This window comes from Lissotriton vulgaris, chromosome 3_1 (assembly GCF_964263255.1).
Source record: "Lissotriton vulgaris chromosome 3_1, aLisVul1.2, whole genome shotgun sequence".
In the NCBI taxonomy this organism is placed as follows: domain Eukaryota; kingdom Metazoa; phylum Chordata; class Amphibia; order Caudata; family Salamandridae; genus Lissotriton; species Lissotriton vulgaris.
This window is the reverse complement of record NC_141689.1, coordinates 62,300,058-62,444,236: the sequence shown is the minus strand read 5'-3', so window position 1 is coordinate 62,444,236 and position 144,179 is coordinate 62,300,058. Positions and strand designations below refer to the sequence as shown.

The 144,179-nt window shown below is 44.4% G+C and overlaps 1 protein-coding gene across 1 annotated transcript; it reads left to right on the top strand.

The window, feature by feature from the left end:
* Positions 1 to 25,998: 25,998 nt before the first annotated feature.
* Positions 25,999 to 134,581, top strand: LOC147725956 (uncharacterized). Its single transcript, XM_086963403.1, has 4 exons — positions 25,999 to 26,194; positions 71,478 to 72,327; positions 74,585 to 74,765; positions 134,236 to 134,581. The coding sequence occupies exons 1-4, from the start codon at positions 25,999 to 26,001 to the stop codon at positions 134,431 to 134,433; spliced, it is 1,425 nt and encodes a 474-aa protein (XP_086819529.1). The 3' UTR covers positions 134,434 to 134,581.
* Positions 134,582 to 144,179: the final 9,598 nt, after the last annotated feature.

Genomic DNA, 144,179 nt, shown 5'->3' with positions numbered 1-144,179 from the left:
ACTGAACATATTCTAGCAGCCATGGGACTCAATGTTGTACTACTTGATGTAAAAACTGTGTGTAAGGAACTAGACAGTTGGTCATCTCTTAAGACCATCCACCATTTAGTCGAACATAAGAATTGTTTATATATATTTAAGGTGCAACTAAAATCATAAGTTTAAACAAGGTAACTGTATAGACCAGTATAAGCAAGACAAAATGATCCTCACTAGAGTATTTTTTTTATTCATGTTTCAGTTCAACATCACCACCTAATTATTCAGATAGCCGATCTTCTCTAAAATGAAGGTCACCATAAGGAAAAATAAGCAAAAAGTATGATTATTCCTAGCTCCATGCCAAGAACCAGAGAAAGGAAGAACTTTCAATCTAAAATAGTCTCTGGTCTGTATGGTACGCATTTTGGTTGCTGTTTGTGAATATGTATTTGTTGTGCAGTAATATTTTAATAATGCCGTCTGGAAGACTTTAATGTTTTTATTCTCTCCTTTAAAAAAATTATGTGGGTTGTTTTGGAATGGTGTTATGTTTAAATCCAAGTGACTATTTCTATGTATTTATATATGAATTTATGGCCTCTTTACAACCCTGAAGAAGGCGTGTACTGGGAAAACACGTTAGCTGCGTATTTTTCAACTTACGTGTGGAAACAAAGCATGAATAAAAAAAACACACTCTAGCAGAGGATAATTTTGTCTTGCTTAAATATTTAAAGCCTGCTCTGTGAATGTTGTAAAATGCTAATTCCTCAAATTGTACTGAATGGAGTTACACCAAAAGAAGTAACAATCTATTTTTGTTCCAATTTTGAAAATCAATGATTTGGCCTCTAGGCATGAGCAAATGTTCTTTGAAGATAAATGGGAAAACAAATTTTGTTTCTCTCCCTTTAACATTTTTTCTCTTGGACCTTTCTGCACAAAACTTTATATCCCAACCTTAGCTGAATTTGCCAAGATTTTGCAAACTTGAGTACAGATCTATCGTAGGTGTCAAAAGTTATGAAAGAAAATATTAATCAACCAAACAGTTAACAATGAATTTATGTTTCTGATCAATTATACAAAACCACTGAAATTCACCAGTTATGGTTAGCAACCCACACAAAACACACAATTCTCTCTATCTGTCATGTACTAAACAATAATTTGTGAACTGCACAGAAACGAAAAAGAGCTAACAAGACAGCAACATTAAAGAAGCATGGGTTATGATACCTGTTGTGGCGCTTTCAAAACAAAGTGAAAAGACAACCTGCACCTACGCGCTCCTCTCCTTCGGTCCCTGTTCAGGTGGCGAATACTGCGGACTGATTGGGAGAGTGGGAGCGGTTGGTGGCTGGTCGATTTGTTTCACCGACTTCGCTGCTGAGGGGCTGGATACAGTGTGCGGTCTCTGCCCCCGCTTCTGTTTCGGCGGATTGCTGTTCCAGCGGACAGCCACTCAGCTGGATTTCAGCAGTTTTTTTTGGTCTGCACGGATTCCTGCGGCCATTGTGGGTGTTTGGATTGTCGCGGCTGATCACGGCAAATCAAATTATAGCGGAGACTCTGGCCCACAGAGGTACAATGGTAGCCCAGTTGGTGGGCCAGGTCCTTATCTTACAACTCCAGACCATTTCTTCGACAACCATGAGACAATACACCCGAGGAATCAGTTCGACCCCCAATCAGCGTTAGGTGAACTAGACTGACTAGAGACCAACCAACCTTCTTGCGTAAGGCCCCAACATGAGGAAGCCTGTCCTATTAAAGATCTCTGGCCCACGCCTTTTCCCTCGGACCCAGCCCCCAGTGTGCATATCGGTATCGAAGAAGATTCCATAGGGAACAGTGGGCTGTGTAGGGGTGAGGATTCTCTGGCTTGTTCAAGCTTAAATGAAGGGGTTCCAACTAGGGAACCCACCTCCATGCACTCGCCCACTCATGGGGAGGGTGGGTTATCTCCACCGCCCTCAGCCCTCCCAAATCAGCATATTTTCACTATGGCCTCCTGGAATATAGCAGGCCTCTCTTCAAGACTTGGCTCTGCCCATTGGGCAGAGTTTATTGAGACCTGTGACACCTGGCTCTTTCAGGAGACCTGGACATTAGCGCCTATCTTATTACCAGGGTTTCTCAATTACTCTAAGCAATCAATCCCTGGAATTAGGGGCAGACCATCAGGGGGTTTGTCTGTTTGGGTCAGACAGGACATGGGCTGGACAGTACAGGAAGCTACCCTTGAGAGCCAAGACATTTTGGTCCTAAAGCTGAGAAGAAAGGGAATGTTAGATCTCTTCCTGATCAATGTTTATGCTAGAGGGGTTCAAGGCGGCAAAATCTCACCAGCAATGCTAGACCTAGAAATTTTATTAGGAACACTGGGTACCTTAAGCAATATCATCATAGCGGAAGACTTCAACTGCACTTTTGAGCCTCTAGACAGTGATGACGCCGACTTAGGCTGGGAGGAAAACTCTAAGTGAGATATCCCCCAGCTTTCAATTCCGCCAATTAAGACATGGACGGACGCAGTCTTACATCATAAGGGCCTTTGCTTATACAAAAGCCTCAGGGCCGTAAATGGGAAGACTTCTTCAGACAGGATGGAAAGAAATACTTTTAGTTCGGGTCCTAGAAGCAGTCGTATCGATTACATCATCTTAAGTATGCCTCTTTGGCCTACTCTGATAGACATGGAGGTTCTGACAAGATGCGAAAGTGACCATGACCCCTTAGTCCTGAAGCTCAAACACCGGTCCATGACCACAGCCTCTCACTGCCCCACTAAAACTAGTACAGGGGAACTTGTTCTCTCCAACAACATGCAAAGAGTTCGATGGCAGAACATAAACAATAACGTAGAGACCAGGAACTTATTGAAATCATTGGTTGGTGACGCTCTGCTCTTTCTCCATGCCTGTGATTCCCAGGACCACATTAATAGTGTGATCACAGGGCTACATGAATCTTTATTTGGGGACTTAAAATCACATTTCACAAAATCTCAAACACAGACCAAGGGATCCCAACCCCGAAGTACCTCTTGGTATAACAGCAACTGTAGGAAGGCTTATAAGATCCTGGCTAGAGCCTTAAGACATGCGACGGGCCAGCCATCAGACTGGCCCGGCGCCTATACAGAGAGCACCAACAGCTAGCTCGAACTGCCTGGGAGGACCAATACTGGTTGGACCTTCATGAAGCAAGTAAAGCAAGGGATAAGTCGAAATTCTGGCATACTCTAAAATGGGGCACGGGTAATATCCCTGCTGCCCCTGAAAATAATGTTCCCCCAGAGGTGTGGGTCTCCTACTTCGAAAGCCAATTTAGAGGCCCCCCTAGTGATTCTACTGTTCCAACAGAACTAACCATAGAGCCCAGTGTTTCATTCACAAAAACTGAAGTTTTAAACGTTTTGAAACGCATCCCCCGTGGGAAAGCGCCGGGTCCTGACTGTGTACCGGCAGACCTTTTCACCTCGGATCCTGACACTTCGGCCTCTTACATATTGTTCTTGGCCAATGCTGTGTCTAGCGGAGCACCCCCTCCAAAAGCATGGGCAGGAGCGGAGATAATCCCAATATTTAAAAAAGGGGATCGCTCCCTCCCCAACAACTATAGGCCCATCAACCTGATCAACAGTATCCAGAAATTGGTGGCAAGGCTGGTCCTGAGCAGACTCCAATCTTGGATTGAGGCCAACACCATCCTGACACCCCTGCAGGCCGGCTTTCGCTCCCACACTAGTACAGTCGACCAGGCTATCAGGTTTGTGGCTATCCATTGGAAGGTTGCTTGTTACCTTGGGAGGAGGGTCGCTCTATGCTGCCTTCATCGACCTAAAACCAGCCTTTGACCTAGTCCCTCGTTTTAAACTGTGACAGGCTATTCGGCTGCTGGGTCTTTCACCAGCATGATTGAACATCATTGTTAGGCTCCACCATGCCAATTACGCCCAGGTACGATGGGGGAACCTGGGCAATGTTACAAGCAAGTTCAATGTTGGAACAGGAGTCAGGCAGGCGTGTGTCCTTGCCCCCACACTATTCTCTTTGTTTATCAACATAGTAACCCAGTATTTTGACAAGCAACCCACAGATGCGCCAAGAATTGCAGGGCTGCATATCCCCCTCTTGATGTTTTCAGATGACACTCTGTTGTTGTCAAGAACTCAAAGGGGACTGCAAGATGCCCTAAATTGCTTTGAGGGTTTCTGTTGTGACCAGGATTTGGTTATTAACGTATCTGAAACCAAATTCATGGTCCTTAACAAATGTAAAGCCGTCTGGGGGAGGGTTAGTCTAGCTCAGCCCCCCCCTAGAGCAAATTGATACCTTCTCTTACCTTGGCCTAACAATAGGGAAGAACCTTTCTTGGAAACCCAATATCGACGTAATGAATTTGAAGCATTCACAATTGGCGGGTGTTCTGCTTAGAGAGCACAAGCAATCTAAATCCAAGCCCCTTGCACCCGCACTTCAAATATACAACAATAGGGTGGGTGCTTCAATTCTCTATGGGGCAGAATTATGGGGCTTCAGTGATTTATCACCCTTAGCTGTGGCGCACAATAACTTTCTCAAAACACTCCTGGGGCTCCCCAAATCTACACCCCTGACCCCCTTGTACCTCGACACAGGCAGCAGGAATATCAGGGACCAGGCTCAATTTCGCCCAATAGCCTACTGGCATCGACTGTGGACAACTCCCGAGTTGACACACTGTGCACAGGCCCTGAGTGAAGTTAGGTCCATGACCACTTCTCATCAGATCCTGTTGTTTAAAGAGCTTAAATCATCCCTAGTAGCCATGGGCATGAGGTCCCTATGGGAATCCCCTTCTTCTGCGGTCTTTCAGTCGAAGAAGTCTTTAAAAGAAGCCTATTGGAACCACATAGAACAGCGGTGCCTGTCACAGAGTAATAACATCTTACCATCACGATTCCTAGAGCTTAAAATGACCCCGACTCTCGAGCCGTACTGGGACTTAATCACAAAAACCCTGGAAAGAAAATTATGCCATCAGTTCAGGGTGGGTTCCCTACCACTGGGGTCTTTTATGACCAGTTAAGAACGGGGATACGGAGCGGACTGCCTGTTTTGCCCTGAAGTGTTGGAAACAACTGCTCACTTCTTTTTTGTGTGCCTGTCCTATAGAAACCCTAGACTAAGGTGGCTGAGCCCCATCTGTAAAAACCTGGGGTTCAGGGTAGCCATGGCAGCCTTGAAGGTTCTTAGGACAGACACGGAACAAGCAATAGTGGTAGCTGTGGCAAAGTATTTGGGATGGGCCTGGGTAATCAGAGGCATTACAATGAAACCCTCCCAACAGCCCATGCAATCGAAAGCCCGCTCTATCCCCCCTCTAGGAAAGTAGCTGTTATGTACATGAACTTCCCTTCCATTCTAAACCATGTATTCTGTTTTAACGGTTTTAACTGTTTTTATCTTGTTTTTAACATTGATACTTAATTTCAAATATTGTTGCTTTTAACATTGTGATGCATTCTTTATGGCGATGTCTTTTATGATTTGTACAAAATCGAAATAAAGACTGGAAATTGAAATTGAATTGATACATGTTGTGTTCATTTTTCAGTTAATTCCTTGGTATTTTGTTATGATCCAACTAGGTCTGTTCTCAACTCGCTGCATTTGGTTATTCCACGCTTCACTGAGGCATTTGGCAGTTCTCCGCTTTACACTGAACATGGGGTTTTGGTGCATGGTCCGCCCACAATCCAACACTAGCAGGCGAGACCAGCTTTGTGTACTCTTTGGCAAGATGTATGGGGGCCAGTCACAGGATTGTGCTCAAGATGCGCTTTTGACTACCTTCATTTATCCAAATAATTATCTAGGCTAGGTTGACAGTGTTATTTCAGCCCCTGCTGAGGGGAAATCGTAATTCATCTGGTCCCAAGACTCATCTGTTGCTGTTTTTGGCAGGCACCTAGTGCTTTGGGTTTGCGTCTCATGTCTTCTAAAGTACATTCTGCCTTGAGTACAGGGCTGCAGTGTCATGTGAATCTGCCACAGGCTGAGGTACTTTCAGGACATTTACTTTTGCAAATACATTTGGGTCAACAAGACAATCGTTAAAAGTTTTTATGTCAGTTTTCGCAATAAAAATGCTTTTACACTAGTGGAAAGTCTATTCTGAGCATACAAGATGGCATGGGACTTTCAAATATTACAAAAAAATTGCCAATGAGAATGTGAGATTACACATGTAGCATGGCTGGGCAAATCCTCTTGCATCAGGTTCTGTCATCGATACAAAATAATGGTCCAATGAAGGTCCTGCTGGGATACACTCAGAGAAACCATTTACAATTAGGAAATGTGCATCTATGGCATTACTTCTGGCCAGGTGTGGAGTAGCAATATATAGGAGTAAACCTCCGCGACACAAACAAATGATCTAATCCACTTCAATGAAATGGTAGAGCAGTGATCCTCAACCTTTAAACTTCTGTAGGCCCCCAATGAATCACTATTAGAAGCCATCCCCCACCATAAGCAATTTCTGTGATTTGAACCTCAAAACAATCCACAAAATACATGAACAAGTATATACACAAATTGTGAAGTATTGTATTTAAATGTGATCAACAAAAATAAGCAATACAATCTAGATTTAATGTAATATTCACATGCAGACTCCATTGACAAAATAAGAAGAAAAAAGCACCTGACGGATGGATTACAGCCCCAGCTCCACCATCCTAATCACGATGTTGGTTTCCGTCAGTGTTAAAATAGCAGCTAAACCAAAATACCTCAGCTGGTTTTGTAAAGCATATACAATGTTGGTAAGCTAAATTTAACAACCTGTTGGGCGTGACTACTCACAATGATCCTGATGTTGCAATGTGCTGCATACCTGCTCTTGGATACACATGATGACCCATCATATCAGCACCGTAATAAATAAAATATGCACTTAAATGTTTTTCATCATATTAAAATCTCTGTTATCACACATATATAACATACGCTGTTGAATGTCTGACAAATGTTAACATTTACATTTTCATATTACATTTTCATTGTCATGCCTGAAAAAGTGGTAAAATATGTTATGTTGAACTTTAACGTGAAGTGCACATATGGTCCCCACTTTTTGGAAATATTAACATTTATCCCAATATTATATGTGCTGTCATTGTCCGTCATCATACCAGAAGTGCATACAAAATATCAAATGGAAAGGACAATGCTTATTTGCTAGTAAATCATTAGTTTAAAGAACAGTTGCTCCAACATCTGTTAGACACCTACCCTTTTATGTCTGTGTCAAATAGACCTAATCTTAAATTTCAATAATCCACTATCAAATCAGAAACTTAAGGACAGGTTTGATTATAATCTTGGTAGGAAACTCTTCCGACCAACACAGTCTCTGTATCATTTCCGACCGACTTTCTGTTCTCTAGAGAAGCTTGTGAGTGGAACACATGCTCACATAGAGAAAAGGGACCTTTGGGGAATTTCTGCCAACTGTGGTACCTGCCACAGAGTGAAGGGATTGACATGGGGTACCCTAGAGTTACATGTCCACAAAACTGTAAATTAATGTAGGGCGGGGTTGCATCTGATGTTGCTAGTTTCTTTACAGCAGTGGTTATAGGAACTACAGTAGTAGAGGTAAATAAAATATTTTTTGCATGCTATTACAGGCTATGTGCAATCAAATTTTGAAAATATCTAATGCATATAATTCCTATTATTTCAAAAATAAACCAGTTATATAATATGTATATTTTAGACTGATAAGTATATTGTTTTTTGTTACAGTAGTTTAACAATGCCCTCAACTACTAAGCATGTTTAATATACACAAATATGACCCTAAAGGGAAGGAAGATTACAGGTGTCATGAAATAATGTAGTGTAAAGAATGTAGAAATATAGTAGTAAGTGTTAAAGACCAAAGGACAATATGTACTTCCTAATATATAAAGTGTGGAATAAAAATGTAAATGATCGAAAATCAAATGCATCATGAACAATGTGTCTTTCTATAACAGAAAAATAAACAGAAAAAAGGAAAGTAAGAAAGATATTATATTTTGAGATACTTCCCTCAAAATAATATACATAAATAATAATTATTGAATGAAAATGATTAAAAAAAAAACAACACAGATTTTATCCTGTTGTCCAATGTTCCACATTGAAAGACAATCTAAAATATTTTGTGGAGGTCAATTCATCGTTGAGTTGTTGGAGGCAATCTGTAGTGAACTTGACAAGTGGGTCCTTTCTTATCCTTTCCTGGTCAGAGCAGGGTCCACGGTTCTCTCTTTCAATCGCTAGTAGTATTCAAATGTCTAAATCACTTAGAAGCTTCACCATTTTGCTTTGTTCACCTTAGTATTATGCAAACGTCTTCCTGCCTTTTGTCCGGGTGACAGACAGCTTAACAAACGGCCTCCCCCAATGCTTTTAGCGCCAATTTGGGTGAGGAGTTCTTGATGCAGAGTAATATGAGGACTTCTTCACCAAACAAAGAAGCACTTTTTTCATATAGATCACTGCAGACACCGCTGGCTTATGATCAAATAATATAGTGCCATCCGAATACTGGGGCCAATGTATGTGGTCCCTGTAGGCTTCAGGGGTACTGCATTTGTAGGTCACAATGCTTTGTTATTGTCAGCCAGATAAAGATGAAACAGCAGTAGCGCAAGAATGTAATCTTGCTTTTCTCATGTGGGGGGTCTCAATTCTATGGGTAGTGACTCTATTAGATGTCACTTTCACGTTTACCCATGTGTCTGAGTATAAACGTCTATTGGCGCACAGGAGACCTTCCATGATGCCCCATTTTGACAACTTCTTCCACAATCTCCTTCAGTACACTCTGTTGAAAGCAGTTTCAAAATCTATCAAGGCAACATATAACGGTGGAGACTTGTTGGTATTCGCAGTTTGAATCAGCGAGGAGAGTATGATCAAGTTGTCTTTAACCCTGGGTGTAAAATGCATTCAGTTTGCAGAGTTTGCAGATTTTTGGCAACTCTGTGTTCCGTGTAGAACGCAGAGTTACCAAAAACTCCATGCTAGACAACGGTGCAGAGGTTTTTTTGTGTTTGCGTGCTCAAAATGCCTTTTCGCGCACGTGGGTGTGACTTACTGGGATGCCTGCATGCGCAGATGAGATTTCCATCTGTTTGCAAATGCCATGTGATTTGGTAGCCGGCCGCACGGTCCCCCTGAGAGTGTGTGAAGATTGCAATCCTGAACACGCAGAATTTGCAATCTGGAAAAGAATCTCTCTCGAGCAGCATCTAAACTTTCTCAAAATGATGATTTGGATTTAGAAAAAACTCCTCAGATTGACATTTGGCTCTACTTATTTGTGCAAAGCATCCTTTTTTGTTTTTTTGAAGAGATAGTAAGTGCCCCAGAGTCTCCAACTTCATGTTCCTGTCCTGCAGGGTCCTCCCAGTGCTTTGTCCATCTCCTGTTCACTTTTCATTTGGATTTTAAGCTGGAAGGATCACTCTTTGTATCTGCTGCATCATATATCATTGGATTTGAGGACATTTCAATTTGAGATTTCACAAGTAATTTGGAAAATTGGTATTTTTATTTTTTAATACTTTTCATCATTTGTAAAAAATATATTGCGGTGGGTGGTCTGTAGTTTCAGTAGGGGCCTAGTTGTTTCTTTGCATGTCATTTTTATTCTAGTTTTCAAAGTTGACAAAATTTTCTCCAACTTTAGAAATAAATGTGCAATATTTATTTAATTCACTAGCCCTGTAGTCTGCCAATAGGCCAATAGGCCTTTCAGCCAATAGGCCCTTTGCTACTCATGGCTGCATAAACAACTACTTCTGTGATGTCTTTTGAATTAAATCATCATTTAGGGCATGGATGGCATTGGATTGAAATAGTATTTCACTTTTTATTTGTGTTAAATAAATGCCTCTGTTGGATGTGTGTGGTTATCACTTGCAAACCTTTGATGGTCATTTGGATTTTAGTTTTTCGGCATTGGTGCATTAAAGCTGTGTTGTTTAGCATGCCTCCTTTATCTGGCCAGTGTGTGCGTGTGTTGTAATAGTGGGTCGGCATTTGCCTTGGCTGAGCCTCCCAGTGTGGCCAGGGGCCATTTTGTAAAGTCTGTGTCCATATAGACCTGCTTGATTTCAATGTTTTTCAGGCCTTCTGCTTGTAGTTGTTGTGAGTGAACATGTGGCTGGTGGCCATTTTGTGGTGGTGGTAGTGCTTTTGCCATAGATCTGCATGTCTTCTTACCTTTGTTACTCTTGGCTTATTGTTATTTGTTGTGGCCTGCCTTGCCATGTGGCTGACGGCCATTTTGTGAAGGCAGCTAGTGTGGTTTTACCACAGGACTGCATTGTCTGTCTCGCCTTTCTTGTTGTTGGTGGCTGCCAACCGCCACAATTGTCATGCACAAGGTGACAGGCACCACGTGGTGCCTGCTAACAAATCCATGACAATGTAGGGGGGTACCATAGGTACCCTGCATGTGAAACCCCTACCCCCTCAACATCCTGTCTAACAGACACCGCCATCATATTCAAACCTTTTCTGCCCGGTCGAATCATCGACCGGGAGGAAAAGCGGTGGATGGTCTTCCCATCCGCCGCTGTACCCCACGCCAACATAATCAGGCAGGGGGTTAAATTGCATGCTTGCAGAGTATAATGGCGGGCACATCGCCACCGTCATACGGGTGGTGGCGATCTGCCTGCCATTATAATAGACCCCCTAATTTCGAAAATTAAATGTTGCTCTAGATGTGTGCACTGCTCAGTGCTGTTTGGTTCAAAATCTAAGCTAAGTGGAGGTTGGGTGGGTGCTGCTGGCCTGTTGTTATAGGTTATTGCTGGAAACAGAATAGTCATGATTTAACCATGCCACCTCTGAAAGTGTTCTTGTTGCACTCCTCCTTAATTTATGCATTTTAACTTTACTTTTCTCCTTGATTTTTCAATATCCCTTTTGTTTTTTCATCTACACTTACAGGCCAGCCTTTACCCTGTGCTATACTGGGAAAGACAACTCACATTAACCGTACCAATCCGCATCCGCCAGGCAGGCAGTGGCACCCAAGATTGACAGACAGATTGTCCATGGAAGGAAGGAATACCGAGATGCAACTCCCAATTTGACCATAACATAGTAACTTATAGTGTTGTCTTCTTTTATTTAATTTGATTCATTTTTTCTCTTCAATCATTTAACAAGTGTGTGTGTGTTGTTGTTTATTATGTTTGCTTATATATTTGACCCTTACAGCTATTTTTAAATTTTCTTTGCTAGCTTTAAAAGGAAGCCCGGTACAACAGAACATAAAATGTATGTAATTTAGGTCACTCTGGGGCAGACAGGCATGGCAATTGCATAATAATATTATTAATTAATATTATACTGCTGCCCTGAACTACTAGTCTACTGGCTGCCAAAAGGATAAACATTACAGCCCCAACACTCTGCTTTCTGGAGCGAGTTAGACCTAGGAGGCACAGTATTTATGGCCCCTCGCTTTTCCAAATAAAAGACGACAATAGCGTCTATGTGAAGTAAACATTCTAATTTACGACAGAGGTTAACATATCCACAAAAGTGACCACAGATTAGGAGGGAGCAGTGACGTATTGTAGCAGGGTTTCCGTTCTCCCACAGAACTGTGCACAGAGATCTAGAACCTGGGTGAGTTAGGGTGACCCAAAACTCACCTTAGTATCAGAAATCCTCTTACCAAGCTAGCTACAGTGTCTCATCGGTAGTAATACCTTACCAATGACTTAGACAATCCAGAACATGAACTTAGGGTACCTCAGGTATCGTGGAACACATGAACACTCTTTCGTTATATAATCATTACAAACCAAAACTCGGAGGCAAAGAACACACGTGCAAGTTTGAAATGTTTATTTTTCAATGCAAAGTTCTCAAACGCAGTATCTTGTATAATACCAACATACATATTATAAAAATCAGAGTTAGCAGCATAGTCACTAATCCATAGTAAGCGAATGGTGATAGCATATTATAATGCAAAATCTATATAAAGTTTGTATCACCTATATTTCGCGCACCCTATTTAGCATATTATATTATATCTAAGAAGGTCTCATTTGGGTTCTAGCAGGGCGGGCCCATACCTCTAATTCTTAGTAGGAGGAGGTCACATCAACAGCTACCAGCTCTCTGCATGCGAAGCATCAAGTGTGTTGATTCATTCCCTGTAACTCTATCTTAAACCCGCGTAGAGCTCAATGTTGGCAGCAACATTATTTGTGTTATGTCTAATGTGGTGCGAGGATCAGGCCTTCAGCAACCTTGTGTTAGGTTATTCTTAGAGGGTGCAGTTCTCAGTGTGCAGAAATTTGTACCAAGTGTACCGAGCACGACTGATATCAGAGCAATAACATATTATTCTCAAATAAATCACATCTTTCGTCTAGGTTGAAAGCTACAATAACAATTAGGTGTCGTGTGCAAACTGAAGCCGAAGGAAAATCTGGTGTTTAAACATTTAATAAACTCATGCTAACTTAACACAATATATAGAAACGCAGTAACCATATGACAGTATCAGTCATTAAGTCCCTGGGGCAGACTATACTGATCATACTAAGCAGAACATCCAAATACATTGTATGCATAAACAGAAGTCTATATTAAGAGAACTTCTAGGCGGTGGAGCTATTATATGTACACAGAAGTTTTCTTTCTAAAAAAGAAGGATTTATAGCAGGGGCTATACTACAAGGTTTTACAGAGAGGCTGGAAATTACTGTCTTGAAAAAGATGGAATATTAATAAAACCGCATTGCTAACATAATCCATGCAAGTAATTGGATCTGTAGACACCAAAAGACACAATGTATCCAGGCCTAGTTATTAAATTGTTCCATTGGATATGTTTTATGAATGACAAAGTATATTGTCTAATTGTTCTCTCTATTTATGCTATGTAATGTTTTGCTAATTTATTGGACCATATGTGTTGTGTCTTTTTTAAACAATTTTCATATAAACTGGTGACATAGAATGTGTGACGATCTTTTGATGAAATACTGTAATATGTAAAAAAGTTTTTTTTAAATAAAAAGAGTATTTGTGATAACTTTTGGGTGTTATGATATAAACTGAAAAAAAAAATTGGAGGAGTCTATTGCATGGGCTGTATTATCATATTTAATTATAGGTATGACTTGAATGTGAGTTGAGCTTTTTCCAGGGATCATTTGTTTTCAATTGTCAAGAGTACCCTTTTCCCTTGGTAGTTACAATGGGTCTCTGTAATGAATGTGACTTCTCACCAATACGCCACACCCAAACCCTGCACTCCCACTTTGGAGGCAAATATACCACTTCACCTTTAAATAATAAATGTTTGAGTAACACTCCCAAATGACGAGGCAAAGACCCAGCACTCCCTTAAGGCGAGGTAATAAAACAAATCCAGGTGCATGTAAAATAACACAAACGTTTATTAAGGCAATATTTTAGAAAGGCAGCCTGAATATTTTGTCATTTTGGGGGCAGGGGGGTCTGCCAATAAATCGTTTCTAATATCTCAAGCTTGGAGTGCCGTCTACTTTCTTTTAAAGAAAAACAAGTGTTCGTCGATATATATATATATATATATTTTTTTTTTTCAGCAAAACAAAACAAAACGCCGCACTCAGGAATTGTAATTAAGTTGGCTTTATTCAGCAAACTCCACCATCATCAGTCTGTCACACTGACGCGTTTCGGGCACACGCCCTTTCTCACGGTAGGTGGCACTACTTTTTTACTGGTTTATAAAGGCTATGCATCATTACCCGTCCCATTGCATTCTGGGATTGGTAGTTTAAATACGTTTTTAACACAAAGTCACCACTTTATGACAGATATGAATGTGTAAATAATTATGAGACACTTTCCTTGTACTGCAACTGCGCTGGTAAAATCACAATTAGCTGTTAGTCATTGTAGGTATAGTACCTTTTACCATTTAAGCATTATGTATATAGCAACAGTTGCATTAACACCGGTTAGCCACAGTTCTTGATTACAGAAACTTATAACTAAACATTTTGGTATAGCACCTATGACTCCAACCAATTATACATGGCTGTTCACATATCTGTTTTAATCCAGTCTCTTGGTTCTGTTCCTTTGGTCAGATATTGACTATCACGTACAGGGCGCTAATGTTCCTCATTATAATGTAGAAAGAGATCCAGTTTTTATTGCAAATGTACAAAAAGTTCCTCATCCATGTTCATCCCCCTCGGGATCTTGGTTTTCATGCGGATTATATATTTTGATTCTAGATGACGCAACTTCAATTTGTGATCACCCAGCCTCTCATGTACTTCTACATTGTCTATTCCAAAAAAGCACATTTTCTTGAAATCTCCACCTTGGCACTTGAGTCATGTCTCTGTTCTTCACAGCTCTTATGTGCTCAAGCATTCTCTTCTTTAAGGCACAGATAGTACTGCCTATGTACATTTGTGAACAATCACATTGAATTATATATACTACGTATTGAGTAGTGCAAGTTATTTTTCCTTTTATTCCAATTAATCGTCCTTCTGGATCTCTGAATGTTTTGACATTTTTGCCAATTTTGCACGCTTTGCAGTATCCACATTTGTTGAACCCTTTTTGTTGTTGATCAAGCAATTGGTAGTTTTTTGCTTGGGGCTTCAAAATAGCTCTTCACGAGCATGTCTTTTAAGGATGGTACTTTTCTGAAGGATAATTTTGGCTCATTGTCTAAGATTTTATTTAGATCAGCATCTTGTAATATTGGCCAATATTTTTGAACACATCCTCGTATTTTCTGAGCCTCTTTGCTGTAATTTAAGATCAGTCTTGGTGTGTCATCTTTATTTTTCTTAGAAATAACTCGTTGAAATGTTATAGTGTGCACCCTACGCCTTGGATGATTGTTTGGACATTGCTTATATTATGCCACTTGGGCAAAAAATGAACACTGTGCAATGCCCATTTCAAACGAAACAACCATGGTGCATGCTGGGGCCTGTAGTTGAGTTGCAAGGCCTAGTGACCACATGGAGGGAAATGTAAGGTGTGGTGACGCCGAAACCGGTCAGGACTACGAGTTATTTAAATGCTGCCTCAGGTGAATAAAGTCTTCTGTTTTGTACGGAAGTCGGAGTGGGGCTCTGTTTCTCTGGAATTTCATGCATGCAGGATTCTCCGCTTCTGTAATTGAGAGCCCGCCCTGCAGAGTCGGTGGCCCCCAGTAAAACGGAGGATGTGTTTCTGAATCTTATGGAGGGGGCATGACACGCTCTGGTGCGCACCACATGAAGGACTGCCGCAGGTATTGGTAGCGCTACCAAGAGAAAGGGAATAGGGGAGATGCTTCTCCTCTTGTAAGCTCTGCAGTACAAACGCTTATCATGGATGGGGGCAGCATAACTGTGCACTTGCGATGAAATGTTATAGTGTGCACCCTACGCCTTGGATGATTGTTTGGACATTGCTTATATTACGCCACTTGGGCAAAAAATGAACACTGTGCAATTCCCATTTCAAACGAAACCACCATGGTGCATGCTGGGGCCTGTAGTTGAGTTGCAAGGCCTTGTGACCACATGGAGGGAAATGTAACTCACCTGTGAGCAAGGCGTGGTGACGCCGAAACCGGTCAGGACTACGAGTTATTTAAATGCTGCCTCAGACGAATAAAGTCTTTTGTTTTGTACGGAAGTCGGAGTGGGGCTCTGTTTCTCTGGAATATATATATATATATATATATATATATATATATATATATACACACACACTTTGAGATGAAACATAACAAGGACATTAACTGTCTCACATACTTTGTTGTAGGGGCAGTGCCTAAATTGAGAAGAGGCGGTAACAGAGAGTTGAGGCTCAGACAACTTGAATCCAACATGATCCTGGAGTTCGATAGCAAGTGGCCGCACGGCCTCAACAACACGGAAGACTTACATACCTTTTTATAGGCTGGCCTTTGTCTATTGTTGTCTGACTTCGGTGGGGCTTCTCCTGTTCATTATTTTGAATTACGTTACCCTTGGTAGTCAGGTTCCCTGTTACCAAAAGATTTGTAGAACCAGTCTTTAGAGTTATCAGTTATGAATTTACACTTGTTTTGATGGCCCTGGCTAGTCAGGATCCCTGTTAGCCAGGGTTCCAATCCCCTTGTAATATCAACCCTCTTGTATATAGTCATTTAACTTAATATTTGATAACATTTGTATATTTTAGCACTGTTTTACACACAGGGTGTTGTCAGTACCACATTTTATCACTTTTTATGATGAACCCTGTCTATAAATGAAATGTTTTTTATCAAGCTTTTATCTTACAGAATGTGACTTCTGGTCCATCTGTATAGTTAGCATGAATTATTCATTTCTTAATGCAGGTAATCTTTATCATGGATCATGCACTTTACTTCCTCTCTTGTAAATATAATAGCAATTTGATGTGTTTTGCACTTTAGGACATGCACTGTTTGCACACTTTTCTAGCACTTTAGTCTCTATTCTCTGCACTACGCCCACCACTAAATATGCTAGTGGCATATGTTGAAGAAGGGTTCGCCCAACCCGTGATATACATGGGTACTTGCTGGTGATATACTCTATAGGAACCAGAGTTACTAATGGATTTATCCGGAAATAATGTGTATTTATTTACTTGTGTTAACAGAAAATCTTTTACTGTGTAAATACTGGCATTTAAATTATGTATCCAGTCTGTTTTCCATATGTCACAACACATAGTGTGTTTATCATGTTTATGACCACGTGATGTGTGGGAGGGGCATGCACTAACTTTTTCACCAGGCATTATAAAAAGCAAAAGTGTGACAGACTATTTTATGCATGTGAACAAGGGCTTGTAGCCCGAAACGCGTTATGCATTTCCTGCTTGAAACTTCTTAATCTGGATTAAAATACCTGTCATCCATTTTGTGGTCCGTCTCCTCTTTGTGCGCTTCGCTGATCTGAAGGTTGGAAGTAGTGCGTTGGGAGTTCTGTTTGGATATATATATATATATATATATATATATATATATATATATATATATATATATATATATCAAGCTCCTGGTTGACACACGCAGTTTGGAAGGCACACGAGCAGCTGCGTAAGGCTCAACCTGTTCCTTGAATCACTGGAACGGGCAGCATCCGCCTGCAAGCAGAAAATAAATGCAAATCACTTTTTTGCCTGACGCGTTTCGTTTATTCACTTCTTCAGAGGCAATACCATGATGATATTGTCTCAGTCATGTCACTGACCATGTCATGAATGATCTAATATGTGACATCATCAGCAGTGGATTGCGGGTGCGCGAAATATAGTTAGTACAACTAACTATATAGGAGCAATTTCAATGGTTTTGTATGAGTGAAATGTCCAGCTAACTATAACACCCCTAAAACTTATAGTTTTTTGAGTTAATTTCAAAGGGTTTTTAAATGCTAATTCCTAACTATATAAGGCCTGAAACCTATGGTATTTTCAGTGAATATATCAATGTGCAATACATAAATATGTATTTTAGTGTATTTTTTCTATCATAAGTTTAGTTGCCATTTTGCATTTTAACTTTTGTATGCTTTTATCCAGGTTTTATATATTGACGGTCTCTAATTTAATATATATTTATTATTATTACATGTGTATATTTCTGAATGAAATTTAGTTATTTATTTCTCTTCAGGTAAACATATACCCTTAGGATTGTACATAAAACCCCTACTGTTGGATATAACTGTCTATACCCTAATTTTGCACATGTAGAGCTATTTAAACGGGGATTATCCCGTAATTCTTTCAACAGCCGCATTGTATGTCATTGATGTCTATGAATTCTTTTTAACATCATCTGATTATTGCAACCAATCATGGTTCAAGTCATCCTGCACTTGCACTTGCACTTTAAATTCTGCCTTTCCTCCCCATGCGTCATGTGACCAAGGCCTCTGTGTAGGCCAAAATGTTATGCCGAGGTGGGCCTTCCACGCCATTAAATAAAACCACTGCACTTTGGGTCTTCCTCTCTTCTTCTGAGCCGCAGGTATCCAGATATTGGGCTCCTGGTGAGAGAATGCTGAGAATGTGCTTATATATTATATTATATATATATATATATATATATATATATATATATGTATAAAGAAAAGAAGTTGAGCCGAACTCGCTGCACAATTGATACCATCAATTTATTTTGAGCAGTTGAAAGGGCAATCCTGATGCGTTTCGTTTGTCATCAAACTTTTTCAAAGGTCAGCCCCGGCAATGGAAGGCTGTGCATGAGTCACAAGGATTGTTTTATATGCAGTGCGGCCCTCTAGTGGACACCCGCTGTCTGGAGTTTGGCGCAGCATGCTGGTCTTTGTGGTCTCCCAGCCCTCCAGTAGGTTAATTCCGATATTTTAACTGTCTCACTGGGACAAAAGTTCCCAGTTGTGTAGCTCCTCTGTGCAGCCCGTATTTTTAAAAGGTTGCTGAGGAAACATCCCAAACTCCAGTGTTTGGTGGCAGCCCATTTCTCCCATGCTCGTTTTACCGAGTCTTCTGGGTTGGTCCGGGGTGGGGAAGCATGGCGCTCTGGCTGTCGGTTCGTTGCTCTGAATCTGGACCATGGCGCTATATATTGTTGCATTTACTCTCCCAATCTGGAAAGAAGTTGAGCCGAACTCGCTGCACAAATGATACCATTACTTTATTTTGAGCAGTTGAAAGGGCAATCCTGACGCGTTTCGTTTGTCATCAAACTTTTTCAAAGGTCAGCCTCGGCAATGGAAGGCTGTGCATGAGTCACAAGGATTGTTTTATATGCAGTGCTGGCCCTCTAGTGGTACAGGTAAGAGAAGATGTTTGGGAGGCATAATTAATAATATGGAAATTAATTCATTAATTCACACACCCACACATTTCCAAGTCCAGTTGCGGACTGCATAGACTAGGAGGAGAGACTGAGAGTACTAGTAGGACAAGTCACTCACAACTGAGGGTACTGCATCTATCTGTTTGTGTTTAACACTATCGGCAGGTTATTTCAATCAAAAACTGGCTGCGGCCCTGCAGCAGCAAGGGAAACTGTGTGAAGTAAAAGAGTCACCCCTCCACAAAACATTTACATCATATGTAAACTTTAAGTCTAAATAATGTATTCCCCTAACAAAATAAACTAATGTAAAAATCCCATAACACCAGACCCACCCATCTCCCTAACCCCAACCAATGTCCAAAGATAAATAGAGTCTAATCTCCACTTCATTGCCCATAATAAATATAAACCCCAACTTTTCCCCAATGCCAAATTCCCACCCAGCAAAAAAAAAGATTTTAAAAACTCTTGTTACCCTCCAGGACCTTTATCCGCTCCTCTAGGCTTGCAATCCGGAGGAGCATGCAGCGCTTGAATGCTTTACAGTTTCATCCAAGGGGAGCAGCAGTGTTCAATGAAATGCGGCAGGTGGCTGCCAGATTGTGGTACCGTACCACTGTGGGGCCTGGCTGGGGCCTGGGGCATTGGACCGCCTCCTCCTCCTTGGCCGGTACCACCAGCCGCCGATATTCTTTGCTGATGGCCTCCAGCTTCCTTCGCCGGGCCATGGCTGCCAACTCCTTCCTGTTTGGTTGCGCTTTTGGTTGGGAAGGAGTAGCTATATCAATAAAGAAAAAAGAAAATTGTAACCAATACTCGAAACAGTAATACAACATTAATTTGACACATAGAGGCACAGTAGCACTAGCAAGCACAGTACATACCATTTGTGGCATGAAATGAAATGAAATACCAGCATTTGTGAAGCACATAGGTACTTCCGGAGAGGTGTCCTGGCGCTGGGGGCCGTCAGCAAGATTAAGCAAGCTATTGCCCATGTCACATGGTCCTGGGCTAACCTGCCACCAGCACCAGGAATCGAACCATGAACCCCGTGGTCCAGAGTCAGGCACCCTGGCCTCTAACATTTGAGGGAGTTTCAGGCATTACTACTACAAGTCTTCTTCTTCTCTCTCTCTTGTTTAGCTAAACAAACCTTGTTGTAGGCATGCCAGCTCAGCCAGCTTGCGCCCTAGACAAACATACTTGTGTCGCAGACTCACGTTATTTTTATTTACTACTGTCTGCAGGTGGGGAAGCTTTTATATTTCTATTATGGGTGGTCATCCTCTGTTACATCAATGGCACCTGCTCAATTTCACTTTCACTCTGACTAATACAGCAAGGCAGATGATATCTGAACCAAATGGTCATTGATTATATATGGGACAACATGAGGTTCTTTTGATTGATTGTTTAACCATTCAGCCGATAGGCCACCCATGACAGGCTGACACAGTTGAAAATAAACGACATAGGTAATGAGTGGACCTCAGAGTCGGAGGGAGGAGCTTGATAACAGACCTACACAATATATATGCTGTGCTTTTAACCTACTGTGAGTCAAGGGAGTATTCTGAAAATACAGCTTTGTTTTAAAAACCTTACCAAAAAAACATTCCTGTTGTTTCTCTTCACAGCAATTTGTCAATTTATCAATCATGGCATTGCTCTTCTAGCATTATATATTTTTTATTTCTAATCTTCTATTCTCCATGGCTTTGCTACTCTGGCGTAGATTATATTTTCTTTTACATTCTCTTCATCCATTGACAATGTACACCTATGCTATGATGATTGATTACCAACCAGGCATCCATCCATTCAAAGTAAACCTTTCTATCATTCTTCTTAATCTCTCAACAAACCTTAGTTTCACCAACGGCATACATTTTTTTCAAACCAACACCCATGCATCCTTCCTTGCTTGCTTTCAAGTTTGACCCATGAAACTCCCCGTATGATTCTTCCTATCACCCATACAGTTTCACCCACCCAGGTAGGCATATTTTCTTTCATGAACCACCCATGCGTCCAATTCCTATCAGCCACCTATGCATCCCACGCATCCTTCTCTGCCAGTCATATATTACATCTCGCTCGGCCTTCCTCCTTCCATCCTTCTTTCCCTTTGTATTCAACCCATCCATCAAGGTCGTCTGACTCTTAGTCTTCTCCATAAAACTTTCCCAGCTGAGTTGAAGTCAGATAGAAGAGGCCATCAGTTACTCAACTCCCGCCGCTAATGCTATTGCTAGTGCTAAGGGTGTTTTCTTCTTCAACCGTTGTTCACAACAACTTAGTCTCTCTCAACAGTACAGTGTACACCCTTGCATTTCAGAATCCTAAACCTAAGTACCACCTGACCCAGCCCATCTATTCCAAAGACATTGGAAATGAATTGTGAAAAATATATATGCTTCTTCTAAGTTTCAATCTCATTTGAAATCAATGAATCAACACCCTTTGATGAGCCAATTGTTCACTGAGTCTGCATTTCCATTTATTTGAGTCCATAAAAATGCATAGATGGATGCATGCATACATTTGCATACACCAAATTGTTGGTTGGTTGCCTCTGATGTGCTGATGACTTAGTTTCTATGTTACTCACTCACTACCAAACTACAAAAGGTTCTACTAAGGACTGGAGTCAGCACTCAGTAGACCATGACGTGATTGAGGACGCGTCACGCGGACCGCAAAAAAATTGCTAACTACTACTAAGTATTTAAACCACCCATCAATCCACCACTATCTTAGTGACAGGAAGACAAAGGAAAGGACTGGAGTCTCTCTAGCATTATCTAACTTAAGTTATCTAAACTGTCATACATAATCCACCCAAGAGAGCGCAAAGTTGCAAACAAGATTAGTAGCGCCGAGCACCTGTCTAGTGTCTAGAAGAATAACAATCACATAATATTTTTAAATGTAACTTACCTGCATGTAAGCAGCAGCTTTCTTGCTATTTGGGAAAAAATATTATTCACAATAACACAGAACAGAACACACAATACTGCTATAATTAGCTACTCACCAAGCCCCACAACCTCAACACCTAGTAGGTCAAGCAGGTCCTGCTCCCAGTCCAAGATGTCTGACCACCAGTGAGTCAGTTGGTTCTGGGTGCGCCGGACCCCAGAGCAGTGAAACACTGCTTGGCACACCCTCACCCACCGGCGGTGATGCTCCTGGTGGCGTACCTGGAGCCGGGCCTGTCGCCTAGGTTAAGGGGAGGTGGTGCTGTTCAAAAAAAATTGGCCCGCCACCTCCACCTCGGTGAAAAGAGACCAGGACTGCACCCCTTCTGGGCACCGCCTGCCGCAAAGAAGCCGGCGCTTGGGTGCAGGTGCCTTGCCCTTCCCATTACTACTAGAGATAGCCTTAGCCATGGTTCTGGGTTGACGGGGGCCGGAAAAGAAAATGTAGGAATAAAAAATAAAGTCAGGAGAAAAGGACGGAAATTAAAAAAGCAAGTGATATAAAACAGTAGAAAAACTTCATAAACGCAGAAAAGTAGAAATAGAATGCAAAATATACACTTAGGGAGAGAGAGGGATAGATAATAATTAAAAAAGATCAGAAAAACAATGTAATTAAAAAAGGATTGAAAAGATTAGAGAGGGATGAAAAACAGGCCCCAGAACCATGCAAAGACTAGGAAAACAAGATGGCCGCGCCCACTGGCGACTGCGTGGTGAAGTTTGCGCAATATTTCCGCCTGAACATGCGATCCACATTGCCGAACGTCAAAAAAATCTCACGAGCATGTGGGAATATGGGCCTCAGTGTGGGAACACTCTCATAGAGCCTTGATTAAAATTTTTGCAAAGCACTTGCCTTCCACATCCAGTAAGGCAATAAGTGGGAAGTTGGTGGGGTTATCACAAGGTCCCTTTTTATGGATTGGGGTAAGTATAGCGAATCTCTAACTGTCTGGCAATGTGTGTTCCATTGAGTAGTTTATAAAAAGAGGATTGAGAAGGTCAGCCCAGGCTTCTTCACTATTTCTAAAAATCCTTGTAGGGATGTCGTTTGGGTTGGTGGCTTCCACAGCTCAAAAAGAAGCTAAGGTGTACTTAATTGATGCTTTGAAGCAGGGGTCTCCAACCAGTAGCTCATGAGCTTCATTACTTCTCCTGCTACTTCTGAGTAGCTTTCGTTTGTGCAACACAGCTTTTTAAATTAGAACTATTTTGCTTGATTGAATATAAAAAAAAATATTTTACAACATTAATAATATTTTTAGCACTCAAAGCGTTTCATGCAACATAAGTAGCTCTCAATACAGAAAAGATTGGAGACTCTTGTTTAGGGAATGTGATATTGGCCCAAATTGAGGTAGTTTGAATTGAACTGGAGCAGTCAGAACATTCTTCGAGCAGTGCCTACTGGTAGCCTTTTGTGTTACAAAGGCTCTACAGGTTCTGGATATATTGCATCCACTGCTGGGCTGTGACCGCTGGATAATTTTTCCTGATAATTTGATTCAATTTTTTGCTTACAAGGTTCGAAAATTTCATTGGATCTTTTGTGTTTAAGCCCTCATATAATTCTAACCATGACTATTCTTCATTGCATGGGCAATTTTGAAGGCCTTTTGCCTATATACCTGTTAGGGGAATCCATGTTGCTCATGCTGCTCTTGGTTAGACTGGTTATTCCTTGGCTTAACCAGTTTGGCTGAACCATATTCCATGTACATAGACTTTAGTGATTGCTGTTAACAATGCTTGTTTGCTCCTTCAGTGGTTACAGTTAGCTATGCTTGTTGCTGACTATGTGCATGGCTTCCTGCTCAAACGTGTTTCTTCACGTGTATTCTTGTTTTGTGGTTTTCTCGTGCTGCGCATGTAAATGAGGCTCGCGCAGCGCATGCAAATGAGGAACCGTCATGCACTAAATAGAATAAATAGGAGCGCTCGACAATGTGCCGATGCTTCGCTTCTTTGCATCATACCACAACCAGCGCTCCAGAGCCGATCCTGCCGCAAGTGTTCTTTGACCCCACCCTGCACCTACCTTCGTTCCTTCCCTCTTCGCTGCCCTCCTTACCTGATCCGGTTCTCCTCAGCTTTCCCGATTCCTCCACAAGCTCCGAGGCTCAGGACTTCACCGGAACCAGCCCCCGTCTTCAGCAGCACTTCCTGGAAACCGAAAAAAGGATAGTAAGATTTTTGTTACATAGCAACAGGCTTGTAGAGAACATTGATTGCAAAAGATTCGGCCATAGTTTGTTTATTTAATTCCGGTAAAAGAAACAAGCCTTGTACAATGTAAAAGGAGGTTCACAGAATGCGTGGACATTTCTCAAACGAGTCAACAAGTACATTGCAAACTAAAAGGACTTGGTTGAGTTGCAGTTGATAAGGATACAATCATCTGCTAAAAGTATAACAAGCATTGGCCACTGCAATGTGTAATAGTTATTAAGATTGCTTATACAACGTAGTTATAGGTGTCATTCTATTGTTGTATGTTTTGATACATGCTGCGACAGTACTCTAGGCCCCTTATCGAGTTTTTAGGTGTCTTGCTCTGCATTGTGTGTTTTCTCTATTGTTGAAAAGAATCCCAAAGAAGACCTGCTTCGGAGTCTACCAAAGGAATCAAAACTCAGTCAAGAGTCATTCCTACAAGACTCAAGAAGTACAGAAGTGTGGGCATGGGTCAATAGATTACTGGTGTGTACTGTCAAGATCTAAATTTATCTCAGAACACGGTGAGCACTTATAAAGAATATTGATGTATGGTTGTTGTTTATGTTATAACAGAACACATAGACTTGCTGATAACCAGAGTGATCAAGACCCAGAACACTTCAACAGAGAAACAGAACCTGGCTTCCCAGAGACGAGGACCAGTGCTTGTCTTGTCTTGTTTCTCACTCCACTTACCCTTTCCCTTGGGGACAAGTTGGCTCATCAAGAGTTGATATCCTTGTTGAGGTAACTGGTTCTCTAGGGGGTTGGGACTAAGCGTCATCAAGAAGGAAACATCGGAGTGTCTCGTGTGTGATTCCGCAACAGAAAGCGAAGCCACACTTGTTTCCTCTTTATTTCGTTTACTCCACCTCCCTGCACAATGGATATACCTCAATTAACCCAACGTGTTGTTAAATTAAATACTGAAATTGAGGAATTGCGTTTAGAAAACCAGTCCTTGCGACAGGAGTTAGATAACACCAGAACAGGGTTTACTACATGGAGAGACTCCACAGAGGAGAGAGAGCCCATATTAGCTCCTCCTAAATTTGGGACTACTCAGTTTCAGTCATGGTCAAATGATAGTCAAGCTGTTGAACAGCTTGTACTAGTTACGGTAGTTACTCCTAGTTCAGTCCCTTTAGCTAACCCTGAAAGGTTTACAGGAGATAGCAATAAGTTCAATACGTTTATGAGTCAGTGCCAATTGCACTTTATGTGTAAACCACAGATATTTGACTCAGACACTGCTAAGGTGGATTTTATATTTTCTTATTTAGGAGGCATGGCTGCAAGCTGAGCTATGCCTTTAGTCGATACAAACGATCCTATCCTTCATAATCTACGACATTTCAAAGAGGCTATGTCAAACCTGTTTGCTAAGCATGTGTTTATTCAAGCTTCTGACAATGAACTCCTTGGTCTCCGTCAAGGATCAAAAGATCTTATCACTTACATCACTTCCTTTAACAGGCTTTTGGCTGAAACTCATTTGCCTGAAGAGAAAAGAGTATTTCTCTTTTATCTGGGTCTTAAAGACGACCTGAAAGATTCATTAGCACATATAGTTAATTTACCTGATGATTTTGCTGTATTCCAAGATTTGGTAGTAAAATTGGATCATAGACTAGGGGAACAAAAGAATGAAAGGCCCAGAGGGGACATACAAAATCTTTAAAACAGACAGGAAGGAGTCTGAGGATAAAACGTCAGTGTCAGAACCTATGCAGATAGGTGGGTTAAAGGGCCCTTTAACCCCAGAAGAAAAAGAGAGGAGACGAAAAGGTAATTTATATCTTTACTGCGGAAAGGCAGGTCACTTTGCAAGAGAGTGCTCAGCAAAACCAGTGAAGAAAAAAGCCTTAGTAATTGAGAAGAGCTTGTTAGCGTTGTCGGAAAACTAAGTATGTCGGAGAAAGAAGAGATCGTTTCTTCGAGAAACATGTCCAAGATCTCTCAGTATGCTCCTAATGTGATTAATCAAATCCCCAAGCATTTTATCATTCAAGTGATTTTTATCCTTTCTACACAACAAAGACATAGCATACCAGTACTCATTGACTCGGGAGCCACTGGTAACTTTTTTGATCTAGAACTTGCCAGTAAGTTACAACGTATTCAAGTACCAAAGAAGGAACCAGAACCAGTAAGGGCTGTGGATGGTTCGGCTCTATCCTCTGGTCTAATACGGTTTCATACTGAACCTTTAACCATAGTAGCTGACAATGGACATACCGAGAACACTGTCTTTGATCTTATTGATACTCCTACCTTTGGAGTAATACTTGCCATTCCTTGGCTTGAATTACACAACCCCAAAATTGATTGGTTAAAACGTACAGTTTAATTAGAATCCTCCTACTGTAAACTACACTGTTATCAGGAGGCAAAAGACCCAATAATGCCCTTAGTTTGTGCTGCTTTGGAATCTGGAACTACACCGCTCCCTACAAAGTATCTAGATTTCTCTGATGTGTTTGACCCAGTGAAAGCCACAGCACGACCACCTCACAGAGTCTACGATTGTAGAATTGATTTAATTCCTGGAGCTGTGTTACCATGTAGCAGAAAATATGCGTTAATGGAACCTGAGAATCAATATTTAAGATCATACCTGGATGAGTTGAGTTATTGGAAATAAGATTTATTCGCCACTCTACATCACCAGTCTCATCGCCCCTCTTCTTAAAGGTACAATAAAAAATAGATACCCTTTACCATTAACTCCAGTATTGCTAAACCAGGTCAAAGGATCCAGCATTTATACAAAACTAGACTTAAGAGGGTCTTACCACCTCATTCGCATTAAGGAAGGCGATGAGTGGAAAACCGCTTTTAGAACAAAGTTTGGCCTCTTCAAATACACGGTTATGCCGTTTGGTCTTTGTAACGCCCCGGCCGCATTTCAATATTTCATAAACGACGTACTACACGATTTGCTGGATGTCTGTTGTATTGTATACATTGATGACATCCTAATCTATTCCAAAAACACTGAGGATCATGTGCAACAGGTCAGAAAAGTTCTGCAGCGCTTATGAGATAATTCCTTATTCGTGAAACTAGAAAAATGTGTTTTTAACACATCAAAAGTTGAGTTCCTGGGATACTGGCTGTCACCAGAAGGGATCATCATGGACCCTAAAATAGTGGAAGCAATTCTTCATTGGCCAGGACCAACCTCTATAAAAGACACACAAAGAATACTGGGGTTTGCAAATTTTTATGGAAGGTTCATCTCCAACTTTTCTGAAATAGTGACACCTATTACACAGTTACTTAAAAAAGGAAAAAAGTTTCAATGGACAGAAGAGGCTGACCAAGCCTTTGGTAGTTTAAAGAAGGCATTTACTTCTGCCCCTATCTTAGTACATCCTTATAGGCCAATTTTTGTTGAGGCGGGTGCCTCACAAACTGCTCTCGGTGGTGTATTAATGCAAAAAGATCCTGAGACAAGGTATTTACATCCTATAGCCTTCTATTCGCGTAAACTTCTGATTGCCGGACAGAATTACACCATTGCAGAGCGTGAGCTGTTAGCAATCAAGGGAGTGTTTCAAGAATGGAGACACCATCTTCTTGGAGCTAAACATACAATTACTATTTATTCTGAACACAAGAATTTACAATTTTATTCCACTATGAAGGCCTTCACACTAAGACAAATGAGATGGTTGCAATTCTTTAGTGAATTTGATTTTTTTATTACGTATCGCCCCGGAAACAAACAACTTTTGTCAGAAACATTGTCACGTTTGGTCTGTAATAAACATCAGGACCAGACGAAGGAATCATAAAGCATTATTCCCCAAGAACGAATTGTAGCTGAAATCCATTCTGACTCTTTCAAAATGGCTTACAACCAATTGGCAAATTTATTTTACTTGTAAGTCCCTAGTACAGTGGTACTACCTTTACCCTGGGCCTGTAATTTAAATGCTATTAGTGGACATGTAGTACTTACCATGCCACCCATTTATGTAACCCTTTAAACATATCTTAGGCCTGCCATTGCAGCTAGCGTGAGAAATTTTAACCTGCCATTTCAGCCTCACAAAATAAACCTTTTGCCAGAACTAAACCTTCCTTTGGGGTAATTAGTCACCCCTAGGGTAGGCCCTACACAGACCCTAGGACAGGGTACAGTATATTTAAAAAGTTGGACCTTTAAGTTTTATATTTCCTGATACTTTTTCCAATTCATTGTTCAATACTGTGAGGCCTGCCGCTTTCATTTGATAACATTGGGTTACCTTATTACATTTAATAAGTGATCACTTTTAATTGGAAGCAGGTAGGACTATCAAGTTCATTGTCTAAAGAACTGTCATTTAAAACCCTGTTTAATGGTGAAGTTGGATTTTAAGTCACAATTCTGAAAATGCCACTTTTAGGAAGTTGCCATTTTGTAGTTCCAACCATTTTGTGCCTACAGTCTGTATCCTTGGTCATATAACTAGCTGTAGCTGGCAGTTGCTCTTTGTGGATTGCTCCCAGACAGTGAGACAAAGGGGGAATAGTTGTTGGCAAGATAAGCCCTCTCTGGCTTTATAGTGGTGTGGTGGTGAGCCTCAGCAAGGCCTACCAGTGCAAGGGGTTCGCCCTTCTCTGCACAAGTGCTCAGACCAATAGGATAGAAGTTGGCACAGAAACTGGAATAGAAAATACAAAGTTTATTAAGCTCATGAGGTGAAACTACGTTCACACAACACCCTTCGGCAATGTATGAAGTAGCACACTGAATGGAAGGAGCTTGATCCCTTTTGTACCCACACAGGGGCTCAAAAGAAGGCGGTACAAGTACAAGGAATAGGTTTTAGGCACATATAAGGTCATACAGAAAATGTACAGTCAACAAGTGAGAGGAGCTAACAGTTGCTAATTCTGGTGAACACATCCTGACATATACAGACTAACAGCAGCTGCATGGACAGCTGCAAGCTCAACTGAGCATGTGCAAAGTGGAAGAGGCTAAATATAACCTGTCTCTAGGCAGATTTCATGAGCAGACAACAGCAAGGTAGGACAGAGCACATAGCACGCACATGGTAGCACATGACAAACAAAATGGCTGCCAGAAATACAAAATGGATTCCACAAAACGGACGAGATCGCCTCTAAATGCAGGATGGCTTCTGCTAATGCTAACTCAATCGCTGCCAAATTACAACAGAGAGACGGAGCTGTCACCTACCACACTGGCACATCACAAAGGCACTGCCTCACCATTCTTACAAAGGGTTTCACAATGACTTTTGTGCCCCCAGACTAGCTTGGATCAGGGTTAGGATGCAGGAACTTCCAAACAGCTCTGGGGGTGGGAATCTCCAGAAGGTTCTTCAAAACTTGCGCCGAGGATAAAAAGTGAACACTCAGAGCCAGCTTTTCAATACACCACTTGACCTGTGGAAGACTCAGAAGGACTGCTGTGTTGCTCTGCTGCAAGAATGGCTGCTACTCTTCTGCCCTACTACTCTACTGCCTGAGTGGAAATGATTGGACCTGTATCTTGGACCCAGGACGATTAGAGGAACTCCAACAGCTACTCCTGATCAGAACATCAGGGACGGAAAAGGCTCTAACCCCCTTGAACCCAGCACCAGGCCTCTGTATGCTGTGAGTCTTATAGAAAGAAGGTTGATATTTCTCTGGGACCCTTTAGAAGGTGGGTGTTATAGGCTATTGCCCACTTTGCCCATGCCTTAAAACATCTATTGTGTGAAATATTAAGCAAGCATAATCCTCGTTCGTTAGACCTTCCTCCTTAGGGTGGTCTTCCCTGAAATTTTTTGCCTGTTTACCTCCTCTTTTTGCTGTATTTTTTTGTTGGCCTTAGGACTCTGAGCATATTACCAATGCTGACCAGTGGTAAATTTCATGCGCTCCGCCCCTAAACATAGTGACACTGGTGTATACCTAATTGCCATATTTAGTTTACTTATAAGTCACTTGTAAAGAGGTATACCATATACCTAATACCTATGGCCTGTGATCTAAAGGCTACTAGTGGGCCTGCAGCACTGGTAGTCCCACCCACATAAGTAGCCTTTCAAACCTGCCGCAGGTCTGCCATCACTAGGGCTGTGTGTTTACTGCCACTTCGACTTGGCATTTAAAATCACTTGCCAAGCCTTACACTCCCCTTTTATTACACATAAGCCCCCCTAAGGTAGGCCCCAGGTAGCCCAAAGGACAGCATGCTGTGGCAGTAAAAGGTATGATATGTACGTTTTGTATGTCCTAGTAGTGATAAACAATGACATTTGTTTTCCCTACTGTGTGGCCTACTCCTCTCATAGGCTCTCAATGGGAATTTCTTAATAGATTTTTAAGCTCAAATTCTTGATTAGAAAGAAGTAGCATGTTTCATATCTTTGAAACGGTAAGGATAAATGCTCTTTAATGATAAAGTTGGGCTTAACATTACTATTTCATAAATGTCTATATTAGAAAGTGGATATTTCTCTGCTTTTACTGCCCTGCGTACCTTGCAGCCTGTCTCTAATACACGTCTGGGGTGGGTGACAGCTACACTTTGTGCATTCCCTCTAGACAGCCACAAACACAGGAAGGGTGGGTGTGGCAGAAAACTAATTTGCATTCTGATAGCTCTTTCAGGCCAGGAAGAGGGAGGGGGGGCTGACACTTATACTTGAATAGGTAGTGTACTGTTTCCCACACAAAGGGCTGATTACTCCCTACTTATAGTCTGGAGCCAGGGCTGAGGTGAAAGGAGGAAAGCAGCACTCCAAGGGACTGCTTTGAAGTCACCCCCACTTCAAAGCTACAACTGGGTATAAGCACTGGAGCTCTAACCCTACCAAGATAATATACTACAGGACCTGTAAAGAGCTCTGCCAGGAATAATGAATACTGTGCTACAAGGATTGCTACTCTGCTTGACTGATGTTCTGGAAGAACTGCTGTTCTGCTTTGCTGTGCTGCCCTACAGCTCTCTGTCCTGCTGAGGTCAATTACTACAACCATCTGAAACATATGACCCCAGAGTGACTCAAAGGACTATTCTGCTGGCCTCCTGATCTGTGCCTCAGGGATATGACAGATTCCCCCCCACTCCTGGACCTGTTTCTAAGAGTTCTGACTTTCATGAGGTGCCGCTCAGGTCCCTGGACCCTTGAAAAGACCTGCAGCTCTTTAAACAAAACTTTTGGACTTTTCATGACTGCAAACAGGGCCGTTTGCTCCTGGACCTTGTCGCTCACATGAAGGATCAGCATGAGCGGACCCCTATTTGTCTCTTTACAAAGCAGAATTGCCACTCATGATTGTTAGGCCCCAGCCAGTCTGTCTGCGATACCTGGTGGCTCATTGCACCAAAGGACAACTGCCAGTGATGCTCACCTTGCTCCTGACAAACTTCTTTCCGGCAAACAGGACTCTTAGCACCAACTTGAGAAGGTAAAACTTCAGCAGAACTTGAATGGAACTGTATCCGACCCGCGCTCCATTGCGGTCGGCCTGAACTCGATGTCCCCAGCTCGCACTTTATGACTCTAAGCACTACACTTGGATTTAATATTTACGAATGTATAACTCCAATTATACTAATTGGTTTTTTGTTGTTTTTGTTTCGTTGTACTCACAAAAATATAAGCTATTCCTCTAACCCTGTATATTTGTGGTATTTTCATTGTGTTACTGTGTATGTGTGTTTTAAAAATACTTTACACATTGCCTCTTTAGATAAGCCTGACTTGTCTGTGCCAAGCTGGCAGGGAGTGAGCACAGGTTATCTTTTGTTGTGTATCTAGCCTACCCTGGTGGCTCCTGCTTGTACAGGGTGCATACTTTGACAATCAGAAAGCTCATATCTAACACTACACTATTAGAAAGTAGCCCAAAATCAGCAAAAGGTCTTCCGCAAAAAGCCAAAATTTAGCCCAGCCCTCAAACATCATTAAAAGCAATGAGACTCAAAGTATGGCCTGGGTTTAGCATGCGGCCCTCCTGACCTTTACGTGCAGCCCCCAGGTCAACAGCAGCCCTGGGTCGCGACTCAGAAAGAACATTAAGGCGCTAAATAAACGGGCATTCATTTATTTATTTCAAGGTTAAATTAAGCTTAAGAAATAAAGTCGTTAAATTGCCCTCCACAGCCTAAATTTAGAAATACCTTTTAAAATAAGTATGATAAAGTCTGTTCAAAAGTGTATATAATTAACATACAGAACTGTTTCACCGTAGTCCATCAGATATTATATTGAGAAATATATTTATATATTTTAAAAGCGCTAGTTTTCATAATGATTTTAGCAACTTTTATCCTCCACTCCCACACCAACAATGCCAACAGTGAACTAAAAGGCAAGTCAGGTGTTACATGCATTCTTTGGGTGGGCTGGATTTCTAAGATATATATGAACAACATGATGGTTTATTTAGTCAAACACAGGAGTAGGCTTTTTACAGCACAAATCCTGAAGTTATGTATTTCGAGATCCTCATATGTGATAGTGAAAAAGGAAGGGAAGTATATGCTTTGCTTCTCCTACACCCAATTTATTGCCAATGGCCAGAACTCCTGAATGCCACCCTATTGGCATCAATGTGGCCCTACGTCACATCGGAGACCAAGCTTGGTGGACCCTGGGAAAATGTTTGTGAGTATCCATAATCAAAAGGATGATCATTGACATTAAAAAACAATGTAGTTACATGAGCAAAGAAAACATTCATGTAACATGCATTAAAAACAAACTAATTATACTATACCGCCAAATATTCCTAGGCTGCACCACAACATATCTCTGTGTCACATCATGAAGCTCCTAAAAAGTTTGATTTCTGCAAATCTTATTATATTATTTTACTCAAGGATTGAACTGACTATAAAGGATTTGGTAGGGCTGGTCTGATAGGTCAGTGTTCTGGTCTTTTTTTGGACATTTGTGCGCCTGTTTATGATCTGTTGGGCCGGTTTTTACTGTTGATTTCCCTATTAAAACAAATATTGCCTACATCAAGTTTAAATCCATGTACTCTTCCATACATTGCAAAATAATTACACAGTCTGTCTTTACATGTTCAAAATTCCCCTAATTTACAAACATGGGCCCTTTCTTTCAGCTATCTAATTCATTTAAGTGGCACCACTTTTAGTTTTGGTGCTTGGGCCTACTTTCTGTCCCAATCTGACACTGATTATATTAACAGAAATGGATTTATGCAAAATTAATTTTACTGTATATTTGACTGCAAACAACTTAGCTTAATTAATGCACTTATGATTGTACATATTTCTGTGCATGTGTATATGCACTCACTTTACAATTACAAGCATTACTATTTACTAGATGGCCACGCCTTGCCATTGTCTGGAGTTATTTTCTTCTTCATGTCCAGCTAAATATAGACCTCTTACACAATGAATAGCTCTGTAATAGCTCTTACATGTATCTCTCTGGAAAGAAAGTAATAATTAATAGGCAACAGACTTATGGTTCAATCCAATCGCCAGGTAACAGCGGTATAAAATAATAGTCCATAACATCACCACCTCACTTGTGTCCTACATGAAGCCGACTTGGCAATCATCTTGAAAAGATAGCCTGTTGTGCAAATATTAAAGCATTTGCTGTTTACTGTATTTTCGGTATTGATAGATTTTACTGCCTCTACATTTGCATCACATGATCTATTTTGATGGAACCAATGATGACAACGGTGTGGTAAACATAATTTTCTTTATTTTTAACCTTATTTCAAGTAAACTCCACACTTTGATCTTTTTCGATCTTATTTTACTCAATATTTTGTTTTAAATTTGCTCCATTTCGCATTTGTTATCCCAGACTCTTATATTTTTGCACACTTTATCTCAAATTCGTCATATTTGAAAGTTGATTTGCAGAGGTAGGCGTGACTTCAATGTATACATGAGAGGCCCATTAGACAGTCATACTTAAAGTGAAAGGTTAAACAGATGTTGTGGTGTCAGCAATAGGTGATGAGGAAGGCAGTCAGACAAAGGTGGATCCAACAGTCAAACAAGAAGAGTCTGAGGTGACGTAAAGCCCCTAAGGCCCAACTCTATCTTGAGTAGGCCGAGACTCCCATTTCTCGATTTTTGCATAATCATTGACATGTCCGACTTTTAGAATGGCATCTATACGACACCTGATATGCAAGCAATGACTCCCATAAGACACCTGATGCAACATCAGTCTGTAAAAAGTGCCTTGTTATCTCTATTTCAAGGTCAGATAATAATAATATAAAGAGAGCAGTCTAAATTCATGTATTTTCAGCTTGTTTATGAGAATGAGTCTAAGACTAGCATATTGATTCTCACAGGTTATTTCAGACATTCCTAAGGTTATCCCAGAAGTTCCAATCTCAGGTAGTATAAAAGGCTCACCAATTGACCACTTGTGAGGGGAGGTATATCGCCCTAGATTATTGTGCAAGTTACTGCCAGAATCTTAGATTGCTGTGATGCTACTGCATCCTGTATTGCATGAAAGCTGATACCTAGCCAAGTCCAGGAGGAAAGAAACTGATGCCGATGTGTGCTTACCTTTTGAGGGTATTTTGAGGCTATGCTAGCTCCCAACTACTGATAATTACAGCGTTTGCTGTAAATAGGTTAGTGTGGTGGATCTCCCAAGAAGCTCTAGATGCAAATTAGGCTACTCCATGCTCTCTGAGTATAGCAAATAGAAATTGGTTTTAGGATGGAAAGTTGCTAGAAGATTTTTAAACAATGGGAGACATTTTTATATTATTTTCGTTGTTTGCAAAGTGCATTTCTGCTGTTTCAATAACATTCTTTGTGGTCAGTTTTGATGTGCTAAGCAACAGCATGAGACTGTTGAAATAAACACTTTTTTAGTTAAAGGATCCTTTGGTAGTGCAGTTCTTGTGTCGGCTATTGTAAAGAATGAAATTGGGCTTCTGGATTACCACTCTAACTGCAGACAACTGTTTTTGTGCTATTAGTAACCTAAGGACACGGACACCATTTGAACTATGCATTGAGTGAGGTTTTGTGGGGCTAAAACAGCCTGCTTCTTCACATTCAAACGCTGGTGCATCAAACTAAGTTCACTCATGACACCTGTGGGTGTGAGAACAAACCTTGTATTGGAAAAACAGAGTCTTAGTTTACACAACAGTGACATCTAGAGTTCAAACATATATCTCAGAATGTCTTGGAGTTAATGCATACATTTTAGACAGAAGAAGTCGGAAACAGAGAGAGGATAGCTAACCTCCATAGAGCTGATTACCACCTGACCTACTAGTGAGGTTACATCCGACATACATACATTTTAAACAGAATGTAATTTTCTGAGCTGTTTAAGTCTGTGTGAAATTTGCTTCTGCTGGCATATTGTTGTGTAATTTCCTGAATTTTATTACACTTGCTGTGTATAATTCCTGAAATTACACCATTATGCCACATCGCCTTCTCTCAGTTTAAATTATGTAAAAATCCCATTGAGGGACCACAGGAACAACGTAAATGAACATCGAGTAAGCAGCTATTATCCCCATATGTATGAGCGCAAAGCTGTGCCAAATTTGAAAGCGCCATGCTATGCCATTTTCAAAACACAGGGATGTGCCACATTTACCAAAAAATACGGCTCACTCCTGTCTTTTTCCTAGAGTTGGTGCTAAGATTAGCTGCCTAGCGCCAGCACCGGCACCCTGCACCATAGTGCAAGGGTGCCTGTTCTTCAGGGAATGATTGTTGAGTTACAGGAAAGTGTACCTCCCTGCACATAATCAATAAAGCCAATTTGTTACTTCTATGTGTGCTACATTCTGCAGCACACAGTGAAGTAGCATATTGTGATTATTTAATGATTGTTTGCATGCAGGAAGGTGCACCTTCGAGCATGGACTGATTGTTACCAAATGACAGTGACGAGTGATGATCATTGAGTGATACACAAATCAGAACATGTTATAGGATTTTGCAGTTAGGAGTAAGTGATGATGAAAATCTGAACATGCCTTCGGAATTACTGAGTGAAGGGACAAGTTGAACAAGTGAACATGCATAATGGTGATAAGTCATAACATAACCTGTGTATTCCCATTTCGGTCAGTGCTCTCATCCCATTTGAGGCTCAGCCTCTGTCCCATTGGAGCCTCATCCTCCATCCCAATTCACCATCAGCGTCCATCCCATTTCATCCTCTGCGTTCGTCCCACTTCAGCCTCAGCCTCCATCTCAGCCTCCGTCCTAGTTCAGCCTCTGCCTCCTCATTTTTCCCAGTGCTTTCATACGATTTAAGCCTCGGCCTCTGTCCCATTTAAGCCTCTGCCTCGGTCCAACTTCAGCCTCTGCCTCTGTCCCATTTTAGCCTCAGCCACCATGCCATTTCAGCCTCTACCTCCATTCTATTTCAGCCTCAGGCTCCATCCCATTTCGGCCTCCACCTCCACCCCATTTCATCCTCGGCCTCCATCCCATTTCAGCCGCTGCCTTCGCCCCACTTCAGACAGCCTCCATCTAATTTCAGTCTCTGTATCCATCCCATTTAAGTCTTTGACTCCGTCCACTTTAGCCTCAGGCTCCTTCCCATTTCAGTCAGTGCATTCATTCAGTCAGTCAAAACGCTTTATTCGATTAATTAAAATCATAAAAGACAATATAAGACATTTGTAAAACAGTTTAAAACACTCTATATCACGTTAAAAAAACAGATATACATAAAATCCCTACAAATACAAAAATTAAAATCCATGTGCGATCTTATCGGTTATAGAAAAAGGCATTAATATCTATTTAATATATAGAATCACAGTTAGCTTACATGTACACCCCTTCTGTTTTTGAGCCTGGCAGCGGTCACTAGAAAGCTGGCCACGCTATAAATATCTCGTGTACTCCTAAGCATTTGTAAATACATCAGGGCCGGCCTAACTTGAACAAAGCCTTTTTCTCTCAGCATGGGGGTTAGGAATTTCCTGCGTGGCTCAGAATAGAAGTCACAGAACATTACATAATGCATGGAGTCTTGTTGCGAAAAGTTATCGCAGGCACATGTTTTACCAATTCTGGTTTTCCCCAAGGGGGATAATCCCCCAGAGTTAAATGTATCAAATTAAGCCGGAACTTGACCAGCAAGTAGCGATGGAATGGCTTTGTCACAATTTTTGAATATGGTTCCATATTCGGTAAAGTTGTTAACAAATAATTGGCTTTGACACATGGCTTCTCTAACTCCAGATTTTCCGGCTCCCCTTCTAACATGTTCCGATAGCTATGCTTGATCCAGCTTATGTCTTTTTTAGTTATACAGTCGGGAGATGAGAACAGTTCAGGACGCCCGGGTTTGATGCACGCCGCTCTAACGTACATCAGCCAGGGAATCCTGCTTACCATATCCAATTTAAGACAATCCCCCAATATTTGGTGATTTAGAGTAAGTTCATTAAGCCATATATTTGCCCAAGCAATCAACGGTGCCAATTTTAAAGAATCTGAAATATACCCCAAACCAAGTTCAGTATGTAGGGAATAGGTAGGGGTCGAATGGGAAACTGACAGTAGAGAACTGAGAAACCTATTTTCCACCACTTGGATGTTGGCGTGTAGCCCCATAGAGAAGCACCATAGGACGCAATGGCCAAACATTTGGATTTATATATTTTTAATATTGCTTCCATTGGTCTCCCTCCAAGCCGATTACAAAACCCCAAAAGAGCCGCTGTTGATCTGGCTACCGTATTGCTTCTCAACTTGTGTTAAGGTCCCCAGGTGCCTTTTTCGTCAAAAAGGACCCCAAGATAAGTAAAAACTGGGACTCTTGATAATACAGAACCGTTACAGGTAAAGGATTTTGTCTTGACCTTCCTTCTGCTGGACCGTGCCACCATGACATGCAATTTTTTAGCATTTACTTTTAAATCTAAAGTATCCATAAAGCCACCGAAATTATCCAGCAGCCTCTGGAGACCTATGCCAGTACATGAGAGTAAAACCGCATCGTCCGCGTATAGGAGGACCGGGATAACCGAATCCCCTATATGCGGCACATCCGGTGTAACCACCCCCAGTGATTTCTCCAGGGCATTAATGTATATCGTAAACAGAAGAGGGGCCAGGATACACCCCTGTCTTAACTCCCCTTCTGAAATTAAAATGATTGGTACATCGACCTTCTCTAGTCACCCTGACTGCGGATAAGAGTTCCCTATGCAAACCGCTTAAGAAAATAACAAGTGGGGAGTCCAACCCTATATTAAGTAGAATAGACCACAGTTTCGATCGGTTGACTAGGTCGAATGGGGACGAGAGGGCCATAAAACCCATATAAAAATGTCCCTCCTTCGCTCAAGTGTACTTGTTAATAAGGAGGTGTAAATTTAAGCATGGGTCAAGGGTGCCCCTACGTTCTCTAAAACCATATTGTAGATTGGAGGGGACCCCCCTGCCCTCAAGCCAATCCCTCTACCTTTGTAGGATCACTCTGCCAAGGATTTTCACTGCAGAGTCCAGGAGCGAAATTGGCCTGTAGCAAGCCGGGTCACCTCTGTCCCCCTTTTTAAAAATTGGGACTATGATAGATCTAGACCAAGATGTCGGAAATCCCACTGTACTGGAGGCATTAAAAACATTGGTTAGGATCTTTGCCCAGAAACCCGGATGGGAACAATGTAGGTCTGCTGGTACCCCGTCAGGACCCGGTGCCTTTTTTTTTTTACATTTCTTTTATAGCTTTCTCTACCTCACTAGCCATAAATGTTAATGGTCCTACACCTGGGCCATCGGGTACCATATTATGGTTAGCCAGTGCATCCATGTGTCCTCCGCCATAAATTTCGCTAAAAATGACAGACCCACCCTTCATTAGGGATGACGCAGTCCATATCAGCGTTATCTTGGCTAGAGAGGAACGGTTGGTTTATGGTGGACCAAAATTTCTTGCTGTCACGCAGCACCTCGGTAGCGAGGAGGTTATCCCACGCTTCCTCCTATAGTTGATTTTTCCTCGCAATTATGGCTAGTTTGTAGGACTTACGGGCATTTGCAACCAAGAACCTATCCATAGGTTTAGACTTTAAGGCTTGTATCAGGGCCCCATGTGCCTTTGTGCAGCTGCTATAGAACCATCTATACTCCTTTTTAGGGTTGCTTCTGGACTCTAACTCTAACTTCTTAGCAATCTGTCCACAGATATCTTCATATGCCCCAATGATCTCTGAGCTGGGAGCCGTGCTATCTAGGCAAGTTTCCAAGTTCATATTAGCCTCTATAGCCAGTTCCTCCAAAAAAAACGCTGGTACCACTCTGTCCCATTTGATCCTTCTTCCTTGATCTGATGTAACCAACATTTCCACCCCCCCCCCCCCCATTACCAACCCATTTGAGCTACTCCAGTCCCCCACATCCATCTCCAATAGAATCGGGTTGCGGTCACTAAATGTTAAGAGGACTGTCCTGTACACTCGGACATTGCCTAATATCCCAGACGAAATGAAAATATAGTCAATAATTGTAGAGGACCCTCTTCCTACAAACGTGGAAACTCTTTCCAGCCCTTCCTGGCCACTGGGTTCAAATAAATTCATATTTGCTAAAAATTCTTCGAGGGCCTCACCCTGGGGACTGTGCTCAAAGTGGGGAACCACTGCCCTAGGTGGGTCACAGGGCTCACCCATATTGCACTCCCAGTTACATGGATGTATATTAAAATCTCCCATTAGGATCAACTCGAAAGCAGTGTTTTGATTAAGTCTATATACTGATAAAAATGTATCCAAAATGCCTATATGTTCATTACGATATGAACCGGCTATGGAATTATAAAAATTTATTAAAAGATACTTTTGTGTGTTTACACAACTCCACCCAAGTATCAAAATATTGGGGGTCTCTAATTCCAGCCTTCTAAACACACCTTTTATATTCAGTGAGATTAGGAAAAGTAAACCTCCCTTCGGTCTGCCCGGTAGCCCTCCCACCCCTGGGACGGCAAAACTTGAGTTCCCATCCATATTAAAGCTAGTACTAACGTCCCACGTTTCCTGAAGGGCTATAATACTGTGTAGTTTTACAAACTTCACCCAGAGCTCATCTTGTTTCTTAGATCTGACCCCCACCACGTTCCAGCTAAGGAATTTACAGGGTACCATGGATTGAACACTCTCCTCTATATCCCCCTGGCATTGCGTCAACACTTCATGTCAATCATTTTGATCCTGATGTGACAGCGGGGAAAAACGATTTGAGATCCCTATATCCAGATCTACCTGTGGTGTGGGAGATCTAGCAACAATTAGGGTTGGGGGAACTATATCCGGCCTTTGTATCATCCCTCTTACTTCCCTAGACCAGATATAAGAGTCGCTTCCAGTGGGTCTGTATGGGGGTTACCAAATTGAGAATCCACTAGGGGGTTACTTTGGGGGGCATATAGGGGGGGCCTTAATGGTGGGTAAAAATAACCTATAGGGACCGGTCTTATGCCTGTATTGTCTAAATCTGAGGCGTCCCAAAATAATCTATCCGCTACTGAGCGTGAATTAAAATTGACCACCACGCAATCCCCAGTAATATGTTTGGGCGACGCCCAATCCATGCAACTCTTCTTGCCGTAATGGCTTTAGAGACATCTAAGCCCCCACTACTGTGCTCTTCCCACCAGCGCCCAGCTGTCCTCATAAGGTCATGTGTTGATTCGAAAGCGCCTTCCCCCACTGGGGAGACCCCCGTGAAGACAGCTACAAATGGTGCCGCTGCTGGTGGTAAATCCAAGATAGAATCATATGTATTCCCTTGTCGTGGGTGGGGCGGGACTATGGTTTTAATGTTATTTGCTCCAAGATGTATGTTCCAATTCTTTAACATTATTTACCGAGCCAGATTGGCTGCATACAGTATGATTTAGATTAACTCCCTTGGCTACCCTTAGCTCATGTGAGGTCTTCTGTGGGTTTGCCGTCCTCAGATTATCTCCTTGGGAAACATTTGTCTGAGTTGGGTTACAATTATTGGCTCTCTGTTGAGTAATGAATTGATCAATATTTTCAAAATTTTTTAGCAAACCCACCACGCACTCATTTAGTGTATCTACGATGTCTTTGGCAATAGCAATTAAGGCTCGCTCCAACCTTGCAGTAAACAATTCCTCCACCACTTGAGCCACAAGATGCCTGCTAATAGTGTCAGAACGTGCAGGTGCAATACATTTAATTAGTCTTTTGTGGGGTTTCTTAATCCGCCTACGCTTATGCGCTTGAGTTTGCAACGACAGAGGGAATAAGATTAGAGGCAGGAACTGACTGTGGTTTTACGATAACAATGTTTGGCTCCAACGGTAATCCAGGAGTCTGCACTAAGTCATTTTTGTCTAGATCACTATCTGCGGAACCCAGTCCAAGTTCGATTTCCGCATTAGCTATTTCTTTACTGAGAATCCCAACAGCAGAAGTCAAGTAGGATATTATGGAAATCGGTTCTCCTAGGGACCTTAGCATTTTTGCCCTCCTGTGTCCCGGACATCTGTTGCTTTCTCTTACCCATCAGAGATGAAAGAGGATAGGCCCAGCCCGGCCTCTCCTGGCCCCGGATGGCCACAGATGGCCCCGCCCTTGTCCCGGGCATCTCCCGGCGCTGCCCGCACGCGTCTCGCGAGGCGTTCCCTGCTTTTAATCCGCCTCTGGGCGCGGGCACGTCGGGAGCGTCCTAGCAGCTGAGCCGGACCCCGGGACAGCTGGGAATTGTAGTTTTTCCCGATGCTACCAGGACCGGCGTGGTGACCCTGCAGCCGTTTCCCTCATGGCGGGAAGAAGGGTGAAGATGCCGTTGTCCTCACGGCAGGAAGCAGGTATGATGAGCCGTTGCCCTCACGGCTTGGAAAGAATCTCTTTCTGTGTCCCATTCATTCAATTTCAGCCTCGGCCTCCATCCCATTTCAACATCAGGCTTCGTCTCATATCAGCCTCTCTGCCTGTGTCTCATTTCAGCCTCAACCTCCCTCCCATTTCAGCCTAAGGCTCCATCTCATTTCAGCCTCAGGCAACATCTTATTTCAGCCTCTACCTCCCTCCCATTTCAGGTTCAGGCTGCATCTCATTTCAGCCTCAGACACCATCTCATTTCAGCCTCAGGCACCATCTCATTTCAGCCTCAGGCTCCATCTCATTTCAGCCTCTTCCTCCGTCCCACTTCAGCTTCCATCCACTTTCGGTCAGTGAATCGATCCCACTTGTGGGTCTGTCTTAATTCTGCCACAGCCTCCATTCCATTTCAGCTTCTGCCTCCTTCCCATTTCAGCCTCTGGCTCCCTCCTATTTCAGCCTGAAGCTCGCTTTCCTTTCAGCCTCAGGCTCCCTTTCATTTCAGCCTCAGGCTCCCTCCCATTTCAGCCTCAGGTTCCCTCTTTCAGCCTCAGGTTCCCTCTTTCAGCCTCAGGTTCCCTCCCATTTCAGCCTCAGGTTCCATCTCATTTCACCCTCTACCCCTTCCCAATTCAGCCTCAAGTGCCATCTCATTTCAGCCTCTGCCTCCCTCACAGTTCAGCCTCGGGTTCCATCTCGTTTCACCCTCTACCCCTTCCCAATTCAGCCTCAGGCTCCATCTCATTTCAGCCTCTGCCTCCCCCACAGTTCAGCATTAAGCTCCATTTCATCTCAGCCCCAAGCTCCATCTAATTTCACCCTTTGCCTCCCTCCCATGTCAGCCTCATGCTCCATCTCATTTCAACCTCATGCTCCATCTCATTTAAGCCTTTGCCTTCCTCCCATTTCAGCCTCAGGCTACATCTCATTTAGGCCTCTGCCTCCCTCTCATTTCAGCCTCAGGGTCCTTCTCAATGCATCCTCATTCTCCTTTCTCCATCTCATTTCAGTCCCAGTCTCCGACCCATTTCAGTCTCTTCCTCCCTCCCAATTCCGCCCAGAGCACCGCCTCGGGAGTTGTGGATCGAGTCTCGGCATCGGCTTAGCATCCAGTGATTCTGGGCCAATAACTTAATCTCTGCGTGCCCATGGAGAGCTCGAATAAAAGAGAGAGGGACCCCGTAACCAAAGAGATGGAGTACCACCATAGACTTTCGTCAAGCATAAAATTCCCTTTGGGACAACTTACTATTAGAACGTACGTTCTCACACAAACATGAATCAGGACAACAATATCAATGTGATACTAAGTTAGCGAGGCGAGATGTACACACAAACAAAGTTATGAGAAAATACTAAACAGTTTATTCATCCTTGCAATACATCATAAAATAATTCAAAATAGTTTAAAAACAGGGACAGACAGTTAAAATAAGGAAACAGATAGGGTTCCTATTCGTAAAAAAGGAGGCCAGAAACAAACAATTAATTCAGCAGAGCGTCAGATTTATCTTCAGTAAATGTAGGACACAATCCTCCTTTGTTATTGCATCGACGCGTTTCGGCGGACCTTCTAATAATGCCACCTTCATTGGGAATATATATAATGTCTTCCCAGTTAATTCTTACACACTAAATCTAACACATGTGCCACTTCGGGGTGAGTACCTCCGATCTCCTTTTGAAATCTCTCAACCTGCGAGAGGCAATTATTCCAGACCGGCAATCTTATGCGGTACTTATTTCTAGTCAAGTATTTAAAATCCCAAATCCAAATATCTGATACCGGAAAGAATAATTTGTATAATAAAAGTTCACTTTAATCGATAATTTAAGAATTAGGTAATACCTTAACACACGGTAGACACTTTAGAGTTTCAGTTGAATTTTTTTGGTCACACTAACAGATTATCTCATATCAGTGTGTTGGCGGTTTCTTTTCTTGTTTGAAGTGGACGAATGTCACACTAAAACACAGTGTCAAATGGTTGGGTAAAGCTACCAGAAGTGAGACACAAGACGCAAACCGTGGCACAGTCTTCAATTGGGTTTTACTTTCCAGCGCAAATGTGTTGTGCTGGAAAATAAATTGTCTGAAATGAGAGGGATACCGAGGCTGAAAATTAATGGAGGCTGAAGATGAAATGGTGACGTTTCATGGATCACATGGGCATTGCTCTGCTTACCTTCCTTTGGGGCACATTTACAAGCCCAGTGTGCTGCCGAATGTCAATTTGTGGGATGTTCCAGGGGCGCACCAGGCTTGGCCATATCTACAAGGCCACATAACGCCTGCATGGTGTTTCATGGCATTGTAGATATGGAGTAAAGTGATGCAGTGTAAGTTGCTGCCTTGCCTTACTCTGCATGAAAGAGACATTCCAAGGGTGTTGCTGTGGGTGTTGCCACCCATGTACTTTTAACACCGGCCCAAATTTATAACATCTGGTAAAGCTGAGGCAGCTCCAAAACCTTGCGCCTCCCTTGAGGAGACCTTGTTTTTTTTCTCTTTCCATGTGTGATACATCCAAGTATTCTGCATCACACATAAAGAGGAAAATGTTCTACTGATTGTTTGTGTGCAGGAAGGTGCCCCTTCCTGCACAAAAACAATTGTGTCAACAACACAGACACCCTTGCATCATGGTGCAAGCGTACCTGCATTGGCGCACTGCTGGAAAATGTGCGCTAGCTGGTAGGGCAGGAATGCACTGTATCTTGTAAACACAGTGCATTCCTGTGCTTTCGAATTGGCGTAGGGTAGTGAAGCAAAATGATTTGCGACCCTGCTCTACACCAATTCCTTAAAAGTATGCCCTGTAGTTTCTGTCACAACTTATTATTAACTTTTATAGCTATAAATTAGCACAACAAAATTACACCATCTTAAGGCACACCGAGAGTTGGACAAATAGTTTTATTTATTCAAACTTTTCAAAATGTCCATGTGTGCTGCAATGTACAGCACACATACAATGGTTGCAAAGTTTTAAAATATGTTTAAACTGAGGCCCAGATTTACTAAGGGCTTGCATCACCCTGGCGTCATTCAAGGCAACACAAGCCTTATGCCAGACTTACTAAGCCACGCAAACCAAAGGTTGCTTTTTGTTGGTTTCATAAATCTAGAATAATACAACGCAGCACAAGTCTCTGCCTTGTGTTACTCATACGTTGCCAATGCAATCCATGAGTGGAGTATGGGTGTCCCACGCATCGACCCATGGATTTTGGCACATTCGCAGATTTACTAAAATAGCAGACCTGAGAATGCGTCAAAGTGGTATGCCATCTTAACAGAGGCGTAACGAGAATTTGGTTTTCTCCATTATTTAATCGTGCTTTGAGTACCACATTCTGCAGGAAAAAGGAAAATGCCAATGAGAACTGTTTTGGTGCTGGAAGGTGCCCCTTCCTGCACATAAACAAACCAACCTGTAATTCAGACATCCTTGCACCATGGCACGAGAATGCCAGTATTGGCACTAGGCAGCAAAGAGAGCAGGAAAGCACCATATCCTAGTAAATATGGTGCATTCCTGCTCTCTCCCATTGATGCGGCGCAGCAATTATTCTTGCTGCGTTGCACCAAATGTTAGTAAAGTTGGTAAAGCTTTCGTTTTTTGTACTGGAAGTATATTAAAAACGTACGCTAGCCATGAAGGAACGTTCATTGCTGTGCTGCATTGCATTAGTATTTAGTAAATGTGCCCTTCTGTTTGAATGTGGGATACAAACGCTTAGTATATCTGGCTTATGCCTCTGTGTTCTGCAGGACGTGTGTGAGAAATCTAAGGTAGAAAGTCTCTAATATCATCATAAAAGATCATACAGATTCTAACACTGCAGAGACCAAAAAATGTAATTACAGGTGTAAGATTTATATATGTCTCAATAACTTTTTTATACTGCGAACTGTGACTGAGGAATTGCCCCATATACTCTGAATCAGAGAGCATCTTTTAAGAACCCCTTAAATCACCATTCTAATATTTTACTTAAAACCAAAAGGGCAGTTCCTGAGGCTATGTTCAAGCCTTACTGCTGGACAATGTTGCTGTGTCTGTGGTTGTTCAAAAATGTCTGTGCTACACGTTTAATGTCCTCAACTATAAGGTAATAATCCATTGATTGAATGTCAGCAGGTGTGGAAGGGTGGGGCTTCAAGATGCCCAGTCAGAGGAGAGGCTAAGGGATGTGATGCCAATTTTGTCAGTGTATATAAAAAAGTAAACTCCAGGAGCATTTGCTAGAGTTTGAAAACCATGCAGCAATTTTGGCACCATATATCTTACAGCTAGGTGCTCATTCCCAAGTTGTATGTCGACCAGGAGCAAAGAAGTACGAATTGTACAGAAAAGATGCTCAGTTCATAAGTTCCTAACTTTATGCTTAGTTAGTCAAAGTAATTCCTTACATACACTTTTACAGGGTCGCAAAACTCACTGGAAGTTTTCTTTCTACGTGAATGGTAAAATGTTAAGTTGTGATGTATGTATGCGTAAGTTACGCTTGTGTAGACTCGGTGTTAATGTAGTGTATGTAAATTAGTAAAAAAAAAAAAGTCATAGATCGCTCTCTTGTTTACCAAAAACCATACTAATCATGGGACTGAATTTCTAAACTAGTTTGTAGTTGCAAATGCTGCAATTCGCAAAGTAAGTGCATTTATGTGTGCACAATAAGTTTTAACTTCATACTAATTCCATTTTAGGAGTCAGTTACCTTTAGGCATCACCTAAAATGGAAGTGAGAATTAGTATGCAATATATAAAAGTTTTGCAGCTGTAGTCCATTAGCAAAATACTGAAAAATGACAGACTCCTGCGTGTGGTGGTGAACCATTTGCAAAAGGGAAAGAGTCGTTGGTTTCCCTTCCATTTTGTGAATGTTAAAAAAAAAGTGCGGGAAGCAGGCAGGGGCTCAGGGGACCACTGCAAACTCTAAAACAAATTTTGAAGAAAAATTAGACTTTTTTTTAACGCAGGCCTGTTTCCGTATAGGAAAATGGACCTTATATAAAAAATTCTGATATATTTAAAGGTAATTACAGACATTGTGGTCAGCTTACTCTATCAGGCCATCATCCATGTGTTTGTGACCAATAAGAATGAGTCACAGATTTCAACCTCCATACAGATTCATTAGGCTGGGTGGTCTGTGACACCCTACAAATTCTTTATTTTGTGAACTGACCTATAAGTCAGTAAGTTGGCTTGCAAAATGTGATTCCATTCTCAAGACGCTGGTGTACAATTTGCAAGCACTTTTTTGCTAATGTATGTTGCATGTATTTGTAAGAACATTGATCTTGTATGTCCGAAGAGTACGGTGCCGCGGCACTGCTTTCAACATGCACTGCTGTGATCTTTCTATCTTGCACAGCTCGCTCTGATCTACACAGCTGCGTGTCATTGCTCGTGTGGTGTCTGGGGGACCATTGAGGTGGACATTCGAACCATCTAGATGCTAGAGTGCGAGGGCTTGAATAGCAGTCCTGGCATGGTATTTGAAATGTACAGATACAACTTTCTTTCGCCACAGCACCCTCTTTCATCACTTTTTTCCTGAAATGTCTTTCATTGATGCACCTTTTAACATAAAATAGCATAACGTGTATTCGTAAAGAACACGTTCACTCAGAAGGGTATCTTGCTGCTGAATAACATATTTTTATTGTACCCACCTCAAGGCTACTCATTATATGGACCTCAGAAGGATGAAAGGCTGAGCAGACCCACCAGGTTTTGAACCTATGACCATATGGTCAAACACAGGCTCCTACACTGGTAGCATTAATCCACTAATCCACCAGTGCTGGCTTTTACCCGAACAGTACTTTGTGAGTTTATTTATCAACACAGCTGCATTGTACCCAGGTGGAGTGTTATCAGTCTACATTTCGCTTGCACTGTTGCAGCTCAGCACAGTCCACTAACGCTGTTGCCACTCACACAATCTCACCATTGAGTGACAAAATGTCTTTCTGTACTTGTATTTGCTTTATGCCAAAAAGAGATCAAGTTGCAGATGCCCCATTCACAAAGAGTATTTGTGCATGTGTGACCTATGCTACCCACAGCCATTTGCTGTTTCTTCAGGTTTTGAGAGGGATTGCAAGAACCTTTCTTCTGGAGTTCTAGGGCAATCAGTATTTGCTTGGCTTAAATTGTTACAAGCACAGCCTTTTGCCACTGGTGTCTTGGGACTTAACCCTACTTCATGACCTAAAATGAGCACAATATGCACACCTTTAGCAGTTGTCCCTGAGCGTAACAAAGTTCAAGACTAACAGACTCAGAACCCACTACAGGCTACACCATCCATCGTAATTTATAACTCACTAGCACCCCTTCCCGACATTGTCCGGGTATGAATTGCTTCCGGCCAGTAGTATATTGTTTTGTAGGATTTCATTTTGATAGCATTTCTTAACTGTGACAGGCCTGTGAAAAGCTCCGATTCACAGTGCACTGCTGATGCACTTAAGAGTGCGCGTTCAGTAGTGTGTGAACTCGAGTTTCCCTACTTTATTTTTCCTTGCAATATTACATAGCGCGAACTCGACAACATGGCATGAGCACAATTTACATTACAGAAGAACACATTCATTTGTTGTAGGCACGGGGAGACAAAGCAATTTGCCTGGAATCACAGGATGTTGAGCTGATGCCGAGATTCGAACGTAGCTCCCCGGCCAGCTCTAAAGTTCGCAATTCTTAAACTTGTTGAAGGAGGTGTGTCTAAAAGTGTATGTCAGTGCTGGCCATCAATGAGAGAGACCTGTGCATTTTTGAAATGGGTGGTGAAAAAATATGAGTATGTTGCTGGAGATGTGGGCCGCCGTGCCACCAATGTACTTACCGGGGGAGGGTAAACATCCATTATTACTCAACTTTCTTTCCGCATACCATCACTCCGCATACTTTCATTATGAAAGTACCATGACTCCGCAATGCCATTATAACGCATGGCATTACATTTATATGCTTTTTCCACGCATACATTTACAAGGAAATTCGTTGTAAATGCATGAATGGTAAAAGCATGTTTTTTTAATGTTTGGATAAGGTAAGTATTGGTATAGGGGTATATGTTTTGGGGTACTGAGGTATATGTTTTGTGGGTGTTTGGGTATTTTAAGCGTTCAGATATAGTTTTGGGTTATGGAGTACAGGGGTAGTTTTAGGGGTTAGGGATAGGTATTGGTTTTGGGGTATAGTGGTATTTTTAGGGTTCAGGGCTAGGTTTTGGTTTTGGGGTATAGGGGTATTTTTATGGTTCAGGGGTATGTTTGGGTTTTGGGGTAAAGGGGTACACGGGTGTTTTAAGGGTTCAGGGCTAGGTTTGGGTTTTGGGGTACAGGGGTATTTTTAGGGTTCAGTGCTAGGTTTGTGTTTTGGGGTAAAGGGTATTTTTAGGGTTCAGGGGTAGGTTTGGGTTTTGGGGTACAGGGTTATTTTTAGGGTTCAGGAATAGGTATGGGTTTTGGGGTACAGGGGTATTTTTAGGGTTCAGAGGTAGGTTAGGGTTTGGGGGTACAGGGGTATTTTAAGGGTTCAGGGCTAGGTTTGGGTTTTGGGGTACAGGGGTATTTTAGAGTTCAGGGGTAGGTTTGGGGTTTGGGGTACAGGGGTATTTTTAGGGTTAGGGCTAGGTTTGGGTTTTGGGGTACAGGGGTATTTTAGGGTTCAGGGGTAGGTTTGGGTTTTGGGGTACAGGGATATTTATAGGGTTCAGGGCTAGGTTTGGGTTTTGGGGTACAGGGGTATTTTTAGGGTATAGGGATAGGTTTGAGTTTTGGGGACAGGGTATATTTATAGGGTTTAGATGGGTTAGTGTTTAAGGGTGTTGGGGTATTTTAAGGAGTAAGGGTGGGTTATGATTATGGGTTGCAGGGGTATTTAAAGGGAGGAGGGTGGGATCAGCACACGATATGAGACATGGCATGAAGGGCGGAACGTACCACACGCCCCCATATTTATCATGCCCCCAGCACACGCCCACAGCACAACGCAGACACGCCCACAAGGGACTACTTTGCTGGCACAGTTCTTTTACCTTTTAAATGTATATGGTGGGCGTCTGCATAGCCTATGTCCTTCTGCTGCAACTGCCCTTTCCAACGCTGTATTGGGTGTTGTGATTGGTACTGTGGTTCCTGAGATTACCCGCCTCAAAGGTTTGGGCTCTCTCTTTATTATATTTGTATAGATTGTTCAGACAGCGCTTAGCCTAAAAAAGTATTTTACTATTCATACACAACATAAAACTGTGTATGTATATATACATATATCCATCCTTTTGCACTTTCCTTGACTGGAAACCGGGACACTCTACGCGTCGGTGCAGTAAATCAGGGCTCAAGGTAACCCTGTTGAATCCACACCACCTCGTACTTCCAAAGTACAATCATGCACTCCAACAATGATCTCCGCCACACAGGTGAGTGGTTTAGGAAGTCTTTATTCCATATTCAGCCAAACTTAGGACAAAAACCCAACACGTTTCGGCGACACACTCGCCTTGGTCACGGGTTAAATATGGAATAAAGACTTCCTAAACCACTCACCTGTGTGGCGGAGATCATTGTTGGAGTGCATGATTGTACTTTGGAAGTACGAGGTGGTGTGGATACATATATCCATACTAATAATATAAAGAGAGGGACCAAACCTTTGAGACGGGTAAGCTCCGGAACCACTGCGCCAACCGGAACATTGCATACCACATTGGAAAGGTGAGGCAAAGCAGATGGACATAGGCTATACACTAGCGCCACATATGCTTTGGAAGGGACAAAGCACGTTGTGGGGCAAAGTAGTCCGTTGGATATATTCACTATTCACTGAGAAAACCATAGGTTTCACACATGTTATAGTTAGCTGGACATTTCACTCATACAAAACCATTGAAAATCCCCCGTTATAGTTAGTTCAGCTAACTATAACTTGCGCGCTGGCAATGCACTTCTGATGACGTTACATATTACATTACTTATGACATGGTCAGTGACATCACTCATGACATCACAGATGACATCTCAAATGACATCACTGATGACATCACTGATGACATCATCCAGTGAATGTGTGTCTTTCTGAAAAATGCATATTTTTTATATATGTATATCTAAAGGTTGATGGAAGAATAAATGGGTAAATACGTGTCTAAATGTTTTTTTGTTGTAAAATTGATTGTATAACTGACTTATTAAGTATATCTTAGTGAATACATAGATTAGCGAGTAATGTTTAAATATGTAAATGTCTGTATCAGTGTATCACTTTGTGTATACGTGGCTGCATGGGTTAGTGAGTAGCTACATAAGTGTCTATATGGGTTATTAGTTGTTTTTTGAGTGTCAGAATTAGTGACTGTATGGTTTGGTGGTGTATTACTTAGCGCACAGATGCATGATTGACTGACTCACTGTTTGTATGTGTTTTAAAGACAGCATGTGTGCAGGACTGTATGGGTGGATGAGTGTGTGTATGGGTGTGTTAGTGAGTGAATGACTGACTCAATAGTGTCTTTATGAGTAAGTATATATGTTTTAAACTAGTATATGTGAGTATTGATGTATATAAGTAAGGATATATGACAGTGACAGATTGGAAGAGTTCCTGTATAAATAGGTATGTGTTTCTGTAACTGATTGTTTAAGAGAGTAAGCATGTGTACGGTTCTGTAGAAATAAGTGTAGTGGTGTCCCTAGAGCTGTATATGCAAGTAAATGGATGTTTGATAGTTTATTTGCATGTGTGAGTATATGTGTGAATAACTCTATGTTTAAGTGTAGGTGTGTAACAGGATGTATAGGTGTATGAGTACATGTATGAGTGACTATATAGCACTATTGGTGAATGAGTGGATGTGTATGTAGATTTTGGAATTACTGAATAAGTTGTTCTAACTGGTATTGGTATCTCCATTTTTTGGTGAAAATTTTAGGTTCTATTTTTGAATGTGTGTATCAAAGGTTATATTAGGGTGAGAGGAGGTCTGCCACTCTTTCACAAGGATGATGTCATCAGTGATGTCATCAGTGATATCATGAGTGATGTCACTGTCCATGTCATGAGTGATGTAATATGTGACGTCATCAGCAGTGCATTGCGGGTGCGCGAGTTATAGTTAGCGGAACTAACGATAACAGGAATTTCAATGGTTTTATATGAGTGAAATGTCCAGCTAACTATAACATGTGTGAAACCTATGTTTTTTTTCAGTGAATTTGAAAGGTTTTTGAAATGCTAATTCCTAACTAAAACGTGGCTGAAACCTATGGTTTTTTCAGTGAATTTCAAAGGTTTTTTAAATGCTAATTCCTAACTATAAGGTGGCTGAAACCTATGGTTTTTTCAATGAATTTCAAAGGTTATGTAAATGATAATTTTTAAATGTATTAATTGCTATATTTTTATACTAATTTACTACATTGTTTTAAAGTATTTATTTTTAGATATTTTATTTTTAAAATTACATTACATATTTTAAAGATACATTTTTTTTTAATATTGAAATTGTAATATTTATTTTTTAAATAAATTTTTTTTTAATGTATATATATTTTATATAGCAGGCAATGATATCCTATTGAAGGAAATTCAAGTTACTGGTAAGTACAGTTAAATTTACTTTTCAGGAATAGTAGTGAGCTGAAAGATGCAGCACTGAGGTATCTCTTGATAACAGGTGAGTAAATTGGAATTCGTAGTTCAACTGATTTTTTAGGAATTTTTTTAAGTTCCAAAACTCCACACTTAGAAAAATTTCCAAGTGAAGCCAGTCAATATTAGCCTATGGAAGGAAATTCAAGTTACTGTAACTACGATTAGAATTACTTTTTAGGGTCAGTAGTGAGCTGAAAGATGCATCACTGAGATCTCTCCTGATAACAGGTGAGTAAATCGGAATTCGTAGTTCGGCTGATTTTAGAGGAATTTTTTAAAGTTCCAAAACTCCACACTTAGAAAAATTTCCAAGTGAAACCATTCAATCTTAGCCTATGGAAGGAAGTTCAAGTTACTGTAAGTTTGGTTAGAATTTCTTTTCAGGATCAGTAGTGTGCTCAAAGATGCAGCACTGACGTTTCTTGCGATAACAAGTGAGCAAATCCGAATTCGTAGTTCGGCTGATTTTACAGGAATATTTTGCTCAATAGTGAAGGAAGGGGGCGTGGCCTGAGGTAACATGTGTGCAAACACGCCCTGTGGCACGTTTTAGATTGGGTAATTAATTCCTCTTCAATCCTAAGGTCCCCTGTGAGCCAACTAGCCCACCAGGTACCTCCAGTATGCGCCAGGCAGCTGTGTTGCAGAGAGGTGTTCAGAGGGCACCCCCCTTTTTACAACACTCTGCAACACAACTCTGTGGAGCTTACTGGAGATACCTGTTGGATCAGTTGCCCCCTAGGGGACCTCTGGATTGTAGAGGAATTAATTCCCCAACTTAAAACCCGCCACAGGGCATGTTTGCACTCACATCACTTCAAGCCCCGCCCCCTACCTTCACCACTGTGCAAATGCGCCCTGTAGCATGGTCTAATTTAGGGATTAAGTCCCCTTGCATACTGGGGGTCCCTGGGGGCCAACTAGCCCACGAGGCACCTCTAGTATGAGCCAGGGGGCTGCGTTGCAGAGAGATGTAATGAGGCCACGCCCCTTTTTACAACTCTCTGCAACGCAGCCCAATGGTGCGTTTGCAGAGGGGGAACTAATTCCCTTTGCTTACTGGAGGTCCCTGGGGGGCAACTAGCCCTCCAGGAACCTCCAGTATGCTCCAGGGGGCTGCCTTGCAGAGAGGTGTAATGAGGCCACGCCCCTTTTTACACCTCTCTGCAACGCAGCCCCCTGGCGTGTTTGCACAGGGGGAACTAATTCCCCTTGAATACTGGGGGTCCCCGGGGTCCAACTAGCCCACCAGGAACCTCCAGTATGCACCAGAGGGCTGCATTGCAGAGAGGTGTAATGAGGCCACGCCCCTTTGTACACCTCTCTGCAACGCAGCCCCCTGGCACATTTGCAGAGGGGGAACTAATTCCCTTGCATACTGGGGGTGCCTGGGGGGCAACTAGCCCACCAGGAACCTCCAGTATGCACCAGGGGGTTGCATTGCAGAGAGGTGTAATGATGCCAAGCCCCTTTTTACACCTCTCTGCAACGCAGACCCCTGGCATGTTTGCAGAGGGGGAACTAATTCCCCTTGCATACTGGAGGTCCCTAGGGGCCAACTAGCCTACCAGGAACCTCCAGTATGCGCTCAGGAAGGTACAGAGTACAGTACAGAGTACAGTACAGAGTACGGTACTTCATACCCCGTGATTTAAATAAAATAAAAAATTTGGGGGCCTTGTTGGACCTCCTGAGCAGGCCTAAGGGGTCAGGGTGTTTCTACCCTGCCCCCTTTGCGTGTTTTGCACATTTGTTTCACTGCTTTCCTGTGCCTTGGTTCTACCGAGGCACAAGCTGGCTGCCAACACTTCCTGGTTTGGAGTGTTGACAGTTGACAGCCAATGACCATGCAGCTCGTGCTCGGGAAGGTACAGAGTACAGTACAGAGTACGGTACTTCGTCTCTAATTATCACTATGATTTTACATTTGATTTTCTCAGGAAATACTGAACGGATTTACACCATTTAACAAAAAACACAATCTGCAAACCGAACTCTACCTTTTTGCCAAATTTGGTGTAATTCCGTTCAACCGTTTGGGCTGTAGCCCTGGCTAAAGGTCCTATGGAAAATTGCATGGGAAAAACAAGTTTTGGGACCCCCCTTTTTTCTCGGCCCCCACTTGACGAATCCCGGCCAAACTTTCAGGGAAGGAGCGGAGCTGGCCATTTTCTTGGAGAATTTCGCGAAGATTCGTCCACCAGCGCCAATGTTATTCCAAATAGAATGTGGTGGATTTCCTATGGAAACTAGGTTCTAACTAAATCTACTTACTGGCGACCGGCAGTAGGTAATGTATATATATATATATATATATATATATATATATATATATATATATATATATATATATATACACACACACACACATTACTTACTGGCGGTCGCCAGTAGGTAGGTATAGTTAGGAACTCATTTCTATTCAAAAAGCATTTTTTCTTTTGTCAATATCTTTGGCACCGTTTGATGAATCTTCGGGAAATTTTCCAAAAAATAAAAAGTTTTACTCAGGTCATCTCCTGTCTTGAAAGTTTCGGGGTGATTGATTCATTAAGCGGGGGCTGAGAAAAAAAGGGGTCCCAAAACGCGTTTTCCCCATATTAATTTCTGGAGGAAATTTTATGACAGGCTGCAGCCAGAACTGCTGATCGGAATTACCCCAAATTTGGCAAGAGGTAGGTCTTGGCCCAGAAAGCGATGTTTTTTTAAATTGGTGTAAATCCGTTCAGTATTTCCTGAGAAATTAAAAAAAAAATATATCAATAGCTGAGCACCGAAGAGGGTTTACGACCCCTCCCAAGCACAAGCTAAATTCTGATTGGCTAAGGTCATCTCCTGTCTTGAAAGTTTCGGGGTGATTGATTCATTAAGCGGGGGCTGAGAAAAAAAGGGGTCCCAAAACGCGTTTTCCCCATATTAATTTCTGGAGGAAATTTTATGACAGGCTGCAGCCAGAACTGCTGATCGGAATTACCCCAAATTTGGCAAGAGGTAGGTCTTGGCCCAGAAAGCGATGTTTTTTTAAATTGGTGTAAATCCGTTCAGTATTTCCTGATAAATTTAAAAAAATATATATCAATAGCTGAGCACCGAAGAGGGTTTACGACCCCTCCCAAGCACAAGCTCAATTATGATTGGCTACTAACATTACAAACTAAAATGTGTTGGCAGCCATCTTGTGACTCGGTAATCGAGGCATAAGAAAACAGCACAAAAAAGGTGAAAACAAGAAAAGGGGGCAGGGTAGAAACACCCTGACCCCCTAGGCTTGCTAAACAGTCCAAAAAAACATATAAAAAAAAATGCTGAATTCGCGCTGGATTCAGAAAGCTGGACAAAAAAAAAACCGAAGCACGGGCTTCCGCGCTTTGTTTTCTATAAGCACGCTGGTGGGCGAGGTCCCGGGGGCAATGCCTAATTAATTAGCGGGAGCCAATGGGGGCCCCAAAAACACCAGGCACCACCACCTCCATGGGGCTTAGTTAATTAAATGCGGGGGGCACGGGCCCCTCTGCAGCACCGGGGACCGCCACTTCCCCGGGGCTAAGTTAATTGAATGTGGGGGGCACGTGGCCCCCCTGCAGCCCCGGGAACCGCCACCTCCCCGGGGCTTTGATTATTTATAGGCGTGGACCTCGTAGGCCCCCCAACCCCCTGGGACCACCACCTCCCGGGGGCGTTTTACTTGAAGGGAGTGGGCCACGGAGCTCCCGTCATGGAGCCCTCAATGGCCCTGCGGACAACCACCCCCAGGGCCGGCTCCTGCAATGTCCCGGGGTACCCAAACCCAGGTCATTGCCATTTGCTACGACAGGGCAGGAGCACATCTCTCGCCCTGCCATAGCAAACCCTGCTTTGCTTCATTGAAGCGAGAGCAGGAAACCTGCTCTCTCTTCAATGAAAGAAAGCAAAATTGATTTTGCCCAAGGGGAGCAGCATGTCAGCAGCTCCCCTTGTGCAAAAGCAATGCCGGCTCCCACAGGAGGTGGGGTGCCGGTGGGACCATGGGGGCAATGGGGCTCTCACACGGGTCCCAAACCTTGAGGTAAGGCCCCGGGGGATGGGGTCCCCGAGGCCAGAAGTGGCCTGGGAGGGGGGTCACGTGCCCCCTCTCCTGCAAAAAAAAAAAAAATTAAAAAAAACGGAATGGCCGGCCCCGGGAGATGGGGTTCCCTTGGCCAAAATTGGCCTGAGGACGGGGGCCATGCGGACCCCTCCAAAGAAAAAAACATAAAAAGTGGAAAAAACAATGGCCATGCCCCGGGGGATGGGGTCCCCGGGGCTGAAATTGGCCTTGGGAGGAGGCCATGCGGCCCCCTTCCCATTTAGAATAAAATATTTTTAATAAATAGGGGTCAGGCCCTGGGGGATGGGGTCCCCTGGGCCCAAAAATGGTAAAAGAAGAGGGGCAGATAGCCCCCTTCTAAAAAATAAAATAAACAAAAAAAGCTGGTGTCTCGTGGGAGGTCCCGCCCCCTTCCTGCACCACTCTGAAACGGGCCCCATGGTGCGTGGTAGGTTGGGAATTAATTCCCCTTAAATACTGAGGGTCCCTGGGGGCAACTATCCCACCAGGTACCTCCAGTAAGTGCCACAGAGCTGTGTTGCAGAGAGGCGTTCTGAGGACCTAAGGGCACAAGTGGACTTCAATCTCTGAGCAGCAGCATGCCAGGAGCTACGTTTGCAGTGTGGTGTAAAAATGGGCATGGCCGCAGTACACCTCCCTGCAACGCAGAAACACACAGTCACTGGATGATGTCATCGGTGGTATCATTTGAGATGTCATCAGTGATGTCATCAGTGATATCATTGACCATGTCATGAATGATGTAATATGTGATGTCATCAGCAGTGCATTGGGGGGCGCGAGTTATAGTTAGCTCACCTGACTATAACTGCTGAATTTCTCTGATTTTATGAGTCCCTTAGAATATGCCCCTGCTTTTGCTAAAAAAATGCATAGTAATACAAATCAAAAGCCAGAAAAAAAATGGTGTCCTCTTCCTCTGAGAAAGGACCTGATGCACTCCGAGGCTGTTTATATACGTTGCATCTGAATAACCTTCTAATTCTATTTGAAGCTAAATTGCACATGGGAAATCATCATTTTTGCAACTAATACATACACACAAACAACGAATTGCTATTAAGAAAGCCTGTTAACAATTCCTTATGGGATTAAAAAATTAACGTTTCTGTATTTTGTTGGTTCGCTGAAATTAACAACCGTATGCACAAAGGCTATTTTGGTTGGTAACCAGTTTTTTCACATATTACCAAATTGCGAAACGTTCGTACATCTGGCTCCTACTCTTTGATTGCGCTTTAACCTTGAACAGAAACGGTAGTGGCCCAACTTTGTGTGTTTCTCATTCCACGCACGCAACTCTATGAATTCTCAAGTGCCTGCTACGTTTCTATTCACTGGGAAAATATTCATGTTGTTTCCTTCTGAATTTTAAATATTGTTATGATGCAACATTGTGTAGGTCCCTTATCTCGCAGGACATACCATAACAGTTGCAAGCATATATCTCCTCCCTTTATAATTGTATTTTTAAACCAGTACATTTAATGACTCACCACACTCAAAGATCTATGTAAAGCCATTTAATTTATAACAGATAATTGTTGAATCTAAATTACCTAAATATCTTGGGGTGCCAGTGTGCTTCATAGTAAAATGAAATATATGGGATAAAGTACCTGTTGCTGTATAGTAACAAGGTTCAACCATTGCCTTTCCCTCAAACCACTTAAATCCTTGATATCTTGATATCTTGCTTTTTCAGGGTCATTGCAAACAAGAATAATATAAGAAGAATCTGTGTTATGTAATTTAAAACTCCAAAAAGCAGTTAGCACTTTGCCATAAATATCTGCCTTCTCTTGATCTTTTCCTTTTAGAAAAAAATATCAGAAGAAGTAAAAGCCAGGTATTGTTTTCCTTGTTTAAAATGCAGCTGCGATTATGTTCCATGTCCTCCTTTTACCTCTGGCTGCAGGCACTGTGGTATCAAAAGTCTGTAAGACTTTAGGAAATCGACCTTTTCTCCATGGTCATCCTTGATGTTTTGCTTTCTGCTGGACCCTATATTTTTGCTGGTTTTAGAACTCCATTCACCCCTCCTAATCAGTAGACCAGAACATGCGCTCCTCTTTCAAACATAGTTAAACGGACCCATTTCTCATTAGTATATTTTACTTGCCAATATGTCCCTAGTATATGGTGTATAAATTGTAAGCATGGCCTGGAAGTTATTTGCCACTAGTGGACTGCAGCGCCTATCGTATTGTGCGATCCACTATAGTGGCTGTGGAAACATGACTTCAGGCGTAGAAGGGGAAGCCTTATTATTGAAGGGTAAGCTTACACCGTGGCCTGTGAAAATAAAACCCAGTTTGGCACGTAAAGACTTTGCTTTTAGATATTAAGTTACCCCTATTTAAGCCTTTAATCCCAAAAGATAGGATGCATTGCAGGACATGAAGAAAGTACATTTTACCCTGTACCTACAGTGACAAAGCTCCTAAAGCTATTTTCACTATGGCAGGCCTAGCTGCACTATGTAGAAAAACAGAGTACAGCTTGAAATACTAATACTATATCTCAGGAAAGGGATCAGCAATACAAGAAATCACCCAACTGTTTTTTTACAGTTACTTACTTCCAATTAATTGATGAAGTCAGATTTTTCATAAATATTAAAGAAAAGTAACTTTAAAAAATTAGATTACGTCTCTGCCAGCTCTAAACCTTTACTCAGCCTTGATAGGTAAAGAAAAAGGTGTGAGATGCCTCCTAAGACCAAGCAATAGGCTGTCGTGAGAACAGAATATGCAGGGTGGGGGCTCAGCACACTGTTAAGTACTATTTTACAGGTTTGGTACACCACATGTAGCACTTGGGTTTTCATGAAAGCAGAAAAACAGGAATGCAGGGTAATTGTGGATCCCGGTCAGGTTACTGAAGGACCCTGCTTTTGACCTGGCAGAAATCTGTCGCTGGGTTTTTGTGAGTACAGTGTCTGTCTCAAAGTAGAGTTTAGTATTAGATGTGAAAGGACACTGGTGATTCCCCTATGACACTCACAAATACCCCCGCAGCATTCAGAGCCTAAACTTTGTGTGGCTTTTGCCATCTTGAAATTTTGCTGCTGCATCATATTTTGGGGCTGGGTTCACTAATGTATAGAGGAACTACTGAAAAACTGGGTAGAGTTGAGCCCAGAAACTTTTACCATGCTGTTTATGGTTTGCCCGGGTGTCACCTCCACCCTCAAGCTGAGAATAAATGTTGCACCCGAAAAAAAATTGGAGCTGGGAAGATAAGAAGAGGACTAGACCTATGGTCTGTGATCTGAGAGGAACCATGAAGAAATGGACATGCTCCTTCTTGTATCCAGGACAAAGAAGTGCACTCCAAGGGTCAGTTGGCCGGTGCCTGTATGGCTAATGGGACAAAACACGCTTCTAGGGGCCTTTTTCCTCAAGTACCCAGCTGACCTGCAGCAACTGGATCAGGACTAAACCTTGCTTGTGACCTCTGCTACAGAGTGACACCTGAACCCTAGGTGCTGTCACTGATGTCCTAAGAGCCTTAAAAGAGCCCGAAAGGAACTGTTCTAGAAAGCATGTCAAGTTGGGAGTTAGAGAATTTATAGTCTTCTAACACACCTGTAGCATCAGCAGGACCTTGTGACTTCATCAGATAAAGATGTGACGCTTGCCCCACTGGAGGAATTTGAGCCAGATTATGATGCCGGACAGACCCGAGTCCATCCGGCATCTCTAGTAACTTGAACCAAATGACCTCCAGTCATCGGCCCCAGCCCAACAAGAAGGATGCGACCGAACCCTGTTCATTCACAATCCTATACTTTACAATTGGAGCATGCATTCCGAGCAGAGGTGCAGTTCATTCTAAAAGTTCCTGCTACGGGTGCAGGGATCAACAGGTGGGTACCATAGGTGCCTCATAGACTGTGTTGGAAAAGCAGGCACAGAAAGGCTGAATCTTCCATCGTAATTCCTTGACCAGAAAGAGCCGAGCGAGGGATTGCTAAAGGCTTTCCAAATTACAGACTGGCTCTATGAGCCCATCAGGGGCCATTCAGAAACCAAATTTGATTCCCTTCCGACCGACCCCATCAAAATGGGTCATTCGGGAAAGAATCCGACTAACCAATTATGATGCAGGCTGAAGGGCTACAAATGAGGGTCATAGCCATTTCAGCCCGCATCGTAATTGTGCCCTAAGTCTTAAAGTAGAAATCCTGAACAGACAGAGGTGCATAGACAAGACTTCTGCAACCACTAATTTTGCATTTCTTCCAATCTGATTTTTTTCGTGCCAAAACCAGCCCTTAGCGTGGCCTCATGCAATGGCTATTGGACTTTGAGAGGACATCAAACACAGTCTGTAATCTTGCCTCACTGGAGGATTTTTTATCAAAATAATTCAAATGTAATCTTAAATGACAAGAATGAGAGATACACCACACAATATACTTATATTCACACAAAGATATATTTTTTGAACTTCTTGTCAAAAATATATATGGCTGCTATATAATCAAATTCATAACAACAAACTTTGAAAAGGACTTTTTAGAAAAACCAGATAAATGGCCTTCAGGTCTTTAGTCACTCCCCCTATTTAAAATTATTGTGAAGGCATCCTAGGGAGCTAGTTGAACCATATTGTAAATCATTTTGCATATGTTTGTCAGTTATGTCACTAATGTTTTTTGGTTTGTCGAAAAAGTCCTTTTCCCTTCCCTTTTTGCCAGATGTAATCACTGGCACCCATCAGGCCATGGCCTTCCCATGTATTAACTCATGTCATGCTTTCACAGGCTTTCCTGCCACTACTAGTTCTCACTCTAGCTTTGCCTACTGCACCCTATCACTCTTACTTAGTCGCAGCTCAGTGCTGGTGCTTGGCAGATGCACACAACAGGTGCCACACTGGTATGTCAAAGGCAAGCCTGCCTGAGCCCGTTCGTACCCAGTGCTTAATTCCTGGTACTCTACATACCCACTGCACTCTCAGACACTACTCTACAGCAGCTCTCCAAGCCCTGAACACCAGACGTTTCTCCCAGAACAGCACCCTGGCCTACCTGTCCAACACAAAAGGTGCATTCTCATGCACTTCCTGTCACTTCTCCTCCACCCCAACCTTATCCACCCCCTGCCACCATCCTCATATGCAACAGTAAAATCCACATCACCCCCACGCAACTCTCAGCATTCTATGACCTGCCTCCTCCTCAACACCGGCTTGATTGGCCAACATGCCATTGAAGAGCTGGACCTCCTGCATGAAATCTCACCAGACCTGTTCTTCCTGATAGAAACTTGGCTCATTTCAGACAATAGCACCTAGCATCCCATAGATGCAAGATCTTAAGCCAGGCCATAACTCACTGAAAGGTACATGACTAGCCATTATCTTCAAAGAAAGGATACACTCCTCAGTTACCTCCACTAGTAACCATCTAGAACACCAGGGCTCCTGGCTCATGATCCGACTCTGGCTACTCCATCTCAGACTTAAATGCTCCCATGGTGCTGAACTCCAGCTCTTAGATCCTCCTCAGTGGCCTCAATTACCACCAGGAGAACCTCACCAGCAACATCTTGGTAGACCTGACCAATGAGTGAAAGACCCTACCTACACCACCAGACATCTCCTTGACCCCATCTTCACTAACTTCAATGAAATCTTGGTGAACAAGCTATTGTCTGGACTGACCACGCAGTCATACACTAGCGCTGACCAAAACATGCAAAAATCATGCAAAGAAAATGGAACAAGGAAGAAAAAAGGACCACAGAGCTCTGAATCCACTGATCACTACACCATGATGATCTCTTGCAATCCAACAATATTTCAACACCTTGATCACCTCTGTCACTGACACCCTAGCTCCGCTCAAAACCGCTAACTCTATCTAATCCAGGATGAAGCAAGCTGGGCCATGTAAGAACCAGCACTCACCAAACATCACTGAAAGCAACTTGAACATAGATGGAGAGAGACCCACAGTGAAACATAAAAAAGCAAATACAAATCAGCCCGAGATTCTGCCACCAGCAAAACAAATCCACCAAGCAGTCAGTACTGACTGAATACATCAAAAACAGGACAAACACATTTTTGCACCATAAAGGATTTCACCTACAGGTCTAGAACTATCACCCAGCTCTCCCACTATTTTGGTTACAGCAACATCTACACCAAATTAAAACACAAGCTGGACCCGTCTACTATTACAGTCTACCTGCCCGTTGAGACGTGTTTTGGTGCAGAACAAAGTGAAGAGTTGACATGGCACACATACCTGTGTGCCATGCCTACAACCCACTGTCCTACATTGATAAGCCATACCTCTAGCTGGGTACATTACACCAGTGGTGTGGGTACAGGTGCATGAGCCATGTACCCAGACAGTGCCTAAGCCAATTCTTAGACACTGTAGGTGCAGTAATGCCATTAAGAGTATATTATGCTGGGAGTTTGTCATTACAAACCATAATTGCTTTACTGACAACTGGGAAGTTTGGTAGCGAACTTCTCAGCACATTAAACACCCACTGATGCCAGTGTGGGATTTAATGAAAATGCCAGTTGAAAAATGGCCTAACACCAGTGTACAGGCTGAGTGGCTGCTCCCCAGATGGCACCATCAGACATGTTTCTGGACCCTTGGGTCTAGAGCCTGCTGCTCTCAGGGGTCTGAAACAATGCACATCCTGGGATGAGGTGCCGCCTTTGTGATCTTCCCCAGGCCTTTTGCTGCTTCCAGCAACTGGTCACCACCGGTTCTGACCCCCACTTTGGGAAGGAGAATCGGCGTGAAAACCAAGTGAGGAAGGGAGGAATGCCCACCTCTGCCAGCCCCATCCCTCCAGTGGAGGAGGCGGGGTGAAACACAATGCTCAGTCCCTGCCCTTACAGGTGGGGGCCAAGCCAACCAGAGTGAGGCATATGCCACCATCCCACTGGAGGATGGCATAATACGGGATGTTCCCACCCCAAGGAAGGGACCCATTGGTCCCAACTTTTTACTTACCTGTAACACCCCTAAATCTAGTATTTTGGGGCACCCTTGAGCCTTACCTCCTGAGACAAGCAACAACCAAGAAAAAAAGAAGAAGGACCAAACAGCCGTGCCTAAGGTAAGAAGATGAGAGCGCTCACTGACTTGGCCACAGCCCTACCAGCCGGTCCCCACCTCGAACCTGCAGAAGCAAAACTCCGGTTTGTCCTGCAGCCAGAAACCTCAAGAACCCAGAGGACATGACCCACGTTCCATAGAAAAGACTATGTCTCCTGCGAACACTGGATTTGTTCACCCACAGACTCCAGCTCTGGCGGAATCCTTGAGTCTGCACCACTCTGCACCCGTCGCCCATAGCTTGAGTTCTAGTGACCCAACACCACGGGGAGGTCTCCCTGGTGATCCTGAGCCCAGTCCCAGTGATCCCTGACCTGCTTCAAACCTCAAGCCAACACCTGCACCTCAATCTGGAGGGTCCCGCTAACCACTACCAGGAGCTAGTAAGAAGATCCTACCCTAAAAGACACCTCTGCACCTGACGCCCCACGGCCTTAGGTAGCCCAACCGTCGGTGTCTAGCCAACCCCAGCATCCCAACTTACATCTCCAAGAGGTGGTTGCTCCCCAAAGTCTTTTACCCCCAAGTCTGCAGTGTCTTTACAAACCACAGAATACCCAATAAAAGTAACTGGGCACCCGGCGCCAAAAGAGCACCCTGCAGCCGGCCGCCATAGTGCCGCTGAGGGTGTACTTTTGGTGCTAACTTGAACACCCGTTTGCCCTGAGCTAATGTCCAGGAGCTTTGTTCCCACAACCTTGTGGCCTGTGCTTCAGAAGCCACCAACCAGAGGCGCCCTGTCCTCCATTGGAAAAAAAAGGGGCCTCAGCACTTTGCACCCGGCTGCCCTAGTGCTGCTGAGGGTGCTTTGAGAGTGCATCCTAGACCCTGGGAGACCCCTGAGTCTAACCCCAGAAAACCAATTCCCCCAACAAAGTACTTACCTGTTAACCGATAACTCTATTTCCTCCCATAGGATAACATCAACCGTTTTTTATGAAAAAGTTTCTAAGTTTTGAGTTGGAAAATCTATAAAAGTTTACACAACTGTGTACAAATAACCAAAACACATTTAGGAACCTTTTTACAGGAAATGTCCCAGTGCAGTATCCAGGTATACTACACAGTGTAAGAAAAGTAATCTGCAAAGTAATTTATATGACCTGCTGTTGAAAAGTCATTATAAAGTGTATGTACAATATTTCAAGGTATTGCATTTCCAGTAATTCTACTGTCACCAAACCAAAGTATATATTCAACTGCAATTCAAACTGTATTGTTACTGCAAAGTATAAATCACTTACCTGTGCCAGGCTTGCTTGGTTCTAAGAAGTAAGTATAACTAAATAATATTTTTAAACAAAGCAAATTGGTCTGAGTTTAGTCTGAGTGTGTGCAATCATTTGCTCATTTAGTGTGTGCAACAAATGCTTAACACTACCCTCTGATAAAGCCTTACTGCTCGCCCACACTACCACAAATAGAGAGTATGGTGCTATCTACTTTTACCTCTGCCTACCTTTGGTGTTCCACTGGACTCTGCACACTATACCTCATTTTTGTATAGTATATACAGAGCCAGCTTCCTACAACAAGGCCTCGCCATTGACTGGATCTGGTCTTTCCTCGCTGCACGTACTCAGTCAGCGCTGCATCCTACATCTCAGCTGCCACCAAACTAATCTGCGATGTACCCCAAGGATCATCACACAGCCCCATGCTGTTCAACTCAAACATGGCATTGCTCACTAACATCATCCCATCCAACTAAATCAACATAATTTCCTAAACCAAAAACACCAGGCGTATCCTGTCACTTTCTGACAAAACATCCAACATCTGGACTACCTTCACCTCATGCATGTCCGGAGTCTACAGCTGAATGAAAACCAACCACTTGAAACTCAGCACAGACAAAACAGAAGTGGAATTCTTCAGCTAGAACACTTCCCTCTGGAACTCTATCTGAACCCAGATTGTCGCAAACCCAGAATATAGCCCAACTGTGAGAAAAATTACATGGCTGAATATTACCCTTAATAAACACAACCATTAGCAAATCACATGCTGAATTATCATCTGCATGTACCTCAGTATACTGCAAACTTACTGTGGTATACCACAGAACAATATCTAACTATGTTCTTTTCAGACTTATAACTTTAGCACTACTTACACTTTTCAGACATACTAACACAAATTAAAATATAAACCTCATAATGTATATTCCTAACACATTAAATCTGCATCCGTTCAAACACTTTCATAATAAATCTGTTTCAATTACCACACTCCACTCTACGCCACTTCACTCTATGCCACTCCACTCTACACAGATCCACTTTATTCTTTTACAGGCTACACCACTGCACTCTACATCACACTCCACTCTAATCCAATGTATGCCATTCCACTCCTCTCCATGCCACACCACTCCACTGTAAGCTATTACACTCTGCGTAACTCCATTCTAAGACACTCTTCTGTGTGCCCCTCAACTGTATGCTACTCCATTGTATGCTACTGTACACAATTCAACTCTACGACACTCCACTCTATGCTTTTCTACTCTATGCTACTCCACTATACGCCACTTCAGTGTACCCCACCCAGTATTCAAGTGTATGCCACTCCACTCTACTCCACTCCACTTTACGACGATCCACTGTATGCAATTAAACTGTACACCACTCCATTCTTTGCCACTCCACACTACGCCATTCCACTCTAAATCCTCACAGTCCATGCTACTACACTCTATGCTATTCCACTGTAAATCACTCTACTCTACACCACTCTACTCCATGGTACTCCACTATACACCACTCCATCATACATCCTTACACAGCATGTCAGTAAACTCAAAGTTTTTCTACTCTATACCACTTCACAATATGCCATTCCTCTCTATGCCACTATTCTCTACGCCACTACACTATGCTATTCCACTGTTTGCCACACCACTCTACAACACTCCACAGTACTTTATACACTCTATGCCACTCCACTGTACTCCACTGCACTATATGCTGTTCCAATCTACGCTCCTCCACTCTGAGTCACCCGGCTGTGTTCTATCCCACTCTATGCCACTCCACTGTATGCCTCATCACTACCCACCATTCCACTTTACACCACTCCACTCTACAGCACTCCAATCTACGCTATTCTACTGTATGTCACTATAATGTACCTCATTCCACTGTACACTGCTTCACTCTATGCCACTGCAATCTATAGTATGCCACTGTATGCTACTACACTCTACCACACTCCATTCTACTCTATGGCACGCTTCATCACTTCATTGTATGCTACGATATTGTACACCACTCTACTCTGCACAACTAAACTCAACATCACACCACTGCGCCCCCCTCCACTGTATGCCACTCTACTTTAAACTATTTAACTGCTCACAACTACACTTTAGGCCACTCAACTCTACGTTATTCAACTGTTTGCCACTCCACTCTACCAAACTCCACTATTCGCCACTCACTGTACACTATTCCACTGTACGGCATTCCTCTATGCCCCACTCTACTGTATGCCACCCCACTGTATTACACTGCACTCTTTTTCACTCCACTATATGTTATTCCAATCAATGCCACTTCAGTGTTTGACACTAGAGGTAGTGCCATTTCTCTGTATGCCACTCCACTCTACACCACTGCACTACACACTATTCCACTGTACGGCACTGCACTGTAAACTATTCCGCTCTAGGCTATTCTAATATATGCAACTACACTGTATCCCACTCCTCTGTAAGCCACTCCACTGTACACCACTGCACTCTAAGCCACTCCACTGTATGCTATTCCAATCTATGGCACTCTAGTGTAAGGCACGCCACTGGATGCCTCCCAAAGTATGCTAGTTCACCATATGCTACTCCACTGTATGTCACTCTACTCTACGGCACAATTCTGCTCTCCACTTCACTACCTCACTTCACTCTACACCACTCCACTCCATGCCATTCCACTCTGTGCTATTCCACTGTACACCTCTCCACTCACTGCCACTCCACTGTACGCTAATTCACTGTATGCCACCTCAGTCTACGACACTCCACTGCACTCTACTGCAGCCGACGGCAATCTACTCTGCTATTCCACTGTAAACAACTCAGCTCTATGCTGCTCCACTCTATGCTATCTCACTCTACCCTACTCCACTGTGTGCCACTCCACTGTATTGTACTACAGTGTACGCCAATGCCACTCGACTACACGTTACTGCTCTGTTCACTATTCCATCCTATGGCAGTGCACTGTACGCAGCTCCAATCTTTGCTTTGCCACTGTATGGCACTCCACTCTACACCACTCACCCTCCAAATAATTTGACTTTATAACACTTAACTGTATGCTAATCCAAAGTACCCCACTCCACTGTATGCATTCCACTCTACTCCACTTCACCGTACACCAGTCCAGTCAATGCCACTCCACTATAAGCAACTCCACTGTACCAGGCCCGGACTGGGAACCCAAAGCAACCCTGAAAATTTTGTCGGACCAGACCCCAAGAGGGGTGGGGGCAAGTGTAAAGCACTGCTGATTTTGTTACTAGGAGCTGATATTGCAACACTGCTGCAAAACTGGCCTTGACCGCTACAAAGCCGGCCCCCACTCTTCCATTCTACAGGAGAAACACTGGATGCCCGCTATGGCCAATCCGGCCCTGCACTGTACTCTTCTCCACTATACACCACTACACTGTATGCTATTCCATTGGGTGCCGCTCTACTCTATGATACTCTACTCTACACTTTCCCACTGTATTCCCCTCCACTCAGTGCCACTACACTCAACGACGTTGTATGCCACTACACTCTTCAACACTATATTCCTCTCCACTATAGCACACTGTACAACACACTCTACCTCACCACACTATACAACACTTTACTCTATACCACTGCACTGTAATCCAATGAATGACAGTTCCACACACTCTACAACATGGCATACCACTCCACTGTACGACATGCCACTCCACTCCACTCTATAAGACTTTACTCTACTGTGTACTACACCACTAAAGTGTACTACACTCCACAGCAGTGGAGAATACGAGACACCGCTCTACTATATAATACTTTAGTTCACTTTATGCTTTGCCACTCTACTACACTGTATGGCAGTTTAGCCCATTATACACCACTGTATTTAATGTTATGTTATGTTATGTAAAAATATTTATTAAGTGCGACTCACACCTGACGGTTTCTTGGCGCTGTGAGCATGAGATAGCAGATCAGGAGGGAACTCAGTTGTGTGCTTTACGGAACAGGTGGGTTTTAAGAAGGGACCTAAAGTGGGTGTAGGAGACAGTAAACCTAAATTCTGAGGGGAGTGCATTCCAAAAGGATGGGGCTAGAAAGGAGAATCTAAGCCCTCCATATTTCTTGCATTTAAAAGCAGAGGTCTTTAGTAGGGCCAGGTGGGAAGAACGAAGGTTGCGGGGGGGAGCAATATGGTGAAGTAAAGAAGAGATGAATGACGGGCCAAGACCAGCTAGGGCTTTGAAGATGATACAGCCTAGTTTAAAATAACAGCGTTCTGCTACCGGGAGCCAATGGAGGGTCTCCAGCAGGGGACTCACATGCTGATGACTGGGCTGGTGAAAAATCAACCGTGCAGCCTGGTTCTGAACCAGCTGTAGTCTATTCAATTGATAGGTGGGAATGCCAGCATAGAGGGAGTTGGCGTAGTCTAATCTAGAAATAACCAAAGCCAAAAGGGTCAAGGTGAGGGCATCAGTAGTGAGGAAACGGGCAATTTTACGAATTTTGCGTAAATGAAAGAAGCTGGAAGAGACTACATCATTGATCTGGGGCTTCTTTGAGAGATCGTTGCTGATGATCACCCCAAGACTTTTTGCTGAGTTGGTAGGGAGGGGGGGGAGAGGGGGGGGAAGACCCAAACTAGTTGGCCTGAAATGAGACCTCCATGGGTTAGAAGCACCCCGATAAGAACCAGCTCAGTCTTATCGGGGTTAAGTTAGAGGTGATTTGCCCCCATCTAGTCACTGATGTGACACAAGGTGGACTGAAAATTATAAACAGAATGTTCTGATGGGTTGATGTCGAAGATCAGCTGAATGTCATCCGCATAACTAAATGCGGTGACCTTGCTGCTTCTTAAAGAGCGGATGAGGGGGGTCAGGTACAAATTAAAAAGGAGAGGGGAAAGGGAAGAGCCCTGTGTGACACCGCAAGTCATCCCAACTTTCTCAGCAGAGAACTGGGAGAGATGGACAGCCTTGTAACGGTTGCTCAAAAAAGAGCAGACCCAATTAAGAGCCAATCCCTGGATGCCGGCCTCCCTGGCACGGTCGACCAAGATATCATGGTCGACTGTGTCGAAGGCGGCCGACAAATCCAAGAGTACCAGGACCTGACTGATGTTGGAGTCAGCTCCCCTCCGCAGTTCCTCCATCACTGAGAGAAGGACCGACTCAGTGGAGTGGGCGGGTCTAAAACCGGCTTGTTGGGAATCGAGGAACTGTGAACGCTCGATAAAAAGACTCAGGGAGTTTGTGACATGGGACTCAAGGACTTTACTAAGGGGCGAAAATTACTCATAACAGATGGATCAGCGTTGGGTTTTTTAAGAATAGGCACCACCTCAGCGACTTTAAAAGAGCTGGGAAGCAGGCCCAGTTTAAAAGAATTATTCAGGAGTGTCAGAGGGGGGAGGGATTTAACTCGAATGTACTCGGCTCCACTCTACAACACTCAACTTTACAGCATAAAACTGCCTCAGCACCACCCTACTGCACTCTATGCCACTGCCAGACACCGTAGTATACTGTATGCCCCTGCACTGCACTGTACATCACTCTACTCCACTCTATGCCATTCTATGACACTTTACTCAACTCTATGCCACTTGATATCACTCCTCTCCATGACACTCGACTCCTAGACACTACAGTTGAAGATACCCCACTGAACGACACTCAACTGTACTGTACAACATGCCACTCGACTGAACACACTACTCCACTTCACTATAGGACACGCCACGCCAGTCTATTAAAAAACACTTTACTCCACTATATGCATCGCCACTCCCCACCACTGTATTCTACCCCAGAACACTAACTTTATGACACTACGCTGTACCACACTGTCCTTTACTATACTCTATGACAGTGCACTTAACAACACTCCATTTGATGACTCTTGACACTAAGAGTTTTATTACAAAAATAAAAACCATTTCAAATGAATGAAAATAGCCAAGGGTAAAGCTAAGTTATAGTTAAGAAAACTTTATTCTTTCTATACAAACCCAACTTAAACTAAATAAGCTTAAGAAATTATACAGTTAACGCAAGTTCTTAGAAAATCTGGGCCGGAGTATCCAATATTAGAGAAAAAATATAGTTGTATTATAGTCATGCCTACATTAGAATAGCTTACAACAAACAGCCAATCTATGACATATGTCCATTGTAATAAACATTAAGATACCAACGTTCTTCAGAAGAAAGGCAGTGGCAGTGTATGGCAAGGAATGGTCTGGCAATGCCAGAAAGTAAACTGGAGCGAAATCCAGTCATGTGGTTATCAGTGTACTTCTGTATTTGTATTTACTACTCCTGACATATACCAGAGCAATGTGGTTTCAAGGGGAGGTGCTATGAGGGGGAAGGCCGGGAGGATTCTCTATTGCCACACCAACTTTTCCAAGCTGCTGGAAGGGTGAATGAGTAACAGGTGTTTATATTTTGCTTCCTAGAGACCGTCCTGTTCACCATTGATAATGACAACAACTGCAGAATCGGTCTGCCTCCCCTTTCAAGTGAGGATGATTACCATCAGCGAGCCAAGCTCCTGGGGAAGCTCGAGAATTCCAGCCATGTCTTCTTCAATCCAAAAGGTCAGATGTTTGTTGTGCGGGGAGATGAGCTCTTCAAGGGACCATCACCTTGCACGCCATGGAGCGACTGGTTTTCTCAGGCAAAATGTGTCGGCAAAGGTGGGTGGGACCAGTGTAAGTTCCTCTATTTCAGTCCCACTGGTAAACTCTTTGCGGTGACCAAAGCCGGTGCCTGGTACACGGGGCCTGAGCCTGAACACGCAGAGGTGCCCTGGATCTTTCGCCAGGCAGCTAAGATATGTGGCAGCGGATGGCAACTGTTTGATGCGCTGTGCTATGACCCAGATGGCAGCATGTGGGGTGTTTACGAAGGATCACTTCGAAGAAATCAATCCCTGTCTACCACGGACGGCAACTGGGTGGCACAGAGCATCGTCGTTGGAGCCAGTGGTTGGGATCAGATAAGCTACTTCATCGGATTCAGCTCTGATGGGAATCTGTGGTGTGTTTCTCGTGATGATGGGGTCATATACTCAGCCCGACCACCCACCAACAAGGATGAGCCCTGGTTGACAAGAGCGAGAAAATTGGGTTGCGACTACCACAAGTATAAATGTTTGGCGTTTGCAGACGATAAAACCATCAAGAAGGTGCTGAGTGTCGAATTCTTGACGGACCTCGGGAAGGTCCTGGAGATGCAGCCGGAGGTGGTGACCGAGAAGGTCTATGACAACAAGGGCAGCACGACCCCCCTTAAGGCAACCTTTGAGCAAGTATCACACCTTTTCATTTTAGGCTGATTTAATGAATGCGCTTAGAGATCATACTTGATCCAGCTCTGATACCCATATCTTCACCACTTACATACATGTCTTGTCCACGAGAAGCATAATTTACAACAAAGTCGATACAATGCATGCCATTACAACGTGGTCATTATAACAACTGCGTTGTTACATCGCATACCGTTACAACGCAAGCCGTTACAATGCAGAAGCTGATGGATTTTAAATTCAACTCCTTCCCTTCTGTTGCACAACTGGAGTTGGAATAGTAAATTATACTATTCCAAACTCCACCGCCCCCCTACAGCAAGTTGTTGTAATGACTTGCGTTGTAATGCTATGCGTCGTAACAACCCAGTCGTTGTAATGACTGCGTTGTAATGGCATGTGTTGTAAATGTGTGCGTTGTATTGTGTCCTATTCCTTGTCCTTCAACCATGCAAACCCTTTGTGTGGCCAGCCGAGAACATGTCCACAGTGCAACAGCCAGAACGCTACCACATGCGTTATTCGGCTGCACTTCTGCTTCACAACCTGTAGGTCAGTTTCAGAGGCTTACTCTTCTCTGCAGTCTTCAGTGGCTACTCAGTTGAGTACCACTGAGCTTGGTAAACGTCACCATCTGTTATCCAGAGCTATAGTACGCTTGTAAGGTTTAGGCGAATCATAGATGATCATTTATTGTTATAATAACTAACGCTTACACCAGTTGTCACATTCCATTCTCCAGTAAATTTGGGCATGAAGAAGAAAATAAATATAGTTGTAGCTATATTTCCAAGATACACAGGGCCATATTTTAAAAAAACTGGTGGAGTGCAGTGTTACTCCAAAAACGGCGCTCTCCAACAGTTTTAAAATGCTGGGATGTGCTGTATTTTCAAAAAATACAGTGCACCCCTGCATTTTCCCTGATGCTGGTGGTAAAAAAACTGCATAGCGTTAAGTGGCTCAACGCCACCTTGTAAATACGTCAAATGACTTAATGCCACCAGAACGTCGCAAAAAGTGATGTTCTGGTGGCATTTACTCCTTGTATATATGCCCCATAGTAATACATATTTTGAAGCGCTAAGAAACAGAAGCGTGTTTGAAGCGCTATATAAAGTATATAAAGTTAATATTACTCCTACAATCGTTAGTATCATTAGTATTATCACATTTCCACTTGCAGATACGTGATTGAAGGCAAGTGGAGCCATGTTTGCGTATGTATGGATCGCGGATTACCACGGAGTGCCATGACAATAAAAAGAGCAATCTTCACTTTACCTGTACATCTGTATGATTTACTTACATAATGAACACAGTTTACCTCTTCCAACCTCTGACTTCGGTGCTTGGGCGGTGGTTGCAGGTGGGGCACGCTGGCACTCTTTTTTGAGGATTGGAACTTGTATTTCCTCATCAGACTTTGACCCAAAATAAGAAGGAGAAAAATACAAAATGGGGAAAGATGGGGAGAGAAGGATGCAAAAACAGTGACAGTGAAGGAAAGCAGAGTGAGATAAGGGGGAGGAGGCATCTGCTGAGGGGGCAAAGAGGCATATGAGCACATTTAAGACCAGTCATAGATAGCGACAGCCCCTGGGATTGGCAGAACAAATTAAGCTCTGCCTGGTTGTATCTGGGCCTTGTGGAAAACGCTCCCTCAACCTATTGGTCCAGGACTGCTAGCTGGATTTTTTCTACAGGCCTGGCCTGTATTTTTAAGTCTCTGCCCGAAGGAATATGGGAAAAAGCAGTAAAATCATCGGGCATTTTTCGAATGAAGAAATTACTTAAAAGTGTCTTCACGCTTTCTGAATAATTTTCAATGTTTATTAAACAATTGGAGAAACGCTAGCTTATAAAATTCTATTGAACATTTTCATTCATTCTTTTTTCCATACCAGCCCTTGTGCCTTTCACTATGGCACAAGGCAAACATACGGCTGATATTAGTGTCGAAAACGAATGAACAGTAGTTTGAAGGACCGCCAGATTTGTCCAGGACTCTACTTGGCAGATGTGCCAGGAAGCCCCAGGGTACCCTGCCAGATGATAGAGCGCTCTATAGGTACACATCACATCACATCACATCACATCACATTTATGCCCAGTATTCTTTCTGCCTCACTAGCATTGTCTCCATTCTTTCCTTTGTAAACGTTGTTTGGGCTGCAGGGGGCTTGTGCTGTACATTTCCTTTCTTTTATGACATATTCGGCGCCTAGAATGTTCTCTCTTTCCTCATTTCAGGGTCAATAAGGTGTACTCAGCCGAGAGCCACTTCACCCACGACCATGGCTTTGAGTGTAGCATGGAGGCTGAGACCACCTTTGAAACAAACGTTCCAACAGTGGGCAAAGCAGGCATCCGTATGTCCTCGAAGGCAACTACGTCCAATGTCTGGAATTTTACAAAAGTCAATACAACTGAGGTGAGACTTCTTTTACGTTTTCCAAAGGAATCTTAGCGATTTGGAGGGCCCCTGTTTGGAACAATGTTGAATTTTATTATTCTTTCTTACTGATTCTAGCCCTATATTGCCCAACAATATTGTGTGAGCCCTTAAAGGTTACAATACAAAAATACACAGAAGTCAGCTAAAGAGAAATTTCACTTTCCCAGGGGGGCTCTTGAATTTATTTATTTATGCGTTTTTATATAGCGCGGACCTTACCCGAAGGCGTCAGAGCACTTCACAAAAGGATCAGAACTGACACATGAGGAGAACATTACATGTGAACAGATTACAAAAGCAGACGTTAACTTACATGAGGTAAAAGTGACAATTGTGAGCAAACAAAATACATGAGGTAGCAAAAAGTGCACAGGAGGAAAAAGTGACAAGTGTGCAGGTTACAAGAGAAACAAAGTACAATTAGAGGTGTAATACTGCAAAATATGCTAGACACTCAGGCACAAGAATAAATGTAACGTAGGCAATGGTGGCACTTGTGCAAGTGTCAAAGGCAAACAAAATGTGAGCGGTAGCATACTGTGTGTTACAAGGGAAAAGTGGTCTGTGCAAGTTACAAAAAAGTACCAAACACAAGTACAAGGATAATACAGCAGTGAATGTTAAACACTCCAACCACAAGAACACACTGGGAAGGCACTTCCATAGTCAAGGAGAATAGAATTTTCAGTAAAGGGAGGTCTTCCTTCAGATAATAGAGTGGACGTGGAATACTTTTGGAGGTGTCTTTGGAGGAGGAGAACTTTGAGGTCTGTTTTGAAGGCCTGGGAGGAGGCGGTGGTCCGGAGCTGAGGCGGACGGGAGTTCCAGATTCTCACCGCGTTGCCTGAAAAGGATTGGGCCATCGTTCTTTCCTTCTTGAAATTGGGAGGTTCAAGCAGAAGATTTTCCGCATTACGTGATGGTCTAGATCCTCCAGAAAGTTTCAGTTTATTCGCCAGGTGGCTAGGAATGGAGGAGTGCAAGGCTTTGTGGGTGATACAAGCAGTCTTGTAGATAGCTCTAGCCTCGATGGGAAGCCAGCGTAGGGTGGATAACATCGGTGTGATGTGGTCGCTTCTTTTGACCCCGTAAATGAAACGAGCCGCTGAATGGAAAACAGATTTAAGGGGGGACAAGTGGGATTTGGGGAGGCCAGTAAGAAGAGAATTGCAGTAGTCAAGTCTGGAGAGGACCAGCGATTGCACTAGGGTTATAAGGTCCTGCTCCGGGAAGAAGCGACGGATTCCCCAAAGAAGGCGCAGGTGGTATCGAGCAGACTTTGCAATGGCATTGATGTGGGGGATTAGATTTCGTTTTTTGTCGAGTATGACACCAAGGGATTTAGCGCTGTTGGCAATAATGGGTTTAGTGTTAAGTAGATTCAACTGATCAATCCATTATTGCACCGGGGGAGGAGAGATTGAGGAGGAGAAGAGGAGGAATTCAGTTTTGGAGGGATTCAGAATCAGTTGATGAGTAAACATCCAGTTTTGAATGGAGTCGAGAGTAGATCTTAGGATAGAGAGATTGTGAGTGGAGGCAACCTTGAGGTAGATTTGAGTGTCGTCTGCATAGAGATGATAGTGGATCTCGGATTTACTTAGGAGATTTCCTAGTGGTTCTAAATAGAGATTGAACAATGTGAGTGCAAGTATAGAGCCTTGAGGAACACCCTGACCTACCGCCACAGGAGATGAAAGACTGTTCACTATTTTGATCATTTGGGATCTATCAGAGAGGAAGGAGGCAAACCATTTAAGCACAGTGCCCTCCATGCCCATTCTCTGTTGAAGAATGTTGAGGAGGGTGTTGTGATTGACAGTGTCAAAGGCTGCAGAAAGGTCAAGGAGAGTTAGAAGACAGGATCCCCCCCCACCCCCCCCCCCCAAGTCGAGGATCCTCAGCGCGTCATCAACCACTTGCAGTAGGGCTGTTTCAGTGCTGCAGTTTTGAATGAAGCCAGACTGGAAATTGTCAAGAAGATCATTGTCCTTGATATGACAAGAGAGTTGTTTCGCTTCACATTTTTCTGTAATCTTCGCACGAAAGGGTAAGTTAGTGATGGGGCGGAAGTTGTTAAGGTAAGACGCATCAGCAGTTGTTTTTTTAAGCAGCGGGGTGACCTGCCCAGTTTTGAAGGAGACAGGAAGGGTGCCTTGATAGAGGGAGAGGTTGACCAGAGTGGTCCAGTAGGAGAGGGAAAGGGTATAAAAGTCAATGGCAATGGCACTGGGGATGGGGTCCAGATGATGGTTGGATGGCTTTGTTTCGCGGATGCACTTGAGAAGGGCATCTTCAGATATGGGGTCAAAGTTCTGCCAAATGGCTAAGGATTTGCACTCCTCTGGAGGGGTAGGATGAGCGACCTGATCCACAAGTGATTTCACTTTTTCATCAAAGAATATAGCGAAATCCGCTGCTCTTTTTGCAGAATCCTCCAACTTGGAGGATGGGGGAGAGCAGTCAGGAATCTTGATGAGATCGAATAGTTTTTTGGGTCTATTATTGGCTGAGTCCAGGAGGGTTTTCAAGTGCTCCGCTTTCTCAAGGTAGATGTGCTTGTGGTACTTGGATCTTGCGGAGCGAAGCGTGGACAAGTTATCGGTGGAGGGCACTTGCCTCCATTGTTTCTCCAGGAATATTAGCTGCTTCCTTTCTACATAGAGGGATTTGTTGAACTAAGGTGCTGAAGGGGTGGGCCTTAATCTTTTGCTTTTGAGTGAAGCGACGTTATTGATTTCAACTGCAAGAACTGTGATGCATTGGGAGGTGAGTTCATAAACATCTAGGTTCGGGTTTAGCCTTGGAAGTGATAACAAAGCTGATTCACAGAGGGGACCGACATCAATATTTTTAGCATCATGGAACCAGGAGATAGCCCCCTTGGGTTGGCCAAGAGTTATAGAGTGTGATAGTTGAATAGAGGATGGGATGAGGAGGTGGTCAGACCAATCTACATGAATCATTGCATTTATTTATTTATCAATCAATCAATCAATCAATCAATCAATCATCGCATTTATATAGCGCACTACTTACCCAGAGGGTCTCAAGGCGCTGGGGGTGGGGGGGGGGATCTGCTACTGCTCGAACAACCAGGTCTTGAGTTGCTTCCTGAAGGCGAGGTGGTCCTGGGTCAGGCGGAGATGGGTGGGGAGGGAGTTCCATGTCTTGGCGGCGAGGTAGGAGAAGGACCGCCCCCCTGTGGTGGCTCTACGGATGCGGGGGACAGCGGCAAGGGCGAGGCTGGTCGATCGAAGCTGGCGTTTGGGAGCGTAGAAGTTGAGGCGGCTGTTGAGGTATCCTGGGCCTTGGCTGTGTAGGGCTTTGTGTGCGTGGGTGAGGAGACGGAAGGTGATTCTCTTGTTGACTGGGAGCCAGTGCAGATCTCTCAGGTGTCCGGAGATGTGGCTGCGACGGGGGATGTCCAGGATGAGTCGTGCTGAGGCGTTATGCGGGGGGCCACCAGGAGTCGTCCCAAGGGGCGGGTGAGGATCCCAGGATGAGGACTTCCGTCTTATCTGAGTTCAGTTTCAGGCAGCTGTTCTTCATCCATTCGGCTACCTCTTTCATCCCTTCGTGAAGGTTGGCTCTGGCGGTGGCGGGGTCGTTGTAAAGGGAGTGGATCAGCTGGGTGTCGTCGGCGTAGGAGATGATGTTGAGGTTGTGCTGGCGTGCGATGTCTGCAAGGGGGCTCATGTAGATGTTGAAGAGGGTTGGACTGAGCGAGGAGCCTTGAGGGACGCCCCAGATGACTTCGGTGGCTTCTGATCTGAACGGAAGGAGGCGGACTCTCTGTGTCCTTCCAGCGAGGAAGAAGATGATCCACTCCAGTGCCTTCTCTTGGACTCCGACGTTGCTGAGGCGTTGTACTAGGGTACGATGGCAGACAGTGTCGAAGGCCGCGGAGAGGTCAAGGAGGATGAGGGCCGCTGTTTCTCCGTTGTCGAGCAGCGCTCGGATGTCATCGGTGACTGCGATCAGGGCGGTCTCGGTGCTGTGGTTGGCCCGGAAGCCAGACTGCGAGGGGTCGAGGGATCCGTTCGTCTCGAGGAAGGCGGCCAGCTGCTTGTTGACGGTCTTCTCGATGACTTTTGCAGGAAACGGGAGCAGCGAGATGGGGCAGTAGTTTTTGAGGTCGGTGGGGTCAGCCGATGGCTTCTTGAGTAGAGCGCTGAGTTCGGCGTGCTTCCAGCTCTCCGGGAAGGTAGCAGTGTCGAAGGAGGTGTTGATGATGTCCCGCAGGTGGGGTGCGATGATGGCGTCGGCCTTGTTGAAGACGTGGTGAGGGCAGGGGTCGGTCGGAGATCCGGAGTGGATGGAGTTCATCGTGCGGACGGTGTCTTCGGTGCTGATCGGAGTCCAGGCGCCGAGGGTGGTGGTGGGGGGCGGTGGTTCGGTTGTGGTGATCGTCGGTTGAGTGCTGAAGCTGTTGTGTATGTCAGCGATTTTGTTGTGGAAGTAGGAGGCGAGGGAGTTGCAGAGGTCTTGCGAAGGGGTGATGTTGTTGTTTCCGGCGGTGGGGTTGGAGAGCTCTTTGACGATGTTGAAGAGTTCCTGGCTGTTGTGGGCGTTGTTATCCAGTCGTTCCTTGAATGCAGTTTTCTTGGTGGCGCGGATGAGTTGGTGGTGTTTTCGGGTGGCGAGCTTGAGGGCAGTCATGTTGTCCGGTGTTGGGTCTCTGCGCCAGGTTCTCTCGGGGGCTCAGCAGTTCTTCTTGGAGCTCTTGAGTTCGTCGGTGGACCATGGGGCTTTCTTGCTACCGGGTCTGCTGGGCGGGGTCCTAAGGGGGGTGAGCTCGTCTGCGCAGTCGCTGATCCACTTCGTGAGGTTGGTGGCCGCCTGGCTAGCGTTCGTAGTGCTGGTGGGAGGGTTTATGCTCAAGGAGGACGCGAGCTGGTCGGCTGTGATCTTGTTCCAGTTCCTGCGTGCAGCCTGTTGCTGGTGGTGGTGGATCGTGGTCCTTGCGAAGCTGAAGTGGACGCAGCTATGGTCCGTCCAGTGGAGTCCGGTGGCGTGGCTGAAGGCGATGTCCTTGCTGGATGAGAAGACGGGGTCGAGTGCGTGTCCGGCATAGTGGGTGGGGGTGGTCACCAGTTGCTTGAGTCCCAGGTTGGCGAGGTTGTCCAGCAGGGTGGTGGTGTTGCGGTTGTTGTTGTTCTCCAGGTGGAAGTTGAGGTCCCCTAGGAGGATGTAGTCAGCGGAGCAGAGGGCGTGTGGGCTGATGAAGTCGGCGATGTCTTCGCTGAATTGTGTGCGTTGTCCAGGGGGTCTGTAGATGAGGGTGCCTCTGAGGGTGGTCTTGGGGTTGATGTGGACTTGGAAGTGCAGGTGCTCGGCGGTTGCGAGGGTGTCATCGGTGTTGGTCGTGATGCGGATGGTGTTCCTGTGGACGATGGCGATGCCTCCTCCGGTGTGGTTGATGCGGTCCCTTCGGATGATCTTGTAGCCGTCTGGGATGGCGATGTCAGGCGCTGAGGAGGCGTTCATCCATGTTTCTGTGAAGAAGGCGACTTCTGGGGCTGTGGTGTCGAGCAGGTTCCAGATCTCGATGGCGTGCCTGTGGACGGAGCGGGTGTTGAGCAGGATGCATTTCAGGTGGCTGCTGCTGTTGCTCGTCTTGGTTGGTGTAGGTGTAGTGCCGGTCTGGAGGCAGGTGAACTTGCAGGAGTTGCAGCAGAAGGGTCCGTGGGTGCTTCTCGGGGTGGCTCGGTAGCAGCCCGGGACTCTGCTGGCGTTGAGTGCGTTGAGGGTGGCGGCGTCGTACGTCCGGCGAGTTGGCTGGGGTCTGCGGGGGCCAGGGGTCCTGGCGCTGGGCGCGGTCCAGGCACGGACGGGCGCAGACGGGCTTACCTTTGGCGCACCTTCGGCGCTCAGTCGGTGCTCCCGCTGCGCGCGTCCGCTGCGTGGTCGCTGAGGGGGCGACATAAGAGGGGAGCCCTGAGGGCGGGTCAGCTGGGAGGCGGGGTCGCGCCCACCAATGGACTGGCGAGGGGGCGGGGCCGCAGGCGGGAATCAGCGGGAAACGGGATCGGGTTGAGCGGGCGGCCCTGCGGCGGCTGGGGCGCCGCTCTCGGCGTCAGAGAAGACCAGGCACAGCAAGGTGCGCTGGAGCAGGAGCGCGTAGGAGCGAGGGGGCAACCAGGCCAGAGGCGCTGTGGTCGCTAACCAGGTGCGTGCATGGTCCCCTTAAGAGGGGAGCCGGGAGGGTGGGTCAGCTGGGAGGCGGGGTCGCGTCCACCAATGGACTGGCGAGGGGGCGGGCCGCAGGTGGGAATCAGCGGGAAACGGGATCGGGTTGAGCGGGCGGCCCTGCGGCGGCTGGGGCACCGCTCTCGGCGTCAGAGAAGACCAGGCACAGCAAGGTGCCCTGGAGCAGGAGCGCGGAGGAGCGAGGGGGCAACCAGGCCAGAGGCGCTGTGGTCGCTAACCAGGTGCGTGCCTGGTCCCCTTAAGAGGGGAGCCGGGAGGGCGGGTAAGCTGGGAGGCGGGGTCGCGTCCACCAATGGACTGGCGAGGGGGCGGGGCCGCAGGCGGGAATCGGCAGGAAACGGGATCGGGTTGAGTGGGCGGCCCTGCGGCGGCTGGGGCGCCGCTCTCGGCGTCAGAGAAGACCAGGCACAGCAAGGTGCCCTGAAGCAGGAGCGCGGAGGAGCGAGGGGGCAACCAGGCCAGAGGCGCTGTGGTCGCTAACCAGGTGCGTGCGTGGTCCCCTTAAGAGGGGAGCCGGGAGGGTAGTGATAGAAGCAAGCCTGCTTTAGAAATAACAAGGTCCAAGATTGAGCCCTTAGAGTGAGTTGATTCTGTGCAGTGTTGGATGAGATCATTTGCAGAGAGGTAGGTGGCCAGGGAGTTTGCGGAAGAGTCTTGCGGTAAGCCCCAGTGGAGATTGAAGTCACCCACAAAAGTCTGATTGTCACTTCTCGAGTATTGGCACTGATGAAGTCAGTGAGTGCCTCCAAAAACGAGGGGCCAGTACGAGGCGGGCGGTAAATGACATGGAATCTGAGGGGTGAACGGTGGTGCACTTGTAACTCAAGAGAAAGGCATTCAAAGGTGTGAGAGGAGCTGATAGGAAAGGTCTTAAGTTGAAGGGAGTTTCTAAAGATGACTGCAACACCTCCCCCGTGCTGTCAGTTCTGTCATTCCTAAGTATAGAATAGCCTGAAGGTAATAGGAGATCAAAAATAGAGTGCGAGGTATCTTTGAACTAGGTCTCTGTGAGGAAGAGCATGTCAATATTGTGATGGGTGATGGTATCTGAGATTTCAAGTTTGTGTTTTACTGCAGATCTGCAGTTGTGGAGCAGACAGCGCAGCTCTGTCAGGACTGTTTTGGTGACGGGGGCACTTGGGCTCTGAAGGGTGATCGGGGTATTGCACTTGTGCGGGGTGCTCGGCAGGGTTTCGGTGGATGCTTGTTTCCGACAGAGGAGATGGTCGGAATAGCGTAGATAGTAGGGTTGCTAGGGTATACAGGTTGAAGAAGGGCGGTGTTCAAAGGCTTGTGCAACCAATCCCTGAGCTGTGGCGTCGTTCCCCGCTCTTGGAAGCAAGCGCTTATTACCCCGCTGCTAAAGAAACCCACGCTCAATCCAGACTGTCTGTCCAACTTCCGTCCCATATCACTCTTGCCCTTCCCAGTGAAGGTGCTCGAACGCTGGGTCAGTAAATGCCTCTCAACCCACCTTGAGCAGCACCATTTTTTGGACGAATTCCAATTTGGGTTTCGCCCAGCCCATGGCACTGAAACCGCGGTGCTCACGGCCATGGAGGAGCTCCGAATGCGCGCAGACAGGGGCCAAGCTGTGGCCCTCATTTTACTTGACTTGTCTGCCGCATTCGATACTGTCAATCACAGAATCCTGCTCCAGCGGTTGAGAGCGGCAGGGATTGACGGCACGGCCCTTATCTGGTTCCACTCCTACCTCAGCGACAGAAAACAAGCTGTCTCCCTTCCCCCTTTTCAATCGGTCTTCTCCCCGGTCCCACACGGTGTCCCCCAGGGTTCCTCTATCAGTCCGATTCTTTTTAACGTTTACTTAAAACCTCTGGTCACGTTAATCAAGTCACACAACATGACCACAGTAAACTATGCGGACGACACACAGCTCCTTCTCTCGTGGGAAGGCGAAGACTCCATCTCCTTACAAGCCTTCCATGACTGCCTACGAGACACAGCACGCTGGCTGCACCAGAACTCACTTCAGTTCAACTCCTCAAAGACTGAGGTGATGTACTGCCCTGCGAGTCGCATACCCCGCCCTCTGCCCGCTGAGTTCTGGCCCCCGGAGAACTCCAACAACCCCCCACCAGTTACCACCGTCCGCAACCTGGGCGTCATGCTCAACCATCAATTGAGCATGGAGACTCAGGTCTCAAGAACAGTCGCAACCTGCACCGGCCTTATGCGCTCACTGCGCAAAGTCTTGCCTCTGCTTCCATCCTCCGCCAGAGCACTAGTAGTCAGGTGTACTATTCTTAGTCGCCTTGACTACTGCAACGCCCTGCTGCTTGAATCTCCGGCGACACTACTGGACAGACTCCAACGAGTCCAGTCAGCAGCATCCAAACTGGCTCTGGGATGGACCAGGAGATCCTCGGCCACTGCCGCACTGGCCGAGTTACATTGGCTGCCTTTGAGGCAACGCATTGCCTTCAAGGCCCTTTGTTTGGTCTTCAAGGCACTGCATGGAACAGGACCCAGACCTCTCCAACGTCTATTCTCCTGGTATACCCCCACCAGAACACTTAGGTCCACTACTGCTTGCCTCGCGAGAGTGCCCAGATGTAAGAAGGCCAGGATGGGAGGAAGATCGTTCAGAGTAGCTGCAGCCAAGTTATGGAACAGTCTACCTGCCGAAATTCGCCATATCCCTCATCTCCTCCCATTCAGGAAACGTATCAAAACTTGGCTCTTTCCCCTGTCCCTATAAAAAAATATAATAACCGGCCTTTTCCAGCTCCCCCCAGTCAATAAACCACAGGAGTAGCTATCAGCGCCAGGATACCTGCTAGGTGACAGTCGCGCTTTATAAATATTTTAAATTAATTAAATTAATTAATTAAAATTTAATTGTGCGAGTTAACGAGGTTTGTAGACGACAGGTTGAGCTTAGTTATATTGAGGTGAGGGGGCGAGGTGCATCTCGTGGGAAGTTGGGGAGGAGTAGAGGTGCAAGGAAAGGTGGAAATCTTAACGCTTAAAAGTGAAATTGCAGCTGGAAGCTGGAAGATGGAGGTGATAAGAGAACCTAGCGTATTTTCCAGAGAGAGTAAGGAAGAGCACGGAGGGTTGGGTGGCTCGATGGAAACAGGACTGGGGCAAAATTGGTGGTGGAAGGCAGGGAGAGGTGGGGGGACAGGAGGTGAGTTGGGGTGTAGGGTTCAAAAGTGGGGAAACGTGGAAGTTGAGAGCGGGAGTTAGTGAATCGGAGGTTAAGGGAGAGTTGTCTTTGTTGGTGTTGCAAGAAGGAGAGGAATTAGGGACAACTTTAGGGGAAGAAGGGTACGGAACACAGCGGTAGGGAAGAAGGAAAGGGGAGGACTGTGTGGAGTCATGGGAATGTAGGAGGTTTGGGAGGAAAAGAGGTGAGGTGGGTGTGGAGGGCATGTCAGCCAGGAGAGGTGGCTGTGAGGGAACAGGCATCTGGCAGACTTGGGGTGGGAGGTTGAGAGAAAGGGAAGTTGGGGAAAGGAAGTGGTACTGCCGGACCCGAGGGAGGGAAATGGAAAGGGTTACCAAGGGGGAAAGGGAGTAGCACAGCATTGCTGGAGGAGTGGGAGGGAGGAGAGAGATGCAGTGGGATTGTTTAGAAATCCGGGTTAATAACGAGGGGAGGGAGTGGTGGACAGGAGGGAGGGAAGAAGGGATAAGGGGAGCGAAGGGAAAGTTCACTGGGGAGAATGTTGGAGGAGAGGTGGACTAAAAAGGGGGGTGACTGGAAGGAAAATGGGGAAGGAAAAGATTTTGGAGTACCGGGATGGTGCAGATTGGACCAGGAGCATATTAGCTAGCGGTGAGGTTGCAGTGAAGTGGGAGGGGTCATACTGTGAGGGGGAGGAATAGGAGAGGAGGTCACAGGGGAGGGGGAGGGAAGAGGGCCGACCTGTGATTCTTGAAAGTGCAACCAATTGGAGTGTAGGGGGTCAGGGAAGGAGAAAGGGAGTAATGGGTGGAGCTAAAAAGAGAGACAGGGGAAAACCCGGTCGCAGAGGAGGGGAGTAGGGAGGGGAAGAGGTGGTCAAAGAGCGAGAGACAGGTGTCATTGCCTTGGATCATGACAGTACCTTTGTTATAGAGTGAGATAGTGAGGTAACCTTTGAAACGCGCAGAGGGGGACATTTTTAGTTGTTTCCCATGAGGGATAGAGGAGGAGGAGGTGACGTTAAGTGAATTGTATAAGCTGGTGGACCAAGAGGGGGTGTCGTGAGTGAAGAAAATGAAATAGTTTTTGAGCCTCCCAAAATTCCCTTATTGTGAAATTGATCAACAAAAAGGGAATCCGGGAAACGTTCAATAGTGTTATGCTTCAATCATTTTGTTGCAGCTTTAGTCAGTCTGGGAGGATAAATGATTTTGTAGCAATTAGTTCCAACCTTAACTCGAGTGGTGGCCATGACGGGAAAATGATGTGGAGGAGGGTGGGGGGATAAGAGAGGGGGGTTACTGGGAAAGCAGTGTAGAAGAGAAAAAAAAGGGCAAAAAGGGGGCACATAATCCAGACGTTAAGGTGAAGATATCAGAACTAATGTGCCATCCGGGAAGTGAGGTGGGAAATTGTTGGGCCCTTCAACTAGGGATACAAGATGCCACCTGACACTAGATAAAATGTAATTTACAAGGGAATTGTTTACAAATGATAGGACCAACTTGACCACTTTCAGAACCATCACAAGGCAAATATAGTCAGAGTAGAGCAGAATATAAAAGAACACCCAGTGTCCATTGGCGAACACTGTACTTAACACCAGGCTGTTCACAGAACCACACTTGGCACCACCTGCATTGTATGCCCAAGATCTCAACAGACTTCTATTGGACCCTAAGCCCCTGAAGATCACTAACATTCGGGGCAAAGAGAATAGGGTGGAGCAAAATCTGACTAGCAAAGCCTAAATATGCACAACAGCCTCGTCATCTTAAGACCACCTGTAGAGGTACTCAGAACAGGGTGCGGAAAACATACTACATGAAAAGCATTCCCTAGAACCAACATATATGTACAAGGGCCTGGCGCCCTACAAACCTTGCAGACTCCCTGGCCAACTGGCCATCTAAGAGGGGGACTCAAATGCCCTGAAACCATAGTGTCAATGGTGCTGCCCCTGCAGTGGGACTCCAACTCAATCAGGACTGTCCCCACGGAAAAGCAACTTAAAAGGTGCAGCTGGCACTAATAGCCGCGCAGCTGTAAAAGGTCTAAACAATGCAGCTGGAAACAACTTTACTTGCTGCACAACTGTTAACGGCCTAAACGATGCAGCTGGCACTTCTTGCTGCGCAGCTGTAAAAAGAGAGAAGAGAAGAGTCACCTGGTAGCGTTCCACGACTGGCTCAACAACAGGCATGGCGACATTAAATTCTCGATCGCACAGAGCAATGAAAGGATGACCTTCCTTGATTTTGAAATAGCAAACATCAACGGGGTACTCAAATCATCCCTTTACAAAAAGGACACTGACAGAAACACCATTTTGCACCACAAGAGTGCCCACCCAAGAAACTTGAAATCTAATCTCCCATATGGGCAACTTTTGCGCATTAGGAGAAACTGCTCTCACTTGGAAGACTTCACGTCCCATGCGGAGACGTTTTGTCAGGAAATGCAAGAAAGGGGGTACCCAAAGAAACTGCTGAAGCACTCTTTCAAAAGAGCACGCTTCACCCCTCGTGAAACTCTCTTACAAGCACGGTCCAAACCTGCACTTAACAGGTTAGTCTGCGTCACCACTTTTGGACCAGACACGCACAAATTGAGGAAAACTGTGTTGAACAATTGGCATTTGCTGGCGAATCTAGAATGCTCACTTCCACGCCCACTGTTCGCTTATAAGAAAAACCAAAACATAGGACAGCAAATCATGAGGGCAGACGTGTCATTACCGAAAAAGAAAAGCGACCTACTGACCCAGTGGAACCTCAAACCGATCACAGGTCATCACAAGTGTGGGACCTGCGTCGTGTGCCCTAATACAATCGAGGGCGATGAGTTCCAGCATGGGGCCACCAGATGGACACATACAGAATTCTCGAACTGTAAGACCAAGAATGTGGTCTACCTGGTTCAATGCCCCTGCGATCAGATCTACATTGGCAAAACAAGGCAACAAGTCAACACACGTATTTGCCAACACCGGTCCCGGATTAAAAACAAAATCATGAATGCCCCCATGGTTGAACATTTCTTGAATGCCAACCATGATGTCAATGACCTCAGATGGACGGTACTACATACATTACGTCCATCACATAACAATGGAGATTTGGACAGAATGCTCTTTAAAATGGAAGCATATCTTATCCTCAAATTTAACAGTGTGCAGAAGGGCCTTAACAGTTTGTCAGAAGTCGCGAGACTTTGACCCAATAGTGTCTTGGTGCCACATGATTGTCCTGGTCACGTCTCAATTTCTCCTCACACAATAAATGTAGGGAGCCACCCTTTCACAAGCATAATAAAAACTTTTGGCCACCGCACTGCATCAGCACAGATTAGCGTAAAACTACAAGTCCCATAAGGCATAGTACACAGCTGAGGGCTTATCCCTATGGCAACACACGCAGCGTCCATCTTTGGAATCACGCAGAACGCTGTAGGCTTTGACCGGGCTACACGGAGGTAGGCGACGCTCCCGTGGCACTTTCGCTGTCGGTCTTTGTTTGACTCGCGGTCAACGCTTTTAAACTAATTAATCTTTTTCCGCTTGCCAACAGCGGTTACGGAGCACGGCTTAGATTAGCACGCCGACATCCACAACCTAACAGAAAACATGAGACTCCCTCGCACCGACTCTGGTTAAAAGAAGGTACGTTCCCCTGCCACCCAGTTTAGCTCACAATGGCCATTCATAACCCCAGCTTCCTCATATCAACACTTATTTTTCTGCACACAGCGCCACTGGCCACAATCCCATTGAAAGCCCGCAGAACAACCCTTTTTCTACACAAAAGGCAGCCGCCAGCTTCACGTAAAGAAACAGCTGACGGTATGTTTTCTTTTACTCACTTTGGTATTACCGCACACTAGCACAGTAACATGATGGAACTGTGCTAATGTAAACTCATCGTGTTTTAGGTGGCCCCGGCCCTTGGACCACTCCATGAGCATCCCGAGTCTGCACCGACAAATCTCTTTTGAATTCGTTTCGATTGTGAAATGGTAGGTCCTGCCGCTGAGTGTCACAATGTAGGGAGTCCTGCCTTGTTCCACCAAAATATTTAAAGTAGTTTTCCTCCTTTTACTTCTTACAGACAGAATAATTGTGCCCTGATGAGAATCTGGAAAACAAGCACCTGGATTCGAAACGCGTCGGCCAATTAGAAAGGAATACGCATACACCAGCACTAGCTGGCTGTTAAAGAATCTCAAATTCATTGTTTGCTCCTTTTCTAATTTTCCCTTCTTTTCTCTACCTTTTTGTGCTTCAATAATTTTTTTCATTTATTCGAATTGAGTGTATCATTTAATGTCATACATGTTCAATGTCACTGTCTGTTCCACATTGCTTTTGATTTCGAGATTAATGATGTTTAATTAGATATTCAGTTTGTGACACTTTGTTGTGTAGAAAAGTTAATAGACCTTGGGTGAAATTCACAATGTAAGTATGTCTTTGTCTGTTTATAATGTTTTGTTTCTGACAAACAGAGTTCAATCTAAAAAATGTTTTGGGTATAAATTAAAATACCCAGTTGATAACGACAGGCAGCGTGTTCAACTTTCCATAAATGTGGTTGTAAATGTAGGTGGTGGGGCAACATTTGATGTGTTCGCGCAGCTGTAAAAAGGCCTAAATGGTGCAGCTGGCACTACTTGCTGCGCAGCTGTGAAAAGGCCTAAACGAAGTAGCTGGCACCACTTGCTACGCAGCTGTAAAAGGCCTAAACAGTGCAGCTGGCACTACTTTTTGCGCAGCTGTAAAAGGCCTAAATGGTGTAGCTGGCACTACTTGCTGCGCAGCTCTCACTGGTAGTCCGGGGCTCCCTTCCCCTGCTGGGGGCGAGTGCCATCTTGGAAAGCGCCGGGGCGCTGGGGCAGGGCTTCCCACTGAGTTTGGACTGCAACGGGGAGTTAGTCAGTTAGTCTGTTCCTCTATCTGGAAGAGCCCTATTAAAAGGGAGGCTTCAGTGGGGGCAGCGAGGTGCCCAACCATGACGTCCAGGGTCGCCGACACAAGGTTCTATAGCCCTGGCGAGATTGCGCTGAGAGGGCTCACACTTGGGGGAAGGAGTATGAGCAGGAAAACAGCAATGCAGCAAAGGGTGGCAGCTTCCAAGCAGTGAGGCTAATTGCAATCATGTGCCGGCGTCACAGGATTTGAAGGTGTGGATGCGCTAAGTACTGCAGGCGCCCCTCGGAGAGGGGACGGCCAAAAGAGTGCTTGAGCTTAGTGCAGTTCCGCTATTTGTGTTTCCCCTTTTTTTTCTCTGTTTTCCTCTCCAGAATGGGCCCCTATTTCGTACGTTTTTTAATCAGTTATATTTATTTCGGGCTTCCTGTAGTTATTTTGTCTCACATTATCTCCTTGTTACCCCTCTTTGTTAGTGCGCTCCTAATGATGGCGGCCCCCGCAGGATACCTTCAGTTTCAATGCTGGCTGGCTGCAGGGGTACGAGCCGTACCCGACTTGTGCGGCTCGTACTGCAGTACGATTTCAGCATACTGGGGCAGGTTCACCGGTGAGCGTGGTGCGGGTCGTTGGTCCTCCTAGAACGCTCCTGTGCACTCCGTATGGCTGCGGGGAAGAGCCCTACTACGGCTCACGCTTCCCGCATGAGCTGTCGTATGGCGCGATCACTGACAATGGAAGGTACGAGGCATACCAGCAGCCGCACCACCAGCGCACGGTTTTAACGCACTGATCAGAGAGGGGTGCAGTTGTAAGTCAAAGGGAACCTTCACTACCTGTGCGTCCATAAAGCAGCATGTCAAATATCTTTAAAAGGTCACCCTAATGTATTTATTTGGTTGTCTGCTCCTACAAATAATGGGGCATGTTTACAGGGGAGTAAAGTCACTTAACGTGGCTTAATGGCGCCTTGTAAATAAGGCCCCTTTTCACACTTTACTTAGCGTGAAAGGGGCGTGCAATGGGTGTTGCGGTGGGCGTTCCTCCACAACACCCATTGCTTTTTGAGGCTGCACTATATTTACAAGGCTGAGGCAGCGCCAAAAGTTAAAACCAGGGAATACCTACTCTTAGACTGGAAATATGAGGAGAAATTATTATCTCCTTGTATTTTTCTCTTTCTATGTGTGGTGCTCTCTGCAACCCACAGAGAAACAGCAAATGACCTTTAAAGAGTGTTTATGAGCAGGAAGGCATCACATCCTGCACATGAACAATCACCACAGGGGCGCAGACACCCTTGCAACATGGTGCAAGGGTGCCTACACTGACTTTAGGCAGCTTTTTTAGCACCAGCAATAGGGAAAATGCAAGGGTGCACCAGATTTTTTGTAAATACGGCGCATCCCTGTGTTGAAAAAATGTCGGAGTGCAGCATTACAAATTTTGCTCTAACACCTCGCTCCAACATTTTATTGTAAATATCCCTCAATGTATCAGCATGGTTTTGTAAGCAGATAATACTTTGGGTCTTTTTCTCCAGTTTGAGCTATGTAAAAATTCAACTGTCTATTTTTTTTATTGATACATTGTCAGTATAATTTTGTAGATTAGTCTTGATATGGATCTTTATAGATCATGCTATGTAAAAATTGCTTTAATTGGCAGTGCATAGCCAAATGCTCAGCCGAAGGTAGGTGTGCTTCTGTACACTGTCAGCTGCTTAGAAGGAAGTTCACGGAAAATGTTGTGACATTAAACTATACTGCAGAATATTACTGATTGAAACTTGTAATGTGGAGCTGTGTGCTTTAATGTCATAATTACAGAAGGGATGTTGCCACCTTAAGACTGACATTGAGCACGAAAAACTCAGCAATAGTTTAGAACTAGTACAAGTTGTATGTGCAGAATGTGAATGCCACACAAACCACATGGCAATTGGAATCCATGGAACCGCATTTCCAGTGGAGGCCAATGATCTTTGAATGTGGTAGTGCGTAATACCTACCAGGAGTTCACTCTTTTTCTTTTCTCAAAATTTGCCTCCATCATACCCATTCCATCTCACATTTACTCTCTTCCTCCTCGTTCACTCTAACTCACATTAGCACCCATTCTCACATCCACTCACTGTTATCACACACAAACATACTCATACTCACTGGTTCTTAATCTAACTTACAAATAAACGTACACACACTCTGACTCTTTCACACTCACCGACTCTTGGCCTTGTTGCAACTGCACCTGATGCATAGCTATATTCTTGACTCAATTCCATTTCTTTGCATAACCTATAATCACATACTCCTTAAAATGCACTCTTTAATTTTTTCATACCCACTCAAACTCAGATTCTCACTCACTTTCACTCTCATTGACAATCGCAAAACACTCACAAATGCACTTTTACTCAATCCTGTTCACTTCCAATCACTCGTAAACTCCAAATAAGTATTCTTTTAAAACTAGTTTAGGTGCTCAAAATAATAGTTTTTCGGTTGGACCTGAAATATCTTGCAGCCTGCCTGGTATTTGCCATTGGTTGACTTTATTGTCACTCTGATTAATTGCTCCTTATTTCTTATTCCATGCTCCTTACACTTCCACTGTCTGGTAAAACAAGATCAAACCCAACTTATGCACATGAACAGGCCAATGACGTCTAAATGGAACCCACAGGCCTCCATCACTCTGCTTCTCTAACAAGTAGAATGCATATAATAGTTTTTCGGTTGGACCTGAAATATCTTGCAGCCTGCCTGGTATTTGCCATTGGTTGACTTTATTGTCACTCTGATTAATTGCTCCTTATTTCTTATTCCATGCTCCTTACACTTCCACTGTCTGGTAAAACAAGATCAAACCCAACTTATGCACATGAACAGGCCAATGACGTCTAAATGGAACCCACAGGCCTCCATCACTCTGCTTCTCTAACAAGTAGAATGCATATACTACAATAGCCACATACACATATAAGCACAACATATACTTGGAAGGGATTAGGCGACTAAACATGTTATAAATCTGACTGTTCATTCGCAAGACACTCTCAGCCAGTGCCAAGTAAGCCATTTTTAGTAAGTAAGATAAAAAAAACGTAATTTACAAAATAGTGAGAGAAGATCTTTAAAGGAAATGTTTCTTTTTCTGTGCGGGCCAGCTTACCTTGTGCAGCATATATGCCCTGCGCCAAGGTTGGTATACTCCAGACTGTGTTCAAAAGACCTTTCCTAGGCTTGGTACACAACAGGCTCTTAAGGATTAAATGATATGTACACTCAAAATCACACGTTTAAGCTTTCTGCCCTGAATATGGAGCACTATGCATAATATTGTTTCTATTTACAGCTTACATTCTCTGTTTGCTTGCTAACTCAGAAAGCCTTCTCCCACTGTACTCCTAAATCCCTGCATTGAAAAATGGCCTTAACACACTGTCTTTCTTCAGAGTGACCCTCTAATTACATTCCCTCCTCTGCATGCCTTCTATTTCTGAGTACAGACTCCTTTCAGTCTCATGCCTTTTTGCCTTAAACCTTGTTATTGTAATTCTGCAATTGCCTGATACCTAGTTTCATAGATCACCGCATCTCTTCCTTGAAACCCTATCTCTGTAACCTAACATTAGCAAATCCTCCAGCCTATCTATCTCACCAATCATTCTCCCGCAACCACAGAGCCCCCACTAATGATCTCGCCTAACTGGTATTAATATAATCCATCACAAAGTGACTGGAGTAAATGCATATAATGTTTTCAGGAGAGCACATGAGTAATCACTATAACCAACAATACCTACTGGATTAACCTTTAATTTTGGGTTCTGAAGTAGCGTGCTACTTAATGTTAGGGGCGCTGGGGCAGGGCTTCCCACTGAGTTTGGACTGCAACGGGGAGTTAGTCAGTTAGTCTGTTCCTCTATCTGGAAGAGCCCTATTAAAAGGGAGGCTTCAGTGGGGGCAGCGAGGTGCCCAACCATGACGTCCAGGGTCGCCGACACAAGGTTCTATAGCCCTGGCGAGATTGCGCTGAGAGGGCTCACACTTGGGGGAAGGAGTATGAGCAGGAAAACAGCAATGCAGCAAAGGGTGGCAGCTTCCAAGCAGTGAGGCTAATTGCAATCATGTGCCGGCGTCACAGGATTTGAAGGTGTGGATGCGCTAAGTACTGCAGGCGCCCCTCGGAGAGGGGACGGCCAAAAGAGTGCTTGAGCTTAGTGCAGTTCCGCTATTTGTGTTTCCCCTTTTTTTTCTCTGTTTTCCTCTCCAGAATGGGCCCCTATTTCGTACGTTTTTTAATCAGTTATATTTATTTCGGGCTTCCTGTAGTTATTTTGTCTCACATTATCTCCTTGTTACCCCTCTTTGTTAGTGCGCTCCTAATGATGGCGGCCCCCGCAGGATACCTTCAGTTTCAATGCTGGCTGGCTGCAGGGGTACGAGCCGTACCCGACTTGTGCGGCTCGTACTGCAGTATGATTTCAGCATACTGGGGCAGGTTCACCGGTGAGCGTGGTGCGGGTCGTTGGTCCTCCTAGAACGCTCCTGTGCACTCCGTATGGCTGCGGGGAAGAGCCCTACTACGGCTCACGCTTCCCGCATGAGCTGTCGTATGGCGCGATCACTGACAATGGAAGGTACGAGGCATACCAGCAGCCGCACCACTAGCGCACGGTTTTAACGCACTGATCAGAGAGGGGTGCAGTTGTAAGTCAAAGGGAACCTTCACTACCTGTGCGTCCATAAAGCAGCATGTCAAATATCTTTAAAAGGTCACCCTAATGTATTTATTTGGTTGTCTGCTCCTACAAATAATGGGGCATGTTTACAGGGGAGTAAAGTCACTTAACGTGGCTTAATGGCGCCTTGTAAATAAGGCCCCTTTTCACACTTTACTTAGCGTGAAAGGGGCGTGCAATGGGTGTTGCGGTGGGCGTTCCTCCACAACACCCATTGCTTTTTGAGGCTGCACTATATTTACAAGGCTGAGGCAGCGCCAAAAGTTAAAACCAGGGAATACCTACTCTTAGACTGGAAATATGAGGAGAAATTATTATCTCCTTGTATTTTTCTCTTTCTATGTGTGGTGCTCTCTGCAACCCACAGAGAAACAGCAAATGACCTTTAAAGAGTGTTTATGAGCAGGAAGGCATCACATCCTGCACATGAACAATCACCACAGGGGCGCAGACACCCTTGCAACATGGTGCAAGGGTGCCTACACTGACTTTAGGCAGCTTTTTTAGCACCAGCAATAGGGAAAATGCAAGGGTGCACCAGATTTTTTGTAAATACGGCGCATCCCTGTGTTGAAAAAATGTCGGAGTGCAGCATTACAAATTTTGCTCTAACACCTCGCTCCAACATTTTATTGTAAATATCCCTCAATGTATCAGCATGGTTTTGTAAGCAGATAATACTTTGGGTCTTTTTCTCCAGTTTGAGCTATGTAAAAATTCAACTGTCTATTTTTTTTATTGATACATTGTCAGTATAATTTTGTAGATTAGTCTTGATATGGATCTTTATAGATCATGCTATGTAAAAATTGCTTTAATTGGCAGTGCATAGCCAAATGCTCAGCCGAAGGTAGGTGTGCTTCTGTACACTGTCAGCTGCTTAGAAGGAAGTTCACGGAAAATGTTGTGACATTAAACTATACTGCAGAATATTACTGATTGAAACTTGTAATGTGGAGCTGTGTGCTTTAATGTCATAATTACAGAAGGGATGTTGCCACCTTAAGACTGACATTGAGCACGAAAAACTCAGCAATAGTTTAGAACTAGTACAAGTTGTATGTGCAGAATGTGAATGCCACACAAACCACATGGCAATTGGAATCCATGGAACCGCATTTCCAGTGGAGGCCAATGATCTTTGAATGTGGTAGTGCGTAATACCTACCAGGAGTTCACTCTTTTTCTTTTCTCAAAATTTGCCTCCATCATACCCATTCCATCTCACATTTACTCTCTTCCTCCTCGTTCACTCTAACTCACATTAGCACCCATTCTCACATCCACTCACTGTTATCACACACAAACATACTCATACTCACTGGTTCTTAATCTAACTTACAAATAAACGTACACACACTCTGACTCTTTCACACTCACCGACTCTTGGCCTTGTTGCAACTGCACCTGATGCATAGCTATATTCTTGACTCAATTCCATTTCTTTGCATAACCTATAATCACATACTCCTTAAAATGCACTCTTTAATTTTTTCATACCCACTCAAACTCAGATTCTCACTCACTTTCACTCTCATTGACAATCGCAAAACACTCACAAATGCACTTTTACTCAATCCTGTTCACTTCCAATCACTCGTAAACTCCAAATAAGTATTCTTTTAAAACTAGTTTAGGTGCTCAAAATAATAGTTTTTCGGTTGGACCTGAAATATCTTGCAGCCTGCCTGGTATTTGCCATTGGTTGACTTTATTGTCACTCTGATTAATTGCTCCTTATTTCTTATTCCATGCTCCTTACACTTCCACTGTCTGGTAAAACAAGATCAAACCCAACTTATGCACATGAACAGGCCAATGACGTCTAAATGGAACCCACAGGCCTCCATCACTCTGCTTCTCTAACAAGTAGAATGCATATAATAGTTTTTCGGTTGGACCTGAAATATCTTGCAGCCTGCCTGGTATTTGCCATTGGTTGACTTTATTGTCACTCTGATTAATTGCTCCTTATTTCTTATTCCATGCTCCTTACACTTCCACTGTCTGGTAAAACAAGATCAAACCCAACTTATGCACATGAACAGGCCAATGACGTCTAAATGGAACCCACAGGCCTCCATCACTCTGCTTCTCTAACAAGTAGAATGCATATACTACAATAGCCACATACACATATAAGCACAACATATACTTGGAAGGGATTAGGCGACTAAACATGTTATAAATCTGACTGTTCATTCGCAAGACACTCTCAGCCAGTGCCAAGTAAGCCATTTTTAGTAAGTAAGATAAAAAAAACTTAATTTACAAAATAGTGAGAGAAGATCTTTAAAGGAAATGTTTCTTTTTCTGTGCGGGCCAGCTTACCTTGTGCAGCATATATGCCCTGCGCCAAGGTTGGTATACTCCAGACTGTGTTCAAAAGACCTTTCCTAGGCTTGGTACACAACAGGCTCTTAAGGATTAAATGATATGTACACTCAAAATCACACGTTTAAGCTTTCTGCCCTGAATATGGAGCACTATGCATAATATTGTTTCTATTTACAGCTTACATTCTCTGTTTGCTTGCTAACTCAGAAAGCCTTCTCCCACTGTACTCCTAAATCCCTGCATTGAAAAATGGCCTTAACACACTGTCTTTCTTCAGAGTGACCCTCTAATTACATTCCCTCCTCTGCATGCCTTCTATTTCTGAGTACAGACTCCTTTCAGTCTCATGCCTTTTTGCCTTAAACCTTGTTATTGTAATTCTGCAATTGCCTGATACCTAGTTTCATAGATCACCGCATCTCTTCCTTGAAACCCTATCTCTGTAACCTAACATTAGCAAATCCTCCAGCCTATCTATCTCACCAATCATTCTCCCGCAACCACAGAGCCCCCACTAATGATCTCGCCTAACTGGTATTAATATAATCCATCACAAAGTGACTGGAGTAAATGCATATAATGTTTTCAGGAGAGCACATGAGTAATCACTATAACCAACAATACCTACTGGATTAACCTTTAATTTTGGGTTCTGAAGTAGCGTGCTACTTAATGTTAGAAGGAGATTTATTTAAGGGGCAAGAGGGCAGGGGGTCTGAGCACAGAGCTTGGGGAACCGAGTGAGTTAGGGACAAAAGGGGCACCTTAATTTGAGCCTAAAAATGGAAAAAACAAATATGTCAGCCATGGAAACCGAGGCTGAAAGTTTAACAGTTTTATTAAGAAGCTGCAACTTCAAGAAACTTCAAGATAAGGGCATAAAAATTACGAAGTTCTGAATCCAGTGCTCTGCATTCTCAGATAGCCACATGGATTATTTTGCATTTACTGAATGAAATCTTTTAAACTTTTAGAGAGAGAGAGAGATTCTAAACCTCTGAGACACAAATGCACCATGGAGACAATATAAACATTTTAAATGTAACAAAGGAGAAAACAATGGTTAGAAAATAACATTGCAAATATATAGCATTTCATATGGCAGAATATAAAATAGAACAGTGCACTTTAAAATAAATGAACAAGAAAGAGCTCTTGGGGAAAACCTACACAATCTGTCACCTACATACAGACGAGAAGGTAGTCCAACAATGTTTGTGTGGATCCCCTTTTTATATTCTTTAAGGCGGTGAGAAGTCTATGGTAACGTCATCTCAGGCCACTTCTACCTATATCACTTATAGCATGGTTCGCACTTTTCTCCACATATGGTGGCGCCTTTTTTGTAACAGTGGCACGTAAGCTAGGTGAAAGTTCATATCTCAGGCTACGCGCGTGTCAGAAAATTGCATCGGGCAAGCAGAAAAATGTGTATTGTAAAGGGATTTTAAATATACATATATAAATCTGCACGTCCTGTCTTGCCACATTCATCGCTTCAGCTTGACACATCTGCTGTAGGCACTTCCCTAATCTCAAGTACTGGCCCAGGATGCGGTCTGCTGTATGTCAAAAGAACAAGGGGATGTTGAACTTTTGAGACAGTGAACTTCGCACACGGGTGGGGTGGGGACTCTTTGTTTGGAGCAGGAGGCCTCACAGCGAGAGGAGCTGGATAAGATTTTGATCAGACATGCCCTCAGCTTGCTATACAGAAAAATTGAACTATGGTCAATTTAACAAAAGGCCTACATATTGAACAGAAGGGTCTACACAGGGGTTTATGCTGGCTGAGTAATAAGGATGTCCCAGGGTATTTGTTATATGGAAAAATCGGTCCCTCTCTCATTTCCCTCCTCTTGTTCATTTTTGAACACCATTAGTACAGCATATTTAGCTGGCAGTGGGGGCAGTGGCGAGGGTGTGTCATGAAGAAGCGGCTTTTCAGGGCTCTTACTCAGGTCAGCTTCTAAATCTCCATGTGGTCCCCCTTATTGGTCAGTCATTGGCTCATATGGGTGTACCAAGTCTCTCCCCAAGGGAAGTAGGGGGCTACCAGGTGCCTGGGCCTGGTAGTGACTATCAAGAGGAACCTGTAATGTGTTGGAGTCAGGGATGGTGAGCTCTACTATATTTAACATAGCTATTTCTTCCCCGTCCCCTTGTTCCTTGCGTATTACTGCATATACTCCTGAGTCTGCGTAGTTCATCCCAACTACCTTAGAGCTGAATCTCTTAATACAATGGATTAAAATCTGTGTACCGCAACATAACAGCAACAACACACAAAAGATAGGCAATATAAATGTTAGTACAGCAGACAGCCATGAAGGCATCCAGTCCAAGTTGAACCAATTAGGAAAAATGTCTGCTTCAGCACCTCCCTCCTCATGCATCTGTTTCCCCAAATTGTCCAAGTCCTTAAAGGCCTTTGTAAGTGTTCCATTGTCTGCATCATTGGCCAAAATGAAAGTGCAGCAGGATCTCCCCACTTCGGCGCATACACCACCATTCATTGCAGTTAACTGATCTAGAACATATCGGTGCTCTAGAACCATAAGTCGCAAAGGTCATAGTTCTTCTTTCACAGCCTTGAACCCATCACAGGTGTTATTGACGAGCTGCAGTAGCTCATATCTGGTCACCTGCAGCCAGCAGGCATTGACTTTGGTCTGGAACAGAGGGATAGCGCCCCCAAAGAAAGTTTCAGCATAGTTGAAAAGGCAGCATTTTTGTGGAATCTCGTGAAATGGGCCATCTGAGGAATATTTCTTGATGTCCCTTTTTTGGTGGTGGAGCAGGGTGGCATCACGTGCGATCGGGTGGGTATGGATTTTTGGGAAATGTTCGCTGCTGGAACAACCAGATGCAGTTCATGCATCGTGACAATGGAGCACCGTCTTTGCCAGTGGGGAGGCAGCTGCAGATAAATGTGTTCTCCGCAGGCCCAATAGATGTCCATGAGGCTGGAGGTGCCGTATTGAAGGTCTGAATTAAAAAGTGTGTTGCTGCAATTAGTGTTCCGACCCACAGGAACTGTACCGTTACCTAGGAAGCAAAGGAGAGGAGATTTTAGCTTGTATGCTCTTTTTGGTTTGTATGTTGTACCCTCATTGAAAGTGTATCTTCTAGTTTCCTGTGCCCATATCTCAGCACAATCCCTCCCAATACCTGATTGATATAATGTTTGTACTCTTGTCCTACAATTGGGCTTCCTAAGGAGGCTGCCTTACATATCAAGTAATGTGGGCCATTCCACTTGCTGTTGAAATACATTTTCTCCTTCAGGCGCAGAATTGGTCTCCACTGACAAAGGAATTTGGCATTGGTATGGTTGGCTTGGTGATGTTAGGGTGAGTGGCATTTTGATGGGGGCGTTGGGAAGGTGAAGTACCGTAGTCTCTTAAAGTGATGGTCCCAGACCTGCATTAAATTGGAAGGCACTTTCATACCATGGTAAACCTCCATTACCCTTTCAAACTCCAATGGATCAGTAACAACAGTAAACGTAATATACTTGTTATCCCACTCTGTGGCGTTCACAAATGCATCATCTATTTCGGCTGACTGTAGCTGTATCTGACTACGTATGCGGCAAAGAAACAGGTGTAGGAGACATTTGGAGGTGGGCCTTCTCTGGGAAAGATAAATTTATCTGCACCTACAGCGTGAGGAATGTGTGCACTCACAAAGCAGGACTCATTTGTGACCTTTCTTCCAACCTTCCTCATGTCCCTGTACCACATGTTGTCTAATAGAGTGTTGTGAGCCCCATTATCCTCTGCTGGCTTATCAGGGCGCTGGGAGTGGAAATCATGCATAGAGTGCTGGTCCAAAGTGTAAACAACTGTGTTTGGAGATCACTGACCCAGTCTAAGATTGGCAGGGCCGGTGCTTCTTACGTGGGGTATGTGATGTATACCTGACTGGCACTTTCTTGTGAACCATTTTATATCTAACGCTTTGTTTATTTTGGCAGGACCGTTTAGGGGTATCTGGCACAGGGGGATTCAGGGTGAGATCAAGAACCATGCCCCATTCTGTAGGGTCGGCATTGGGTGTGGAACATGTCAGGGTGGGCTGTACATGGGTGTCATAGCTACTGCTGGTGCTTTTCCTAGTTCGCTTGTTACCAGGAAGTGTCCTGGATATGGGGTGCCCTGTGGTGGTAGTAGGTCTAATATTGCTAGCAGCACCTCTCTCACCTTCTGAACGTACTGCAAACCAGTGGAATACAGCTATTGAAACAACAAATGTAACAAAGAAAATAATGGCGACTGTACTTATCTTTTTAAATGAAAGTTCAGTATGAGGGGTGGGTCTGTTACTGCGTCTCAGTCCATAGACCACCATACGATCTACATGCTCATGCTCTTGGATAGTCAGTGGAAACACAATGCCCTCCTCTTGTTCATCCTTTAAATCTTGGATGGTGCCAGATGGATCCTCACGTGGCTCCGGTGTATCCATGTCCTTCGTTCGGCTATTCGGACAACAGTGGGTGAAGAGTCTATCACTTGGAATGGTCCTTCAAACTTGAGGTCTTTCCACTTCCGGAGTTGTTTCTTTACAAAGATCAGTGTCCCAGGGCTCATAGGTGGAAGTTCCTCATAAATAGGGCCCTTGTACTTTGTCTTTGATTTCTGAATAGAAAGAAACTTAGCAGCACGAGTTAGGGCAAACAAATAGTCAAACAGTTCAGCTTTCACAATCTTAGAAGAGGTTTCAGTGTCTACATCAGGTCTGGTGGAGGGAACAATCACATTCACTGATCTGCCAAGCTGGTGAGGTGTGAGTTGATGATCAGAACTGTGAAGTGTTTCTGAGTGTAAATGGGAAGGCAATAGAGCCATTTCTGTCTAATTGTGGCCCTTATCTTACTTATTTTGGCTTTGAGCAGGCCGTTGAGGTGCTCACAAATACCATTGCTTTGTGGGTGATATGCTGAAGTCAACTTATGGAGATGGTGAACAGGAACTGCCTGTCAGGGTGCAATGGGACACTGAAGAAGGCATTCTTCAGCCCTATGATCGAAAAATATTATATATCTTGAGAAATATTTGTTTGACAGCCATCATTCTGGTCGGTGGTGTATCTGGAATGGAGAAAGTCATTGCGCCACTCTCATTGAAATATATTGTCATATTTAACTTGGCCATGAGATCACGTCCCAAGATATTTACTGGGGACTGTGTTGAGTAAAGTAGATGCTCCTGAATACATTTACTTACTATTTCTATTGGTACTGGTTCGGTGAAAGGGACCCTTGTTATTGCCCCAGAGAAACCCTGTGTCTTTGCGCTCTGATTGGAGATGAGCAGTGCTCCTTCCCTGATACAGGAATGTGTAGCACCTGTGTCAATCAAGAAACTATACGTGTTGTTGTTAATCGTGACATAGACAACTGGGTCCTCTTTAATATTTGTGAGGTATGATAACACTCGACACACTAGAGTTATCTGTGGGCTGTCCTAACTTGAATACCCTTCAGCCTGGTACTGCTGGATGGTCCCCTGTGAAAATGAATTGGTGGGGGGCAGTATTGTGGCTCCCTGTGGTATAAGTGATTATTTCTGCCGTACCATTTGGTACACAGGCATTTGGGACTGAAGCAGCTGTGGCTGTGCTTGTTGAATTGGGGGCTGTATTTGAGCCATCACAGGTGCCTGTAATTGTACCTGCTGCTGCATTAGTTGTTGCTGTGCTGGAGAAGGATAGGAGTACACTACCTGGGGTTGAAGTGGCTGTGGCTGCTGCTGAAGGTATTGTGTCGGCACCCGAGCTTGCTGTGGGTGTCCTCTGACTGTTAACCTCTCGTCTTGCCTTTTAATATGGCAAGCCCTCACAAAATGTCCTGGTTGTTGACAGTAGAAACAATGTCGGTCTCGTGGCTGTAGTGCAGGTCTTTAGCAGCCTAATCCTCTACCTTTTCCCCGCATCCCAGTATTTGTAGGCCTCATCTGCTCATTACCATAATACTGCTATTGTTGCCCATTTGTGTATATCTGTTGTTGTGCATAGTCATTGATGCGCTGTGCCTGTATGGGTGGTGCTGCTACCTGTGTGTCACCTCCTAGTGCATTCTGGGCACTTTGTGGAAAATTTGTGACAGCAGTCATTTGACTCACTGGTGTGGCTACTATAAATGCGTCAGGAGCCTCTCTTTTCTTAAACTTTTGCTGTACTAATTTAGCAGCTGCATTTTCAATTGCCAGTTGCCTCTTTTTCTCCTGCTTTTTGCTCCTGCTTCATTTTGCAAAAATAAATGATGTGGTGATGTATTTCTGGCCATGGTTTGTATTCCATCGCTACTATTCCTTCTAATTTGTCCTGTACTGCGGTAGGCAGTCCCTTTTTAACTGTGTGGTAAAAGAATCTACAGTTACCCCCAGTCACGTTTCATTTCTCTCCTAACTCCTGATGCCATTTTTCCTTCATTCTTGAAATCTACTGCACTGGATCCTCATTGGTTTGCATTGTTTGTGACTTCAGAGATCGATGTCTGGGACATCAGGAAACTTTCTGCGCAGCTGTTTCCATATGGCTGGTCTGATTTTATTGAAAGGATTACCGTCACATTTTGCATTAGTGGCGGAAAGTCTTGTGTCAATGCGTGTAAACATATGCTCTGCATCCTCTCCAATCAGGGAGGTGAGCAGACGTTTTGCATTCCTAATAACCAATACAACACCTGCAGTGTGCTTTTCAAAGGCTTGTATCCACTTCCCAGCACCCTCTGTTAGGAGTGAGAGTTGCTTCTTCAAATTGTCTTTGTCCATAAGGGACCAAGGGACATAAAGGGGGGGTCATTGACATTTTTAAACAACAGGGGCAGCTGGTGTGTTATCCCTGTGAGACTTGTGTGGTTTTATCTACATGCATATTTCTGCCTGACCCCTAGGCCTTGGCACATGTAATCGTAGTCCCAATCATCGTCTCCTGCCCCCTGCAAAATACATTCTTCAGCAGTGGCCATTTCTTCTGGCTCTAAAGACCCTTCTCGAGGCCAGACATTCATTTGTTGTACATTAGCTTCTGTCCACCCTGCCAAGTTATCTGAGAATGGATTGACATAGTAGTCAGACCCTTCTCCAAGTATTACTATCTAGTTTGGCATCAGACTGTTGGTCAATGACGGTGTTGGCCTGTTAAGGGCCATGCGGTGCAGTGCTCTAGAGCTGGTTGTGTGCAGACGTGCTGTACCTGATACATCATATTCTTGTGGGATGTCATCAGATCGCCCATGGTTACCTAACACTTCAAGTCTTTCTATCTCTGTTCGTCTCTGCCTTCTCCACCTGTTTTCTGCCCGTTCAAGCACGTTTGGGAGATCCAAATTATCTAGGTCTAGCTGTGGCGTCACTAGCCTGGGTGGTGCAACTACTGGAGGTGATGCCTGAGGTATGCGCATAGGTGGTTGTTTCATCTGGGAGCAATAGTTAATGACTATTGGCAGAGCTTGGGGTATGCTTAAGTTGGCTGTCAGAGGAGCTGCTGTGTTGCGCTGTAGTGGGGCTACACTTTGGGCTTCCTGATGTAAGTCTATCAATGGCTTTATGGCGTCGACGGCGTTTCGACCCTTAGAAATATGGGTCTCATCAGGACAGGCCAATGGGGGACATCTGATGAGACCAGCAAAGCGTGATTGCGGAAACGTCATTCAGTGGCATCTTTACCGATTCAGGCACCGTCCTGTCCATAATTCTCTACTTATCCGAGCTAAGTCCAATGATGTGGACATACTGTGCTCTATCAGGCGCCCTTTCGAATTTATAAGTCCTCGTCCTCTACGTATTGAAAGCTTCACGCCCTTGAATTTTTTGACCACTACAGTGTACTCGGCTGGGCTACCTGTAAGTCATTTACAATTTTTCATCACGTATGGTGAGAGAACAAGCTATCATTCAGATGTCCCCCATTGTCCTGTCATGATGAGACCCATATTTCTAAGGGTCGAAACGCCGTTGACGCCATAAGGAACTGAACCAAAAATTAGTGCCTATGATTATATATAGACACTACGATTAATTAATTATCAATATATTGGTCATTTTCCTTTCTACTTGTTATTCTATGAGAAAACTCTGTGTCTGTACTTAATATATGCTGTTTATGTATTTAACTTTTTTGGTTTCACATGTACACTTGGGACACTGTGCACCTTTTCTCTTTTTGTGTTTATATGATTATGTGACAAGCTGTATATAATTGTACAATTTTGTGATTTGTGATTTGGTTTATGAACAGTATTGAGTATTCTCTCAAATTGTTGGTGTAACCTTTTTTGACATCTCTGCTAGCCCTTGTTGTGTGCTTTGAATTGCTATTTAGCTACATAGTTAATGATATATTTTCAGTATTAGACCACAGGAGCCGTTGGTCTTTGATATAATTGAATGCCCTGGTTCCCATGTGAGTAGGGTCCTCCTTGTTCTCTTTTGAAACCATATATTGTGAGGCTGGAAATTAAAAAGGGAACAAACCTATAATTTATGGTAGAGAAAGAAACCTGCATAAGACTGTAGTCTATGTAGACGCTAACGGTCAAAAACAACATTTCCAGTACTAAAATATATAGATTACAAATAATCACACAGTCTGAGGAATTAATAAGCGATACCTGCACTCATTTATAAGTAATGAAAGCATAATAGAAGTAAAACGTTATAAATATAAGGAAGACAAAAGAACGCTATACTTGTCATGTTGTGATAAGCTAACAAAAGAGGAAGATAGCCCTGTGAACTGGATAGTTATAATTCTTCACAAACATTCTATATGTTTATGATGCATTAATGTTCTTTAAAGGGCTGCATGTTGGGGCAGCAAATAAAAGTATATACATAACGGTAGTCTCTGGTCTTGTAATGAAATCTTGGATATAAAAAATAATGAATAATACAGACATCAGCATTTTTAACAGAAGGCAAATTAATTCTTATTTGCGCAACATCCAGTTATCTCGGAATACTGACCCTGTCCTCAGTAATAGGAAAGCAAGTCAATGTTGCAAAATCTGAACTTTATAAAAAATCAAAAAGATCTAAGTGTCCGATAAGTGATCAGAAGTGAAAATACACCACTGTGTTAAATGCTTTCCCCTGATTCAACATCTGAGTGACCACAAAAATATTCTGAAATCGAGATAGAACTTAATTGAAACTGCGACTCTGAAAACAGAAAGCTGTGTATTGGTGCTCCAACAGGTGCTAATGTGGATGCCAATTTCTTTTTGTGGAGTTTTATTTCGCTCAAACTAGACCCGAAGGTATCAGAGCACTTTACATGAGCACCCATTACTTTACAAATGGAAACTTTAATTTCTGTTAGGCACAGGGAGATTAAGTGATTTGCCCAGAATCACAGAATGTTGAGCGTCCCTTCAGAGACTCTAACCAAGTTCCCCAGCTCCGAGGTCGACCGCCCTTGCCGTTAGGCCAAATTCTCTCCCCATGTATTACCATATATAGACTACGTATGATTAAACACTTACTGGCTCCTGAATACTCACCTAGTGCGAATATCTATCAAATAAAAATATGAGAAAGCGTAGTTAATACCCGAAAGATTTCCGTGTGTGTTTATAGTAAAAATGTGCTCTAGTGTCCGATGTAGCGACACTCAATGAAATGCTGAACCTTTCAATGCCCAATGGCACCCTTTAACCAAAGCGACAACACTCTCCGATCAGCTGAAATGGTAATCTCTAAAAATATACATCAACCATCGAACTGTCAAATCCCAGTAATACTAGCTCCGTTCAATGTTCCAAACAAATCTAATCACCTCTCTTCCTGGTAAAAGCTGACGCTCTCAGTATATCGCGTGTCATTGAGTTTACAGAAACTTGCATTCAGGAACTAATTTTAAATGCCTAACTTGAAAGTAGGACTAAACCTGCCGCACTCATGAATGATCATTATAATGTAGTTCTATGGTCGCCATCTTCATAGAGGCATCCTCTGCTCTGTAATCCTATTAGAGCAATTATAAAACAGATGGTTTCCATCCACTTTGTGCACATCTACAATAGTTTTATAAATGTACAACTTCATTCATCTGTGCTAAACAAGTCCTAACTGGCCAATGAACCTAATCATTGTGGACTAGGACTTCCGCTTACTGAATTTGACTATTTCCCTCTATTATTATCTAAGTTGCTCTAACTAATTGCTCAACGAAGCAGTTGAATAGTGGAAGTCTACAAGTGAAAATTGATAAAAGAATCAGAAGAATAAAAATAAAAAGTGCTCAAATCAAAATTAAATGTGCTCCTGTACTGAAAAGTGTATAACCCATATCTGAAAAAATGTGCGGTAGTCAAAATGCTCCCAAAATAATGTGCTGCCGTGCTGGAAGGCCTATAACCCAAATCTGAAAAAATGTGCTTCAGTCAAAAAAGCAGCCAAAATAATGTTTGATGATAGATGAAGAAAAAGAAGAAAAGGAGGTCTCTCTACATGTTGTGGTCATTTTTGTTTTACTGTTCTATAATGAAAACATGGGTTAAACAATGTATATTAACTTGCAGTTGGAAATTGTGTTTACAAGAAACATGACAAGTCTACTTGATCATTCAAACCTCTAGGTATTAGGGTATCTAACTGTTTAATCCAATGGATTTCTTGTTGAGAAAGAATTTGAGCATTACTAAATCCTGAGCTTATTCAACCTTTTCAATAATTTGAAACCTAAACTGTGTTATCGAATGATGCAATCCTGTCCAATGATTCCTAATGGTACTCTTATGTTATGTGATTCAGATTTTTACTAAGTATGGGCGAATTTTGTGAATTCGCGGTTCGCAAATTCGCGTGAATTCGCAAACAAATCCGCAAATTTGCGGATTTCCCCACTGAATCGCAGATTTTTGGGCAATTGCACTATACTCAACTGGAGTAATCTCTACTGGCTAATCAGTAAGTGCTACCTGGTTGGGTAAATGTATTGTGCTTATACTGCACCACAGCTGCGTAAAGGCCCGGAAGAGTTGTCTTCAGTGACCACGTGTGTCTGTAACTTTGCCACCTCGCCCATAGGCACCGAGGTCCCTCGAGTGAGCTGTCCATCACAGTGGGGGAAAGGGCGGGAAGAGGTTGCATAGCCTAGTGTGGGTGGGGCCGGTCTTCTGTGCAAGTTCACATGCCTCTTGTTTATAAAGGGTCAGAGACCGATCAGAGCAGCAAATGAGGAGAAAGCAGTAAGTGCTACCTTGTTGGGTAAATGTATCATGCTTTTCCTGCACTACAGCTGCGTAAAGGCCCAGAAGAGTTGTCTTCAGTGACCCCATGTGTCTGTAACTTTGCCATTGCGTCCATAGGCGCCGAGGTCCCTCGAGTGAGATGTCCATCACAGTGGGGGAAAGGGCAGAAAGAGGTTGCATAGCCTAGTGTGTGTGGGGCGGGGCTTCTGTGCGAGTTCACATGCCTCTTGTTTATGAAGGGTCGAGACCGATCAGAGCAGCAAATTAGGAGAAAGCAGTAAGTGCTACCTCGTTGGGTAAAGCTGCGTAAAGGCCCAGAAGAGTTGTCTTCAGTGACCCCGTGTGTCTGTAACTTTGCCACCAAGCCCATAGGCGCCGAGGTCCCTCGAGTGAGCTGTCCTTCACAGTGGGGGAAAGGGTGGGAAGAGGTTGCATAGCCTATTGTGTGTGGGGCTGGGCTTCTGTGCGAGTTCACATGTCTCTTGTTTATAAAGGGTCAGAGACCGATAAGAGCAGCAAATGGAGAGAAAGCAGTAAGTGCTACCTCGTTGGGTAAATGTATCATGCTTTTCCTGCACTACAGCTGCGTAAAGGCCCAGAAGAGTTGTCTTCAGTGACCCCGTGTGTCTGTAACTTTGCCACCGCGCCCATAGGAGCCGAGGTCGCTCGTGTGAGCTGTCCATCACAGTGGGGGAAAGGACGGGAAGAGGTTGCATAGCTTAGTGTGTGTGGGGCCGGGCTTCTGTGCGAGTTCACATGCCTCTTGTTTATAAAGGGTCAGAGACTGATCAGAGCAGCAAATGTGGAGAAAGCAGTAATTGCTATCTCATTGGGTAAATGTATTGTGCTATTCCTACACTACAGCTGGGTAAAGGCCCAGAAGAGTTGTTTCAGTGACCCCCTGTGTCTGTAACTTTGCCACCGCGCCCATAGGCGCCAAGGTCCCTCGAGTGAGCTGTCCATCACAGTGGGGGAAAGGGTGGGAAGAGGTTGCATAGCCTAGTGTGTGTGGGGCCGGGCTTCTGTGCGAGTTCACATGCCTCTTGTTTATAAAGGGTCAGAGACCGATCTAGCAGCAAATGAGGAGGAAGCAGTAAGTGCTACCTCGTTGGGTAAATGTATCGTGCTTTTCCTGCACTACAGCTGCGTAAAGGCCCAGAAGAGTTGTCTTCAGTGACCCCATGTGTCTGTAACTTTGCTACCGCGCCCATAGACACCGAGGTCCCTCGAGTGAGCTGTCCATCACAGTGGGGGAAAGGGTGGGAAGAGGTTGCATAGCCTAGTGTGTGTGGGGCCGGGCTTCAGTGCGAGTTCACATGCCTCTTGTTTATAAACGGTCAAGACCGGTCAGAGCAGCAAATGAGGAGAAAGCAGTAAGTGCTACCTCGTTGGGTAAATGTATCATGCTTTTCCTGCACTACAGCTGCGTAAAGGCCCAGAAGAGTTGTCTTCAGTGACCCCATGTGTCTGTAACTTTGCCATTGCGTCCATAGGCGCCGAGGTCCCTCGAGTGAGATGTCCATCACAGTGGGGGAAAGGGCAGAAAGAGGTTGCATAGTCTAGTGTGTGTGGGGCGGGGCTTCTGTGCGAGTTCACATGCCTCTTGTTTATGAAGGGTCGAGACCGATCAGAGCAGCAAATTAGGAGAAAGCAGTAAGTGCTACCTCGTTGGGTAAAGCGGCGTAAAGGCCCAGAAGAGTTGTCTTCAGTGACCCCAAGTGTCTGTAACTTTGCCACCAAGCCCATAGGCGCCGAGGTCCCTCGAGTGAGCTGTCCTTCACAGTGGGGGAAAGGGTGGGAAGAGGTTGCATAGCCTATTGTGTGTGGGGCTGGGCTTCTGTGCGAGTTCACATGTCTCTTGTTTATAAAGGGTCAGAGACCGATAAGAGCAGCAAATGGAGAGAAAGCAGTAAGTGCTACCTCGTTGGGTAAATGTATCATGCTTTTCCTGCACTACAGCTGCGTAAAGGCCCAGAAGAGTTGTCTTCAGTGACCCCGTGTGTCTGTAACTTTGCCACCGCGCCCATAGGAGCCGAGGTCGCTCGTGTGAGCTGTCCATCACAGTGGGGGAAAGGACGGGAAGAGGTTGCATAGCTTAGTGTGTGTGGGGCCGGGCTTCTGTGCGAGTTCACATGCCTCTTGTTTATAAAGGGTCAGAGACTGATCAGAGCAGCAAATGTGGAGAAAGCAGTAATTGCTACCTCATTGGGTAAATGTATTGTGCTATTCCTACACTACAGCTGGGTAAAGGCCCAGAAGAGTTGTTTCAGTGACCCCCTGTGTCTGTAACTTTGCCACCACGCCCATAGGCGCCAAGGTCCCTCGAGTGAGCTGTCCATCACAGTGGGGGAAAGGGCGGGAAGAGGTTGCATAGCCTAGTGTGTGTGGGGCCGGGCTTCTGTGCGAGTTCACATGCCTCTTGTTTATAAAGGGTCAGAGACCGATCTAGCAGCAAATGAGGAGGAAGCAGTAAGTGCTACCTCGTTGGGTAAATGTATCGTGCTTTTCCTGCACTACAGCTGCGTAAAGGCCCAGAAGAGTTGTCTTCAGTGACCCCATGTGTCTGTAACTTTGCTACCGCGCCCATAGACACCGAGGTCCCTCGAGTGAGCTGTCCATCACAGTGGGGGAAAGGGTGGGAAGAGGTTGCATAGCCTAGTGTGTGTGGGGCCGGGCTTCTGTGCGAGTTCACATGCCTCTTGTTTATAAACGGTCAAGACCGGTCAGAGCAGCAAATGAGGAGAAAGCAGTAAGTGCTACCTCGTTGGGTAAATGTATCATGCTTTTCCTGCACTACAGCTACGTAAAGGCCCAGAAGAGTTGTCTTCAGTGACCCTGTGTGTCTGTAACTATCTCTAGTAAAAGAGAGAGGGACCCCAAAACCAAAGGGATAGGGTTCCACAGTTGACGCAAGTCAAAGAATAATTCCCTTTGGGCAAATTAACACTAATACATAGGTACTTACAAACATACAGTGATCTGACCAATAACCAACATATAACAAGGAAGCAATGAAAATTGGTGAAAACTTCAATATATGTGAAAACACTCTGAAAGAATAAAATATTTAAAACAATTTATTAGCATACATTACATAAATTAAAAACTGAAAATTGGGAAACACATACAGGACGGAACAATAATCAATAAAATCAACATTCCAATAAAAAAGGAGCTACAGGGAAAAAGGACTAAACTCAAACACTAAACAGTTATTTTGAATTTTCCTTAATTTATCAACCTGGATTAACTCCTTGCATCGACGCGTTTCGGCGGTATATTCAGTTAGAACCCGCCTTCATCAGGACAGTGCGTATAAATGTTTCCCAATACTTCTCAAGCAAGCAAAGGGTCTAGCAGTGTATCATAAAGGCTATGCTGCCTCCTTATCGTTTAGTAGAGATATTCGTCCAGCGAATTATCTTCTTTAAATACACAGAATTCTGAATGAAAATAGTGGCAAAAACCTTTATCAAAGTTTCAGTATAGATGACAAATCCAGCGTTATGGCTGGTAAAAAATATTAAAAACGCTGTGTCCAATGCAAGCGGTAAATCTATCATCAAAATCGATTTTCACTTTACAATGGAGCGTTTAGCGACATTGCGGGGGTTCAGGGTTCCAGTAAAATACCCTCGACCTGACACGAGGCAATTACCTCCGTGTTGGCCCTCTTGTATAAAGATCTCGAACGTCCCGCGTGGATGTCTGCTCATATCGTATTGTTATATGTTGGTTATTGGTCAGATCACTGTATGTTTGTAAGTACCTATGTATTAGTGTTAATTCGCCCAAAGGGAATTATTCTTTGACTTGTGTCTGTAACTATGCCACCGCGCCCATAGGCGCTGAGGTCCCTCAAGTGAGCTGTCCATCACAGTGGGGGAAAGGGCAGGAAGAGGTTGCATAGCCTAGTGTGGGTGGGGCCGGGCTTCTGTGCGAGTTCATATGCCTCTTGTTTATAAAGGTTCTAGACCGATCAGAGCAGCAAATGAGGAGAAAGCAGTAAGTGCTGGTCACTGGAAGTACAGGGGGATTGCGCTTGAGAAACTTGTGGATGCCTAGACTCCCATCACGGATTACAGCTAATTGTAGACGCTAGATCTGGGAAAAAAGTACACCAGCCTAGCATCGACCGTGCTCACTAGATTCCTGGGCTGATTAATAATGCGTTGCTGAATTTGAGCTTCAACTCGGGCACCTGCTTTATTTATATCTGTAAGTGCTTCCTGCTGAGGTTTAATTTTTGTGACAGGAGCCTCCTTGCCTAATTGTAACTATTCTCTGACCCTGCTTCGAGGGTCAGAGCAGGGTCAGAGAATAGATGCACGTAGGCAAAGAGGCACCGCTCTGGAAGCACTTACAGGGTTACAGCAGGTGCCCAAGTTGAAGGTATTTTCTTTGTAACCATTTTGTAAATTTGTCCTGCTCGCGGATTCGCGGATTTTGCCGTGATTTCGCGTGATTCGCGGATCGCGAAATCGTCGAAAATCCGAAAATTCCGCGAGCAGAACGAATTTTCCGCCCATACTTAATTTTTACCTTCAGCTCTGTTTTACCTATGTATACTTAACCACAGGGACATTTGATGCTGTATATTAAATTTTTTGAGTCCCAGGTGGTTCAATGTCGTAATTTAATGATTGCCCCTGATCTGGGATGTGAAATGTTGTCTCCAACGATCACTTTGTTGCAATGTATGGAATAATGGCAGTGGTTCATTCCAGTCAAGTTAGTTGTAGAAATTTCTCACGGTGGTTTCAGTCTTTCTTTGAGGGTCTTCGATAGGGTGGATGCAAATAAGGGTTTTTTGGCAAATAAACCATTAAAGTCTGGTTCATGGTGTATAAGCTCCCTTTTCTGATGAATGATTCTTTTAATGTTCTTTGATTGTGTTGAGTACTTTGATACAAAAACGTGTCTTTGTCGTTCCTTCCTTTTTTGTTGTGATGGCAGAGAAGGTCACAGCATTGGACAGACAGAAGTACCTGTCTGACCAATACCATGACCTTCGATTCTGCTTAATCTAACATTTTAATTGGACAGTTCCTTTGTCTGTATTTTTTTTTTTTTTAGTTTTTTGGTTGTGTACTGAGCACTATTACGTCTCACTGACAGAAACCACAAAGACCGAATACCTCTCCCAGCCATGTGCTCCTCCACAATGATTCTAGGCAGTTCCAACCTGCTGTTGCCTTAGCCAGGTAGGGAACAGGCAGTCCCCCATGTTGCCGGTGTCCTTGTGGAGATTGTATTATTTACTCCAAAGTCAGTGTCACCATTGGGGCCGGTGTCTCCTATCCTGAGACCCCAGACTCTGACTCCCCCACTGCCCTGAGGACATCGCATCTTGTGCCCACATTTGTGGTTTGTTGTCGGTGTAGCACCTTCACCAATTTTGCTCTCTTAATCTCTGCCTGGTCCCTGCACAGCCTCTGGGTCAGTCTCCTCCGCCGCTTGCGTCGTGTCTTTGCTTTTCTCAATTCTGATGTGAAGCGATCTTCGTGTTCTCCTGGAGGGATTCGATACCCTCAGCTCTCTAGCCACTCCCAGACCTCTTTTGAGTTAGAGGAAAAAGTAAATTTCACCGTCTAGTATGACACAGAGCCTGTTGGGGGGAAAAACAACACAAATTGTATATCCAAACTCCGTAGCTGTCTCTTAATTGTTTAAACGTCTCTCTCTGTTTTTGAACCACTGCAGTATAGTCCAGACAAAGAGTAACCATGGCCCCCTCCACCTCCAAGGGCCAGTGTGATAGAGCCGTCTGCAGGATCACAGCTCTGTCTCTGTAGTTTTGGAGTCTTACAACCACTGCCCTAGGAAGGGCCCCAGGTGCATTGGTTTACCTGGCACTCATAGGGCCTGCTCCACCGTCCTCCAAGAACAATTCCATAGATGGGCCCTCTGCTCTCTCCCCCCCACCCTAACTCTATTTCCCCGTGAGCAGCCCTCCGCATCATTAACGTTCCCTCGCAGCAGCAACAATTCTTTTTCAAGCTGTGAAATGCGATCGCCCTGGCCCAGAACTGAGGGTTGAGTTTGCACCAAATTTGATTTTATTTCGGCCACTATGTTGATCAGTTTCCTATGGTCTTCCCTAAGTATGTTCACATTATGTGCTACTGTAGCAGGGTTTCCGTTCTCCCACAGAACTGTGCACAGAGATATAGAACCTTGGTGAATTAGGATGACCCAAAACTCACCTTAGTATCAGCAATCCCCTTACCTAGCTGGCTACAGTGTCTCATTGGTCATAACAAACTCCCAATGACTTAGACAATCCAGAACATGAACTTAGGGTACCTCAGGTATCGTGGAACACATGAACACTCTTTCGCTCTATAATCATTTCAAACCACAACGGGGAGTAAAAGAACACACGTGCAAGTTTGAAATATTTATTTTTCAATGCAAGGTTCTCAAACACAGTATCTTATATAATACCAACATACATATTATAAAAATCAGAGTTATCAGCATAGTCACTAGTCCATAGTAAGCGAACGGTGATAGCATATTATAATGCAAAAATCTATAGAAATATGTATCACCTATATTTTGCGCACCCTATTTAGCATACTACATTATATCTAAGAAGGTCTTATTTGGGTTTTAGCGGGGCGGGCCCATACCTCTAAATGTCAGCAGAAGAAGATCACATCATCAGCTACCAACTCTCTTCGTGCGAAGCACCATCAAGTGTGTTTTTGCATTCTCAGTAACTCTATCTTAAACCCGCGTAGAGCCCAATGTTGGCAGCAACATTATTTGTGTTATGTCTAATGTGGTGCGAGGATCAGGCCTCCCAGCAACCTTGTGTTAGGTTATTCTTAGAGGATATAGATCTCAGTGTGCAGACAGTGTACCAAGTGTACCAAGCACGACTGATATCAGAGCAATAACATATTATTCTCAATAAATCACATCTTTCGTCTAGGTTGAAAGCTACAATAACAATTATGTGTCGTGTGCAAACTGAAGCCGAAGGAAAATATGTTGTTTAAACATTTAATAAACTCATGCTAACTTAACACAATATATAAAAAAGCATTACCTATATGACACTACCATTTCAATTTTCAGCACCTCTTTAGTGTCTTTAACAGCTGTTAGGATTATCGCTGTGTGAGAGCCCAGTCTTCTCTCCGCTACTGGCGGTTGGAGCTGAGCAGGCCCACCAGTGTTCCCTGTACGTCCTCTCCCCACGGTGGCCGCGTGGGTTTGTTACTCAACCTCTCCTTTTCACACCTCCCAGGTTATGAAAATCAGTCTTCTCCTCTAGTTTGTTGGCACTGCCTGCAGAGTGTTTGAGTACTTGGACGGCCTTGCCATCTCATTGTGAGGTATGCATAATCAGGGTGGCTTCTGACAGGGCAGCATTTTTTGCACAGGGTTATGACCTGCTTTTATTATTGCAACCACTGCTCCCAGTGCACGAGTACCTCTCATCTGTCCTCACAGTTCCTGTGGCCAATGTTTAATTGGCATCAGCATACTCCACTCTCCAACCCGATCCGTCCACCTCTTACCATACAGCTGGCTCTGACAATCTCTCCAGGTGTAGTCTGTTACTGAGAAGGAGTTGAGGATCAGTCCCTGGCCTCCTTTGGGTGCTGTGTTGTTGCCTCCTCTTGTTTATCACCCCTGCATCTCCTTGCAGTACCTGGCAGGTTCACCTCCACTGAGCCAGGGGGTGATGGGGGCGGCAGGGCTCCCCATCTCTACAGCAATTACTATGTGTCTAGTAGTTTAAATTCTTGGGGCCAAAGCATGGACTCTCTATCTGAGACCCTAATTTCAGTGGTGGTGCCTACTGGACAGTTTCCGTGGACCTGCTCTCACTGGACGATGCAAGTCTTGCTCAATCTCAACTCCACCATGGGGGGGTTCCAATCATCCCACATTTTCCAGACCCTGAAATTTCAAAGAGCTAAGTTCCATAGCGGCCCGTCACTCATTTGTGGCTTTGAAATTGTTTCCTCCGGGGCCCTCAAGGGCTTACCGCATTACAACACTGTCAGGGAGCATTCACTCGTGTGGGGCTCTGGTCCCAATGTGTATTGTATTGTTGTTGGTGGCCGACTCTCTGCCCTCGCTCTCTGCCTTCCGCTTGGGTCCCGGTCTAAGCTCCGCACAGCCTGTCCACAGGCCACGCCCGGCTCCCCATGTTTTGGTGCCATATTTCCTCCCGGGGCCGCAGTGTTGCAGGCCTGTCCATCTTCAATCACCAAACAGCTGCGTCTCATCGTCAGGGATCAGATGCCATCTTCCCCATGCTTGGACGGCCAATTTGGACCAATTGAATTGGTGGTAACTACTCACATTGCCCAAATGGTGCAGGAGCTTAGTGGGTATGCCACTGCCTCTATGCCTCACCAGCCCTGCCCTCCCAAGATCAGCATTTCTGATGTGGGGCTTTCAGTGATGGATGGTTGGCACTAAACTGACATGAGGCAGGCTAATCTGTCCTCCCTTGCAAGTGGCCACAGTGATAACAGATGCATCAAATAGTAACTGAAGCATCATCTCTCAAAAGGGAGGTTGCTTGGACAAAGTGGAAGTCCAGGGTCTATGATCCCCGTTGGAACAATGTCACCACAGAAATCTTTTGGACTGGTGTTCCATATGGTTGGCCTTCAAGCAGTTTGTACCATTAATCAGTGACATTTCGATCCAGGTGTTCAGCAACAATGTGACTGCTATGTGCTACTGCAACAAGCAGGGTGGCTTGGGCTCACATGCCTTTAGTTTTTTGAGGTTTTTTCACACAGTGAGTACCTCTGAGGAGATACATTCAACAGGGGCCATCATGTAGACTATTTACACCATTGATACCCAGAAACTGTTAAAGAGTTTTTTGCCATAAGGGGCAGGCACTGGGTGGACTTTTTTTGCCCCTTTGCAAAATGGTCAAAGCCTTTGCTTTGCGTTTTTCAGTTCTACCCTCAAAGGTCTCTTAGGTATGCCTACAAAAGGATGAAGTACCTCCAAATGTGAAAGCAGTTTGGGTGGGACTTTGGCTTTGTATATTCATTTTCTGCACATTCTGAACATGTTCCTAGAATTATGGCATTCTTTCCATGTTCTGGAAGGTACGAAATATTAATGACCTGTATGTGTTACTGCCACTGCCACTGCCTCTTCTTCTATTCTTTTCTATTCTGTTCTATTGAAAGTGAGGCAATACCATTCACATGTGATTCTAGTGGCCTCAAATGGTATTATATTCTGAAACTCTGATCCTGGACCTCAGCCATCCACTTTGACTTCCTCTTTAGTGGGGTCTGTTCTTAGTGGGGCAGCATGTTTCACCGGGACCTCCACATCCTATGCCTTGATGCAGAAGATCAGCTGGAGCTAGCTGAAAGGCTTCTAACTTTCAGCAGAAGTAGTTTATGTCACTCGGACCACTTGCCACCCTTCGATCATACACTATTTATACTCCTTCCATATTCCTCTGTGGGTGAGCAGAGAATACTGACCCCTTACAGGCAAACATGTCTGAAGTTCTATTGCTTGATATGTCCTTTGACCTGACCAACCATGTTATGTTGTGGGCATCATTTAAGTTAGCTTTTGGCCACTTTTAGCCTTTTTTATATTCTGTATGATCAGCCCCCTTTGTTCAAGTCATCTTTTGTTGTAACTTTATTTAGAACTTTCTCACATGTATCCCCCTCTCCTTTTATCATGCTACAGTGGGAATGAAATCTCATATTGACCTTTCTGATTTGTGAACCATTTAAAGCCCTGCACAGTTACACTGCTCTACCTGTTACTGCGAAAACTGTGTTCCTCCTTGCAATCCCTTTTTTGGATTACTTTAGCAGAATTCAGGTGTTGTTGGCTTAACTTCTGTATACAACCTTAGTCCCTAAACACACTGGTTCATTGAATATATGCATGCTTTCTTCCAAAAGTGGTATCAATATTTTATGTAGGTCAGTCAATTATTCTTCTTGCATTTCACTCTTCTCAGATCCTTTTAAGGAAGAAGATCAATTGCACTGGATGAACCCAAAGAGTTCCCCAAGGCCTTCTACTGATAGGACTAAGAAGTAGTCAAGTTGAGTCATGAATAACTTTAGTCGGTTCAGAAATGGACCATACAAGTATTAAATACATTAAAAATGAATAACATGTATGCAATGATATGTCATTTTATAAAAAGTTTAAAATTCAAGTTTCTAAAAAAGAAAACACCCATTTCAATTACATTTCATACCATTTCCATATTAAAAATGCAATTCTAATAAAATGTGTTACTGCAGTACCAATAACTGCAGTGGACAAGGAGCGTAAGAGATTAAAGCCCTCCTGGTAATTACGGGTCGGGTTTCTCTTAAAAGTAGAATAAGGAACCGTGCCCATGTCTCTTTGTAAAATGTGCAGAATAGAGTATGGTACAGGGAGCTTTGCAGTGCTGAACTATCACAAGGGCAAGGGGTGAGGTTATTGCACCATCAAGCCTGTTTGGAAAAGGCCACTAAAAAAGTGCACTGAGGAAAGCCAAAGCCTAGTCAATAAAACTGCGAAGTGCGCATTCGTGGTGAAGGACAAGTAAAATTGCTGTTGCAAAAGAGGCTGATCTAACTGAGGTTGCAGCCCTGATTGCCACCGGCGATAATCAAGCTCCGCAAAAAATGCATCTTTTATAATCAGTTTCATGTTTATATCGATGCTGGCAGGATTATAATAATAATGCCCTAGGCCTGTTTCATTGAATTTTCCTTTCACATAATGAAGCCATGGGGTAGCCTCAGCATTATCCAGCATCATGCAATCCTTGATAATTTCCCTTGTGAAGCCCAGAGAATCAGTGGGGCAATATTAATCCGATCTGCAATAAAATCCACCCCTACCTCAGAGTGACAGAATGCTGTAGAGGCGCTTTTTGGGATCATCAACAATCTTTTAAAAAACTTGTTTTCTAGTGGTTGCAGTTGTCTACTTTTATGATCTCCCCATACTCCTGCCCTGTAGGTAGCATTGGAAAAGCATTTTGATACATATAAAGTAATCAATTCTGCTAATGGCTTGTGGCCTAACTTGCATGCAAAGTAAAAAAGGCCTTCCACAGCACGACTAGTGTTCAGCACCCTAAGAAGTACTATGTTGATGATCATCTGTTTGTTGATTTTGCCATTGTGAAAAAGGAAAAGGTAGTCCTAAACCAGTCTCCCTCTGCAGACTTCTCCACTATTGAGAGCTCTGCTCAGCAGGAATAGGACCCCAAGGGAAGAGACCAGCTCTGATACAGAGTGCAAACCAGAGGGACATGGATGTTGTATGAGTCTTTACACTATCTATGTTTAGCATGATAAATGTTGAGAATATGTGTTGTGCTTGACTGTTTCAGCCCTTGAATCAGTTTTGAATAGCCTATGTGTAGGTGGCTCATCATACATGCCAGAGAACAAAAGTGTGAACTTGTAAACAAGTTTGAAATTGCAGCTCTAATCTAAAGAATTCATTATATCTTTTCAAAAGCACAATACTCAATGCTGGATAGGAGATACATTGTCCTTTTGAAATGTAGGGGTGATCTTAACTACCTTCCTGTTCCTTTCTTTCTCAGATGTGTTAACCTCCAACAGTTTGGGGAATAACTGAGTGAGGAAGCCTCTCTATCTTTTATTTTAGGTCTCCCTGACAGGGAGCTTGCAGCCCACACAGCATTTATATTCACTCCATAGGTTTGTCCAATATGGAAGGAATACTCACAAGTTAGGAACATTCTGAAATTGGTCCGAATGATGGACTAGTGGAGTGCAAAATCTCTGTCTACAGACTTAGTATACATATGAAGCAAAACTCCAGGTTATTTAGTCAATATTTCCCATTACCCAGTATCAGGAGACATCACCAAAGAAAACCAACAAAAGCAACTGAGGAAAAGCGTTTGGCTACTGATGGCCAACTCTCATTGTCGAGTTTGGCAACAGGAACTTGGATGTTCTGCATCCTGATAGGACAGCTGCCTTGAACCTTGCTTGAGGAAAGGTGCCCGCCGACTGCTGTGTCAATGGACACGCATTTTGATTTATATAAAGTAATCAATTCTGCTACTGGCTTGTGGCCTAACTTGCATGCGAAGCGAAAAAGCCCTCCCACAGCACAACTAGTGTTCAGCACCCTAAAAAGTACTATGTTGATGATTATCTGTTTGACTGACTGCTGTGGAAGAAATGCTTCCTCAAAACACAGGACTATGAGACACCACTAAAGTTGGAACATTGTAGCAAAGAGAAGGATCTGCAATGCCAATCTGTGTGGTGAGACTTGGTGACACTGGTTCTCCTTCAGTGTTTCACATGGCAATACAGCTTGCTCATTGTATCTATGAAAATGCTTTTTTTTTCTCTGTGAGATTGTTGAGGCAGCATGGAGCGAGCTGAGGTTCCGTGACGATTGTAAGTGGTGTTTTCAACTCGCACGAATATGGTCGAGTCTGGTATCTACGAACCGCAAATGACGAGTTTAGTGGGTGTGCGCAGTTTTGCTGTGCTGACCTAAACCGTTCGTTTGTTACGTGGGTTTTTCATCTGTACCAACAGGTTCCATCTTAGATACGGCATCCATTTTGTCTCTTGCCCTCAAGTAGCCAGCGAACGGACGCTGTCCGCTTCGCGACCCTGGGATTCCTAAAACTCTTGCGGAAGACACACGTCTCCTTTGAAAGTGTCTTTATGATGAGGGGGATGATACTGTAAGGCAGATGGCCCCGCTCGAGGCTCATCTTGCCGTGCCGGTCTATTGTTTCAGCCGTGCATCTCATTAGGCACGTCTCTTTGATGCCTGTAGCTCGTGTTTCCCGATACCACCCCTTTTACACCCTTTTCGATCTCCCCACTGTTTCCATCTTCCTCTGCACCTGTCCTTGTTCCTTTTTCGATCTGTTTTACTGCCGATTGGAATGTACTAATGGTGGGAAGATGGGTTTTTTACAGTTGGAACCACCAAATGTTTCCGCACTTATGCCCCGGATCTTGAATGTATCAAAGTGACCAAAGTGACCCCTCTCGGGGATAATTATGGGAACCGAGTTATAAACCTTTGTGTACCATGTAACCCTATGGGAGAAATTTGTATAAAAGGAGCGATCCACAGTAGCAATTTGAAGCAGTCTCCTCGAACCTACACTCGTTGTACTTCCTGTGACTTCTGTGTTCCCTGCAGTAAATAAACCTCACTCTTTGACGCCGAAGGAAGTGTCCCGTGTCTCTGTCATTTGTACGCCGGAGCAGGTTACCCACGAAGGTTTCATGTGTTGTCCCCTGGCACCGCTGGGTCTTAAATAACCCAGTCCTTCAGTTGGCGCCCAACGTGGGGCTGCATCAGTGGTACCGGTCCAAGCCCGACGATCGTGAGGAACTTCGTGTGAAATCTCCAAGGGAAGGTGCACTCCGCTTCATCGATCCTGTTGTCGAAATAAGTGGCCCGAAGACTTTTCCCGCGAAGATTCCCGCCTCCTGACGGCTGCGACAGACTGCTGCCCTGACTGTAGACCTGTTTTGGCGCCTGGCGTAGACCTTGGTATAGCGAGACGATTGACGGGCCTTCCTGGTGACGCCATCGATCTTTGAGTTAAGTGTTTGTGGGTCGCTCTCAGAGTCCTTGGTTGTGGTTGCTTAGTTGTTGCATGGTTCCATTGCATTTGTGGTTCTTGGTACTTTGTTGTGTTGTTTGACGTCTGCAGTCGCCAAAAACCGAGGGTTTTTGCTCTTTGCTGGGACTTGGTAAATCCCGTAACCCTTGAAGTTTGTGAAACTCGGCTAGTGTGCAAGATGCCTGGTCGTAGTACTTTGTTTAGTTGTTTCAGACGTTGTTGTACGGATTCCCGACTGGAGGACTCGTGTCCGATACCTCCGGTTGGAACTCCCACTTATGAGCTCTACAGTAAGCACGGGTTAGGTCCAATTACTTTTAATGAATATTGGATTCGTTACACTAAAAAAGATGGTGTCCTTAGTTGGCCACCCCATGGTAGTTTTGAGACTCCGATCTTAGATAATCTTGAGGCTAAATTGTTTGAGAAAAAGTCAAGGCCGGCCATGTTTGATGCCTTTCGGTTGTGGCGTAAAGAAGCCCGACAGAAAGAGATCAGACAGACTAAACGCAATCAGAGAGATGGTGTTGCTGCCATTGTAAAGAAAGCAGAGCAGTTTCAGCGTGATAAGGAGGAAAAGGAAAAGGAAGTGTTTGATAGGCTACAACGTATGTCCATAGATAAATGCTATCCTGTTTTGCCTACGGAGTCGGATAACAAGGAAGAATTAGTTGAGGATCCTTTAATGTCCTATCTTATGAAGTCGCCACCTCCGTATGTACAGGGTACCACGCCTCCTGTGGTTCCCCCTGTACCTGTTCCTCAACCTGCTCCTCAACCTGTTCCTCCACCAGTACCCATTCTTCTGACTGTTCCTGCTCCTTTGCCTACTGCTGTTCCTACTGCTCCTCCGCTTCCGCATGCTCCTGCTCCCGCTACTGCTCCTACTCTACTTACTCCAGTTGCTTCTTCTGTTTCTACTCCTTCTCTTGTTAATCCTTTATGCTATACTTCTCCATCTACTCGATGCCGTACTTCTCCTGTTGCGGCCAGCTTCTTTAATTCTCTTGGACCTGTTCTTGGGTCCGCTGGTTCGGACGGTCCTCAAAGACGTAGTCAGCTTCCCGGTAACAGGGAACGTGCTGCGCTATATAACATGGCGATGGGTTGGATGACGCACCCTCTTAGAAATCCACCACGTGCTGTACTTAATACGTTCTGTCAATTTAATGTACCGACACAGAGGTACGTGTTCGAAGAAATGTGTAAGGTTCTGCGCGATCAGATATCGGCCGATGCATCTGACGATGTATTGACCGCTTTGTCTGATCTACAGCTTCAGTTCTCGAGCGGAATGATAGTGGATACCAACGTTCAACGCGCTGTTGAACGGTTGTTATCTTTCCGCCCCTCTCCGATACCTCAAGCATTGTTTGTTGAGGATGTTGAGAGACAGTTAGATATGTCTGGTCAGTTTCCCATGCGTGAAGTTCCACCAGTGTGGATGCCAGGTGATGCTGCCCAAGTTCCGCCGATTCTGCCACATTTTCAGAGAGTATGGATACATCTCCCATGGAAACGCTCTGAAGTTTTACAGATGAAGCAATCTTTGCCCGATCCTCGCAAAAATCCTGCAGGATATTATAAGGAATTATCGCAGCTCGTAGACGCTACGATAATGAATCTTGCCGATATCGATATGCTGTTTGGCAACGTCGTACCGCAACCGGTATGGGCTAAGATTCGTCAGGAAGATCATGCCAACGAATTAGGTGGTGATTGGGCTGCCCTTACTGCGGCAGATACACAACAAATTGGTGGAGCTAAGCCCGAACAGCTTATTACGGCTTTGCCTCAGAGAATCATTACCATGATGAAAACACTTATGCCAGCTATGAGGGTAAACTGGGACAAATTGTCAGCTTGTAAACAGAAGAAGGACGAGAGTGTCTCTGATTTCTTTACGAGATTTGAGGAGGCATTCATCGACCATAGTGGTCAGGATATGGGCACTGAGGGTGGTCAGCGGTTGTTTGTGGATAAATTTGTTTCTAATTTATTGCCCGACTTGAGCAATAAATTAAGAAATTCTGAGAGTGCGTGGGCTGTCTCTACATCCGCTCAAATATTGGCTACGGCACAGTATTACGAAAACAGAGAAAAAGAAGAGAACGACCGCGCTGATAAAAAGACGAAGGAACTTAAAACGAAAGTGTTGTTGCAGCAGGCCTATCCTCCGCGTTCGAATCAGAATGCTTCTCAGCAAAATAGATCGCAGTCGCAATCGATTAGGTTGCAATCTCGAAATGACTCCTCTTCCCAAAGATCTTCGTTAGGGTACAATCAGTGTGCCTATTGTAGACAGGAGGGTCATTTAAAATTCAACTGTCCTGTTTTGAATGACCGTAATAATGGTAACGCATCTAGAGGAGGTCGTGGTGGTTCTCAGCAGACATCACGCGGTAGGGGTCGTGGTGTTCAAAATGATCGATCAGATAACTCATCGAATTCCAATAACTGTTTTGATCAGCGTGGATTATCGCAAGGACGATCTGCGCAGTACAATGTAGACGATTATTACGTCGATCAGGGAACTGACGACAGTAATTACTAGGACAGCCATAGACAAGGAGAGGGAGTGGTATCAGTTCCGGTTGATCAGAGAGGGCCTTACGTCGCAGTTGCTACTTCGGGTGTCGTTGAGCCTTTTCTGTTGGACACTGGTGCAGCGAAAAGTTCCATAATGCATTCGAAACTCCCTGGCGCACCTTTGTCTGGCTTAACAAATGTTTCCGTTGGATTCTCTGGCGCCCCCGTTAGCAATCCAGTTTCGCGCCCTTTGCCCCTTACAATTGGGCCTCGTGAGCTTCAAGCTCCGTTGATTTTAACTACTGGTTGTGGTGAAAATCTTTTGGGCCTGGATTTGCTAAAACGTTTGTATGCAACTTTGTATTGTTCTCCTGCGGGTGTAAAGCTTACGTTAGGTGAGAGGGTTGTCTCTCCTATGTATTTGTCTCTCGATAAGCTTCCACCGGAATTGAGTTCTCTTCCTGCATCTTTGTGGGCAACGGGTCCCAATGATGTGGGCCTACTTGACATCTCCCCTTATGTTGTTCAGCTGAAATCTGATGCACGATTGCCACGTATTCCCTAGTATCGAATCTCTCTTGATGGTGAACGAGCACTGTTAGCGATCATCTATGATGTGATCGAGAAAGATGTTATTGAAGAAACTCGGGGAAACGTGTGCAACAGCCCTGTACTGCCCATTCTAAAACGTACTGATCCTTCGAAACCGCCTGTTTATCGTTTTGTTATTGATTTACGGGAGGTGAATAAAATTGTGATTCCTCAGTTTCCTGTTGTGCCTGACATCACGGCGCTACTGACTCTGATTCCAGCTTCTGCATCTTGGTTTTCAGTGATCGATTCGAAGAATGCTTTCTTTAGCATTCCGATTGCCGAAGAAAGCAGAGACCTTTTTGGTTTCTCTCTTGGTGGTCGCAGCTTCCGGTTTAAACGTGCTCCTCAGGGCTACTGTGAGAGTCCATCGATTTACAGTCAAGCCTTGAAGGGTCAACTGGATGCGTTTACGTTGCCGGCTGGTGCGGCCTTAATCCAATATGTCGATGACTTATTGGTGGCTGCAGATACTCAGGACATTTGCAAAATTGCTATGGTGTCGTTGCTGCAACATCTCTGTGACTTACATCACAAGGTGTCACCTTCTAAACTCCAATATTGTTGTCAAGAAGTAACCTATCTAGGTCACTTATTGTCAAAGGAAGGAAGGCGGTTGACCCCAGAGAGAATTGCAGCAATTGCGCGAATGACTGTGCCAACAACCCAAAGAGATGTGCGTGCCTTTCTAGGTATCACGTCGTATTGCAGGCACTGGATTCCAAATTTTTCATTGCTAGCGAAACCATTGGTGGCTCTTACGTGTTAGGATGTTTCGACTCCTTTGCCATGGACGGAAGAATGTCAGAAGAGTTTTTCTGAATTGCGTGACTCATTGTGTTCGGCTCCTGTGTTAGGTACCCCTGACTACAGTAAGCCGTTTACATTATATGTTCACGAGAGGGAAGGGTGTGCTTTGAGTGTCTTAACGCAACCTTTTGGTGGTAAGCAACGTCCATGTGCATATTTTTCCTCGACCTTGGACCCGGTAGCTAGAGCATTGCCAAGTTGCTTGAGAGCAACAGCGGCAGCCGCGGTCTCCATCCGACAATCAGCAGTATTGGTCATGGATAATATGCTTACGGTGATGGTTCCGCATGCAGTTGACACTCTTTTGAATCGTACGAAAACTCAGCACTTGACGAGTGCGAGGTTGTCTGGGTACGAATTGACGCTGTTGGCAAGTCATATTCAGATAAAACGTTGCAATGTCCTGAACCCGGCGACTTTGTTGCCAATTAGCACGGAGTCAGATGAAATAGCAGAACATGACTGTTATTTGAGGACTGAAGAGGAAACAAAAGGTCGAGTGGACCTTAAAAACACTCCTTTGGAAAATCCAGATGGAACTTTGTATGTGGATGGTTCGTGTTTTAAATTGCCGAATGGTGATGTGACTACTGCGTATGCCGTTGTAACTTTGAATACTGTTGTGGAAGCTGCGAGATTGAATCAGAACTCTGCCCAGGCTGCAGAACTGATTGCTCTCACTAGAGCATGTGTGTTAGCGAAAGGGAAACATGTGAATGTGTTTACCGACAGCCAATATGCATTTGGCGTCGCCCATAGCTTTGGACGGTTGTGGAGAGAGAGAGGTTTTATGACGTCGCATGGTACGAAGATTCAGCATGGACAGCTTGTGAATGATCTTTTGGATGCACTTACATTGCCTAAGCAGGTAGCGATTGTTAAATGTAGTGCACATCGTAAGGTGACGGATGATGTTGGTCGTGGTAATGCATTTGCGGATGAGACTGCTAAGGAGACTGCCCGGAACCTTAGCACTAGAATGTATGTGACGAGTTCGGTTAGGTGGCCTACAGAGACTAGTATGTGTGAGGACACTATCAAGAGTGTGAAAGCGATTCAAGATGAGGCCACCGAGACTGAAAAGACGAAGTGGCAAGAAAGTACGGGAAAGTTGGATGCGAATGGTTGTTGGGTTGATTTGTCTGAACATAAGAGATGGATGTTGCCGGATGCGTATGTGCTCGCTGTTGTGACAATGGCACATGGGTTAGCACATATTAGCGTGATAGGTATTTGTAAGTTGCTGTCCCATGTGTGGAAGAATGATGGTATCACGAAATGTGCTGAACGGTTGGTTAAGAATTGTATGGTATGTATGTTGTACAATCCTGGTAAGGGAACCCCAACACCCCCTGGCCATTTTGCTCCCCCTTCATGTCCTTTTGAGGTGATTCAATTAGACTTCATCCATATGGAGCGATGCAACAACCTGAAATATGTTTTAGTTGTGGTTTGCGCGTTCTCCCGATGGATTGATGCCTACCCTCTCAAAGACAATACTGCCCTGTCGACTGCGAAAATCCTACTGAAGGAATACTTTCCTCGGTATGGAATGCCTCGGATTGTATGGTCTGATAACGGAAGTGAGTTTGTGGGGAGTGTGATGAAGAGTGTGTGTAAGGGCCTTGGAATTAATCAAAAATTCCACAGCGCCAATCATCCCCAGTCAGCAGGTTTGGTTGAGGGGTACAATGGCACCCTTAAGCTCAAACTGGCTAAGATTCAGGCTACGACTGGTCTCTCGTGGCCTGACGCTTTGCCCCTTGCCTTGTTGTCAACAAGGACGACAGTACACTCCCAAGTAGGGCTTAGTCCCTATGAAATAGTGTTCGGTCGTCCTGCGAATATTTGGGGGGTCCCTAGACCGGGTGTATTCTCTAGTCTTGAGTATCCAATGTTGATTGATTATCTTTATGATCTGACTGCTAAACTAAGGTTAATTCACCAACAGGTTTACGAAGCATTACCGACGCAGACGGATGGTCCAGGCCACCAGCTCCAGCCCGGAGATTGGGTGGTAACACGTAACTTTGCCCGTAAGAAGAATTTGGAACCCCGTTTCACTGGACCCTACCAGGTCCTCCTTGCCACGAGGACTGCCGTCCATTTAGAAGGCCGGAAAAATTGGGTGCATGCCACCCATACGAAGAAAGTTCCTATACCGTTACCGGCAGACTCGTGGGTGAGGAGGGACATTGCTTCAGCTGAATCCGAAGGATTGCCGGCTTTTGTACCTTTTAGCGACGCACAACCTGTCGGAGAATCCTCAGTGCAGCAGAAAGACATTGTTGAACATTTGCCACCAAAAGACTCAAGACCGGAACATTCGACTGATCAGCAGGACTCTGTTCCCTCATCGCACAACATTTATCCTGAGCTAGTACGAAAATTCACTTTGCAGCCAATGGACAAATCACAAATCACTGTTTGTTTTCTTCTCTTCTTTCTTTTATTTCATGCGTTGATTGTTCATAAAACCTCCTAGCCGGCTAGGGGTTCCTGGGAACTCCTAGGGATTGACTACTACTACACAGAACGAAGTGCGTCAAGAAACGTTGCGGACGGTCACTGGGGATGGCGTTTTCAAAGCTGATGGACTTGGACGAAGCTCAGGCGCAAAGATTCAAACTGCAACAACTTATTCGTACCAAATGTTTTATGTTTCAAATGTTCGTATTGCTTTTGACTGTTTCTGCACTATTGGTGGGTGGGGTGTATTACATGATGTCGTACTTCTTACCTTCTGCCATACCTACTCCTACTTCTGACCCTAAACTTATCTCCACTGCATCCCCTCATTCTTTCCATATCCTACCCGAACACGAGCAGGCTAGACGTGCAGAATTCCGAAATAATTCCTTTATTCAGCTCCTCCATCAGCACCAGTTAGTGGTTAACACTACTAATTGTTGGGTGTGTGGGCTAATGCCACATACCACGCATAAGGGAATTACATATCTGGTCTTACCGTATAGTTCCCAGGGTTCAGCTCGAGCATTCCAAACAATGTTTCGAAGCGCACTAGATTCTTACCCCAGTCGAGAGCCACGTTCTCCCTACTTTGGCCCTGGCTCGTATCATAAGCCTTTGTCAATAGCGATAGAAGATTTAGATAGAGATATCTATGAGCCGTCACTCATCCCAGAGGAAGAGGTACAAGCCTATAGGGTCCTGAGTAAGGTTGAGTATAGTGCGCTCACGAGTGAAAAACAGCTTAAAAGCTCGCCTCCGATATGGGTCGTACCCCACATTGGTCATTTTTGTCTAATGGGTCGTGGCCGAAGATCGAAAGCTCGACTTGGAGAGAGTGCTTGCACCGAGAATTACATTCTGCCGATGGTCTCGTCCCCTGTGTTTCTGGCTGCCAAGGGTACATACTTTGTCTGCCATGATCGTGCGTATGCATGGTTGCCCTCCGACTTTGTGGGCTCATGTTTTATCGCAAATCTGTTGCCTCCGACGTTCACTGTAGATGCAGACTATCACAAAACTAGAGTTGTGAGAGGTGTAATTAGCGAAGAGGACACTGCCGGTCAAGAGGCAGGAGACTTTTTCAAGGGTTTCCTCCCGTTTTGGGGGCCTATGGTTAATAGTAGGAACCTGAGACAGTTGACTCGAGTGGTGGAATCGACAGCTAATATTACTGCCAGTGCCCTTGGTAATATCACCACAGAACTTCAGGCGGAAAGGCTTATGACGTTACAAAACCGTATGGTTTTAGACGTGATCTTAGCAGATCGAGGTGGGGAATGTAAGGTGATCCATTCGAGCTGCTGTATTTTCATTCCAGATAACGCTCCGACCATCTATCAAGCCATCTCAAAGCTGCACAAAATCTCTGAATCCATACACGTGGATGTTGGGGCCTGATGTCGACTTGGGATTGGAAGATTCTGATGATCATCGGAGTTGTTGTAGTGTTCCTGTTCACGTGTTGCCTTTGTGTGCAGTGTGGTCCTGCCTTATGTGACGACGTGTATAAGACAGCCGCCTGTTACCAAGGGGACTCGGTTGGACAGAGCTATGTTACAGCAACATCTAGATGGTCTGATGAATATCGAGTATGATTCCGACTAGTGCTTGCCTACATGAGGGCAAAAGGAGCGTCTGAGGTTCCGTGACGATTGTAAGTGGTCTTTTCAACTCGCACGAATATGGTCGAGTCTGGTATCTACGAACCGCAAATGACGAGTTTAGTGGGTGTGCGCAGTTTTGCTGTGCTGACCTAAACCGTTCGTTTGTTACGTGGGTTTTTCATCTGTACCCACAGGTTCCATCTTAGATACGGCATCCATTTTGTCTCTTGCCCTCAAGTAGCCAGCGAACGGACGCTGTCCGCTACGCGACCCTGGGATTCCCAAAACTCTTGCGGAAGACACACGTCTCCTTTGAAAGTGTCTTTATGATGAGGGGGATGATACTGTAAGGCAGATGGCCCCGCTCGAGGCTCATCTTGCCGTGCCGGTCTATTGTTTCAGCCGTGCATCTCATTAGGCACGTCTCTTTGATGCCTGTAGCTCGTGTTTCCCGATACCACCCCTTTTACACCCTTTTCGATCTCCCCACTGTTTCCATCTTCCTCTGCACCTGTCCTTGTTCCTTTTTCGATCTGTTTTACTGCCGATTGGAATGTACTAATGGTGGGAAGATGGGTTTTTTACAGTTGGAACCACCAAATGTTTCCGCACTTATGCCCCGGATCTTGAATGTATCAAAGGGACCAAAGTGACCCCTCTCGGGGATAATTATGGGAACCGAGTTATAAACTTGTGTGTACCATGTAACCCTATGGGAGAAATTTGTATAAAAGGAGCGATCCACAGTAGCAATTTGAAGCAGTCTCCTCGAACCTACACTCGTTGTACTTCCTGTGACTTCTGTGTTCCCTGCAGTAAATAAACCTCGAATCTTTGACGCCGAAGGAAGTGTCCCGTGTCTCTGTCATTTGTACGCCGGAGCAGGTTACCCACGAAGGTTTCAGGTGTTGTCCCCTGGCACCGCTGGGTCTTAAATAACCCAGTCCTTCAGAGCGGTCCAACGAGATCACATAATCAACACTGATGATATAGTTACAGTGGCTACATGGTGATGCATGGTGGCTGGCAACAAATAATAAACTAAAAGAATAAATAAAATAAAAACTAAACAAGCAGGTGCACTTTTATTTTGCGTGAGGGAAACAACTGAGAAATTAGCAGTCCTGACATCAAACCCCAAATCCACAAAAATGACTCACAATCACCTCATGCTTGCACATACCAACTGTAATGTAATGCTGGATTCAAATGTGGAGTCTTGGATTTGGATTTGGAAGTTCTTCACTACAGCAGGCTCCACTAATGTTGGTTTACATTTGTCTGTAGGTAGAGAGTAGCAGATCACTAATTGCTACACACACCATGCTTGGAAAGGGCTGACTTGAATTATGCCCTGTACTAACCAGCCTTTGTTCTTCAGGGTGTATGAATCTGATGCTGACCTACTGTTCCCTCAAGATGATTGTCCTTGGTTAAAACTCAAATTGTCCCCTGAAACTAAAGTCTCACACACAAGTTACTTCTCTCAGTGTGACATAACAGGTTTCTTGTTTCATGATTTAAAGAGTGCTTTTGATTGAAAGCGAACCTAATCTTTATAGCTTTAGAAAACTCCTGCTTTCATTGGGAAATATTATTTACAAACAGTGCACTATATTCTGTATTCAAACATTAAAGCAGTTTATCATCGGATTGTATATGATGCCGAAAGTTCTGTCTCAAACAGCTTAGGAGTCAGCACTCCATGACAATAGGTCACTTATTATTTCTCAAAGTATTCCTCTGATTTCTAAACACACCACTTGTAAATCTCCATGAATACCACAGGGTCATATGGAAATTCTGAGAAGAACAAAATACTCTGCTTAGCCTTCTCATTTAGAATCCTCTGAATATGAATTGTTGTAACCCTCTCTTAATGTGCCTTTGCCCCCTGAAAGATGTGTTTTACACACTTCACCAAGGGGTTCAAACTTGGGTCCCCCTACTTATTAAGCCTTTGTTGACATACTGTCTGTCCTTAGGAGTACAGAATTGTTGTCTATTGTTCTTGAAAAATGTTTGAGAGCTTGATACATCACTTCCATTTGAGTTCAGTTAGAATATAGTCTCTGCTCCATAGGACTCTTTTTTGCCTGAGCAATATAGGATCCCCCCCTGGCTCCCCAATGATTTGATGATATGATTTGATATGATATACAGTTTATATTGCTCACAGCTACTTCAAGGAGTGTCCCGGCGCACTACAAGCTAAAAGTCAGAGAGGAAAAAAGCTAAGTCTGTTGAAAGAACCAGGTTTTCAGGTTTTTAAATAAAAGCCCTGGATACTTCCAGATGCAACCAATGGAAGCAGTCCAGCCCGAACTGCCAGGCCAGGTCCTCTCTGGACTGGAAACAAGCATCCTAGGACCGGTTTCAGGGATTCACTCCACATCAGAAGTATATCCAGTCAAAATCATCAAGACTAAATCAGACACACAGGCAACTAGAGTTACATTAAGTAATACACTAAGGGCCCGATGCACACAAGCTTCTTGCTTTTCTTAATGGGCTGAATCACAATTTGGGCCTGTTATGAAATACAAAACAGCCTTTTCTCTTTTTTTTTATAATGTTCTTTTTATTCATAACAAATTAAACATACATAGCACATTACAGACAATATCATGTACTATATTGCAATCGACAACTTTCCACTTCAAAGTCTTATCCCCATCGGGGTAGAAGGTAGCACAAGACGTCAGACAGGTAAGCTTTACTTAGCGTTTGATAGTGGTAGGTCTCTCGGTGGCTCACAGATGTCCCCCCTGTGAGTGTTACATTTCTGCCATATTTGCGACGATTTGTTAGGGCAGCCTCGGGAGAGTTATACAGTCTTTTCTGTGAACATACAATGGTCCATGTCATTCTCCCAAAGCCTTAGGGAAGGGTTTTCACTTAGAAAAACAGCCTTTTCTAATGTACCAAAGCTGATAGGAAATCTCAAAATGCGATTTCTACTTAATTTGTGATTCCCTGAACAGGAAATTGCAAAAAGGGATTCCGTATATACAATTTCTTAGCACATGTACAAATCATTTCTTACATAAGAAATGGGACCCTGTGTGTGCTTTTCATGTGCACCACTTTTTTTTGGGTGTTCATCAAGTGGTAGTTACTCTTGGCTTTGAAATTCTACTTTTGCGATTTCGAATTAAGAAATTGGAAATTTGCCAATTGAAAACCATTTCTACCTATGGGCATTTTGGGCCAGATGTACGAACATTTGATTTTGCGATCTCTAATTACGATTTTTTTGCGGCTTACAAGAGACTCTTAAAATGACATTTCTAGATCAAAGGTCCTCCCTTAGCTCAACTTTAAGGCTCATTTCTGGATCTAAACAGGATAACCACTGCACAACGGATTTGAAATCACTAAACTGGCTCCCTTTCAAGGCAAGAATTTGGTTAACAATTGCCTGCATGACACACAAAGCCGTACAATCCAAGACCTTGAGGTACATTGCACATAAATTGAAGCTATCTGGCGGGGCTAGAACCTCAAGAAGCTCTAAGTCCCTACAATTGAAACTGTTGAAATTTAAGAAAATCTACAATCGGACCTACTCTGGCAGTGCCTCGAGAATCTTCAATGCCCTCCTTCTGAAATTAGAGTTAACCCTTTGCCTGCATCTTTCAAATAACAAGTGAAAGTGCTATTGATGAACAAATGCCTGCTCGAGCTCTCAGGATCTCTACGCCCCAGTTGCTGAGATTTTGAATACTTCTTTAAGCGAAGGTATTCTGCCACCTGACTGGAAGACTGCTCAAGTGCTACCTATTAAGAAGAAAGAGCAGCTGCCTGCTGAAGTGCTCTCCAATTATCGCCCCATTTCTCTCCTCCCGTTGATGAGCAAAATGACGGAGTGCTATGTTAATACTCAATTAATGGTCTACCTCGACACCCACGCCATTCTTGATCCTTCTCAGTCAAATGCGCTAGTCTTCTACACTTCCTGAAACTCCTAAAAACTGAATTATTTAGGGCTTTATCCTAGTCTGTTTTTTTCTGCCTGACTTCCTCTCTATGATAGCGTGGAGATACCCCTACGGGGGTGATTCCTGCGCTTTACAAATTCCATACATACATACATACATACGCCCTGGCACCAATAAATCACATGAGTTGCACTTGTGATCTGCCGCCTGTCACTATGACCTGCACTGTTTATCCCTTTTGGACTAGAGGGTGTTCTTCACCCGCCTTAGTACTACTACTTCCTGTATTGTTATTGTGACTGCTATTATAGCTTACTTACATTTGCTGTATATGTTTCTCTCACCCTGGTGTCTACTGTAACATCCCCGATACCCACTTGGGTAATGTTCGCTCTAAGTAAAAGTCTAAATAGATAAATATTTACTAATGTGTTTCAGACACATTAGCAATTCTCAATGGGGTTGCAATTGCCTTGCGACCCATTGGCAATAACACATGGATGGTGGTCTGCTGGGGACTGCAGACCACCATGTCTGAGTTTACTTTTCAATAAAGCAACTTTAAAAAAAAATGCAGCCCCATTTTTTAAGGGTAGCCAGTGATCCGTGGGTCCCTGCCTGCCGAATCTCTGTTTGCGAGAGCTATCATGGTTGCAAATCTGTCCCTTAGGCCCATTGGAACAAATGGTTTAACATTTCCTCAATAGCGATATCCTATTGCAATTCCTACCAATTCGATATGAAGGGAGACAAATACACTATTCCATAAAACCAGTGTATTGTGCATGAATCCCATTGTATTATACAAAGACAGGTATTTACCGTGCATACACCAATGCATTAAGCTAGTAAATTAGTAATAGAAACTAATATGTTGTGTTTAAAAACTGTATTCTTTAAACCTAATGCCTTATGATGCAATTCAATACCCTTGAGTTGTGTACCAGTAGCATAACTTTAACCTTCATACTGATGAATGAAACCAGTGTTCCTGTATATCAGCCAGTATAGTGCATACAAAGCAATACAACATATGTTAACCAATGCAGTGCACATAAAGGCACATTTAGCATTCTTCATATATAAGCTGTCTATTTGATATGTGAACCACTACAAATTCCACTACAAATTATATAAACCAATATGTCTCTAATTAGGTAATTCAATTTTGGCTATCTGGCACCTCATGCAAGTCATTGTAGTATCTCCTCACCAACAGGAAAAAGGGTTAATGTTGTTTGCAAAATCTAGTACAAACATGTGATACAACTGTGTAAAATGTATTTATGAAACAACTCTATTTTTGCAGACAAACTTTAAAATGGTATCAGACTTTGAAGTTGAACCTGGAAAGGCTGTCCGTCAAATTGCCAAAGCCAAGAAAGCCACTATAGATGTGCCCTACACGGCTAAAGTCTGCACAGTCTTTGGGCATGAAACAGTCGTCTCGGGCATTTGGAAAGGAGTCTCATTCTATGACCTGAGAGTCAAACAAGTTGATGAATAAAGAATATATCACCTTCACTGGATGCACACAGGTCACTATATGTGAGCACAGTAAAACATGAAATATTACTGTAATGCCAAGCAGATTTGTTGCAAAATACAAATGTATCTTAGTGACTAGAATATGTATTAAAGATCTTTACAAAGAACATTTTGTCTTATCTTTTTTATAATATTTTTAAACTTGTATACAAATGTGTCAGGTTAGAAGAGCAGAGAGAGAAGGAGAACAAATAAATACACAGAGGAAAGTGACACGGGATAGACAAATAAAAAGCTTGGGTAGGATAACACTGCTGAAAATGGATAGATGTTTATGAGTCTGGTGCAATCGTGATCTACCAGTAGCTCCTAGACACCTTCCGAGTAGCTCACAGCCTTGAGATCATTTTTAAATAAGCACATAGTTATATTTTCCTTTTAAAGTTAAGAGAAAGCTGTGTTTATTTTACAATATTATCAACAGGCTGCAGATAGCTGGGCCTGATAATAGGCAGTGCTCAGTCAGATTTCAGATGGGTCTCAGAGGTGAACAACTGAAGCACTGACGTTTTTAACTCTTAAGTAAAGGTCCTTGTCAATTCAATATTGGAGCTGTGAACAAAATAATATTTCTGAATGCTTTTAAAAGGAAGATAATTAAAATTATTAGTTACCTTAATGATCAAGTTAACTCTTTATTTTGATTTTCTCCCATTTAAAAGTGTTGCTTTTACAAACAGCAGGCTCCTTACTCCCACTGACCAGTAGACACTGTGTCATAAGTATAACTGAAGAAGACAGCCTTTTTTGAAAATGAGACAATTTTAAAGTGCAGAAAACTGTTCTATAGTATGAAAAGTTTGGCAGAACGTTTTTCTGCAGTGATGGTTGGTGGCATTTGATAGTGGTAGGGCGTAAAAGGGATGAGTGCCCTGTGAGCATAGAGAACAAACCTGACAGTCATAAGGGGGGTTCTCTCCCTGGGAACATTTTGAAAAAGATGTGGGAAAATGGTGTAATTACGAACAAATTTGAGTAAGTAAGAAGGTTTATAAAGCAATTGTGAAAGTGTAGACTTAAAATATTGAAACACATAAAAATGTTCCTTATTTTACTAAATTAAAATTGTTCTTGTTCATCATCTTATATATTACCTGTATATCTTGCAAGTTATACAGACAATGGCTTCTATCACTGTTTGTACAGTTCCCAATGAAGCTCTCCTTAACACACACAGTACAGGGCGGCAGATGTATAACAGATATGGCCAGTAAAACAGCAATTTCAAGTGACATTAAATGTATATCATCCGGCATATTTGATTATTTCTTTGGCTTAGGAAGACTAAACCACCAATGTACAGGATGGCAGTGAAGATGGGAGGAAATGAGGTACACAACCAATGTGGCAAGTCCGCCCGATAAAAACAAATAAATGGAGAACAAACTTTCAGTGAAAATCAAATCAAGCAAACAATTAGAATACTGCTCTAGGTCAGTGAGAAAAACTAAAGTAAACACTGACAGATTAACACTTGAGGATGCTACACCACTGTGCACTCCTTCTCAAACACAGTTCACCTTGCTTGCTGGATGTTGTGCCTTATGTCCTGGCTTTGGGGTGTCATGTGCCCGAATAAGCCAGCCACCACTGCTCAACTGCCAGTTTGAACCATTCCTCCAGGTAGAGGCTAGAGAGCTTTTGAACAAGGAATAATATTGTAAGCAACATTGATCTACCAGCCAGGCCTTGATCAAGAACCAACATCTTGCAGCATCCGCAGACACCTTAACAAAGGGGTCACCCCTTTATGCCATTTAATGATTTGCTGCAGTCCAACCATCATGAAAATCTCTTGTGTGAGAATCAGAGAGCAGGATGCAAAGGTCTTCTACTTTAGAGACAAAAGTAGAAGCATCCAGTGCTTTTACTAAGAAGGATTCCACCTTCTTAGGCATATCTTCTGGATATATTGTGATCTGACCTTCAGGGCTTTGAAATAAGGATCCCCTCGCATGATATCAGGAAAATTGGTTTCAAATCTTTGTCAGTGTGAGCATAATTAAACTGAAATTATTAGGTTTGAGCTAAAGCAAAGTACACATACACTAGTGGGAAGAAAACATATGAATGAGCAAGAAAATAAAGTAGGTGGGTATATTTACAACTCCCACAGTATCAGAGATGTGTAAGGGAAATTACTCGCCACTGATAGCAATTACTAAGGGACCTTAACAGTGGTGTCTCTGTTGTTATCTCCTGGCTGGGTAGGGTAGCTACAGTGTAAATGAATTTACATCTCAGTCGTCTGTATACATTTCAAGAACTACAGGTACCCATTCCAAAACATGATTTGTTACTTCAACAAAAGTCGTGGTTATTTTGTATTGGAGAGCATGAGATCCAGATTCTCATGAAAGGTGATGTAAGTACTGTGGGGGTCCATGGGGGATTGGTTGTTTCGGACTTGGTCTTCACATTATAGGACCGCGCTGTAAGGTAAGTTGTTGAGAGTTTCTTGGTAGCCTAAAAAAAAAACATTAGCCCCACTTTGAAAACGCCCTAATGGCCACTCAAATCACGATCTCCTTTGCTATCATGGAAATAGAAGCCAGCTGGGGCTTATGTGCCTGAGGTCATAGGTTGATTAATAGTCATCTTGAATGATGTGTCAAAACAAACCTGGATTACAACATTTCTATCTCTTTTCACCCTCACATGCAGTAACCCTGACTTTGCAAGCTTTGTCTTCATATAATGGAGAGATGGACACTAGAGCTTTTTGGAAAACCTCTTACACTGGGGGGTGTTCAAATCTTTCAATACATGTAAAAAAGAGTTCACCATTGGAGATTCATGAGGCTTCAGTGCTTGTAGACAATGCATTGAGTGACGTCGTCCACTTATAAGGAGTACATATCAGGAACTTAACACCTCTTTAGAAACTAGTCACCACGTGTGACTCAACAAGACATCCTTATTCCCTCAGTCAGGCAGTGCTATCAAATATGCAGAGCTTGACGCAGTGGACCTACAAGTGGGAAGCTCTAGAGAAAGTTATAACACAAGAACAGTGGCAAACGCAAAGACAAAAGGCCCTAAAAAGTGTGCAGAATAAAGAAATGCTGTATGTAATAATGTAAAAAACACAGTTAATGGACAGAATGTAGAACAATGTCATACATTCACCCCAGTACAAGGATCTGGGCCTAAATCCATCGTTTTTTTGCACTCCAGACCACCCTGGGTTAGACACTGGCTATATGCAAATCAGCTCTGACCCTGTGCCTCATGGGAACAGTCCAGTCCGAACTACCAAGCCATGTCTTTCCCAGACCAGAATCAAGCATCCAAGGACCGGTTTCTGGCTATCAGCCTTCATCAGCCTGGATAGCTTGACTCCAGTGGTGTGGAGTGCAAAAGACGATGGATTTAGGCCCAGATCTTTGTACTGGGGTGAATGTAAGACATTGTTCTGCATTCTGTTCATCAACTGTGTTTTTTGCAATATTCACCCTGAGTGTGCTGAGTATACTCAGACGTGAGTCCCAGGCTCTCCACACCACTGGAGTCAAGCTATCCAGGCTGAAGAAGGCTGATAGCCAGAAACCGGTCCTTGGATGCTTGATTCTGGTCTGGGAAAGACATGGCTTGGTAGTTCGGACTGGACTGTTCCCATGAGGCACAGGGTCAGAGCTGATTTGCATATAGCCAGTGTCTAACCCAGGGTGGTGTGGAGTGCAAAAAAACGATGGATTTAGGCCCAGATCTTTGTACTGGGGTGAATGTAAGACATTGTTCTGCATTCTGTCCATCAACTGTGTTTTTTGTATGTAATATTGTGTCATTTATACCGGACAAGTATATTGTTGGAAGCAATGTCAGTGGGTGATATTCATTTGTGATGGAATTCCCTAGTGTTACACTCTTATAAGAAATTAGTACAATGCCCTATCCATAGTTTTGTAGGCCACTTCACACTAGATGATCCTGGGGTGGTGATAACTTGGCCCATGACCTGATGGAATGGAATGGAGGTGAAAAGGGCATTGCCTTTATATGTTGTTGGCAGCAAAGGAGACAGACACGAGGTGGAAACTAAATACTTTCTCCATCTGCCTACGATTGGTCCAGCAGAATATGGAATATCAATGCTCTGGAAAGTAGTACGCTGGAATAAGTAAAGGGGATACCCTCTGGGGCTCTCATCACACAATATCCATAAGACCGACACACTTAAATGAGAGAGGCATAGTTTCTGCATTGTGGAAGACCCTAACTGATCACTTACAAAATAGTTTCCATCATGATTGTGTTGCATAATTCCTATAAAACCTAAACAGCATCTGCATGTTTAGACAACATACACTGTAGGATTGGTGTATCTGCATGCAAAAACCTCAGCGTCTCTGTGTCACTAGTCGGACTTAGTAGGAAGTTCAAGTTTAAAATTTGTATAGCGCACTACTCACCCAGAGGGTCTCAAGGTGCTTGAGGGAGGGGGGAACTTAACTTATCGAATAATCAAGTTTTTAGTTGTTTTCTGAAGGAGAGGTGATTCTGTGTAAGGCGGAGGTGGGTGGGGAGAGAATTCCAGGTCTTGGCCGCTAAGTAGGAGAAGGATCTTCCCCCCATGGTGGATCTTTGGATGCGTGGAATTGCGGCGAGGGCTTGATTGGACGATCGTAGTTGGCGGGTCGGGGTGTAAAAGGACAGGCGCGTGTTGAGGTATTCGGGTCCTAGGTCATAGAGGGCTTTGTGTGCATGGGTGAGGAGACGGAACGTTATTCTCTTGTTGACGGGGAGCCAGTGGAGGTCTTTCAGGTGACCGGAAATGTGAGCTTGGCGGGGGATGTCTAGGATGAGTCTGGCTGAGGCGTTTTGGATGTGTTGGAGTTTTTTCTGTAGTTTGGCTGTGTTTCCGGCATAAAGGGTGTTTCCGTAGTCCAGTCGGCTTGTGACCAGTGCATGGATGACCGTCTTTCTTGTTTCGGTGGGGATCCAACGGAAGATTTTTTTGAGCATACATAGGATGTTGAAGCATGATAATGAGACGGCGTTGACTTGTCTGGTCATCGAGAGGGAGGAGTCCAGGATGAAGCCCAGGTTACGTGCGTGGTCCGTTGGTATGGGTGTGGTTCCCAGGGCCGGTGGCCACCATGAGTCGTCCCAGGTGGGGATGATCCTAAGATGAGGACTTCCGTTTTGTCCGAGTTCAGTTTTAAACGGCTGTTCTTCATCCACTCGGCTACTTCTTTCATCCCTTCGTGTAAGTTGGTTTTGGCGGTGTTTGGGTCTTTGGTGAGGGAGATGATCAGCTGGGTGTCGTCTGCGTAGGAGATAATGTTGAGGTTGTTTTGGCGCGCAATGGATGCGAGGGGACTCATGTATACGTTGAAGAGGGTGGGACTGAGTGAAGATCCTTGTGGTACGCCGCAGATGACTTTGGTGGCCTCTGATCTAAAAGGGGGGAGGCGGACTCTCCGGGTTCTTCCGGCAAGGAACGAGATGATCCAGTCCAATGCTTTTCCTTGCATTCCGACATTGCTGAGGCGTTGTATAAGGGTGCTATGACAGACTGTGTCGAAGGCTGCGGAGAGGTCAAGTAGGATGAGGGCAGCTGTTTCTCCGTTGTCCAGTAGAGTTCGAATGTCGTCTATTGCTGCGATGAGGGCGGTCTCGGTGCTGTGTTTGGCTCGGAAGCCGGACTGTGAAGGGTTGAGGGATTCGTTGGATTCGAGGAAGGCGGCGAGTTGACTGTTGACGGCTTTCTCAATGACTTTGGCAGGGAATGGGAGGAGCGAAATGGGGCGGTAGTTCTTAAGTTCAGTGGGGTCTGCTGTGGGTTTCTTCAAGAGGGCGCTGAGTTCGGCATGTTTCCAGCTTTCTGGGAAGGTAGCGGAGTTGAGGGAGCAGTTGATGACATCTCGGAGATGGGGTGCAATAATGGAGTCTCCTTGTTGAAAATGTGGTGGGGACATGGGTCGGTTGGCGATCCTGAGTGGATGGTGTTCATCAGGCGGATGGTGTCTTCAGTGGTGATTGGGTTACAGGCGCAAAGGTTGTTGGAGGGGGGTTTTAGTTCGGAGGTGGGTGGGGTGGACTGGTCTCCAAAGCTGTTATGTATGTCAGCGATTTTGTTGTGGAAGAACGAGGCTAGAGAGTTGCAGAGGTCTTGGGAGGGAGTGACGTCGTTGGTGCCGGCGGTGGGGTTGGTGAACTCTTTGACGATGTTGAATAGTTCCTTGCTGTTGTGGGCGTTGTTGTCGAGTCGAACTTTGAATGCTGATTTCTTGGTGGATCGGATCAGTTGGTGGTGTTTGTGGGTGGCATTCTTGAAGGTGGCCAGGTTGTCAGTGGTTGGGTTTTTTCGCCAGGCTTTCTGGAGGGTGCAACAGATCTTTTTGGACTTCTTAAGGTCATCATTGAACCAGGGGGCTTTTTTGCTGCCTTGCTTGATTTGATGGTTTTTCAAGGGTGCTAATTCGTCAGCGCTGTGGGTGATCCATTGTGTGAGGTTGGTGGCTGCTTGGTTTGGGTCCGATGATTTTGCAGGAGGGTTTTGGTGAAGCGATGTGAAGAGCTGGTCAGTGGTAATTTTGTTCCAGTTTCTCCGGGGAATTAGTTGTGGGTGGTAGTCTTTTTGTAGTTGAAGTGAACGCAGCTGTGGTCCGTCCAATGGAGAGCTGTGGTGTGATTGAAGGAGATGTGCTTGCTGAAAGTGAAGATTGGGTCGAGCGTGTGCCCGGCATAGTAGGTGGGGGTGTCAACAAGTTGTTTGAGTCTGAGATTGGCGAGGTTGTCCAGAAGGGTGGTGGTGTTGCTGTCGTTGTTCTTTTCCAGGTGGAAGTTGAGGTCTCCCAGTAGAATGTAGTCCTTGTAGGGGAGGGCGTGGTGGCTGATGAAGTCAGTGATGTCTTCGCTGAATTGTGTGCGGGGTCTGGGTGGTCTATAGATGAGGGTGCCTCTGAGTGTGGTTTTAGGGTCGGTGTGAATCTGGAAGTGAAGGTGTTCGGCGGTTGTGAGGTTGTCATCGGAACTGGTCGTGATGCGGATGGTGTTCTTATAGACGATGGCGATGCCTCCTCCTGTTTGGTTGATGCAGTCCTTTCGGATGATCTTGTAGCCGTCCAGGATGGCTATGGCGATGTCGGGAGTTGATGAGGTGTTCATCCAGGTTTCTGTAAGGAAGGCGACGTCCGGCGATGTGGTGTCGAGTAGGTTCCAAAGTTCGATGGGTGTCTGTGGACCGAGCGGGTGTTGAGCAGGATGCACTTCAGGTGGTTAGTGTCGGAGCTCTGTTTGGAGTCTGTGGATTTGGTGTGGGTCCTGATGCAGTCGAACTTGCAGGAGTGGCAGGTGAAGGGTCCATGGGTGTGTCCTGGGGCGGCTTGGTAGCAGTTTGGGAGTCGGCCGGGGTTAAGTGCTGAGAGGGTTGCAGCGTCGTACGTTATGCAGGTAGAGTGGATTTTGCAGGGGCCAGGGGGTCTGGCGCTGGGCGCAGTCCAGGCACGGACGGGCGTAGACGGATGTGAGAAGTTGGCCTGATATATAATGCTCACTAATTCTTAGTGATCACTTTGTATCATGCCAAGCAACCCTTATGATGATGGTTGTAATTCAACCTTGTAGACCAGTTATCCTAGTGGTAACGTGGACAAAGCAGTCTTAGGCTAAACTCTGAAAGGCATGTGAAGCCAGCTGTTATACCATACACAACCCCCTTGAATACCAAATGAAAGGGACACCACACAGATATATATTGAAAATATATATTGATTTATTAACTATTAAAATCCCCTGGACTCTTTATGAGCACAGAAGCACAAGCGTTAAATCACAAGACAGTTTAAAATACACAAAAGTTGCACAATATGGATGAGCCCTAGGGGCCACCTAAACCATATACTAAGAAAGTGGTATAAGAGATACCAGGAGGAAAGTGAAGAGGCCTAGGGCCTTGGGAATCGCTGGAGCTATTCGAGACTGGAGTCAACTAAGTCGGGAAAGGCCCACGGGACTCGGGTGCAGTGTTCAAAGTGCACGCACTTCTCAATACAAAGTCTATGGTGCGTAAAAAGCACAAAGTTAGAAAGTTAGGAACCTTCCGAGTGACCTACGGAGCTGAAACTTAAAACACAGGCCCTTGGGATGTGTACCAGTGCAGGAGCACCGGCGGAGCTGAGTTACCTCACCCACAGGAAGCGGGTGCACAGGGTCGAAGTTGTGTCGGGTTTCGTCACGCTGGTCGATGGTGCTTGGAGCTGAAGATGCTGCAGGCGGCTCGATGAGAAGAGTTCCGGTGGATCCAAGGGTGGATCTGAAGAGTTGAAGACCTGAAAGCAGAGGGGACAATGTTCAAAGTCACTAGCCAGTGACTACCGTGGAACCAGATTGGAACCAGGCGATGTCGGGTGCAAACAGGCGTTGTCGGGTAGCTTCTTTCTGCAGCCACGTGGATACCCGGGGTCGAGGACGTCCAGGAGTCGGTCACGAGCTGTCCCACGTAGGCTTCTCGCTGTTGGCGGTGTCGGCGACCTGATCGGAGCAAACAGGCCTTGGCAAATGCAAGCCACGCAGAAGTTGAAAGATGCTGTTCACTCGGACCAGCAAGGTCAGAGCGGGTGCTCCTTTTCACAGGAGCTTGGGTAGGTCTGGAGCAACCAGACCTGCTGTTTAAATCTTCGGGATCGTCGCCAAGATGGCCGCTGACCACGTGGCTAGTGGCCGGGATGGCGCGTCGAGTGGCACAATGCAAAAGGGCCCCACGCAGATCGTGGAGATGCTGGAGGGCTGATCTTCGGTGCAAGGGCTGCTCGGTGGTGGGGGTTCTCAATCCCCAAAGCACAACGTTGAGGATGCCTCAGAAGCTGCGCAGTCAGCTTTTCGGGTGTCTTTCAAGAGGTCCGGTCCCACGTCACTCGGTGCCTCCACGGGTCCCTTCTTTGCAGGGACTGTGGATCGGGCTCTGAGAGGTCTGGGAGTCTGGTTCTTGTCGGGCTCTGGGCTCGGTCTCCGGCGGGAGGCGGCGGCAAAGCAGACGTCGAGTTGCTGGTTGGTACCTGTGTTCACAGGGTGGCCACTCCTAGGCCACAAGGGAGATTCTCTTCAGTCTTCTGTGCAGCAGAATGTCGAAGTCCAGTCTTCTTCTTGTTTAAAGTTGATTTCAGGATGATCTGCTGTGCAATGGCACTGCTCCCCCTCTTATTCCCAAACTGGGGGTGGATCACCTACTAGGTCCCTCCTCTGGGAGGAACCAGGAAGGGGGGCGGTTACACCCCCTTTCCTTTGTCCAGCTCCGCGCCAGGACTGGGGCTGGAAGGCCCCAGAACCGGTTTGGACTGGCCTATGCACGGGGACACCTTGTGTGCCCCGGGCATGTCTGATTCTATTCAGCCCTGTCCTACCCAATACACAAAATCCTGTCTGGGGTGGTGCTCGCACCTCCCAAGGCAGGAAACCCTTTGTCCAGGCCACCATCTGCCGAGTTTCGGTCAGCAGCAGGAGGCCAGACTTGTGTCTGTGGTGGCAGCGTCCATTTTGTGAAGCGGAGGCTCTGTTTAACTTTAACCGGGGTTAAGGCTACACACATGTCGTGTCCCTCTAGAAGGGTGGAATGCTATCCCCGTCGCCAGAATTGGCGAGGGGATAGTATTCCAATTCGTATGACACCTTACTCGACATGTTTTGATAAAGCCAAACCAAAGATAGCATTTAACCGCGAGGATTATAATGCACTTCAGAGTATATGGTATGGCAATATCC

Coding starts and splice junctions, on each gene's coding strand:
- LOC147725956 (XM_086963403.1), top strand. CDS start 25,999: ATGTCGGAGAAAGAAGAGATCGTTTCTTCGAGAAACATGTCCAAGATC. Junction 26,195..71,477: donor TTTTGATCTAGAACTTGCCA/GTAAGTTACAAC, acceptor TTTGCTTCCTAG/AGACCGTCCTGTTCACCATT. Junction 74,766..134,235: donor CAAAAGTCAATACAACTGAG/GTGAGACTTCTT, acceptor CTATTTTTGCAG/ACAAACTTTAAAATGGTATC.